General features: G+C 36.3%; 1 protein-coding gene across 1 annotated transcript; it reads left to right on the forward strand.

Annotated features, from left to right (window-relative positions):
• The first annotated feature begins 2,603 nt into the window (after positions 1-2,603).
• Positions 2,604-95,880, forward strand: LOC127957328 (reticulon-4 receptor-like). The gene is made up of 2 exons (XM_052555821.1): positions 2,604-3,092; positions 93,746-95,880. Exons 1-2 carry the CDS (start codon positions 3,071-3,073, stop codon positions 95,161-95,163), a joined length of 1,440 nt encoding a protein of 479 aa, XP_052411781.1. The 5' UTR covers positions 2,604-3,070; the 3' UTR covers positions 95,164-95,880.
• The last annotated feature ends 48,299 nt before the right edge of the window (positions 95,881-144,179 follow it).

Here is a 144,179-nt window from a genome sequence, read left to right on the forward strand (position 1 = left end):
AGAGGACAACACAAGAGTTATACATTCTGAAAATAGACTTATTTTCATCTTTGTGCCCATATTTATTTTTCCATTTCTATATCACAATGACATTGTAAACATTGTATTTTTTTGGGTCAGACCACTGGTACTTTAAAAGTGTAACTGGGAATTCTATCCAGTCTCTTTCAATCAATATCCCACACACAGTAATGTGTACATTTGTACTCTTGTAATGGATATATGGCATACATAAGGATATGGCATACTGTCCAATACAGTAACTGTCATCCAAAATATTGCCATGGTTTACATCAGAACATCCCTCCAGAGTACACTGTTATATTGACAACATGACTAAGGAATTTGACTCTCTTATCCATAAACTATGACACAAGGACTTGTCATTCTGATGGCACTGAAATTTTCATTGACAAAGATATTTATTTTTGAGAGATGAATTAAGGATTTTGAGTAAGTAACAGGCTTTTGCAGGTAATCCATGGTGTTTTGCTCTTTGTACGAGTTGTTTTGAGAAATGCACTTACTGTTTTGCAAATCTCAAGGACGATTTGAGAAATGTACCAACGCGACTGAGAAAAACTGTATTAGTATTAGTATATATAATTTTCAGTGTAGCTTAAATCAGTTAAGTCACCCATAATGTTATATACAGATACAGTATGTTGACAGGTTATATTCTAAGGCAGTATGTAATATTTCAAAGGCATCTCTTTCACATCTGTGTCATTTAACAGCAGGTTCACACTGTTTTATATAATGTGACAACATGCCCCACTATATGACATATCACCACACAGAGTCAGCATCCAAAACTGACTTTTCCATGTGTTGTGGTCAGTGGGGGGTGTCTTCTGCCTAAAAAAAAAATATTCCTGATAACTTTTTGTGTGTGAATTAACATGCTAATTTCATCTACTGTTCAAGTTTACATAATGTATTGCATCCACGATCTTTGACTCTATATTACACACTAGCATTAATTGTGGTTGGTAGCCACAGGCTCAATTATTGCTCAGTATTGAAGCACTATCTAAAATGCAGTACTAACACCTTGGAAGAATCCTCAAGGTAATGAATATAGAAAAAAGTAGTTGGATGTTTTTGGGAGTCTGAGCACCTCTTTTAATTATTAAGATCCCAGTGCTTATTATCATTCTTTTTTTATGTTGTATTGTTGTTATAAATAATTAAACAATTTTATTTATTTTTTTTATAATGCGCATGTTTACAGTGCTTTGCAGTACAATTCATTCTTTTGCACTTCTAACATACTGAATTGTGTTATTTCATGTTTAATCGGTGGATAATTCACATCATTAGTCTGTGAGGTGAGAAAACAGATGGATATGGATGAATCTTTTTGTAATTGCAATATGAGAAACCTTCAAAGTCATCAAACCCGAATGTCATCTTTCTCGTTTGAACATCTCATGTATCACAGAAACGATTATCCTAGCTCTACATTTTCCAAACAGGGACAGTTGATTCATGCAGCAGTGTGTTAAGTGAAGGCAAGGGAAATTTGTTGATATTTGTTTTTTGCTTCCATATGTGTTATATTATGGATATTATATGGTGTCGGTCAAAGATGTGTAGGTCAAATGAATGCAGCGCCAATTTCTGGAAGTTTATATGTCCTCAGGCTTCTGTGTTTATAATTCTGTGTGTATTCATGTGCAGGAATGCCTTAGTTTTATACAAATGGATTCTCTGCACGTCAAAGCGTCTGAAATCTATAAAAGATTCATTAGTGCTCCATTCCTGCTCCTGTGCTATAAAACATTCATCTCTCTCTGTCTCTCTCTATCTTTCTCTAAGCAACCCCACAATACCCCTTCCCATTCTCTCATTTGTTTGTTTGTTTATATTCAGTTTAATTAAGCTTTATTTTATATATATAAAAACATACATACTTCTAATGCTTTGTTTTTCAATCAAATGTATTCTATAACTTTTTGACTAAAATGATCAAACTTTATAATATAAAATGTATCTCAATTTAGCATCAGGTAGCTAGTTAGCACTGGCTAACAAAGTTTTCAAATAGGCTACTGTAATTGTATAATTCATAATTATTGATTAACTTATTTTTAATTTTAAGCTAAAACAGCATGTACTCTGATTTTGCTCTAAGTGATTACAGCAAAGAGCTTTGTCAGACTGGGTTTTGCCCCATAGGTGGGGTAAAATGCCCCCTTGGTACAAATTAAATTTTGGTTAAAAATCTAATAACATGAAAACTCATTTTTAATATTTGGTTTATATCATTGTCACTAAAGCTATTATAACTATTATAAAGTTATTATAAACACATTTATCTTTTGTTCCACAGAAGAAAAGAAAAATGCAGTCAAGGATCACCCTATCCTTGAAGTTCTCTTGATTTTATTTATTTATTTAACGGTTGACACAAACTGGAGACTTTTCCATGTAATTGTTTTCATTGAAATCTTACATCATTTGTGTTGATGTGTAAAAAAAAAAAAAAAAAAAGAAAAAAAAAAGGACCCGTATATTATCTCTAAGCCGCCCCACCAACAACCCCCCCCCCCCTCCCCGCTCTCTCTCTCTGCACACACACACACACACACACACACACACACACGCACACACACACACACACCTCACTCTCTCTCTCACAAGCGCGGCGCCACAGCCTCTTTCCGTTCCTCTCGCGCGGCTGCACGGACACTGACTCGGATCGTTGGAATACTTCTGCTTTAACCGGGAATGTGGCGTAAAGCCGATTTGGATTCATCCCGCCGGTAGTTTATCCCCCTCCCAGTGTGACTTTCGCCCGCTCAAGGCAGTCTTTGAGTTTGGATGTTACTGTGATTGTGTCTCTGCCCAAATGACTGAGAGAGGAACCACCGGGAGACGCTGCTCTCCGTCCCGCGCCTGTACGGCGACCGTCGGGTAAAGTTTGAGTGGCAGGGATGATGGTGGTTCATCTTCCGTGAGGTTTGCAGATTCTTACAATTTACCACAGCGAGGAAAACACCATCTTCTCCAGACCAAAGGCGACCTCTTTCTGGGATTACTCATTTACTGGATTTATTCGTAAAACATGACGACTTTAATTGTTGAGGGTAAGTCAGGGGAATTATTTTAAAGAGTTATATTTGTTGAATTGGTTGTTGTTTATTTATTATACATAGTCTAACTGCCGCATCTATCCACAACGCGCATCCACAAATGTCTGTCACGGACGTGAAAGGTGTTATGATGCTTGATTCCCGCTACATATGGCTAATGTTGAATCAGTTTGGTCATATATACAGAATTCTCCATTAAAACGATTATTTCATACTGCCGTACACTACGAGACGCGAAGCTTCGTTTCTAATGCGCTCTAGTTTGAGGCTGTCTGTCCCGCTGAAAACAGTCTGCCAGGAAGAATCACAATTGCCTTGGCTTTTTCGCGAGCTTAAACGCGTTTCTCTACTCGTTGATGCGCGTCCCTAAAGGGTTGCGCGAGCTCTATTATCTGTGTAGGTTTACGGAGAGTACTTTGCTAACGGTTTCGTACCGGAGACGAGACTCTTCCCGTTGTTGTTGCAGTGAGAAAATTGAAAAAATGTAATTGTTTTTAAATTTCGTCCTTTCTCGTCAATTTTAAACATGTGTCTAATTTAAGACACTAATCTTAGGGAGGTTTCAAATATACCCTGTGTTTTGTCAAGTAGTTGAAGTCGATATGATTTTAATCATCTGCGGTCCTGTCTACTTATTTGCATATGGTGTTTGGGGGAGTGGCCATTGGCTTTTACGCCTAAATATTTAATTACGAAGGCCTGGACAATGAATGGCAGCTCATAGATGGTGTTTGTTATTAATAGTTGCGCATACATTTCTGTTTATGCTGTTTTGCGTTCAGTGTTGGCGTTTTTTATTTGATTTATTCTTATAAGTACATTGATCAAATGTGAAATATATTTGAGCATTTTTTCTTACAGTACCAGTAATTGAAGAAATGGATGATGATCTTACATCAACAGTGTTTTCCTCAAGTTTGAATGATGAAATAAAGTTGTTTGAATTTTTATTAATATATTAATTGATAGCCTGTGTGAGCATTCTTCTTATATAGGATAATTAACACAATATTGACGAATATGCTGACTTGTAATCATTAGAATTCATCATATGCAACTAAAAAGTCCTTTTCTGTGTTATAGTCTGTATACAGAAACCTATAGGTTTCCCTGGTATTTATTGATAAATAAGTCAAGGAAGACTTTATTATATCAAATTTTATCATAATAATCCAGTCTCACAGTTGCTTAGCTTTCTGCATCATGTTAATTGAGAAAGACGCTGTCCATGGTGCTGAAATCAACAACATGAAGACCGAGAGCCGAGTTCAGCTTCCTGTTTTGCTGTTTTCAACCCAAAGAGGACAGCAGAGCTTTATTAGGGCACTGTAGAAAATGGTTGAAACACATTTGTTCTGCATTATCCCTGGTCTAATTAGGATTTAACAAAGCATTGACAATGTTTGTTTTGCTTGCACCCGTGAGCTTGTGAGCAGCTCTAACTAAAGATCACATCGCAAGATCACAAGAAGCTTTGGGAGGTGCTGAAAAGCAGCAGAGCTCCACCCTGTACAGCAGCGACTAAATCCGTAATACTCTAAGGATGGAAGCAGCTTATTGCACAACTCTCATTCAGCAAGCGCAAGGCACTCTAGATGCTTTCTTTGCCACAATGCAAAAGGTATTGCAGGAATTCAAGTGGAAAGAAAGGTTATGCAGTGTTTCACGGATGGCTATCTTGTGCCTCTCCTCACGGTGTGCTTTCTCAAAGGAGTTGTGATGTTGTTTAAGAGGCCAGATGGACTTGTCCTTCTCACTGTTTGGACCAATTGGGTATCCGTGGTCCCTCCCGCCTCGCTCTGCTAACCTGATTGAAGTGAAAACACATTAAATATTCCATCATAGTGAGACGGAGAGCAATAAGGATGAGAAAGAGGGGTAGTCTCGTCGTGCAGATGGATTTGCTGTGGGTTGAGAGAGGGAAGGAGAGGAAAAGAAAATGAATAAGGCATCTTCTTTTCCGTACTATGTTGTGTGGAGGCATTGATATTTAGATGATAAATGACATGTGTTTTTGTTTTTGCTGTGGATCCTGTAATTAAAGCTAGAGCAAGACTGTGTTGAGAGGCGACAGACAGCCCATTTAGAAAGCTTTTCCTCTGTCATTTTCTTCTCACTTTTGCCCCTTTTAAACATTAGTCAACCGTACAGTGATCTAATTCATTTCAGAATGAGTGAACAATAGCATGGAGTTTACATTGCACATATCTTTCTTAAATCGGAATAAACCCTGTCATTAATATTTACTCACACTGTAAAAAAAATAAAAAAAATAATAATTACTATTTCAGTTTTTGTACTTCAAAATGTCAAGTTTAATTCAATGTTACTTCCTGTTTCTTTGTAATTAACTCTGGAAAGTGCTATGGCTTTCTATTAGAGAAATGTTTGTACACTATTTTTTTCAGTAGCACAAAAATAAATGTTTGTGCATTTTCGAATGTTACTATATTTGAAAAAAGCTTATAATTTAGTGATTTAAATAGTGGTTCTGCCTTAAAGCTGGACAAAAATATATATTTATTGCTTGTTTTTATATTGTTGCTAGATATTATATTGTAAATTAGGCTGATGACTTTATATATTTCATTAAAATAAATAAAAATACTACAATTTCAATTAAAATACTAAAAAAAACCAGATTATTCAAATAAATATTAATCAATTAATCAGTTATCAAAGTAATCATTAGCTGCAGCAAGTTTATAGTGACATGTCTGTCAAGCTCTGAAATAAAGACAAAAGCTGCACAAACCATCTGACTCATGCACTGAGAAGTCTGGAGTCATAAACAGAATGATATATTTATCCACTGGAAAATCTTCCCATCTGCTAAAACTCTTTTCATTTGCACTTGCTTTCACATTAAATTATGTTGCCTTTTAGGTGTAACCAACCAGGTTTGACACTCTTATTGGTGCAAATTTGAGGAATGTGCATCTATTGTGTTGTAATCTTACTATACACTGTCAGTAGCAGCTAATATAATTCAACACCTAACACAAAAACAGAAACTTGGTGAACCTGGTTGTCTATACAATGTGAGTCCCAAAGCATTTCTGTTGGAAGGCATTGTTAATAGAGAGATGTATGTGTTTTAAGCTTGTAGCTATTGGTTTGTGTCTTGAGTCAATATCTGAAGAGACTTTTTCTTCAATAGGTTTTAGAAAGGCAGCTGCGAAGATTCCATTTCCTTCCAGTCAGTCGAAAAATGCATTAAAAGTGCTGAAGATATTCCAGCCTGCAGCTCTCCAACACGGAGAGCTAATTCATTGTGGTGAGGTTTTAGTATAGAGCTTTGTCTTATTACTTTCCCTCAGACTGTCACTCTCAACAAGACCCTCTTCAAAAGCATCCATATTTACACAGACAGCAAACAAGCCATTTCCACTCCAGTGTCCTATTATCAACCAAATGATGTGGATGATCAGAATACATGGCAGAGAGCAGCAGGGAGCTCATTCTGCTGAGAGGACTCTCTGATACAGAGCTTCATCTGCTACTCGCAGGTGTGGAAGAAAGGGTATCAGCTGTTATGAAGTCACATGGGTTGACTTAGGATGAATCAGACTAGCTGTGGTCTGGATGGTGCTGGGATTTCAAAGATCATGGTAGGACTTGGTGATATTTTCCCAGTTGTGTGCAATGACGTGTGCAGTCTGTTTGATGAGTGGTTTAATGTTGAGAGCGTCACTGTCAACAAATCAAGTCAGCCTGATATTGCACTGGATATTCAAGTGTTATTTTTTCCTGCATTGTAGATTTTTTTTTATTATGTCTTGTTTTTCATTCACTTGAAATAATTTATAAATTAATTCCAAATATATTGTTTAATTGTATTTTTTTTTATTTAATTTAACAGTATTTAAATTAAATTTGCATTTTAAAATAGATTAAAATCTATTAACTAAATATTAAATAGGAAAATAATGAGTCGCTAATATATGTATGTGTGTATAAATATGTAGATCAGTTAATATATTATTTGTATTAAATATATTTCATGTAATTATTTTTTGCATATTTAATGTTTTTATGTTATCTCCAAGTAATATAATAAAATAATCATTATTAAAAAGAAGGGGAGAAAAGAGCTTTCAAGGCAACACATTGGTTCTTATACAGAAAGCAGCTGAATTTTCCTGCTGTATTTTTTGTGAAGTTATCAAGGTCAGTGGTCTTTCCATGTTTTATTTCCAAATAGCATTCTGAGTGACGGCTGACCTCAAACTGACTGCTAAATATTGCATTTAATGTGTAGAAACAACTGAAGCAAGATGTGTCCAGGTAAAGTCAAGAATAATTCACAATGGCATTATTCAGTTTACTTTGAATTGCTGTATGAAAACAAAATCAAATCAGCCTCTTGGCTTTTGACAGCAATATAAAGGAGGCCATTATTAGAGAGATCATGTCTAATTATTATCGCTCCTGTAAGTATGAACCACGTTTGCTCAGAGTCAGTTGTTGAGATGGCAGCATTATCAGCAATCAACAAGAGGAGAAGCAGGAAAAGCTGCACCTTATTGAATAGATGGGAAGCGTGAACGAGTCATTGAGGATTTAAAGGATGGAGAGTAAACTGATTGCATTCATGTAGAACAATAATAGTTATTAGAAGGAATGATAATATACTAATATCAACAAACATGAAACCCAGATGTATAGCCTATATTCATTTCACTTTTCAGTCCTGAGGGAAAGAAAATACCTTCTCTCACAAGTCAAAATGAAATTAGTAAGATGATTTTTGATATGTCTGAGATTTTAAAGAAAAAGATCCCAGTGATCTCAAATGTGCAAGTTTCTCAAAATGAGATCCGATTAATACGAGGTTTCAACAGGAAGGGACATTTCTGAAAATTTAATTTTCTAAATATGCTACTTAAGTCTCATGAGCTATGAAAGAGAAACACTAGAGCAATTTTAGTGTGGGTTGGTCCTTGACACATAATGTAATTGTATCGATTCCAGAATGATGGAAACACATTGAGAGAAAAAAAAAAAAAAAAAGAAGAACCAGAAGGATACTGAAAATACCAGCTTCCTGTATCTTGTGGGCTTCAAACTGTCAAAGCTGTATGTGGCTAATGTGGTGTTATGCAACATTTGCGGGTTCAGTTTGGCCTTAAAAAATGGATAAATAATTCGTATAGTTTGCGTATAGTTTGAAAAGTATTGCAGGCGAGAGACTCAATAGATGCTCATCAAATCCCACTAAATGAACTGAGTCCACTGCAATAGCTTCATTTATTCAGGTAATCTCACATACTATTGCATCAGACGAGCTCTGTGCTCAGCAGAATGACCAAACCGCATCAATCGAGTGACCTTTACAGATGCAGTTTAATGATGCTTCGCAATCCTTTGGTGACATGTGATGTGTTGTGTTTGACAGAATGAAGATATTGTTAAATTTGAAGTTACTCTTGACAAAATAAGCTTAAAAAGTCATGCTTAAATGTATGAAATGGTGTTAACGGCTGATATAACTTCTTACTTCTGGCAGCGTTTGACTATTAAAAAGCTTTGAGCTATGGCATGGAATGAAACTAGAGCAACTTTCAATTAAAAATTGGGGACAAATGTAATCTTTGAGAACTGGAATGATAATGCTGGGCTGTTATGTTACTGTACATTTTATGTAAATGCATTCTGCAATTTTTAATATCAGAGTTCCAAATGTTATTATTCTTTGTAAAAAAAAAAAAAAATTAATTAATTTAAAAAAAAAATAATATATATATATATATATATATATATATATATATATATATATATATATATATATATATATATATATTTTTTTTTTTTTTAATTTATTTATTTATTTATTTATTTATTTATTTATTTTACTTTTTTTTTTTTTTTTTACAAAGAATAATAACATTTGGAACTCTGATATTAAAAATTGCAGAATGCATTTACATAAAATGTACAGTAACATAACAGCCCAGCATTATCATGCCAGTTCTCAAAGATTACATTTGTCCCCAATTTTTAATAATCCCCTAAATTACTTTAGGAAAGTGTAGTATGACAAAAATCATAGTATATATGCAGAACACACACACACAAACACATACACAGACATATATACGTATGTGTGTGTGTATTTATATAAGTAATTATATATATAAAAAATAAGGTCTATATATATATATATATATATATATATATATATATATATATATATATATATTAGGGCTGTCAAAAATAGCGCGTTAACGGCGTTAATTAGTTGTTTGTTGTTAATTACGTCAAATTTTTTAACGCATTTCACGCATGCGCAGTGTGACAAATTATTCAGGTTAGGAAAGTCTCGTCGATCTCTGAATTCTCAAGATAATAAAAAACAGCGGCGAGTGCCGTGACGAAAACACCGAAGAAGCTTAAGGTTTTACCTCAGTTACTCTCAAATACATTCATGCCAAGCTCGATAAACAGAGAAGACTTTGGTAGTTGATACGCTGGAGCGTCCTGTGTCTCACACTGCGCATGCGCAGAACGCATACATGCAATGCAGCGAAAATTACAGCTGTTTGGGAAAGCATATGCATTTTACTTGGTTTTACTCTCACTTGAAGCCTTCAGAACGTGAAAATATCGATCCTAAAGTATTGTGGCAGAGCAAATGAACACCTCCCAAAAACAAGAGTGCCCAGACAGAGTGCTGCTTATGTGATGGTGGCGCATGTTTGTGTTTCTGAGTTCATTCTTTCGAGTTTCTCTATGCATAATTTCATAGATATGTGGCTATATTTAACCACTGGTTCACCTAAAACTCTTATACTATCTGTAGTTAAATGGCATGGTTTGATGTAGTGCTCAGGTAAATTTTATCTAAGTAAATGTTAAACTTTTGAAATTCAGAAAAAAAGAACCACATATTGATGAATCAATACATGAATATAATGTAGGCTATCTGTGTCCTGTTATTTATCTTTTGGTATGCATTTCAGAAAAAAAATTGGTTAGGATTCAGGTGTAATTGCAAATAGTGATTAATCATGATTAATCCACTGAAAATTCTGATTAATTTGATTAAAAATTTTAATCATTTGACAGCCCATATATATATATATATATATATATATATATATATATATATATATATATATATAAACACAAAAATATATCATCCACAGGATAAAAGGCAAAACTGGCACGTTTCTTACGTTGCACACTGTATACAACATACTTCAAGGTCTGTTCTACACAACATTATACTTCTGTGCTAATTAGCCCTACTTCCGGGCAGGCCAATTTGATCAAAAACTTTGTCTGCATTAAATTCTGCATAAACGATCATATTTAAATGTATTGCAGTGCCTGGGAGGAGGATCTAATTGCACCGAACACAGTGCCTTGGAAATGGCAGCGTAATTGACAAGAGGTGGACATGCAGTAAAGCGTCCCTCTGAGGATTAGCTCTGACTCTATCTCCAGACAAACACCACTTTCTCCCTTTCAAAGCAAACACAAAAGCTTTAAGCTAACAAGTGAGCCTGCGCTCTCCCTTTCAAGCTGTGCTGGCCATTCTCTTTTCTGAGGCGAAGATTAATTAATGGTGATTCAGCTCTCTTTTTTTCTCATTACAATACTCGAATATGAATGCTACATCTAGAAACCATTTTTAGCCGAAGACACGCCCATGGTAATGAAACATTTATCCTTTAATCTGGAGAGGAGAGGGCTCTGTGAGTAGCTGAATAGAGCTTGTGATGGATGAGCTGGTAAATAGTTAATTAGACGGAGCACAGGACGACCTTAAATTAGGTGCATGACTAGAGCCTTTGTCTGGACCATAAGTCAGTGTCGTCCCTCCTTTTCTCACCCGTCTCCCCATTTTTCTCTTTGCGTGTCTTTGTTTGGTCCTCTCAAGCCACCTTTTCATTCTGTTTTTCTCTGCTCGCTGTCACTTCTTTGCTTCCGTTATCAATCGGGCAACCGTGATTCTTCAGACCTTTAACACCACAGATGCATTAGTGACAATATTTTAGCATCTCTTTTAGAAACCATAACAAATGGAGTGTGAATGCCACAGGGCTTTGGATTTAGACTCTGACAGAGGGTATTTATGATAAAGATTTATTCTTCCAGTTTTAAGCAATGCTGTTAAAGCAAATTAAATTAGAGAAAAGTAGTGCTTGCACATTTATATTTTTCTGGTCAAAGCAAAACTGAGTTTTGGAACCAATGGAGTTTTTACAACAGTGTTTAAATATGTTTTACAAACCTCAAAAGAAACATGACTGGGTCGTATACAGCATCAACCTGTTCGCCTGTTATCTGAATGTATTACAATTGTCATAGTTTGTGGGGAAAGTCATGCTTAATTATATATATATATATATATATATATATATATATATATATATTTTTTTTTTATTATTATTATTAATTAATTAATTAATTGTTCGGGGGGTGAAATGTGACCTGGACATGTTTTCATAAGATACAGTGCGATGAATTAATCTGGAACTCAAGGGTGCGAGGGAGATAAGGTACTGTCAAACACAGTATCATTTTACATTAGGCTATCCTTGCTAAAGAACTGACTCTTGTTTGGTTCTGAGACTGGAATATGTTTCAAATTTATAGATAAACAAGCACACTTGAGATATCACACAAAACCGTAGTGCATCACACTGATATTGATTGTTTCGCTGTTAACTGATACTGTTGAATAAGCCTGAGGATTTAATCAAATTTGGACAAAGGGTGCATGTAAGAACTGTGTTTATCTTTTTGCGTCTATCTTTCTGGCTTTAATGAGTATATCTATAGGTGGAGGTACAAAACATTCTCCAGAAGCTTCTTTGGAGAAATAGGCCTTATAAACAACAAAATACTTATTCCCTTTAACACAGCTTCTTAATAAAATTCAGACATTAATCTTAGAAATTTTTTACCCCTTTGATAAAAGAAAAATCAATGAGTAAGAATCAGACAGATCAACAGAGAGAGAGAGAGAGAGACAGACGGATGGCTAGACAGAGAAACAAAGGCACAAAGTGAATGGGGGAAAAAATCATCTGAGAAAAAAAAATAGCACTGTAGGAAAATGAAACAACAAAGTGTGAAACAGAATGGAAGACAAAAGATTGTGTTTTTCATCATAAGTATAGTTTGAAACAAGCAATGTATCTACATTAGGAGTCAGGCCTTGGCGGAAAAAAGATATTTAGACCATAATTCGTCTGGTTGGAAAGGCCCAAAGTGTGGCAGAAGAAAAAGCAAAGTCTAAAAGTTAGAAACTACATAGATGTTTCACTGCATCTGAGCAAAGGACTAGCACACAATAACAGGGATCTCCAACTTGATAGAATAATTGACATTATGGCTATGGGTGATTTTTCCCACAATGTGATGGGTGATTATGAGAGAGAATGAGGTGAACTCGATGCAGATGTTCTGGTGCATGATAATGAGTTTTGTGGGTCATTCCAGATGTATCAGTCTAGACATAAGCAGAATGAAAAATCAATCATATGTCATAACAAACTATGAGATAAAGTTTAACAACAGTTCTAAAATGTATAAAGAAAACCACAGTACTTGCAAAACTCATTGCCGCAATTCCATGTTGTTTTGATTGTTTGTGCAGCCGGATGGTTGCTAGGGTATTATAGGTGGTTGCTATGTGCTTGTCATTGTGTTTTGGAAGGTCAACATAGCTGAGATGTTGTGGATTGATATATTTTGGATTGCTGTGTAGTTGTTAGAGTATTGTACGTGGTTATAAGTGCTGCTATGCTGTTGTTAGGGTATTCAAGGTGATTATTTGTGTAGGGTGTTCTGGGTGGTTGCCAAGTAGATGTTAGGGTGTTTTGGGTGGTTGCTAAGGTGTTGTTATGGAGGTTTGTGTAGATAATAGAGATGTTGTTTTGTTGTTAGCAGTGCTATATGTTATTGCAGTATTATTCTGTGTAGTTGTTAGGGTATAGTGAGTGGTTATTAGTGTTACTATGCTGTTGCTAGTAGAGATGCACCGATTAAAGTTACAACTAATTGACTTACTGTACATTTCGGACACAATGTTGATTGTTTTTGCTAAATTTCACTGGCGAATATAATCCCAATCAAAGCCACAGCAGAACTGTTTTGTGTCTCTGAGCAATACAGTAGTGTTTAGTTACTGAACGAACCCATGTTTTTAAGTCAATGAGTCAATGATTCAGTAGACCATTCATAAAATCAGCAGTCACTTACCTCATTTCTGAACGAATCCGCCGTATGAATGTATCTGTTTAAAGAAAGGACTAAATGACTCACGTACTTATTCAAAGAGTCATTTGCCACCACCTAATGGTTTGGTTTCATATTTAAATATATCATTGTGTTTTTCCCAGCATTTCTTATCTGTATGTTTAAAAAATATTTAAAACATTAACCTTATAAAATTCTTTATGCATTTGAAATGTTGCAGTGTAAATGAATTTACTGCACCTTAGCTTCATCAGTCTGTGTAAATACATCTAATGCCACTTCAGATGCAGCTTCTGTTTTCTGTAGTGGAAGATGGAATTTATTGATACTGAATTCATTTGAATGGTAACAGCTTTACAGTTTCTCATTATTACACATAAGGTTAGTGAAAAAAAATAGAACCAAAGAATATAGTTCTGATGTGCAGAACAAGATTATTGAGCTTCACAAAATACAAAGTGGCTGTAAAACTAACCATTGAAAATCCCCATTTCCACCATCAGGGCAAGAATTTCCAATAAACTAAAGATGTTGCAAATTTGTCTGGATATATCATCCTAATGCACGGTGAGGAGAAAAGTTTGAATGGCCAAAGACTGTCCAAGGATCACAGCTGCAGAATTGCATAGATTATTTGAGCCTTGGGATCAGAAACCCTAAAAAACAAAAACAAATGTCAAACAGCCCCTACATCACCACATGTTGTTCAGCAGCCAAACATATTTTTTGTTTACTGAACACAAGGCCTATTATCTACACAATTTTAAAGTGAAAAAAAAAAGTTACGTGACATTCAGCCAAGTTTGGTGACCCATACTCAGAATTCATGCTCTACATTTAACCCGTCCAAAGTTACCCGTTATCAACCCATTATCAAAAGATAAACAATGCAGAATTTTTTTAGAGCCGCCTTTGCTCATATTTACCAAGGGTACCAACAATAGTGGAGGGCAATGTAATTCATCTCTTTTCTAGTCACAGAGCACTTCATTTGGAGAGTTTTTTAAAGGCACAATATATAATTTTCGCAGCTGGAGTGCACATATCGGAGTGCACTGAGTGTGGAATCATGGGAGTTGTTGTCTTCATCCCCACAGCCGATGCAATCCAATGGAAGCAGAGTGAGGCTGTAAGCTGTCGAAGCAAAACGAGGCCGCTGAATGGCTCGAAAGCAGCGGAGCTTTTATTATGACACAGTCGAACGCTCTCACTCCTTCCGGTCATGTTATTGTCCAAAAAAATATAATAAAATAAAAAAATAAAAAACACAATGACACTAGTTAACATTTATAATTTATCTTGATTTAAACATTCTTCGAAACATTTGGGATAATGTAAGTACACAACTCAGCAAATATATATAACATAGGGCTGTGAATCTTTGGCACGGCAGCGATTCGATTAGATTATGATTCATAGGTTTCGATAATCGTGGTTATTAGTGCTGCTATGCTGTTGTTAGGGTATTCAAGGTGATTATTTGTGTAGGGTGTTCTGGGTGGTTGCCAAGTAGATGTTAGGGTGTTTTGGGTGGTTGCTAAGGTGTTGTTATGGAGGTTTGTGTAGATAATAGAGATGTTGTTTTGTTGTTAGCAGTGCTATATGTTATTGCAGTATTATTCTGTGTAGTTGTTAGGGTATAGTGAGTGGTTATTAGTGTCACTATGCTGTTGCTAGTAGAGATGCACCGATTAAAGTTACAACTAATTGACTTACTGTACATTTCGGACACAATGTTGATTGTTTTTGCTAAATTTCACTGGCGAATATAATCCCAATCAAAGCCACAGCAGAACTGTTTTTTCCAATGGAAGCAGGGTGAGGCTGTAAGCTGTCGAAGCAAAATGAGGCCGCTGAATGGCTCGAAAGCAGCGGAGCTTTTATTATGACACAGTCGAACGCTCTCACTCCTTCCGGTCATGTTATTGTCCAAAAAAATAAAATATAATAAAAAAATAAAAAACACAATGACACTAGTTAACATTTATAATTTATCTTGATTTAAACATTCTTCGAAACATTTGGGATAATGTAAGTACACAACTCAGCAAATATATATAACATAGGGCTGTGAATCTTTGGCAAGGCAGCGATTCGATTAGATTATGATTCATAGGTTTTCGATTCGATTCAAGAACGATTTTTGCAAATTTAGAACGATTCAATTCGATTCGATTCACAATAAAATTCGATTCGATTCTATTATAACGATTCGATTCTGCATTCTTTAAGTGCATTCACGGGATTATTTAAATGCTTCTACTAAATTCTTTAAATGCTTAGACAGGGGGCAAATTACAGTAGCATTTATGGTTAGAGAACCATAGGTTAAAAAAAAATAAATAAAAAAAAAATAATTACTTTTGTCCATTGTTAAATGCTAGTTTAATGATGCGACGTGGCATACGTAAAAATGTATGTAAGCCAAGTTTTTAAAAAAGAGCTTAAAGAGTATTATGTATAAGCTAACATTTTGTCACACCAGGGGCGTAGCCATAATTTCAGAAGTGACAGAAATGTCAAATACAATCATTTTATGTATGTAGCCTATATAATAATAATAATAATAATTATAATTATAATAATAATTATTTTTACAAGGAATTATCTTATTTTTTTAATTACTTTTAATTAGCTGTAATAAATCAAATACACTGCTGGACAATAATCAATCATTTGTAATCGATATTTTTTTCCTAATGGCAATTTTATGATTGTTTTATATACTAGGCTACATTTAATTAGCAATTATTTAAATGTTCTGCACATAATAAGGTAGAAAATATACTTTATAGTTTCTGTTCTGTAATAAATGTCAATTAGCACTGCATCATTCATAAATTGTTTGTGGGGTTTTTTGGGCTTTTATTCAGTTTAGCTGCAGATATAGCCTGGCACGTCTGTGAGAGCGAGATCGCGTCTCTTTCAGTGTGAAAACATCTTCATCTCTATTTAACTTTTCCTCTCCATCAGCTTTCTCCATCAGATGTCTGTTTGCTAATGAAACAAACGTAACTGCGTCGGTAAGATGCAGAGAGCCATTGACAAACTACAGAAAAATAAAACTACTTCGCTTTAGCATGACTGGCCACAAGTCCTATAGATCACACGTCAGCTGCGCCAGAGACGAACGGAGCGCGAGCTCAATCCTATGACAGTCAGGGAGTAAACAGTGGAGCGCGTGAAGGACATATAAGAGGCACGATTCACGAACACTCTTCAAGGTCTCCATTAATTCGTGCGTGTAATAATTTAATCTGTATACATTTTAAAAGCATTGAATCACTATAGAAATCGCGATTCATTCGATTCTTTTCAGAAAATTTTGCTTATTTTGCCCTTAAATGAGGGAATATCTGTAAATTTGTCCAGATTGGGGAAATTGCAGTATTAACATTTTTTTTTATGTAAATATTTTTGTTTGTTTATGCTGTCAATGATAGTTTTTAGAAAGAAAATCGGAATCAACAAAAATCTGTATCAGCAGGTCACACTTACAAAAAAATAAAATGTAAATAAGATTCAACCAAAAAAATTGCACTCGGTACAACTCTAGTTGTTAGGGTATTAATTGTGATTGTTTGTGTTGTTGTTAGGGTGTTCTGTGTGGTTACTAAGTGGTGTTTAGGGGATTTTGGGTGATTGTTAGTTTTGCTATGTTGTTGCAAAGGTGTAATGTGTGGTTGCTATGTAGTTGTTAGTGTATCCTTGCTTGTTGTTAGTCTTGCTATACTTTTGTTAGGGTGTTCTGGGTGTTAGGTTGTTAGGTTCTTGTTAGGGTGCTTTGTGAGGTTGCTAAGGGGTTGTTGTCGAGTTTTGTGTGCTTGATAGCCCGATTGTGTGGTTGCTAGGATTCGCTAAGTGGTTGTTAGGGTGTTCAGGATTATTGTTAGTGTTGTTTGGATGGTTGCGCTGCTATGCTGTTGTAAAGAATCTCTGGGTGGATTCTGGGTATATGTTGCTATATTCATGGTGATTGTTAGTGGTGGTATGCAGTTTCTAGGATGTTGTTTACAGCTGCTAATTGGTTGTTAAGGTGTTTGGGTGATTGCTAGGTGATTGTTATGGAGTTTTTTGTAGATGATAGACAATGTTGTGTTGTTTTTAGCTTATTCTTGCTGGTTGTTGGTCTTGCTATACTGTTGCTAGGGTGTTCTGGGGTTGGGGGGTTGCAAGGTAATTGTTAGGGTGTTTTTGGTGGTTGCTTAGGGGTTGTTGTTATGGACCTTTGTGTAGATGACAGAGATGTTGTGCTATTGCTAAGGTTTTGCGGTGGTTAGGGTATTCTGGGTGATTGTTAGTGTTGGTATGCTGATGCTGGGGTGCTCTGGGTGGTCCCTAGGTAGATGCTGCTATTTTCTGGGTGGTTGTTAATGTTGGTATGTTTTTGCTAGGTTGTTGTTAGTGGTGGTTACTAAGTTGAACGTGATTTCACCAAGTACGGCATGTTCCTGGATCAACATCCTTGTTGATCCTGGAACATCATTCGGTCCCAATTTATATTAAGCATAATATAAACCTGTATACTTACATAGCAACAAGATGTGTACATAGTATGTAGCCACAGTGTAAGTACACATTGGTATATAGTATCTACAGCTCCAATGTTTGTGTAACCACACATATGTAACAACCCACTGAATGGTATGTATAAGTACAAATGTATAACAGGACATTGGTAACAACACTTTTTGGTAATGAAAGTACAAATGTGTAATAGGACTAACAGCACTTATTGGTAAATAAAGTGTTACACTTTATATTAGATTTATCATGTAAATACTCTGATGTTACATTACACAACAGTGGCCAGTAAGTTAGGCTTTACATATAAATTGTGGTTGGTGACTAGAATGTTACACTTTATATTAAGTGGACAGTTCCAGAGGAGTAACCATGTAAGTACACTGTTTTTACAGTGGTGCACAAACTCCAACTTGAGATCCAACTCCTCGAACTTTACATATCCCTAATCCTATCCATTTCCACCCACTGGATCCCATTTCCATGCTTAAACCTACCCATCTCCACCCCCTGGATCAAATTGTTCCAATTACTCTTATACATATTGCTGTTACAAAATGTAGTTATATAATTCCTTTTACACGAGTAGCCTACTTAGTGAAGTGAAAAAAAGTATTGTTACCAATGTCCTGTTACACATTTGTACTTACACAAACCATTCTGAGGGTTGTTACAGGTGTGTAGTTACAGAAATATTAAACCTGTAGATATGATGTATCAATGTCTACTTACACTGAGGTTACATACTACATACACATTTAGTTACTATGTAAGTACACAGGTATTTGGGACACAATATAAAGTGTGACCCAACATTCAATTCAACCGATCAGAATTGAGATACAACTTCTCAGGAAATATCTGTGGTAGGCTTACAATCATGGTTAGGTTCTTCTTCACACAAAATCAGCTATCATTTCCCACTGATTTTAGGAAAATAATGCTGATCCAGGATCATCAAAAGATGTTGATCCAGGAACATGTCTTACTTGGCAAAACCATGGTAACTGATCTGGTTACTAAATGTGTGTTTTGGGAGGTTGATGTGGTTTTGAGGTGGTGGTTAGGCAATTCTAAGTGGCTGCGGTGCTTTTACTTGGATGTTTCGAGTGGTTGCTTTCTAGACCCCCCCCCCCACTCCCAAAAAAAAAAAAAGAAAGAAAAGAAAAAAAAAGAAACCTTAACGACCTTATGCCCTAACTTCACACAAATTAAAGAAACAATGTTTCGCCGTTTGTAAAGAACCCCAGAAACTCAAATGTCTGTAAGGTTGTAATGTGAAATCTGGCTTATAGAGAAAAGAACAACCAGCGGAACACAAATGTCATGGTGAAAGTGACCTGCATATTTGATAAATTACACTTTGATTCATAGTTCTGACCTGGTTTGAAAATTAAATGATTAAACTCACAATAATAAATGGTCATGAAGTTGCTCTTTCATTTGTGAGACTTAATGAAATTCAAGTATCAACTTTGTCTCCTAAAATACCTTAAAATAAATGCAAATTAGTCAATTTGAATACTGTAAAAGTGTGGAGCTATAAAATGAATTTGGACGGTGTAACTCAGTAAATTTGACCTCTAAAGTATTGAATGAGAAACATTTGAGTTCATACTGAGATGTCAAGCTTTGCTTACAGACCTAAGCAGTTAAATACAGTATAAGTCCCTGTTTTCTATTCCAAAAAAAAAAAAAAAACATTCCTCAAATCTTAAAAGAGTGAAACAGAAAATGGGCAAGACAGACACATTTGACTGAAGAGACTAAACAGAGCTCATTTACAAAAGTACCATTAAGCCCAATATAAACATGACAAACATCTGATTAATGAAGCACTGCCATGTTTTATTCCATTAACAAACTCTCTGAACACACCATTAGATGCGACTTCATAAATCCTTTTTAATGAAACGCACACATGTACATACATATGCACGGACTCACAGACTCAAAAAAGCCAGATAATTGCGGTGTTGAAAAACATCAGGTAGACTTCCAGTAATTAGGAGATTATATCCACATAGCCAGTGAGGGGAGGTGAAATCGCTCGGCTCTTCTCAGACCTCTAATGGGGTCAAAAACAGCTCGATAAATCTAGCGCTTGGCTTTCAAATCCACTGCGAGTGGGGTGAAAGGGGCAGGTGAGGTGCTCGATAAGGGTACGGATGTTAAAGTCAACATGAAATCAAAATTGACCACATTGACTTTCTTATTACATGTTCCTGCTGATATTTCAATGTTTGATCAGGGCATGTTTTGTTCAATGAATTTGTGCATACATAATTAGGCATAATTAATGATGGAAGAAAAAAGTAGCACACTAAAAAAACAGTTTAATGTATGTGTGATCATTTCAATTTAGGCAATGCATATATTATATGTTGTCTTAAATTCTATCTACCTATCTATCTATCTATCTGTCTGTCTGTCTGTCTGTCTGTCTATTATTTAAAGGGGGGGTGAAATTCTCGTTTTCACTCGAGATCCTGTTAATCTTGAGTACATATAGAGTAGTACTGCATCCTTCATAAATCCAAAAAGTCTTTAGTTTTATTATATTCATAAGAGAAAGATAGTCTGTACCGATTTTTCCCAGAAAAACACACGACCGACTGGAGGCGTGACGTGTGGGCGGAGCTAAAGAATCACGAGCGCGAATAGGCTTTTGGGTTGAGAGCATGTGGAAACTGTGACATTACCGTGAGGGAAAACCCATCATCCAAAACAAACCATGGCTTACAGTCAGATTCAGCCGTTTATTTATGATCCAGAATCAGATCCAGAGGCTGAAACTGAACGAAAGCAGCAGTAGCAACGACTCGCTCCGAGCGGGGCTCGACCCGGGTCTCTGGCATGGGAGGGGACGCACTAACAAGGAGGCAGAGATATTTGAAGCAGTTTTACTCACCGCCAACACACGATCGTGACCATTTTTCGTTGGGATTGCATCATCCTTAAGAAATAAACGATGTGCAAATCTGTCGTCAAACTGGGCCTTGTGAACAAGCATCTTCGAAATGCAGGGAACAAACAAAAACACTTGCACAACTCCGTTGATGCTCTGTAAAAATAAACTCCATCCACTGGTCCCTTAATGCTCTTTTTTTTTTGGTAATCTGTGCAGGGTTGTCTTGCCCTGGCAACCAAAAACACACTTCTTTTGTGACTTTTCGCGACGCTCTCGCTCTGATCAGTGAATTGCTCTGATCAGTGAAATGTCTGTGCTGCTCAGCCTCGCTATACGGGAACACGCGCTCTTCCGGCAGAAGTGCCTTAGGACCCATATAAGGAAATTCCACTCCATCTAACGTCACACAGAGCCATACTCGAAAAAAACTTTCCGAAACTTGTGACAAACCGGAAGGAGTATTTTTGGAACAGAAATACTCCTTCAAACGTACAACTTAATTTTTGAAACTTTGTCCATGTTTAGCATGGGAATCCAACTCTTTAACAGTGTAAAAAACTCAGTATGCATGAAATAGCATTTCACCCCCCCTTTAATCAATAAATGAGAGGAGAGATTTATAAAGCACTTTATTGTGTATTACTGTACACCAAAAGCTATATATATATATATATATATATATATATATATATATATATATATATATATATATACAGTAAATAAAATATTAATATTAATAATATTATTATTAATTTTAATATTAATATTTTAATGTGTAATGTTCTTAAATTACATATTTGTTAGCATTAGTACATTTTAGTATATGTGGTTTAATATTGCATATTGCTATTTTATAATATATATTTAATAATAATAACAATAATTTGCTTAATTTATTAGCATGTTTATAATATTAAATCATTTATATATTAAATGTTCTGCTGTGTGCCATTCTTTTCTAAAAAAAAAAAAAATCCTGCCCTGCATATTTTATTGAATATCTTGTTTCACTCATCACACTATTAAAAGTATGGGTTGCAGATTTTTTTTGAAGGTCTCTGGTGTTTGTTTGTGTGCCCATATCCAAGACAGTAATTGGCAGGTTTGGGTGTGGCCGGTGCAGATTATTGTTGTATATATTCCAGTACATGGCAAATGAAATGTGAGGTGGAATGTCAATGATAATGTTTTCTCCAATCGCTCACATCTCAGAAAGGCAGGCGAGGGGTGGCAGCAGGACAGGATATGGATCTGTCTCTGAAAACTTGGCATAGGTACAGTATTATGGATTTTCCAACAGTAAATGACATTGTTTGTCCACACATCACAAAAAGAAGTTGGTCCAATGATTTGAGCTTTACAATGTGCTTATGTTTGTTTATTCAGTGTGTGTTTGTTGAGCTTGAAGGTCATCTGTTCTTCTAAATGTACTAACAAAAGGAAGGGTATGCTGCTGTCATTATATTTTCTCTTTAATTGTCAGTTCAGGTCTCAAGGAAAAATAATTATTTCAATAATCAACAATAGAGAACGAGAGACATGTCCACTGCAAGCACCTCATTTTCTGTGTGCAAACAATCTGCCATCGTTAATCAAAGTAGAATTATGTAACAAGGAATCCTTTTAATTCTTGTCATGTCTAAACAGCTTTGTGGATGGATTTATATATATATATATACAGTATATACTAAAGGGGTGTAACGGTACGTGTGTTCATTACAGGGCTTTCAGTACGGTGCACATGTGTACTGAATGAACGAATGCAATATTTTGTGTGTGGAACATAGGTACATTTTCGTGTTTCCACACGAACATGATTCTTACGTTTTCAAAAGGCATCACACGAGTGTGAACATCACTACAACTAGGAAAAAAACAAACCGTAATTCAAACGCAGCTCCTGTCGGAATTTAAACAGACTTTTGCTCTTAATTCCAATCGGGCCAACGCTATAACGAAATCTGAGCAGGTCTATAAACTCAAACTTTTGTTGCTGCACTTTACACTTTGGAAAAGTTATATATATTTTTTAAAGATGAGCAGGCCTACAAGCTGGGATTGGTAATACTGCACTATAATCATAGTTATGTATTTATATTTTTTCATTAGATTTTATTATATGATATTGGTTTGAGACTGAGAGTATTTTATTTAGTGGAGAACTGTTCTTATTCTTTTTTTATTATATATATATATATATATATATATATATATATATATATATATATATATATATATATATATATATATATATAATATTTTATTAAAAAGTGTTTAAAAAAAGTGTAAACTAATTGTTTAAAAAAAAGTTTATAGTAATAAACAACCTGCAGTTTAATGTTTGCATTTCTTTCCCTTACTGTACCGAAAATGAACCGAACCATGACTTTAAAACCGAGGTAGGTACCGAACCATGATTTTTGTGTACCTTTACACCCCTAATAGTTGTAATACCAGCTACATTTTGGAAGTCTAAACCTTTATCATAAATATCACAACTTTATGTAAAAGTTTTTTGTTTATTAAAGAATTTACATTGCATTATAAGTGGCCAAGATAGTTTCCTTTTGAACTGTGGTGATGAGGAAAAACATTTCAGTCACTTCTGAGATGTTTACACTTTAGTCATTTCATGCATCTTGATCAATCACATTTCTATCTGATTAGATTTGCATATTTCATTTAGACTTGGCCACATTAGCCAGATTGCTGTGTGTCTTGACTGGATCTTGGATGGCATTACATTTGACATTTTAATAAGTAGGTAATATATCTATCTATCTATCTATCTATCTATCTATCTATCTATCTATATATATATATATATATATATATATATATATATATATATATATATATATATATATATATATATATATATATATATATTCTCCAGTCTTTTTTTTTTTTACTTTTTGTGTGGCCTTCATTTGAACATTTTGTTCCTTGCTTTAAGCATTAGTGTTATTAGTGTAATTGATATGCTATTGTATTATTTGTAAATATAATAAGATTTTTATGTTTGTTTGTTTTTTTCAGATTAATTATACATTTTCTGTAGTTTTGTTGTGTTTTTGTCATTTTTATTAGTTCCTGTTTAAATTAGTGCTGTCAAACGATTAATCATGATTAATCGCATCCAAAATAAAATAAGTTTGTTTACATAATAGATGAGTGTGTACTGTGTATATTTATTATGCATCTGTAAATACAAACACATACATGTTTATATTTAAGAACAACATGATGTTTATATATTAAATATCTTTTTAAATATTATAAAATATAATATAAAAATATACATTTATATACATGTAAATATTTTTGTAATATATACTGTATGCATTTGTATTTATATATACATAATAAGTAAACACAGTACACATAAATTATGTAAACAAAAACTTAAGTTGGATTCGATTAATCGCAATAAGTCATTTGACAGTTTTTCATAATTTTCTTTTTAGCTTTAGTTAAACCTAATTACATGATAAATGTTGCCTTAGCAAATAACTAAAATTTAATATTTGAATGAATTAATAATTTTTATAAGTGATAGTTATTAGATCAACTAAATAACATTCCATAAAGACCAGAGATGTATAGTAACGAAGCAGAACTACTTCACTACTTTACTTAAGTACTAAAAGGCGGTATCTGTACTTTACAAGAGTATTATTTTTTCCCCCTACTTCCACTTTTACTTCAGTACATATTTTTGATGAGTTTAATACTTTTACTCCGTTATTTTTGTTATGTGCTGCATCGTTACTCGTTACCCACATTACCACTGCCAGAACTGTAGATGGCAGGTTTGATGAAGCTGGCACATCATTGAGCGAATCAAGCGAGAAGACTGCGCGTGCTGACTGAACTGCTGTGAAGAGAGAGATGAACACCGAGCCGAGCCAGATAATGACTCGTTCACGAGCCAAGAACCGGTTGCATCGGATTCCGGATCACCAGTAGTTCTTTCTGACAGTTCGATTCAATAAACTGGTTTAAGAAAACAGTTCACCGGTTCTTTTGCGCTCGACGTAATGACGTCATTGGCGATGATTGCAAGCCTTCGGTTTACCTGGGCTCATAACATTAGCACAGAATCAGTTCAGAATCAATCACCATAAGAATCACTTCGGTCCAGCGCTCTGTGTGTCGGTTTGCTTCACGCTGAATCACACATGCGCAGTATCACGAGCTCCTCGGTTCTCGACTCGGACACAAATTCGTAAACGGTTCTTGACTCAGAACGAGTCAGTCTTTTGTTCGTTATCTGGCTTGGCTCGGTGTTCATCTTCAGTTCTCTCTTCACATCAGTTAAGTCAGTCTACTGTTTGAGTAAATGAATTACTCCGCGATATTGGCTTGTTTTAACTCAGAGGGAGTGTCAGCCACATTAAAAAAGTAAACAGCTTAAGTCATTTGTGAATTAATGATTATTGGAGACGCGAACCGTTTAAAACGATTCAGCTCGATTTGGTGAACTGTTTCTAAAAGATCCGGTTACATCTAATGATTCTTTCGCGAACCGGATATCACAAACTGCTTTGTTTTTAACTGTCTCACAACAGACACGGAAGAGAAGACAATGCTGAATAAAGTCGTAGTTTTTGCTATTTTTTATATTTAACTGACCCTCTGATGTCACATGGACTACTTTGAAGATGTTTTTCTTACCTTTCTGGACATGGACAGTATAACTGTTACCATACACACAGCTTCAATGGAGGGACTGAGAGCTCTCGGACTAAATCTAAAATATCTTAAACTGTGTTCCAAAGATAAACGGAGGTCTTACATGTTTGAAACAACATGAGGGTAAGTTATTAATGACATAATTTTGCAAATTGTGCGAAATAACCCTTCAAATCTTTTTTTTTTTTTTTTTTTTTTTTTTACAAAAAGTTAAAGGAATTGTGATTGTCCTTTAGGTTAATCATTTGAAATAGTACTTTTGACTACTTTCTTTAATAACTACATAACACAATACTTCTACTTTTACTTTCAGTACTTGAGTAGTAAATTTTAAAATAGACTACTTGCAATACTTAAGTACAAAAAATGTTGAATACTTTAGTACTTCTACTTGAGTGTGGTGCTTAAAGAGCACTTCAACTTCTACTCAAGTCACTTTTTTGATAGAGCACTTGTACTTTCACTCAAGTATGGGCCTCTAGTACTTTATACATCTCTGATAAACACTAGAAAACAACAATAAATACAACACAGAAACAAACAGAAGTTGCAAGTTTTTGTTGGTTAAAACAAGCAAGATACAGACGTCTGTAACATTGTATAAATACTGTCTTTCAGTTGTTTACTCATAAGCATTATCTAAATGGGTTCTGCCAATAAAAGTTAATATTTAATTATAGCAGTGTGATGTTTAATTGACAGGTTTGTGTTTTTGGCAAGGTTTACACAGCTCGGTGCAGCAGAGCAGTGCCGCATCCCACTGCATTTTTAAAAGACTGAGGGCTACAGACACGAGGCCTTGAACACCTGGCCACCTTAAACACACCCGCACTTAACACACACAAACACCACACACACAAACACCTCCCTCTCCCTGGAGACCTTGCTGCGGAGAAAAAGGGAGAGATGCAAGTGGAAAATGAGATGAGAGATATTGTATATGCAAACAAGAACACCTACGACTGGGAAGCTCAGATGTTCTTAGTCATCAAACATTTCCTATTTTCCAGGCTCCCTCTGTTCTCTGCAGTTTTTTTTGACCATTCTCTCAAGCACTGTATAATCAAATCACAATGATAGATAGATAGATAGATAGATAGATAGATAGATAGATAGATAGATAGATAGATAGATAGATAGATAGATATTTCCTAGTAATTTGCGGTTTTTCACCCAGTTTGTCAGGAAATCTCATTCCTTTTCAGCCATTTGCTGTTCTATTTAAATCATTATCAATTAGCAGCAGATCAGGCCTTCCTTCATGACTAATTAAAGCAATTAGAGAAAGCTAATGCATTTTATACAGATAGCAGCACCAAAGCGACTCATTTCGCTCACAGGTCAAGAGCAGAGTAATTAACTGGCTATTACACCCTCAGCCTAGTGTGCTTCAGAGGAAACCAGAAGGGAGAGTGTGTGTGGTGTGTGTGTGTGTGTGTTGAGACCAACATGCATGCTGGTGGTGTGTTGGATTTGTGTTTCCTGTGTATTCGGGCATATAGGGGGAGTGATTCAATCTTGACCCCTCAAGTGAGAAATTGTACTTTTTTTCAGTCTTCCTTGATATTAATGTTACGGAGACATTTTATGGCAAAGTCTTGCTGTCATAGAATTGTGTAGGGATTATTCCCTAAAAATTAAAAACATAAAAATAAAAAAATAAATGTTGACATCATTTACTCAACTTAAACTTTACTCTCTCAAGTAGTATGTTTTTTTTTTTTTTTTCTCTTTCTCTCTCTCTCTCTCGATCTATAAAACAAATGTTACGCATACTGTGATCATGGTAATTACCACTCGCTCAGGCTGATCAACAAGTCTAAATAAAGACACTGTGATGAGAAATAAAATTGAATGTGTGAACCCCAGGGAGTGCTGGATTTATATCATGTCTTAGAAATAGATATGTTAGATATCGATGCTGCACATTCTTGAATGTTGAGATGCTGTGCCCCTACATGTTGAGGTTTTCTTCTGGGGTTTCTCATCTCATGCTGATCTCTTCGTGTCAAACTCTTCATCAGGAGGGAGAGATACAGAGGCACAGCATTAAACAGTGGATCTGATAAGAAAGGATTAGTAAATGCACATAGAAGCTCTTTTCCAAGTACTTGTCTGCTTATCTAGATGGCATTTTTAGGCATTCTGCTGACATGGAGACTGCTCCAAATGACAGATTCCTGTGCAATATTCAGATTTGAAGAATTTGCTCCTGTAGGTAAATTTCAGTTTCTTCTTTTCAAATTCTAATTATTGGATCAAAATGCAAATATTCACACTTTAGTTTGGGGCAAATTCTCACTAATAACTAACGGTTAACTACGACTTATGCCTCTGTAAACTCCTAATTTGCTGCTTATTAATAGTCATCGATTTTATGTATGTGGTAGGATGCAGGAATCTAAATACGGTCACGCAAAATAAGGCATTAATATTGTGACGAGTGGGGCGGGGCCGAGGGACGTGGGAACGAGGATTGAGGCTGGTGGAGTGGTTGGAGATGAGCTACACCTGCGACCCACCACTGGTCTCGAGTCCCACGTAGGAGATGGAAGGATATAAAACTGGAGCGACGACAGTGAAGGACGAGAGAGGACCAGGCCTGGGCTTTAGTTTATGCTTTGCTTTTTATTTGCGCGCCTCAGTCGTCTGTGAGGGCCTGATGCGCTGTTTTGTGTTTATTTTGTGATTATTAAAGTTTCATTTTGATTGTGCACCATTTCCCGCCTCCTTCTTCCGGATGAATATGGATATTTTATTATTACAAATATGTACATTTTCGTGTTTCCAAACGAACATATTAAGTGGCGGAAGTCTCCGCGGTCAGCGCAAATCCCGCCCTGCAGCTGATTCTAAGGCCGGCGACACACTGGCTGCGTGGCGCAAGGAACTCTGCTGCATGGCGTGTCCGTTTTTAATTCGGCTCCCATGTTAACAGGTTAGAGCTTGCAGACTGCCTGCGTGAGACACGCATCAGAAAACGCGTGGATGCTGGAAATAGAACCAACGGCTATTTTTCACGCGACACGCAAGCGTGTTGGAAGTGTTTCCAGGCAAAATAGAATAGGAAAATGTTTATATGTAATTTTGTACACAAATACATATTAATTCATGACACTTTGATGTTTGAAAGTCTAAAGGGTGACATAAATTCAGATATAAATGTAATTTAATAATTGATAATTTAATAATTAATAATTATCGATTTTCAAATATTGCACCAGTCAAACATAGTCTATTTTGCCGTCAATACTGTTGATGGTGTCCTTTATCAGTAGGCTTTATATCTATGCTCAAAATGAAGTATAGATATTGTTGTCGTGAAGACAAGAGCCTGTCTGTCGTACCGAACCGTGATTTTTGCGTACCGTTACACGCCTATTAAATATATTTATATATAATATAAATTCTATAAATATAAACATGCAAATACATGTAAATATTTTCAAAATATATACTGTATGTCTGTTTATTTATATGTACATAATAAATATATACAGTACACACACACACACACACATGTATTACATAGACAAAAACTTTTATTTTGGATGCAATAAATCGTGATTAATCATTTGACAACACTAATATAATGCTTAGTAGACAATTGCATTGGATATTTAGTAGCATGTGAACTTCAAACTCTATTGAAATCAAATGTGAGTGGAGTCTCTTGTGGGCATTGCATGAGGGGAGTATATATGTGGCTCAATTCAATGCCTAGAGCTATCCAAAGCACTTGCTTATGAAGTTTCTTTTCAGTTAGGATACAGACAGCGAGGCAGCTCACAGATTTTGGAATGGATCAAGAGTCAGAAAGAGAAGAAATGAGCAATTGTGCGTTTGAAACGCAACGGGTAGAAAGAAAGGTTGGAGGAGAACGGGATGTCAGGAAGCTGATCAAAGACCATAGCAGTCTGAATATTCATGCATGTCTTGTTAAAGTCCAGTAAGTGTTGCCCTATTTGCCAGGGAAGTGCAGAGATCTAGCTTCGGGGTATATCTCATGGTCATTAAGAAGTAATGGGGCTTAAGACGGTAAACCATCACGTCGCACACCGACTCGAGTGACACGCAAGGACAGGGAAGATGGACGAATCAAAGCAGACAGGCAGGCAGAAGGAGAAAAAGTCAAGTGCAATGGTAAATAAATAAAGGAGGAGAATACCCTACCATGATGGATAGAGCGAGAGAGTGACTGTGTTCATGATCACGTCTTGACGGAGCTGACGAGGCAGGATCGCCTCATTCGATATTCTGCTCAGGAAGAGAAAAGCCAGGGATTCTACGGCCAACTCAACTCATCTTCAAAGAGATATCAACACAGCGCTGGATCCCTTTTATCTCTCCTCTTATTTCAAGGATGCCAGCTGAAATTAAAACACAGCGAAAGTGAAACAAGACAAAAATTATATGAAGAGAGAGAGAGAGAGAAGGAAAACAGGTCGAGGGTTGGCAGTCCTTGGTGCACAGGAAGCAAACGTGCTCTTAATGAGGTCTGCTTTATTACACCGCCACTGTCAGAGTGGAAGCGGCAGGTGGGATTTGGTATTAGCGGGATCGCAGTCCGTGCCGGATGGAGATCAGGGTGGATTATGTTCATTAAGAGTTCAAAGCGCATGAGTTACTTAGTGTTAAAGTTTACCTGGTCTCATGGCAAAAACGTACCTGGGGGCACTTTTTCGCGAGATGGGGAATACGTACAAATAAGTACATATCACTGCAGTTTCCAAAAGAAATGAACATTAGAGGGAACACTAGAGTAAAACTCAGACACCTTTCATTCCTTTTCATATGCATTTACAGAGTTTCGACAAATAAAACATAATTTTCAAACAATTACTTCAAAACAATTTTAATATGCCGGGAGATTTGAAAATGTATGTTTTTAAATGTTAGCATTCCTTATATCCAACTTCATATCTATGGGTTTTCATAGATGGTAGGTTTGTTTGGTAGCTTACAGAGTACGAAGGCATACTTTACAGGTGAGGAGCTGTGGTTCAAATCCTGTGTAGCTACGGTTCAACAAAACAGTTCAAATATGCATATAAGGAAGTTCAGATGACACAGTTGCATAAACTAATTTTTTATATCAGTTTTGTATTTGTTAACACTTAAGGTTAGGTTTGGGTTTGGTGTAGGGCATATTTCCAACACGATAGAGCTTTAATTAACTTTTAAAGACAATCTCAGAATATTAGAATTATGAACCGCCACAATACATACCTGAAGCAATTTACACTCAGGGCGTGTCCAAATCCACTTTGCTATTTTAACGATGGAAAAATGCTATTTGTTGGAGGAAAATCTGAACGCTCAAGTGAAGAAACCGATCTGCTTGTGCGCAAAGTTAAAGCACGCGAGCAGATCATCTACGGGACAAGCAGGAATCCACCAAAGCTTCCTGAGGTGAACAAGGCAGGGGATGAATAAGAGTTACATTCATCATAGTAATAGGCTGAATTGCAAATAGGTAGCCTAATTCTAATACACAAGATGACTATCCAACATTACATTTTTATATTTATGTATCCTACACAATAATATTCTTTTACACTGTAATCCTTTTGTTTTTAATATTTGGCATGTTTGTATGATGCCCATCCCTGTGTGTAATAAGCAAAGTCAATGCACACTGTGAACCCGCCCAGAGGAGCATTTTCTACCAACGCGCTCTTTAAATAACAAAAAATAAATAGTTTAGACTTTAGACCAGGTTTGAGTTGGTCTATGGTGCAGTCTATTTTCAGCTCCTTAAAATAGCAATGCGCCAGCAATACGCCTGAACACACCTGTTTTTTTTAGACCATGGGCACACAAATGGGCGCAGATGCATTTGCTAATTAAACGACGTGGCTCTGGACGGGAAAATGCGAACACCGCTGGACTGAAACTAGCAAACACATTAAGATAGGGCCCTTGGTGTTTAACAATTCTGTAGAAACCACTAACAATTCTGTATAATGAACTTAACATATGTTAGTTGATGGTATATCACTAAAAAAACCCAAGTCAGTGTAATTTCAACTTAATTTGTAAATCTTTTTTAAAAATAGCCAAATTGCAGGTGATAAATTATACTACCCATGATTCCTGAAGAGAAAGATCACAAACCAGAAACTGTGGCCAACAGATGAAACAGCTCAAGTGTATATATGTGACCCTGGAGCACAAAACCAGTCATAAGTAGCATGGGTATATTTGTAGCAATAGCTAAATATACATTGTATGGGTCAAAATTATCAATTTTCCTTTTATGCCAAAAATCTTCAAGAGGGTCATGCTCCAGGCTTGCACTTGCACTCTCGGACATGCATTCTCAGACTTGCACTCTCAGCGCTTGCACTTCCGCTAGTGACATCACTTGCAGTCTTTATTTTTATTTTGTTTAATTTTTTTATTACTTTTTGTTTGAATTTCCCAACATTTTATAACAGAAGCCAGGTGGCGAAGACATAATTATTGAAGAAGTAATTATTTAATTACTAAATTAAATTCTGCTGTTCTGTGGCCACAAATTTGCCAGTCTTGTCTTTTTCTTGCAGGACCCTGTACGTTATAGTACTAAATTAGTTTGAATTGTTTAATCACCACCACAGCGTCTTGTCTCCATTGGCAACATGCACGATTTGTGTTGATTGCAAGTGACGTCACAGGTAGCGGAGAGTGCAAGTAGCAATTGCAAGTGCCATTGTAATTTAGTTTCTTTTTTCTTGTCTTCACCACCTGGCTACTGTTGTAAAATGTTGAGAGATTCAAACAAAAAGTTATCAAAAAATAGAACAAAATAAAAAAATAAAGACTGCAAGTGATGTCACTAGCGGGAGCACAAGTGACTGAGAGTGCAAGTCTGAGAGTGCAAGTGCAAGCCTGCTCAAAATCTTTATGAAATTAGGTAAAGAAAATGTTCCATTCAGATATTTTGTTAATTTTCTTGCTTTGCTAAGTACTTCCTTTGGTCAACTTTAAAAGTGATTGTCTCATTATTATTATTATTATTATTTTTTTTTTTTTTTTTGCACCCTTAGATTCTAGATTTTCAAATAGTTGTATCTCAGCCAAATATTGTCCTATCCTAACAAACCATGCATCAAGGGAATGTATGTGTAAACACACGCACGCAAGATATAGAATGACTCTTGCCTGACAGAATTGTATTGCTTTTTTATTTTTAAAATGCTTAATTAACTCTTTTGCTTCAAATAAGAATTTATAACTGTTAGGGTTCATCTCAGAACTGTTTGATTTGACTCATTGCAATAATTTAGAATTAATTTATTCTTCTAATTAATGTATTTATAATAATAATAATAATAATAATAATAATAATACTTATAAAACCATGAAGAAAAGAAAAGAAAAGAAAAGAAAAGAAAAGAAAAGAAAAGAAAAGAAAAAAAAGACTGCTACAAAAGTGGGCCATCAATGTTGCTCTCTATTGCCCAAAAACTGGAAAGCACAATCTAAAATTGCCAGCTTCACTCGAGATTTTGAGCATGAGAGACCTGGCTAGTTACTGAATTTGGTGCTGTCTCTGAAGTCAAATCTTTTCAAAGACACTTTTACAAAGAGGCTTGTTTGCAGTAGATGGAGCTCATTAAGTAGATGCTGTTTGTAGAAATTATTTTAGTATGATTAGTTTGCATATGTATGCAGCATACACCATTGTACTACTGCATTTCTACTTGAAACTAAGAGATACAAAGTAGACATGTTTATTGATTATAACGAGAGTGTTCTAGTTTCGTCATGTTGTTCACTTTCAGTGTAGACTGTGTTTTAGAGAAGAGTAATATTCTATTTTAGTGAAGTCTGTGTATGCCGCACATGGTTGTGTAACAGCCACATGATAACCCAAATACCATCTGCACTCAGAGACAGCCTGCATTTTCAAACAGACATTCATATTTTATAACAGCTTTTCTTTTAAGTTGGGCTGTTGTGGTAGACTATTTTTGACCTTTGACTCATTCTTTCTTTGACTTAGCGTGCGTGTACATGTGTTCTGTGTTCGTCAGTCTTGTACACTTGTAGCATACTTCTATTGTATAGCTTTGACCCTGCATACTAAATTTTGTGGCATTTAGATTTTAATTGAGATAATTGGCCTATTTATTTTTATATCAAAGACAATTCCAAATCTTAAAAATGCAGTTGTTTAAATTATAATAATTAAATCATTCAATAAATAATAGAGCACAAACACAATACACAATAACACAATATAAGAGAATAGAGAACTAATTATCATTCAAAATACCTTACAAAAATACAGTGGTGGAATTATGGTAAAATGATGTTTCAGATTTTATATATAGTAGAGTTACTCCAAATGACATCATACTGTTATTGTGTTTAATGTTTAAAAAACATAGTTCTTCAAAGTTACTTCAAATAATAATGTGGTATTACTATATTAAATGTTCAAAATGTCAAAATGTCATGACTTTAAATAGGTAACTTACAGACTAGCTGTAATGAAGGGTCAGAGGCATGCTTGTCAATTTGCAGCTTTAAAAAAAGTTATAACAGAATCAAACAGGCATTAATCAGAAGCCTGATTTGTGACAGAGCCCCCTCTCCTGAAGCGAGGAGGTATTCGAGGCCAAGGTCTTCCACGGGAGCAGGGAGCTGGTTTGTGAGGGTGAGCTCTATGGAATTCTGCTGTGAGTAAAGGATCCAAGATATCCTGAGCATTGACCCAAGATCTTTCCTCGCGGTCATACCCCTCACAGTCAATGAGGTATTTTAGTAACCTGCCCCGGCGTCGGGAATCCAGGATTTCCTGCACCTTGTACGCCTCCTCGCCATCCACTGTGATGGGAGATGGACTCTCGTTCACGGTCTCTCCTGGTCCCTCTCTCCTCTGGGACCAGCAGTGGGCTTAAGCAGAGAAACATGAAAAGTGGGTGAGATACGATAATTGGGGGGTGGGGGGGTCAAGTGGTAAGATACTGGTGTAATCTTTCTAATGATTTTTTATGGACCCACGTGCCTGGAACTTAGTTTCCGGGATGAGAGTCGAAGGTGAAGATCCTTGGTGGAGAGCCAGACCCATTGGCCAGGGGTGTAAGCAGGACTTAGCCTTCTGTGATGATCAGCTTGTTCCTTTACTCTGCAGATGGCACATTAATGATGCACATGAGCAGTATTCCAAGTTTCCTCACTTATCTGAAACCAGTCGTTCATGGCAGGGAGTTTCGAAGGTTCCCTGGACCAGGGAAACATGGGTGGTTGGAATCCAAATACACATTTAAATGGTGTAAAACCGGTGGACAGAATAAGAATAAGTTACCGATCTCCCACATCATAATTTTGCTCTGCAGAGTTGAGTTTACGAGAATGGATGGCAGTATTTAGAAGAGTATTACCTTGTCGTTGAGAGAGTATGGCACCAATCCCGGTTTTGATGCATCCACCTCCACAGTGAACTCTAATTCTGGATCAGGATGATGAAGAATGCAGTGGTGCAGTTGTGAAAGTTTCCTTCAACAGTTGGAATGCCATAGTAGCAGAAGAAGACCAGAGCAGACAATGTCTGTTTCCTTTTATCATGGAGTTGAGAGGTGATGCGATGGTGATAAAGTCACAAATGAATTGTCTGCAGAAATTTGCGAAGCCCAAGAAGCATAGTTCCTTTATGGTAGTGGGTTGAGGCCAGTTGAGCACAGACTGTACATTTATTTATCATCCATTGTTACCCCCTCTATACTGATGATCAAGGAAGGATGTTACTGTCTAGTGGAACTCGCATTTCTCAATCTTGGCTATAGCTTATTATCAGTGAGTCTCTGAAATACTGCCCGTACATGTTGCATATGGGAGTCCAGGGTATCCGAATAAATTAAGATATCAGCTATGTAGACAATGCCCCATTGGTTAAGCATGTCATGGAACACATCATTAATGAAGGCCCTGGCAGGAACTAGAGGCAGGGGATAATGGATTTTTACTGTCACCTCATTTAGACTGCGGTAATTGGATGACTGCGGTAATTGCGGACTGCGGTAATTGAGGATGGAGATCCCAAACCTTTTTCTTTATGAAGAAGAAGCTTGCTGAGGCCGGTGAGGTGGATTGTCTAATGCAGGGTGCCCAACCCTGCTCCTGGCGAACGACTGTCCTGTGTTTGATTAGGGTTGGAGCCAAACTTTGCAGGACAGTCGATCGCCAGGAGCAGGGTTGGGCACCCCGGTCTAATGGAACCCTTAGACAGTTCCTCCTCTATGTATGTCTTCATTGCTTCAGATTCTGGTTGTGACAGAGAGAAAATTCTACCTCTAGACGGGGTTGCTCCTGGAATCATGTCGATGGCACAGTCACTGAGGAGGCAGTTGTGAGGCTTTGGTCTTACTGAAAGATTTGGTGAGATTATAATATTCAGGCGGTAATCCAGGCACATGTGAGTTCACTGTAGACTGTACAGTGAAAGAAGGGTTTCAGTATGAAGTATGCCAGAGTACACAGATCCTTGGTGACGATCTGACTTGTCATGAGCCCAAAGGACATCCATCTAAGGTTGCCACCCGTGATTCAAATGGAAGAGGAAGATTATGAGTATTGGCAAACTTTATGTCGATTACATTTCCCACAGCCCCTGAATCTATCAGTGCTACAGTATTAGTACATCTTTCATTACATTTTAGGGTTACTGGAACTTATAGGCAGTTTGTAGATTTGAGATTGGAACTCGGGAGGTAGAATGAGTAGGGCAGGAAGCTCTCAGATGGCCGGACAAGCCACAGTAGAGGCAAAGATGATTGCAAATCATCCTCTCTTTTTCTTCATCAGTGAGGTGAGTGAAACCAATCTGCATGGGTTCTGATGCAGCGGAAATTGTGGTTGTTCCAGGGTGCACTGGAAGGTTGTGAGGGGCACGTCGTGCTCGCATCAGATTGTCAATGTGAGTGGAGAGATCTATAGACTGTTCAAGGGTTCTCCCCTCGTCACGACAGGTGAGCTCAGACTGCAATTCGACTGTGAGTCTCTTGCAGTAAAGTAATTTGTGTGATTCATCCCATCGAGGGTGAGGAATGAAAATGTATAATCCGCAACTGTGCTATGTCACTGTTGTAGAGCGAGTAATTGCTCTCCAGGTTCCTCTCCACCTGCTCTTCCAGTCAATAGTGAGCACACAAATTAAATACGACTATGTTTTGTAAGGAATAATTGGGGTTGTTGATTAACAAACATGGAACATTGTAACATAAAGCCCTTACATTTCTCTGGTAAGCCGTCGAATTTCCTGTAAAATGCCAGATGAGGACTGGCAGATGAGACTTTGGGACTTGAAATTGTTTGAGACGGACCAGCAAGTGGAATGTTAGGCTCAGGTATTGTGACGCAAAGGGCTTGTCCTCACCATTTCCTCTGTGAGTGAGGTGAGTCATTGCAGCTGTTGTTGGTGAGACGCCAACATGGAGGCTTGGGCAGAAACCTCAGTAGTGAGATGGTAAAGAGCTGCTGGATCAGTGTATGGCGAAGTCTTCTGTAATGAAGGTTTAGAGGCGTGCAGATCTATTTGCAGCTTTAATAAAGTTATAACAGAATCAAACAGGCAGTAATCAATCACCAGCATCAGTAACAACAGAGACAATCCAGAAGAGCAAACTGTAACAGAGCGAGGGTTGAAGCAGGCGGCTGACAGGGAATAGTGAATAGAATCCAATAGTATGGTCACAAGGGCAGGCTGTAGAGAATCACACGATTTCAAACTGTCCAAGAGATCAAACTAATAGGAAGAAATGCTCAGAAATGTAGCCGGTGCAAAACAAGACTTAGCCATGGTTAAGAGTCTGGAAGCAGTTTAAATAGGGGAGGTACGAGGAAACACCTGTGCTAGCAATCAGTCCCAGGAACGGGATTATAGGAAATTAAGTCCATGAACGTTAGTACTCAGGAGAGGGTTCCCTCCGGTATATATATATATATATATATATATATATATATATATATATATATATATATATATATATATATATATATATATATATACACTGAACAAAATTATAAATGCTGATAATAAACACTTTTGTTTTTGTCCCCATTTTACATAATCTGAACTCAAACATCAGAGACTTTTTCTTTGTACACAAAAGGCCTATTTCTCTCAAATATTGTTCATAAATCTGTTTTAATCTGTGTTAGTCTTCTCCTTTGCCGAGATAATCCATCCACCTCACAGGTGTGGCATGTCAGTATGCCGATTAGACAGAATTATTATTCCACAGGTGTGCCTTAGGCTGGCCACAATAAAAGGCCACTCTAAAATGTGCAGTTTTACTTGGGTCCGGGGTAAACAGTCAGCATCTTGTGTTACCACCACTTGCCTCACGCAGTGCAACACATCTCCTTTGCATAGAGTTGATCAGGTTGTTGATTTTGGCCTGTGGAATGTTGGTCCACTCCTTTTCATTGTCTGTTCAGAGTTGCTGGATATTAGCAGTAACTGAAACAAGCTGTCATATACGTCGATCCAGAGCATCCCAAACATGTTCAATGGGTGACATGTCTGGTGAGTATGCTGGCCATGCAAGAACTTGGATGTTTTCAGCTTCCAGGAATTGTGTACAGATCTTTGCAACATGGGGCTATGCATTATCATGCTGCAACATGAGATGATGGTCGGGGGTGAATGGCACAACAATGAGCCTCAGGATCTCATCACGGTATCTCTGTGCATTCAAAGTGCCATCAATAAAATCCACCTATGTTCATTGTCCATAACATATGCCTGCCCTTACCATAACCCCATTGCCACCATGGGCAACTCGATCCACAGCGTTGACATCAACAAACAAGTCAGATGCCATCAAATGTGAGCATTTGCCCACTCAAGTCAGTTATGGTGATGAACTGCAGTCAGGTCGAGACTCCGATGAGGACGACGAGCATGCAGATGAGCTTCCCTCATATATATATATATATATATATATATATATATATATATATATATATATATATATATATATATATATATATATATATATATATATATATATATATATAATATTCTAAATTATATCATGATTTTATGTTAACTGGCAAAATAGGTGTGTTAGTGCAAGGTACTTTAAATACTATTACTATAGTAAATGTTCAAAATAGCATAGATATTTTAAGTAACTTTAAATAATATAATGATTTTAGCATGTTAACTATGAAATTAGCCTTCTTATTCTTAGATACTTCAAATAATGCCATGAATTACCATGGTAGATGTCCAAGAAACATTGTTCTTCAAGGCCCTTCAAATAATGGTATTGCTATTAAATGTTCAAAATAACCTTGTTTTTAGATTTTTTTTTTTATAATATCTTGATCTTATCAAGATAACCAACCCTTCTCATTACAAGATACCTCAGATAATACCATCATATCACTGTGGTCTAAAAACATGGTTGTTCAAGGTACTACAAATAATACTGTGGTATTACTATAGTAAATGATTTAGATGAAATTATTTTAATTTTTCATTTAATATAGTGATTTTACCATGCCAACTGACAAAATAGCTTTGTTATTTCAAGATACATCAGAGAAAATATTGGTATTATCCTTGTAAATGGACAGAAAACATTATATATACTTTTTGCAGTGCTTGTGAGATGTAAATATTGTGTGAGGTACGCTGAAATGGTTAAGAAACCGGAACAGAGAAAGAGAGAGGACGAGCAGGTGTGTGTGTGTGTGTGTGTGTGTGTGTGTGTATGTATGTTTTTGTTACATGTGTGTTCTCAGGTCCAGAGGAGAAACTCTCAAAAGAGAATTCTCCAGAGCCCATTGAATATTGATGTTCCACTTCTTCATGCAACACTCAGCTTTTATCTCTCCCTCTCTCTCTGTACAGCACCTTTAAAAGTCTTATCCATCTATTGATACCATGCAGTCTAAACCACCATTACAGCTCACATTCATCATGCAGCACTGCGGCAAACATATAGAGAAAGCTGCTCTCCGGATAATTACTGATCTATTTAGCCTGTAACACTAAAGGGGACCATTAATGTAGAGAAAGTGCAACTGAAAACACAGCATTAACTTTTATCAGAGGCATGCACACATTCACACGTAGTCAAGTATTTTATCAGGGCTTAAAGAGTTTATTTGTTGTTCCTTGATGCAACAATCCCAGTTAAAACTGTAATCAGCTCCGGATTAATACAAAATTCCTTGAGAGTGTCCTTGCATAATGAATGTTTTGAATGCATGAGCACAGAACCCATTGTTTATCCATCAAGCAGCAAAATTATTAAAGGGGAAAACATACTTGTAGAAGACGAAATAATTCAGAGGCAGCAGTTTTTGCTTAATAAAGAGTGCAAAGTTGAGGTTTTAGCTTACTACAATAAAATGCTTCAGTACATTACATAAAAGTCAGGAGTCAGAGACACTGGAAGGTTCAGGATATTTACTATTAGCAGAGATTGCGCATCTCCTCACTGTTTGGGCTGATGCACTTCACTGACGCCATCATAATGGGTTCCATTGTTACATAAAATTCACCGGATTGAATTCTGAGTGTTTTTAATTGAGTTGTGAGGATTTGATGTTGTGGACTGGTCTTTCTTTGGTGTGCTGGTTTAATGTGAAGGTAATGATCTGGTGGTGAATGGAGCTTGATGATTAGGAACAGATTCCCTAGCCTGGGATCACAGTGTGTCAGTGTTGTTTATTTCACATTAGATGTGAAGTGGCTCAGTAACCGATGCTAGCAATGCCAAAGTTGTGGTTTTGAGTCCAAAAGAACACATATACTGTTAAAATGTCCTGTTTAAACACATCCCTTTTTTTTGGGGGGGGGGGGGGGGGTGGGGGGGGGGGGGGTGGGTCTTTATATTAGGGGACTTTTTTAAGTATAAAAATGGGATTCTCAAAATATCTGCTAGTTTATATCCATGAAATCTCATACATTCTTTGTTTACTCATGTGGTCACACTTATTTTTATGGTCCAGTTCTCACTCTTGCCTCACTAAACTCCTACTTTGCTGTTTTAGTGATAATTAGTTAGGTAGTAAGGTAGGTAAGTTTAGGTATTGGGCAGGATTAAGGATGTGGAGTATGGTCATGCACAATATCTACTTTATAACAAGCTACTAATACACAGACAATATATTAATAATAGGCATGCTAATAAGCAAATAGTCAATAGTGAAAATCAGTCCCTATTCCAGGGCTATTCAGTTGGAGGTCCACAGGGTCAGTCACAATTATGTGAAAATGTGTGGTAATGGCGAGTTACCTCATAACTTAAATGAGTCCTAAATGACTGTAAAATGCTGTGAGAAAAGCGAATGTATGTGTCAGATCCGCACCATGTTTTAAAGTTATAGCCCTGCTTTTCAAGTTTAAGATGATGAAGTTTGTCATTGATGTAAATCAAAGAATTAAAGAAAAAGGAGAAATCCCTCCACTGCTCTAGTAGCTAATTAACTTTTGTAGCATGATTAAAGATTAATTAATATTAATTTTATAGTTTATAAATATACAATTCATAGTTAAATAATATACTCTAAATATAGGTAAATACTGTTTTAAGTTCACTTAAATTTAAAGTTGTTATTTTTCAGAGAATATTAAGTGTTAAAAATAATGGCTTTCAATTATTTTGTAATGTTGAAAGGCTATAATTATTGGCTACAATTGAGGGGAAATTAATTTGATAGAGATATCAGTAACATTACTGGTATAAATGATACTGGCCTTCAGTAGGCTACTTATTAAAAAGAGAGAAAAAAAAGCTATTAAACCGTATTTAAAATACACCATCTTTGTTATTTCTTCATTCATTTCGAGGTTCAATGTGAATTATGATAACATATATTAATATGCAGTTGATCATAATTAATTTCATAAAAAAATGTGTGATTGATTAGTTATTTTTTTAATCGATTGATAGCAGTAATTTTAACCTTTCAAATATGTTATTGTTTGTATATGTTTATTTTACAGCTGAAAATGCTTTTCAGTTTAATTTCTTACTTTATATTCCCTCATTATATGTAAACCATAGCCACAATTTACTAAAAAAAGTAAACAGATTCATGGCCACAAATAATCATGCCATGAGAGCAAATTCTTAATACATGGCCATGATAAATGTTTTAATATATGTCAGTGGCTCCAAATTGAGCCATTTCATAATTTTCTATGTTCCTTAGAAATCAAACCAATGGCTTTAGTGTTGCTAACATCATGCTTTAACAGTTCAGCTACAAGAAATAATGATAACTGTAAAGTATTATAGACAGCTTTAACATATGAAATGTATTTAAACTATCCCTCCAGTACCAAAATTTATTTATATATATATATATATATATATATATATATATATATATATATATATATATATATTATATTTATTTTATATATATATATTCTTATGCCTATGGAGAACCGCTGCTCTGTGGTTTCTATAATTCTTCATTTAGAGATCCTTAATTGCTAACTAACTTTCCCTGCGCTGCTCTCTATCCGTCGCTATCAAAGCTTTTGGGCACATACTGCACTCACCCTGACTTTGTCACATCTTAGGATGGTCTTATCTTGCCACACTGCATCCTCCCTTGCCAAGTGGTCTTCTTTTTCTGTGAAAGTGTGAAAAGTCAGCAAGAAATAGATGTGCATTATTGATCCCTGATGGGAAATTCAGAGCAAAATAGCAGAAACATCAAATTCAAAACACACAGCTCAGTCTTCCTTCTTGCGCAAGACATCACATAGCGTGATAAAAGAGACACGTGCGCTGTTACCCCAGACCTGGTTGACAGCTCAAAGTAATGTGAGGGCGGGCACAACTGGGAGATAAGTAAGTGCTGTATCGTTTGATGGCAACCGGCAGAAAACTTCCCCAGTAGTGCTTCTCTATAACACCGTTGTCGAACAAGCCAGTGGCTAAAGGTCCTCCAGGATGAGCGTTGTGGGTTAGACGGTGAGAGTATTTTCAGGATGGACTCCGACTTCACCAGCATCATCTTCTGTGCCGCTGCTTCAGGAGAGCCCAGGTGACGTCTGATAACACAACTGGTCTCCTTTATCACTTTGTTCGGATTCTCAGAATCGAATGAACTAGTGTTGCTCCCTCTGCACTATCCAAGTGTAAAGTACACCGGCTATTGCAAACCAATATACCATCTCTAACAGGCGGCTGCACACATTAAATGACCCGAGTCTTCCCGGGAAGCAGAGTCTGTTCTGCTGTTTCCTCTATAGACGACTAAACAACAGCAAGCTATGTGGATATTTCATTGCTTTTAAGAAGCAGAGATGATTTTGTCTCATACGATTCTGCTTTAAGATAGTAGCACAACTATTTATTGTATAAAATGAAACAAAAATGTATACTTAACTTTATGTATACAAAACATCCTAAAATAAACAAACAAACACACACACACACACACACACATATATTTATATACATAAGGCACAAATGTACTGTGCAAAACACAATATGGTCAAAAAACATTCTTTGGCTTTTAAGTTTTTTTTTGTTTGTTTTTTTTTGGGGGGGGTACTAATTCATTCATTTATTATTTATTTTTTTACATATAAAAGTGTTTCATCAAGGCTGCATTTGTTCAAATATACAGTAACATAACTGCACTGAATACTTAAAATGTAAGTTATTCCTGTAATATTCCTGTTTTTAGCTTTGCGGTCTTCAGTAATCTTTCATAAATATGAGTGATTTGCTGTTTAAACTTTTTAAACTTTTGATGTATAGAAATTCCGAATTAACATCTTTTGAAATAACTGAAATATTAGATTTTTTGTACCTTATTTTATTGTTAACAGTGTAAAAACATTCACTCTCAAAATTTAAATAAATTTAATGCATCCTTGCTGAATAAAATGATTGATTTATGTAAAATAAAATAAAATAAAAAAATGAATAAATAAACTTTAGTGTACAATTTGACATTGTTTTATTTTCCCTTTGCTGTCCCTATTAGGCTGTGTGGTGAAATTAGTAATTTTCACACTTACAGTGATTCAATTATCATTTGCTGGTACTGTAAGTATTACTTTAACACATGGTTAGTTAATTGGTAGTGGATCGGGTGAGTTCATTTGCATAAAGTTAGATTCCGCTCAATTTAGACACATCACCAGCAGTTATTGTTGCTCATGTCACACTGAATCTCCTTCAACACTCATTGAAAATGAATGACAGCCAGTTGCTCTGTTGCTGCAAGTCATTGTCAGTGTTGACTCTCTATTATGTAGTTTTTCTGGCAGGTATGCAGAGAGGAGACTGGACACACACCTCCTTCCCTGTGATCTTCAGAGGCTGATTTGTACACTTAAGGTAGCAACGATAAGGAGGGTTTAGCTTCTGATAGCATCTCAGCCATTTAAAGAGCGGTTGTGCTGGCCCAAAGCTCTGATGTTACCCAACAGACAGCTAAAACACTCATAAAATAAATAATCTAAACACAGAAATAGGGAGAGGAAAATAAAACGAATCTAAGAGTGTAAGTAGGGCTGGGCATTGAAGGTAAAACTATTATATCTCAGTATGTTTAGCCTTTTGTCAATTTTAAGTGAATAGCTTAATATTTAAATGCTTAATATTTATTTTTATTTTTTTCCCCAATTGGATAATCTGCTATTTTAACCATTGCTAACAGGTAGGTAAATAGTCAAAGCATTTAATTTATGTTTTTATTGGATATATATATATATATATATATATATATATATATATATATAATAGTTCTGTTTAATTTTTCATGATCATCATCACATTATTTATGATGCTGATTCATTTTTATCTTTGCTAGCCAAATCATTATGAACATATTGTGAGCAATTTGAGATATTTTGCAACCCTAAGCATCACTCTCTGAATTTTCCATCTATCTCTGGTCCACCGGTGTGCTTGCAAGCAATATCTACCAGAATGATGCAAATCCCTTGTCGTACACAGGCGTGCACCTGCAGCAGAGCAAACAAATAGGTCTGTTTATCTCCCGGCTGCAATTTCACAAATCATGCAATTGTTTTGTGGATTATCAGGTTGGCTCCTCTCATTTCTGACCTGCGCTGTGGCAGATTAGCTGCGCTCAGACGTGAATCGTTACTTGACCTAATAGCCTAAATGGCCTTCTGAAATCTGTGAAAGAGCAGGTAATCACGTTAATTCTGTGAACTGGATTTAGTTCCCATACAAACAGATGGCAAGTCTAGTGTGAGAGCAGCTTGAGCCTTCATGTATGAAATTAATTAAAGAGCTTCTTTCATGATAGACTTTTTCAGATCAATGGCAGTGTTCCGAAGTAGCACGGCATTCGTTTAGCTTCAAAAAAAAAAAAAAAAAAAAAGACTATAGTGTGACTTTCAATAGTCTATGATTTTGCCATTCAAGTTCATCAAATCAGATTGATGGTGATTTGCATGATCTCACCAGATTTAAGAACCTTTGTATTAAAAAATTATTGTAAACCAAAGTTTGCTAAAGCTTTTTTGACCAAATGAGCTTTGTTTGAAGCTCATTCCTACACTTTAGCCATTCTGGAAAATTTCCCCTTCCTTTTTTAGCTGAACCAATTTGTCACGGCAGAAATGCTGAGATAATAGGTTTAGGTATCATGAAGAGAATCTCAGCCTTTGTTTGCCATGCTTTATCGAATCATAATGAGAAGAAGACGATGAGGGCTACAGAAGGAGAACAATGGCTGAGCGCCCATTAATAACTGCTGATCAAAAATCACTGCAGGAGATTGAAAAACAGCAAAGTTTGGCAAGCATTTCCCAAGATGCCTAATTACAAACCTAACCCTAATGCTATCCGGGAGAGCATCTCAAACCTGAAAAAGGCCTCAATTTTTGCTTTGTACAATATGATCAGAGAGAATGTGAATTGGAATCTCCTACAGTACATAAATAGACCATCTTGGACAATTTGATTGTCAGTTGAACGTTTGAAGGGTGCCAGGTGTATTTTTTTTTTTGGAGCAGTAGTTCACAAGTAAACAAGATACACTTGTATATTAACTATAGTTCAGTTTTCTAAGAGATGTCTATGTATATTTTCTTTGTATATTCTTTTACATTTATTTATTTACATGTATTTGACATATTATTATTATTATTATTATTATTATTATTATTATGGAGAGACATAAATTCTACTATAAAACCTTTCCCCCCATTGTGTAATCAATTATTATTATTATTATTATTTATTATTATTATTATTATTGGAAAGACAAACATTTTAATAAACTTTGTCTATATTTTATTTAATGTAAAAAAGTTTAGTATTGTTTTTGCTTGTGTAATCAGTTTCATTCTTTGCATGTATATGTTCATTTACATATATTTTCATAAATAAAAAATAAAAAACATAAAAAATTTAAATAAAATACAAATAATTTCAGTCCATCATAGTGAAATATATTTCAGATTTGGAAAACCAAATGACACATACAAGCAAATCTAATTGTTGTCTTACATCTTGGTCAGATGGTCTTTTTTCTGTGTAAGTACAATAAAAATGTTATTATATGTGATATATGTTTGTAATTCTTCAGAAAGGACTTTGGAGACGATTACGTGTTATGAGTTTTTCCCACCCTGTTTGTGGGATTCTGAGAGTATTTCTGTAGGGACAGCAGATCTGTTTCTGCACTTATGAAAAAACAACAGTGGAACAGATGAAGCTGTCAGTGATAAAGCAACAGCATCCCTCTGTTCAAAGCACAATTACAGGGCAGAATTTTCCAGGGACATTCATATTCATAGTACGGATTGAGCTTTTCAGGACTGATTCACAAAAAAATTATGAATTATTGACTGGTGATATACGACTCCACTGAAGTGCTCAGAACCACATTATTAAAAACAAGTGCTCATACTTCAAATATATCTCTTCAGAAATGTATAACAGTTTATAATAAAACTCATTTTCTTTGCATTTGAGGCATATCTTTTGGATTCCTTTATTAAATTAAGATACAAGCATTCACAAAGTAAATTAAGAGCTAGCTAGCCACATTCATCTCCCTATCACCAAGACGTCTGAAATTGCCTGGTAAAACTCATTGCAGCCATTTTTTGATTCGTTTTAGTGCAAGGCACTTCATATTAGGTGTAAAATTAATCGTAAATCCATGTAAGTTTGCAGAAAAGAAGCCATTGTGTTGCTCATGGCCGCATTCATTCAGGAAATGTGATTATTAATCACATCGTATTTTGTTTACTGGCATATTGATTTTGTTGTTTCTCCACTTTGTCAGGTCAAGAAAGGCACTTTTGATGTAGACGAGTCTGGTTTACATGTTTGTTTATTGGCAGGTGAGATTAAGGTTGTTACAGGTCTTTAAGCACAGACAAAACAACTGACATGCAACTCCAGACCCTTTCTCCAACGCACGCACCTCTTTCTGACCGACCGAACCACTGACCCATAAGTTGTCCTGGAACATGAGGCCTCACTCCAATGAATAAACCATAAAGCAAGGTGTTTATTAGCTCTAGATCAAAGCCAGAGGCAGGGTATAATGATGAATGTGCCAGGGAAGTCAGCCCTGGTCGGAGTGGATGTGCTTGCTGTGGCCCTCCTTGCTAAAAAACGACACCAGTCATTAGTTAGATGCCTCCAGCACAGAGACTGGTCCTTAAGCATACGAGATGGGCATCAGTGGGCTTTGAAGCTTTTTTTTAAACATAACACAGGGCATGACTCAGTTAAGCCTCCGTGATAGATACGGATTCATCAGTATAATTAGCATAACTGGAATGAGACTGCATCTTCCACATTACGCACAAGGATTGCTGTATTACTCTTTTGACGAGGAACCGCTAGTTGAGTCTCACATAAACATATTTTTGACTATTCAAGATGCTCATAGCCTATTGGTTGACACCGAAACATAGGTTTGGGCATGAAAAGACTACCTGACTTACATTGCAACCAGTTATAGATTGGGTTTACAAGGCATTTAGGAGTGTGTTCATCTGAAATAATGTCACACTAATAGGCTGTAATCTCATTCAAAACTAGACAGCAAGGTTAGTCTGCAATCGAATGTACATGAAAACCTTAAAGAAATTGGTGGAAATGTATGTTAATAATCACAAATTTTGTCTGTAAGTAATATTAATGATTAATGCATTTTAAATATATTCGGGGCCCTTTATTAAAAGGTTCAATTGTCATTATTAACTAACCATTAACCACTTTTGCATAAAAAAACTCCTAATTGCTGCTTATTAATAGTTAGTAAGGTATTGGTAGTTTAGGTATGGGATAGGATTAAGATATCATGTAGTATATGGCATTAATATGTGCATCATAAGTACTAATAAACAGCCAAAGTGATAGTAATATGCATGCTAGTATGCATCGAGTAGAATTGCTCCTTAAAGTAATGTGTTACCATATATTTAAATAGAAAATATCTGTTTTAAATTGCAATAATATTTCACAATAGTATTGTTACGGTTTTTATTGTATTTTTGATCACATAAATGCAGCCTTGGTGAGCATAAGATACTTAAAAAAAAAAATCTTACAGACTCCAAACTTTTGATTGGTATATTTCACAGACATAACTCATATAAAGCTTTGCACATGGATATCTAGTTACTTGCTACTAAGTGCCTCAACAAAACTCTTTTTTCTAATACTTGATGCCACTAACCTGGTAAACTTTGAGAAAATCCAGTGATTAGATCTTCTTCCAGCACAGTACTGTTAGAATTACTTCATTTCTCTAAGTGGATTGGTTCACCCAGACTCCCAGACATTGTATCGCACCAGCCAGTTAGATAGGAACTATCGATTTTTGTCCAGTTCTTGACATTTCTATGTGTTAAATGCATCAGACAGTCAAACGGACGGAGGGCTTAGAATACCCCTGGTTAGACTCTGAGCCTAAAACTCAAAGCATTGAGAATATGTATGTAAAAATTTTCCTGGTTTGCAACAGGCTGAAAAAGTCATTATTAAGCTGGACGGATGAGTCAAAAATGGGTCCATCATCCACTGCAGGCCATTTTGCTTCCCTTGACACCATCTTGACGATAGAAAAGCAGAGGAAGTGTAGATAAAATCCATAAGCTTCAGCTCATACTGCATAATGTGTCAGAAGTGTGATGGGTGTGATTTTCACACTGCATCTAATTGCTTCAAGAAATGTACAGAGCACATCTTAAATATATGACCGTAAGGTCTGCAGAGGGATGTGCTGTCGGTTATCTTCTGTTGTTGAATATAAATGGGGAGTCACGGTTCATGGAAAAATACTAGATAGACAGGCAGATTATTTCTGATTTTTACACACATTTGGGGCTTGGTGACTGTTCATTTTAGGCCCTATCCCTCATATGTTATGGCCATTTGGTTGGCTTTGAAAAGTTACAGCTTTCACTGATGTTTGCAATGTAATATTTGACCCATTGTTTTCATCAGTTATAGTACTAAAATTGATGAAAAGCATTTTTAAAAGCCATAATTAGCATTTTAGAAGGTATCTGCATTTGTTCAGCATCTCGATTAATAATAAAGCTGCAAGTGTAATAACTTCAAAAACAGCGATTTTACCCCCTCGTTGGAGAGAAATATTATGTACGTATTATGAAAGAAAATGTTTCTGTGCTTCTGAAGAGACTCTCTCTCTCTCTCTCTCTCTTTCTCTCTCTGTTTGTGGTTTGTGTGTGAATTTGAGTTTATTCTTCATTGAAGGAAGTCCATCAGTATAAAACAGTTATTACACTGACTGGAACTACCTGTGCATTATACGGTTTTAATGCACACATTCCAGCTAATCGGAATCAAGTATTTAGACATGATATATATATATATATATATATATATATATATATATATATATATATATATATATATATATATATATATATATATATATATATATATATATATATATATATATATAAAAATAACTGATCAAAATTTGAAGTTCTTTGGTGGTAGATTCCATCTGGGCCTGCTAATGAGCTCTAGTCCATCTTGTTACAGATCCACTGGAGTTCCTAACCACTTCCAACTCCTGCTGCTCAACACAGCCGTACTGCTACAACTCAAGAGAAAAATTACCCACACTGCACTTTTAACGTTGAAGAGTGCAACAACGACTTTTGATTCTGTTTGTTTAAGCGATATGGATTTTTGTTAATATTTAACAAAAAGATTTGGAATGTGAGCAATAGTTTATGCAATATCTTAATACGAACTAAAAATTAGCAATACTTTGACACATTTATTAATCTTTCTTAATGTTAATTTTTACATATACGTATAAATTATTAAGCTTAAAGGGATAGTTCACTGAGAAATGTTAATTATGTCATTTAATTACTCACCCTCACGTCTTTCCTATCCTGTAAGACCTTCTTCGGAACACAAATAAAGATATTTTTATGCATTACAAGAGCTCTTGACCCTCCCATAGACATCAAGGATCTCTACATGAACAAGGCTCAAAAACGTAGCAAGAAGATTATTAGAAATAATTCATGTGACATCGGGGTGGCTGATATGACAAAAATATCACAATTATCGTGATTCATAATTTTATCCCTATTCTTTGTCATGCTGGTTTTAGTATTTTGCAAGTTGTCAGAGCAGTACAGCCAAACGCATTTTCTTAAAAAATAAATAAAAATTTTTTTTTTAAGTATTTCAAGGTAACAAAGTATAAAATAAAATAAAAAGAATGGCAGATATTTAGGCCAAAGTGGGTGAAGACAAAAGTCTTTGTCATTATTTTATCTTTATTATAAAAAATAAGAATTTAGATACACATTGCAAATAAACATAATACAAATAAAACAAAATAAAAAATGCTTAGTCTTTTATTTTTGTAACATAATTTACTCACTCTCACTCTCATTTCTCATTTATAATGTATATTTTTAAATTCAGTTGGTTACCCACATTATTCAAAACATCTTATTTTGTGTTTAGCACAAGAGAGAAATTAATACAGGTTTAGGACAACATGTGAGTAAATAATGACAGAATTATATATATATATATATATATATATATATATATATATATATATATATATATATATATATATATATATATATATATTTGGTGAACAATACCTTTAATGACAAGCAGCAGGTTTTTTTTGTATTGGTTCAGGCACCATTTAGGCACCAGTACCATTTTAAAAATATCAGTATGGCACCGATATTGTAAAAACAATCGATACCCAACCTTATTAATGACAGAATTTTCATTTTTGGGTGAACTTACCCTATAAGTGTAAATTTATTTATTATTAATAGGAATGAATTAACAATGAACCAAATCGGTCACACTTTATTTTAGGGTCCAATTCTAACTATTAACTAACCATTTACTATGACTTTTGCCTCAGTTAACTCCTTATTTGCTGCTTATTAATGGTTTATAAGGTAGTTGTTAAGTTTTGGGTATTGGGTAGGATTATGGATGTCATGCATTATATGTACTTTATAAGCACTAATAAACAGCCAATATGTTAATAATAGCCATGCTAATAAGCACCTACTTATTTGTATGAATTGGACCCTATACTAAAGTGTTACCGTAGTAAGAGATATTAAGTCAAACATTGTAAGAATCATACATAAGCTGAACCGGTTTGAATTTGTCATTCTTTGCATATTAACTCTCGGCCATGTGTCATGAGACACATAAAAGCCAGTTTTCCTCAAGCAACGTTTTGCATTAAGTGCCTTAGATTCAGCAAAGGGCTCGTGTTAAGGGATAGAGTGACTGCATATTAAACCACTAACTCACCAACTCAAAGGTGTTACATAATTCATAAGCACAAAATCATATGATCAGGTGTGTTGAGTGGAGGGAAAGTTATCTGCAGGATATTGCATTGCGGGGGAAGGGGGTCAGTTGTATTTGAACTGCAGTCCTTTGGGGAATATCATGAACACTAGGGGGCAAACTTGAGCTTAATGCTTACCATTAGAGCGGCAGCAGAAAGAAATGGAGAAGACACTTACAGAACATCTCTCACACGCCGCCTGTCCTGCCCTCTGCCTCGCGCAATGTTTAATTTGTGGCTCTACCTGTGATAGATTCACATTCATAACTTTTTTCTGCATTCTGCTTCCTCTGTTCCTTATGGTCTCAGTAGGGTCTTTCTCTGTAGTTTGTGTGTAACTCTAGTGCTCCGAGAGAAGTCACTTGGTTTTCCCTCCGTCTGCATTATAGATGCATGACAGTTGAAGCCTGATTGAGAGGTCTGTGTTTGCACTGCCTGATTTCATTTGCATTCATCTTGGATGTGTCACGTCAGCTCAGGGCTCTGATCAAAACTTCAGCAGACCTTGTCTACTCTACTTTCTGTTTAAAGGTGAAGGGTGTCATTTCTATGCCATTTGTCAAAATAATTGTTTTCAAACAGGTTACCCAAGCACTTTTGCTGTAGGCGGGATAAATAGTTCCCATCCAAAACTCTTTGGTTTAGTCAGTGTTGCAGTTTTGCTAGTTGAGACACCTATGAATTACTTACTTATAGCGGACTCATTAAACTTGCAAAAGATGCCCACAAAAATACACACATCACTTGTGAACTCCTCTTGCACCTGTGCATCTCACCTATGACCCATGATTCTTTGCGCTTGAGGCATTCAAGTGTATTTGTTACACAGGGGTGCTCAGGTGTGAGGATAGAGAACATAGTTGGTCAAAAGGTCACAGTCAATTTCTTTTCTCATTTGTTACTGCTCTGCTTGTTGGCAAATTGTGACTTCGGGCTTTGGGAATGTAAATAAACAATGGTATGAAAGGTTGTGCTGTATATAAATTTAAAAGATGCTATTGTGCACATGCAGTCAAGTGTATGTAACCTTTCAAAAATATTTTCACAATATGACATGGCCAACAGTACCTTATTGATTTCATACAACTGTTATCTCGTAAAATATTAAAGATATTATATTGCCATTTTGTAAAGGTGTGTGTGTGTGTGTGTGTGTGTGTGCATGAAAGAACACATTGTTGACCAAAGTGACAATAATGATCAAATAAATACTATTATTTTCAACTGTCTATTCAACAAATAATAAAAAAAGAAAAAAAAAAAAAAAAAAGTTTCTGCAAAGATTATTAAAGGGGTTGTAGGATGCTACTAAAAAGAACATTATTTTGTGCATTTGGTTTAATGCAATGTGTTTATGCGGTTTAAGGTTAAAATGCATTTTCCATTTAATGTAGCTACATTATTGTTTCTCCACTCTGCCCCGCCTTTCTGAAATGTGTTGATTTTACAAAGCTCATCGTTCTGAAAAAGCAAGGTGTGCTCTGATTGGCCAGCTATCCAGTGCATTGTAATTGCTGATTGCCTCAAGCGTGTGACAGAAATGTTATGCCCCATAACATACTATGCCGTCTCTCAGGCCAGCAGCACGAGACTCAGTCCAGCTGCTCTGCTCATGCACATCCCATCATCATCTTTTAGCAGTTCACCAAGAAGATACAGTTAAATAGAAAGATTTGTTCACGATCCAGACATCAGACGAGACAAAACCAATAAAACCCATTACAAACAAAGCATTTGTTGCATCTAGTGGGGACATAATTACTGATTATAATGACTTATACTGTCTTTTTAAGCGTTGTGTTGCATATCGCGCTGCTTAAAAATAAAACCATGTCAAGTGCATGCATTCATGATCTGAGAAACAACAAGCCTACTCTACTGCTCAAAACTGGCGTTTGAATGATGATTGGCAAATAATTTAAATATAAAACATGTACTTACAGGCTATGAGTCAGAAGCGCCGGACTGTCCTTGCAAAGTTTGAACTGACCAACATTATAGAAACAGCCTTTGTGCCACAGACGCACTGCCTTCACACATCTGGATATTTCGGTTGGACTGTTCTGGAACAGTGTTGAAATTCAACTCAACTGATTTCTTGTCTCGTCTTCTTTTGGAAGACCAAACAAAGTAGTTTTTTCTTTCGCAAGGAAACACACATTGACTCCACGACATGGCGCCTGCGGCAACAGCGAGAATAAAAGGTATGCCTTCTTTCTTTGCGAGAACATTTGGGTGGCGTTATGCAAATCTTCCCACATAGTGATGTTGATATGTGGGGGCGTGTTAGAATGAGCCATTTTGGATCGCATCATATGAAACCTTTAAGGAGCACAACTGTTTTTAACTTTACTGAGAAGCCTTTTTTTTTTTTTTTTTTTTTTTTTTTTTTTAGCAGTAAATCAGCATATTAGATATTTAATTTTTCACCTTACAAAAGTAGGCTGCTTAGTTTTGGAAACTGCTGCATAATTAAATGTTTTGTGATTGGGATGTTCTGGCGAAGATGGTTAGTCTGGCCTGGCAGGATGTGATTGCACAATTTAAGTGCAAAGAAATGTAAGCTTTGAAGCAAATATACCTAATTAAATCACCCAGAGTGTTCTGCAGCATTGAACGCAGGTTCATTAAACGGAGTCACAGGAGTTGCCCATATTAGAGGCAGGGGGAAGCTTGACTACATTTTAATGGCTCAGAAGACTTGGGGGGACTGCTACTAATACAAAATTAAAACAAAAAACAAAAAAAAACAAATACCTAACCTTTCCACTAATCACTGAATCCAATTGCCTATGAATAGCAGTATGCAATATTTAAACTGGAGTCCTCCTCTTTGTCTGTGGCTTGGTTTCTTTCACTGTAGCTGGTCTGAATGACATGAAGACTAACTAAATACATTTTAAAGTGGTAAGTGTTTTATTATTATTATTATTATTATTATTATTATTATTATTATTATTATTATTATTTTTATCAAATTGTTGGAGCTTGACAGCCTTGTTCAATTTCATTTTATTGATGGGAGCAGACAGCATATTCTTCAAAAAGTCACATATCGTGTGTAATGAATTAAAGAAATGGTTTGGAACAACATAAGGATAAGTTTATTTTTTAGATGAACCATCACTTTAACAGTACTATACACTGACATTAAAAATAAACATGTTTTATGTTTATAAATTATTTATGTCTGTGTTATGTTCAACCACAGGCTCTTATTCTAGTAAACTAAAGCTAATAAAATCTTAGTCTTACCAAAAGACCAATGAACTTTAGCATGGGACATTTTTTTTTTTTTCTCCCTACTAATAAATATACTGTAGCTTAACACTGAAAAGCCATACACACATACACACACGCACACAGACACACACACACACACAAACTTGCTAATATTATTTTAAAGTAGTTAAGCTAGTTTTCACATGCAACATTTTGCAGCATAGTAGCTGGTTGACCATCAGACTAGATTTTCCAGCAGTTTTTGAGTTGTTTTCATGTTTCTTTGGAGATCAAATGTAATATTATGAGTTCTTCATATCAGAATATTGCTCTGTGGATTCCCCTAAAGCCCCAGTACACAGATTTATCTTTGTCATTGAACTGTAATATGGAACATATATGTTGTGTAAGTCAGGAGTGTGCAGCAAATTGGCTTTCCACTATCAAATTCAGGGATGACCAACCATCCATATTAGTTAGCATAAATCAAACCAAGCCTGCACTTTCCACTGATGCTCATTGCTATTAGTAGCTATACTACACCTAACAGCGCTCCACGGAGCAGCACATGCTAATGTGAACTGCAAAAGTGGACCACGTCTGTCTTTTTAGTGCTAATTTGCATTTCGGTTTAATTCCATGATGCAGCAGGCTCATTAGAATTAGCTAGTGAAAAGAAGTTTTAATGTACAGCACTGTACCTACCTTACCTTAGAGCTCACACCTTTCCCAAGAGAGGAAACAACTTGGAGATGCTGGATAAAACATGGCAGATTGTTGTTCTCATGGGCTGAGCTACTCATTAGCAAGACATTAGGGCAGAAAGCATCAGTCATGTGGGTCATTACCAAAACAGGTACTGTATAAACACATGGAAGGATGACAAGGTGAGAAAAGGAACAAACCTTTCCTGACAGAGTGAGAGTACGTCCTGTCTACATGCCCTCAGTCTTATTAGCAATTTGCAGGTAAACAGTTGCTTGTTGTATTTGGATGATGACCATGATAACCATACTTCCGACAGAAAAAGCCATTGTTACTAGACTTTTTTTTGTAATACAAAAGAAATGAAAAGGTAGACAACTAAATTAATTTAATGGAACTTTAATTGAAAGAAAGAAAGAAATTCTAAAAAATGCTGATTTGTTTTTTCTTTCTTTCACTGGTGACATTATGGCAATTAAGCAAATGCCTTGCCATAACTGTAAAATATAAAGATACATTGTATATAATAATAATAATAATAATTATTATTATTATTATTATTATTATTATTGTTGTTGTTGCTGCATAGATTATTATTGTTGTTTATTTATTCATTTTGGTGTAAAGATAAAAATTCAATAAGATCTTTCCACTAAATAAAGATTTCATTATTCTAAAAAACATATTTCTTAAATTCTTTTGGTGTTTCATGTAATTTATGTTTTTGCGAGACTGGACATCTGATATTATTTTGTTAAAGTTTTATTAAAGTAATAATAACTGCTTTAATTTATTTCATTTTGGCAGAAACAAGTTACCGTGGTACATTTTTATAGAGCAATTTAACCTTGCGAAATATTGTTTTGCTGGCAATTACTTTGCCAAGTGAATAATACAAAATTCAGAGGTGAGAAAGCTGTGGAAGCGCTAGCAGTCTAGTTTTCTTGCTTTGTTCCGTAAATACTCAATTAGCAATGCATATTAATAAGACATTGACATGTTCAGCCTGGTTTTCACTGCTCTCAGATGAAATGAAATTGCTGCTGCTGCCTGACAACAAGCTGTTTTGTTGTTGTTTTTTTAAACCACATTTATATATACATTTTTTTTTCTTGAGAATTCTTTGATGAATAGAAAATTCATTGTCAATAGCCATGTTTCCATCAAAATATGTGAATTTAACGCAAAACTGGAACAATGCATAAAACAATTGCAATATTTTGGATTTTTCCATCATAGTTTATGCACATTGTTTTTCTTATTGGATAAAAAGTTTATCCTTCTCAATTGTGTGCGTTATTTTTATTTTATTTTATTTGTTATATTTATGCACAACTTGGCATTTCCATCTATCCAATATTCCAAAATGCACATAAAAGTGAATGGAAACATCTAATTTTAAACAATTTAATGCATCCTTGCTGAATAAAAGTATTTTAAAAAAGAAGATCTGCCCGCTAATTTGAACATCAGTGAATGCAGAAGCAGCAATGGAATCAGGTTCAAATTTGCATAAACACCACAGTTCATGCGCCAGCCATTGCACCACATTTCCGGCTGACTTTCTTTTTTACCACAGCTTGCTTTGGAAATGCTACAGACACTGTGCAGATAGTCAAGCATGTCGGTATGGTTCCCAAATGCTTATATCCCTAACCGATCTGTCTTGCCAGCATATCGTGGCACTTTTATCTGATGGCCACCCCCGTAACACAGTCCCCGGCCGATCGTACTCATCCCTCACCGCATGGTCCTATCAGAGAGCACATCTGCGTCCACCTCTGTTTCACTGTCACAGCTCAGATAAACACACAGCTTATCAGCTTTCCGTGCCACAGATATGACCTTTAAGAGAAAAGGGTGAGTGATACATTGAGAGGACTGATAGAGGACGACCACTTCATCAGGGGAAAAAGAGACAAAGAGAGAAGGGGAGGAGGAAATATGCTTGGGAGAAGGGCACTAGATTGAAAAACAAGTGAAGCTGAGATTGTTTAGAGAGGGAGCTGGAGATTCAATAGACATGTGGAGGAGAGTGGAGAGAGATCAGCAACACTTCAAGGAGGAGATGGACCACTCGTAGAGAAATTAATGGGGGGAATTGCAATGCAACTGCAGTGATGAGATGCATCAGCAACAGAAATATGTCGAGGTTATTTAGCAAGGAATATGTTCTCTTAACACTAAAAATAATAGGACTAGTCCAGATCCAGTTCAGCTCAGTCTACAGCACTTGTAGAATAATGTTGATTATCACATAAAATCCCTTCATCTCGTTCTTTGTTATCAGAAAAAGCAAAAATCTGAGATATAAAGTATTTAAAATGAAAGTGAAGGGAGCCAATTCTTAAACATTGAAAAGACTAACTACAAGATGAAAACACTATACTAAATATACAGGTGCATCTCAATTAATTAGAATGTCGTGGAACACCTCAAATTGTGAAACTCATGTATTAAATAAATTCAGTGCACACAGACTGAAGTAGTTTAAGTTTTTTTTTTTTTTTGGGGGGGGGGGGGGGTTATGTGATGATTTTGGCTCACATTTAACAAAAACCCACCAATTCACTCAACAATCTCAACAAATTAGAATATGGTGACATGCCACTCAGCTGATCAACTCAAAACACCTGCAAAGGTGGTAAGCCACAAACATTCATTGCAAAAGAAGATGGCTTTTTGAAGATGATTTCATTTTTCAGCAGGATTTGGCACCTGCCCACACTGCCAAAAGCACCAAAAGTTGATTAGATAGCTATGGTGTTGGTGTCCTTGACTGGCCAGCAAACTCACCAGACCTGAACCCCATAGAGAATCTTGGTGGGTTTTTGTTGAATGTGAGCCAAAATCATCACAGTTAAAAGAACCAAAGACTTAAACTACTTCAGTCTGTGTGCATAAAATGTATTTAGTAAACGAGTTTCACAACTTTAGTTGAATTACTGAAATAAATGAACTTTTCCACAACATTCTAATGTATTGAGATGCACTTGTATGTGTTAGTTAGTATGCTAGTTCAGATTATTAATATTTTGATTTTTTTTTTTTTAGATTACTTTTAAAGTGTTTATTTATCTAACTTGTTTTAAACTTCCCATTTTAAAAAACTTCCCGAGGGTTACCATACGTAACCAAGATGTTCCCTTTCAGTCGGTTACTCTCAATGCCACGTCAGTGACCGACGAATTGGGATCCCTAACCAAGCACCATGGGTGCTGCCCCTTCCAGTGCCCTGTGCGAGCCACCTGTGCCCCTATTTGGTGAAGGCCGGGGATCTGAACAAGTAGTTCCACTCACCATTGTCAAAGCAGTACAACACTGAGTGAGAATGGATAACACTGGAAAAACGGGGAAACACTGCAGAAGCCCCATCCTTCCCGAAGGAGTTTTTGGAAGCAAATACACACATAGCATCCACATTCAGGAGTATATGGATACACTGTAGGTTATTATAACCCTCTTGGAAGGCAGATGTCTGCCGGGGAAACACTTTCTCTAAGGCCATACTGTGGACTATACACACACGAATACAGCCTAGGTCTCATTATGGGACCCAGCCTTCCATGGTTCTCATTGATTCATTGGGAAGGACTGGGGCTGGATGTTCCACCCCGTCTGGCTGCCGTAGGTAATAGAAGATCTCAACAGGGTCTACAGTACGGACACCCTGGGCAAGTTTTAGCAAGCTGACACTAACTTCGGCCTCTCTTTGCCACTACCCGTTTGAGGTGAGAACATAAGAGGATACCGGCTCTACATGAAAACTATAGAATCTAGCTAATGTATTAGGGGTCACCCAGCCCGCAGCTCTACAGATATCTGTAAACAAGACACCACGAGCTGGCGCCCAGGAGGATGCGACACCCCTAGTTAAGTGAGCTTGCAAACGAGCAGAGCACACCCCGTGCCTGATAAGCCAGGGTGATGGCATCTGCTTAGATACTTAGAGACGGCATTCCCCCTGCCAGCCTCCGTAAGAGACAAACAGTTAATCTGAGGTCCTGAAGCTTTGTGTCCGGTCTAGCTAGCATGGCTCTTGACCGCGTCACCGAAGAGGCCGGTCTGGGACACAGGGGCATTAAGAAACCAAACATTGTCTGCATCCCTCATATCGACCAGACACAGCCACTTTCGGTCCTCTTGGACAACCATAGGGGACATTGCACAGCCCAGAGACCTTCATCGCTCATAGTGTGAGGTCAGTAGCGGTAATTTGTGGATTAGTGTATACTAGTGATATGTCGGTATCAAATGTCCCAGTTGTGATTAACAGCTAATGCTTTTATTACAGTATATGGTATTATCACGGTATTGAAATTCATGAATGATCATAATTCAGTATAACAGGTTAAATAACATTTTCTTTTAACAAAAATAACTAAACATTAAAATACAGTTAAGCAATACAGAAAAAAATTGTAAAGTTAAAGGTTTTACACAGATTAAAGTGATTAAATCATTATTGATTATAATGATTATACTGTCTTTTTATGAGTTGCATGGTGTATCGTGCTGTGTAAACATAAAACCATGTCTGCATTTGAGATCTGAGAAACAACAAACAAGCCTACTCTACAATGCTCAAAACTTGCGTTTGAATCATCAGTGGCAAATTATTTAAATATAAAAATGTACTTACAGGCTGTCAGTCAGATGCGCCAGTCCTTGCGATGTTTAAACTCCCCAAATTTATAGAAACAGCCGTTGTGCCACAAATGCATTGCAGGCTACTGGTTCGGGAAAAATTCCTCATCCTCCATAAAATGCACAGCATACATCTTAACATATTCGGGTCCGACTGTTCTTGAACAGTGTTGAAATATATTTACAGTCATGTTTTCTTTTGGAAGACCAAACAAGTAATTTCACTTTCACAACGAAACACACAGTGACTCCAGGACATGGCCGCAGCGGCAACAGAGATAATAAAAGTTATGCCTTCTTTCTTTGCGTGAACATTTGGGCGGTTTTATGCAAATCTTCCCACATAGTAATGTAGAGATGATGGGGTGTGTTTGAACGAGCCGTTTTAGGAGGGTGTGGACGAGACTTAACTTTTATAAAGAATATCTCTGTTGATTTGAAACTTTAGTCTTTGCAACTTTACATATCTTCTTTATGCACCAAGAGCTTGTTACACATTTTTTTGTGAAAAATGTAAATTGCATTATATGACCCTTTTTATCTAGTTGCTTATTAGCATGCATATTACTAAATAATTAGCCATTTATTAGTACTAATTAAGCACATATTAATGCCTTGTTCTACATGACCTTATTCTACATCCCTAATCTTAACCAAAACCTAAACTCAACAACTAAATTACTAACTATTAATAAGCAGAAAATTAGGAATTTATTGAGGGAATTGTGACAGAAGTTAATAGCAAATAATTGTTCCCTATTCTAAAGTGTTACCTAAAAATCTAAATATATATAATTTTGAATGCCACAAATGCATTATGCTACACATGCTGTTTATTTAAGATGAACTAGAATTGAAATCTCTTTAACATTCCACAAGGGAAAGTGCTTGTAATTAAATTGCAGCATTGTGTATTGTAAAGCTAGGTAATGTATCATACCATGAATAAGATTGATTGTAAATGCAGTAAGTCCAGAATGATGATGATGGGGCAGAGACAAATCAAATAAAACAGTAAAGTTGATAACAGTAACATTAACATCTTCCCTGCACTTTGACTCACAGGAGATGAATCATGTGGGACAAGCTGCTCCCATCTGCAAAAAAGTTAAACTTTAAACAGTGCATGCTTGTAAAAGACACTTTTGAAGAGTGTTCTTATATGAACTACAGCAGTGCTAGTGCATTAAATCATTAACCAGATAAGCAATCTATCAAAATTCAATTTAAACTAACTCTTGCATGCTGCCGAAAAAAAAAAAAAAATCAAAATGCCATTTGAATTTGACAAATGATCAGTTTTCTTGTCTGTGATAATAAGCATTATGCAGAGGAAATTGTTTTTATATGAACTGCGTCATTCATTGCATCGTCAACAAGACCTGTCCATGAACAGTATGAATCAAACTCACTCAGATGAGTTTCTTTTCCATGCATCATTTTATTATATCCATGTGCACTACTGTAAAAACGCACAGGAACTTTACTTGCATGACTCAAAATAGCTGCAATGGCACTAGCAAGATGGTGGCAGAGTGGACTTCCATTCAAAAATGATGTTAGGAAGAAACAGGTGCTCAGAAGAGGCCTGGCTCAAGCCTCATCTCTATCTCATCAAACTCAATTCTCTAACGTAGGCATTTGAGCTTTGTCTGAGCAGTAAAGAGCAGAAGAACACAGGCAGATAGTAAATAATGCATATGCCTTTTTTTTTTCTTTTTTTTTTTGGTGCAGTGGCGTTCACATGCTCAGCCTCGACACAGCCTCTCTGAAGTGCCCGTTAAAAAAGTGAAAATTTATGTCCTTGTTTTCTTGAGGTTTAGTCAGAAACACGTCCAATCTCAAAGACGAAAATGATCCCATGAGATGAGGCTGTGCTGTAAACGAGGAGAAAGAAAAGCAACACAGCTACTCAACTTGCTGTTTTTTGCACTTGTTTTAGTCTAAAACAGAGCTCCGTTCCTCTCTTTGGCCCCACAGGACTCTATTCACATTGTACTTTTGCATGCAAACCATGGTTCTTTGCATCATCAATGTGACTAGTGACAGGTATTTACTAAAGTAGCTAGGTCACAACTCGGGAGGAGAAGACACCAGTTTCACTCCGTTATTCAAGTATTTGTCCCTGTGGATTTGCAACCAGAAGTTTGCACAGAACAACATTTGCAGACACATTGCATGAGATTTGAAGAATATGAGCTGCTCCCAGAAGGTAATTTATTTAGAGACGAAGAGCTATGAGAAATACATTATTTTATAATAAGTTTAGCTGGGAGCTAGCAAAGATGCAAATTGTATATAAGATGCAAAATATGTAGCAGCAGTTCACTTCCATGAGGTCAGCCAGATTGCTTTCATACTTCAATCTGCAGCAGTTTGACATTTTCTTAATGAGTACTTTGTCTTGTTTTCCAGTCTGACGATGCTTAAACATTACACATTTACCGTATTTTTCAGGCTATAAGTCGCACCTGAGTATAAGTCGCATCAGTCCAAAAATACGTCATGACGAGGAAAAAAACATATATAAGTAGCACTGGACTATAAGTCGCATTTATTTAGAACCAAGAACCAAGAGAAAACATTACCGTCTACAGCCGCGAGAGGGCGCTCTATGTTTTCAGTGTACACTACAGGAGCACTGAGCAGCATAGAGCGCCCTCTCGAGGCTGTAGACGGTAATGTTTACTCTTGGTTCATTTCTCTTGGTTCGTGTCAAATTAATTTTGATAAGTCGCACCTGACTGTAAGTCGCAGGACCAGCCTAACTATGAAAAAAAGTGTTACTTATAGTCCGGAAAATACTGTAAATAAGATAATTTTGTAAGGACTTGCTTTCAAAGAATGAATCTTGAATTAAGTTAGCCGCTGTGACGAGTGGGGCGGGGCCAAGAGCCGTGGGAACGGAGCGAGGCCGGTGGAGTGATTGGAAATGAGCGACACCTGCTCAACCCACCAGTCTCGAGTCCCACGGAGGAGATCGGAAGGATATAAAAGAGGAGCGACGACAGTGAAGGACGAGAGAGGACCAGGCCTGGGCTTTATTTTGTGTTTTACTTTTGTTTGGGTGCGGCAGTCGTCCGCGAGGGGCTGTCACGCTGTTTTGTGTTTATTTTATTATTTAAGTGTCATTTGATTGTCCGCCAGTTCCCGTTTCCTTCTTCCCTAATTATGAAGTTTGTACTGTGTTACAGTAACCTATTAGTTTTCATACCTATTTAACAAATTGCTTTCTTGTTTCAAGCGTAAACCTCACTAACTTTTTATTTGATTTATCCCTTAAACAACCAGTAATGATTAATGGTTGCTTTTGAAAAATTCATGAAAACAACCCCAAATATTGATTACATCCTGAAATGATGCAGGTGAAAATCGTATATTCTTGTACATTACCATTCAAACGTTTGGCATTGGTAAGATTCTTTTTTATTATTTATTGTAATAAATTCATATTTTAATAAGCAAGGATCATTAAATTCACCAAAAGTTAAGTTACATTACAGAAGAAAAGTAAAAGATTTATTTGAACGATTTCTATTCGACAGCAAAATTTTGAACAGCAGTGTATAACTATAGTTTGCATTTTTTTAAGCTTGGCATACACAATTGGAATAATAGAGATGCAAGACTGAGTCAGAGAGAAAATTTCCTTCCCATGATTTCTTAATTCCGTGCTTTATGGAATGGTTGAGAGACCTGTTAAAGGGATAAGAGAAGGAGGGTGGGGGCGGCTCATCCATGTTCCTATGTCGGCCCAGGCCAGCTTGCCGCTTTGCCTTGTAATTGCTGGCTTACAGCGTGGACGGCAGAAACATCAGAGCAGAGACAGATGGTCGTGCCTCTCACATCCCTCTCTGGAAGGGATTCGGCCCAGGCTGATTGAATTCAAGTGTTGGAACTCTAAGCCTGCCTGCTGCCTCCATGCCATATTCCAGCAGAGGAAGCAGGGTATTTTCACACGGCTATTTGTTTCTCCCTTCCTCTCACTGTTCCCCTCGTTCTCCCTCACCGTCTCCCTGTCCATCATATGGCTTTTGTGCTCTTTATCTCTTTATCCTCATTTCTATCCTTTCTGCCCTCTCTACACTCATTCTGTCCTATCATTTTTTACAATCATTGATCATAATGAGAGTCATTCGACAAATTATTCCCGCCGTGCTTCCATTAGGTGTCAGTGATATGTTATATATTTAAAAGGTTAGTTCACCCAAGAATGAAAATTGGTCCATCTTCTACTCGACGCATCCTAGGTGTATGTGACTTTCCTCTTTCAGAATAATCCAAGTTACTGTATATAAAAAAAATTGCCCTTGCTCTTTCAACCCTTTCAATGGGGGTAAGTGGGTGTTTTTAGTCAGCTATTCAGAAGATGTGAATAAAATATGCCATCATTAAAATGAGTTCACTGTCCATAACATTCGCCCGCCCATACCATAACCCCACCCCCACCATGGGCTACTCGATCCACAAAGTTGACATCAGCAAACCGCTCACCCACCATACACGCTGCCCTATACAGTGAAAACTGGGATTTATCCATAAAGAGGACAGCTCTCCAAAGTGCCAGACATCATCGAATGTGAGCATTTGCCCACTCAATTCGGTTATGATGACGAACTGCAGTCAGATCTAGACCCCGATGAGGGCGACAAGCATGCAGATGAGCTTCCCTGAGACGGTTTTAACAGTTTATGCAGAAATTATTTGGTTATGCAAACCAATTGTTGCAGCAGCTGTCCAGGTGGCTGGTCTTGGACGATCTTGGAGGTGAAGATGCTGGATGTGGAGGTCCTGGGCTGGTGTGATTACATGTGATCTGCGGTTGTGAGGCCGGTTGGATGTACTGCCAAATTATCTTAAACGCCACTGGAGACGGTTTATGGTAGAGAAATTGCACGCTTCCTTAAAACTGTGCCATCTGTGGCATTGTGCTTTGTGATAAAACTGCAATTTTCAGAGTGGCCTTTTATTGTGGCCAGCCTAAGACACACCTGTGGAATAATCATGCTGTCCAATCAGCATCTTGATATGCCACACCTGTGAGGTGGATGGATTATCTTGGCAAAGGAAAAGTGCTCACTAACACAGATTTAGACAGATTTGTGAACAATATTTGACAGAAATAGGCCTTTTGTGTACATAGAAAAGTCTTAGACCTTTGAGTTCAGCTAAGGAAAAATGGTGGCAAAAACAAAAGTGTTGCGTTTATACTTTTGTTCAGTATATATATATATATATATATATATATATATATATATATATATATATATATATATATATATATATATATACTGTATATAGAATATTTATGATAAACACAGTTATTAGATTCATTTTCTCCACAACAAATACTAAAGTTAAGGCTATGCATTTAAGCTATAAAAATGTCAATCTAAAGCAAATTAATTTAAGTTGAAAGTGATGCCTACCTCGAATTAATTTCCATATTTGTGACATATCTGGACGCAAAGATATTATTTATTATGTAATAGGCTTTGTACTTCTGCAATATCAGGAAAGTGAGGCGGTGGTCAAGTTGAACGCAATAGTACAACAAAGCAGTGCAACTTTTTATGTTTCTTTAACTGTATTTTATTTTGTTAATGAACAGGCTGCAATGTCGCAAAATATGTTGTATCTGTGCGAGTGAGACGCCAGGGTGATATGGCCATAGCAACATTGGTTATACAGATAGAAGCAAAACATCATGTTTTCCTGTCAAAAAAAATTCCTTGAACCAGTTCAGAACCCTGCAGTGGTGTCATTCATGTCTGTTGCACAAATAGTTTGGCAAAGTTTAAAGGTTGAGGGCTCAAAGTCTTGCCTTAGCAAACACCATAATGATCCCAGCAAGGACACAAATTCATTTGAAATATCACCCAATAAGGCTCCAATTGTAACAATTCAAACTTGGGGTGCTGCAACTGCAGCAAAATAGAGCAGAAAAGCACAGCCTAGACTTAATGCACCCTGCAGCCTGTGCAGAAAACTGAGAAGAGATGAAAGGAGTTTGCTTTTTTTTTTCAGGTCAATTTGCCTCCAGGGTGTTTATGCCTGGTAAAGTGAAATAGATCAGCGAGGGCTGAGCTAGAAGCTAGGGATGATAACAGTGTTTGGCTTATCTGTCCATCGGTGTCAGCATTGCAACATCCTCACAACAATGGGATCACTATCTCGACTACTAACACAGATCTCTATGACTAGCTGTGCTTCACAACTGTCGCTTTGTTTGCTAGTTGTGCACTTTTGTTTCAGAAACGTTTTTTTTTTTTTGAGCAGTCTTACATCTTGTTCTAACCTGGTGTGATGCTGTAAAGTGACAAGAGATAAATCTCTCGCATGCTGATGTAGTTTTTGCTCAGACATTTTATAGGCCACTTTGTTTCTATTTTTGTTGCGCTGTGTGGAAGAGCCCCGCCCACTTTGAAATGTCATTGGTTCAAAATCAACCAGTTTTATTTTAAACATTACATTTGTTCTGATTAGCTTTGATTTTGTTGGTTCACTGCAGCTTTTCACTTTCAGGAAGAACAGAGAAAACTACTTGCAAGGTGGGAAAACATTGTTAGAATGGCAGAATATAATTTAGATATTGTTGTTTTTTTATTTTTATTCTTACTTTGGATTTGCCTTTGATTATTTGATTAGACTTGAACAAACCTGAATTAGTTAAAACACAACGTAAAAGGGGGAAAATAGCTATTTTGTTGAATTTAGATTGATTTTATATTAGTTTTCTCTGAATCAGAGCATTTTTTTGCCAAATCCATCTCTCATAAGGTGTGATATAGTCTGAGAAATAAGATATCAATCAAAACTCTATCTCTGTATTCTGTAAAAATGCTGTGAGCCTTTATTTTCAAATGTGGATTACTTGGTTACATGGATATCATGGTTCCAAAAAGGAGTTTTCACAGCGATGGCAAGGAAGAACCCTTTTGGTATCTCCAAAGAACCTTTAAGTAAACATTTTAAAAATAACTTTTTTATCTTAGTTTGAAGAACATTATAATAATCTAAAGATTAAACTATATAAATAACATTTTATCTAATGGAAATGTTCTATGGATGGTAAAGGTTCTTCATGGAACCACAGATGCCAATCAAAAATCTTTATTATTAAGAAATTTGAGATAATAGTTAGCCTTCCACTGAACAGTTTTAACAAGTTGGAGATGTTGATCTTTTAAAGCCACTGGGTAAAGAACAGAAGAACAGGAAAATCTTGGTTTTTGATACATTTGAAGGGCCTTCTGGTTAGAAAAATCTCAAATGATTTCTCTTTTACAGTAGTTGTTTCTCCCGTGACAGTCAGCTTAAATGGAGAACAAGTGGAGACTTTTGCTTAAATCTTTTTTGATTTTTCCCCTCTGAAGAAGTCTAATGTGTCTCCTTTTAGAGAAGATCTCAGAATGCCTCAGACATGACAAATTCCAAGATGTTTTAATATGAAATCAAGCTTTTCTCACCAGTTTCTTCCCAAATCAATTAATCTTGGCTATATCGACATACATTTCTTAGCACTTGACTGTTTTGTGTCTATTTTTAGTCCTCCAAAGGCCTTTTAGGAGAAACATCTGAGACGTTGTTGAAACTTAAAACATAACTGTGAAATGAAACCCTATCCAGAATCTACAGTAATTCCCTGTATGATAATTAGGAGTCTCTGGCTTGATTTATAGGAAAGCTGACACCATGTCTAGGTGTTACTGCAGGCCATGTGTCACGCTGTTCTGGCATTACTCATGTTTCCTCTCATCATAATTATGTTTACAAATTGGAAGGAGGAAACTTAATCTAGATTTTAGGCAAAAATGTGTATTTCATACCAGATGTGTTGACGGAGAACACGGCTCTTAACACATGCTCCGCTCAAGGGCATCTGAATCAGTCATGTGCCGTGTGTGCAGTTCTGCTCTGGACCATATTTCAGTATGAGCAATGCCAGTTCATGTTTTTCATTTGAATTCAAGAACAGAGCTGTTTGTTTGGGTGATCCAACATTGTAAACCCCTTTTAGAAACAGACTTTCTCATATGTACACTGTAAAACCCGACAAGTTAACTCAACTCAAATCGTTTGAGTAAACTGATTGCCTTGACTGTAATACCCGACAAGTAAACTTTACTCAAACGGTTTGAGTAAACAGATATCCTTAAGTTATGTTAACTCAAACCGTTTGAGGAAACCGATTGCCTTAAACCATTTAAGTTGAAAAAACTAACAGTTATGAGTACTCTGAACTTAATTCAGTTGAGTTCCCTGAAAGAAGATATACATTGCAATTAAGTGATTAAGTGGTTAACTGAGTGATAATTGAGCTTTAGTGATGAACACCTGCTGTTAACAAACAGAATCACTGAAGAATAGAGAGAAAGGAACAACAGCTGACTTCAGACACAGACTCACTCAAACCTGACAAGTTATGTTAACTCAAACCGTTTGAGGAAACTGATTGCCTTAAACCATTTAAGTTGAACAAACTAACAGTTATGAGTACTCTGAACTTAATTCAGTTGAGTTCACTGAAAGATGTACATTGCAATTAAGTGATTAAGTGATTAACTGAGTGCTGATTGAGAATTAGTGATGAACAGCTGCTGTTAACAAACAGAATCACTGAAGAAAAGAGAAACACAAGAACTACTACAACTGACTTCAGATACAGACTTAGATGAAATCAACTGAAATAAAATACATGAAATCTCTCAAGATCTGATTAAACAACCCCACAAACAGCATCACCAGCTCCACTTATTAATAACCAGACTGACTTTATTTCTGTCAGACGTCTACAGAAGATCTTATTGAAAATGAACTAAGGTTTAGATGTTGATTTATTGTTTCATTTGAAGTAACCATGTTAGAGATCAGTGTTTGCTTGAGTTGGGCTCTTGACCCTTGATTTCTGTCTTAGTCTTTTCTCTGGCTGTTATAACCGTGTGTTTCTGAAACACATTTGTTGTAACTCAAAAGCCCAGAAGAAAAGCCATCAGGTGTTAACCTGTACCTAGGTGTAGGTTGTTATACTTTATAAAGGTGATGGTAACTATTCACAGTTATTGATCCATTCGGAGTCTAATCTCTGATGTGTAATTAGTAGAAGTGGACCTAGTAAAAATGACACTAAGAGGCAGTGATTCTGTAATATTCAATTAATATTAAAATGACTTCATAAACATTTTGTACACAGACTTTTGTCTTCTATGGCAGTAACTGGTCAAACACAGACATCAATAATCAGAATATGAACCTCAACAATGGTGACAAAAAAAACATGCTGCAATGCATGCTGGGTACTATTGTAGAACAAAACTCATCCATGGCGCCCAGCATGCTCTGCAGGATTTTTTTTTTTTTTAAGGTCACCATTGTTGAGGTTCATATGCTGATTATTGATGTCTGTGTGTGACTAATCGACACCATAGAAGTCCACACTGTTTGGAAAGTCTTTGTATTAACGGATTATCACAGAACCCCTGGGTCTTAGGATCACTTTTACTGTAATCAATCAAATTACATAACACTTATTTCATCAGAGATTAGACTTCTTATGAATCAATAATTGATGATTATCACCAATATAAAGTATAACAACCTACACCTAGGTACAGGTTAACACCTGATGGCTTTTCTTCTGGGTTTTTGAGTTACAACAAATGTGTTTCAGAAACACACGGTTATAACAGCCAGAGAAAAGACTAAGACAGAAGTCAAGGGTCAAGAGCCCAACTAAAGCAAACGCTGATCTCTAACATGGTTACTTCAAATGAAACAATAAATCAACATCTAAACCTTAGTTCATTCTCAATAAGATCTTCTGTAGACGTCTGACAGAAATAAAGTCAGTCTGGTTATTAATAAGTGGAGCTGGTGATGCTGTTTGTGGGGTTGTTTAATCAGATCTTGAGAGATTTCATGTATTTTATTTCAGTTGATTTCATCTACGTCTGTGTCTGAAGTCAGTTGTAGTAGTTCTTGTGTTTCTCTTTTCTTCAGTGATTCTGTTTGTTAGCAGCAGCTGTTCATCACTAATTCTCAATCAGCACTCAGTTAATCACTTAATTACTTGAATGCAAAGTTTTAAAACTTACATGGTTTAAATCAAGGCAATCTGTTTACTCAAACGGTTTGAGTTAAGTTAACTTGTCGGGGTTTACAGTGTACAGTACATAGTCAACCATCAGAAAGTCTAAGGATTGAACTTTTTTTTTACTTGTTTCCAGTGAGGCTTATCAATGTAGGTCAATCTCTTGGTGTGTCTGTCTAATATAACTGAGATATGAGACCTTTTCTTCTGGTCCAAACAAACATATCGATGTGTAAAACCTCAAAGTAAGACTGGTTCAAAATTAAAGTGAAAAGAACTATTTCTGGAGGGCGAGATTGCAAGGGAAGCATATGGACTGAATGTTGTTTTTGAGTGTGGGCTTGTTTATATTTGAACCAGAGTTATTAATGGCTGCTTTTTAGGATGAATCAACCACCTACAGCTTGGATTCTAACACCGAGAACATTTAAAAGACACCAGAAAACAGCATTGGTAACAACCTGGGATGATTCTGTAAATGTTTAGACCAGGATTATGCTGGTTTTAGAAGGGTTTTAGCTATTTTTTATTTATTTTTTATTTTGTGGTCAACCACCTACAGTTTGGATTCTCATGTGGAGGACATTTAAAAGGCAACAGGAAACAGCAGTAGTAACACATTTAACCAAGCTTAGATGGTTTATGCTGGTTTGATCAGGCCATTGGCTGTTTTTAGATCGGAACCATTAATACATTAAACCTTTGTAATGTGCAATATTTTTTTTCTTAATTTGCATGAAATTATATAAGAATAAGTTAGTATTTAACAAAGTTGGGGTACTACTGCAATTGTAAATGAGCTCGGACTTGGATGGAATCGGACTTGGATATTTTGGACACAGAATTTTTTCAGAGTACAGACGAATCCATGTCTAATATACAGTATTTATATATATATATATATATATATATATATATATATATATATAAACCAACATAAAATTAATATTAAAACTCCCAAGACCAATTAAAAATAATGCAAACAGTATTCAATTAAAAAAAGAAAAAGAAAAAGAAAAACAAGACATGTAGCCTTACAATGTAGTATGATGCCTCTGAATTAAAAACAGTTTTTGAATTGGAAATGGATTTAAGCAATCTAAGATTAAACCGTTTTTTCTGGCCAATCCTAGGCAAACTGGTGTTTACTTGGTTTAGCCCAATCACACAAAAAAAGGTGCCAAAACGCCCTTTCAAAACTCTGGTTTCAGCAATCGTTTTTTTTTTTTGTTTGTTTGTTTGTTCAATATATTTATACAGCAAGGACGCTGTAAATAGTGAAATAGTGCTTGAAGGTTTTTTTTTTTTTTTTTTTACATATTAAGTAAAAAAAGTAGGTACAGGTTACAAAAATTACCTGTGATTATTATGGTTGCATGCTGCTAATAAACGACAGTAAATGCAAAAAAAAAAAAAAAATACTATATATATATATTCCAGTTTGCTGCTGGAAACTCAAAAAGTTAAGTGCCATTTTTATGCGCTTCATGAAGAGCTCTAATTTTCCTAATAGGCACACTCCAGTATTTTCATCACAGATGACTTGACCACCATGACTGCTACAAATGAATCATTATTACCAAACCTTTAGAAAGATGAACATCATCACAGTTCTATCTTTGTTTGCACTAAAATAGTACTAAATGACTTTTGGCATCACTATTGATTAATATTTTTATTCCACACCCATGCAGTCTTCACTGTAATTTGGTTTAGTCAGATAGTGCCAACATGAACTTGGCTATGCATGCTGACCTTAATGTTCCCTGGACAAACACACACACATACACTCCATCCCTCCGTACACGTACCTTTGTCTTATTACTGAGATCTCACTTCATTACACCAACAGACTCTCACTCAGCGCGTCTCATTAGAGTGTTTTAGGGCAGGGGCCACCATTACTCAGCTGTTTGTAGATGACACACATTTGCTGCAGGTCTGCTTCCTCAGCACACTGCATTGTAGAGGACTCCTGCAGAGATAACGACAGCTTTCTCCAACATTAACAAAATACAGTGTATGTGAATAGAAACTATCTTAGATCTTTGAATAGTGCATGACTTGTTCAAAAGTATATATATGTATTATTTTTATTTTATTTATTTTATTTTATTGAAGTGGTGGTGACATTCAACAAAGACTCCTTGAAAAATGTAACATGATTTACACAAAAATATGTTTTCGACATTAATGATAATAATGTTTGAATGATTTTGTAGGATCATGTGACATTGAAGGCTTGAGTAATGATACTGAAAATGTAGCTTTGTGTCACAGGAATAAGTATACTTTAAAATATATTACAATTGAAATCAGTTATTTAAAATTCTAATAATATTTCACAATAGTACTGTAATTTAACTGTATTTTGTGTTAAATAAACGTCCCTGAGCATACGAGACTTCATTCAAAAACAATAAAAATCTGACAAACCCCAAACTTTTGAATAGTAAGCTATTCAAGTAGTTTACTTGGCTAAATATTGGTCTGTGTGAGAGCATGGAGGGTAATAATAGCAGCCTTCCTATTAAGGGGCTATAGAGAGAGATGTTTGTATACTAACAAGTTTAATCAGTGTAGTCGTCTAAATCTACTCAAACTACTGTTACTAGTGTAGGCTATAAATGGCCAGCAGTATCTTTAACAAGACTTATAAAAAGCCTTTGTCTGGAAATCACTGGTTAAGTGTGGGAGACCTGTATTAACAGCTCAGAAATGTGGGGACACGTTTGTGCTGAATCCACAATGTCTGTAATGTGGTTTATGTTTGCTAACTAAATCAAGACAATGGATTTTCGATACCCTTGTCACATAGGCCTTCAAGTAAGCATTTGGAGTAATTGTGTCAGCTCCTTTACACTTTTGTGTCCTAACTTTATTCATGCTAAAACCATTAACATCTGCTCGCTGCATCAATACAGAGCATTGCCAGAAGTGTACAAACCTCTTAAAGAAGGATAAAGACTTGAAAATTCACTTTTATATTCTCTTGTAAAGTATTTTAAAAACCAAGAAATGTAGCGGGTAATACTGTCTATAATAAAAAAGCATATGAAAGAGAAACATGCAGTAATAATAATAATAATAATAATAATAATAATAGAAAAAATTAAATAAAAATAACTGATTTATTATAATAATAATAATAATAATAATCAAAATTATTATTATTATTATTATTATTATTATTATTATTATTATTATTATTATTATTCTATATTATTATTATTAAATTATAAAAGGCTAACTAAACAAATTGTATGAAACATTACTTTTGTAATATTTCACTGTAAAAAAAATCTAAGAAAATAATAATAATAATAATAATAATAAAAATAATAATAATAATAATAATAATAATAATAATAATAATAATAAAATACATATTTTAAATGTAACTTTTTAATTTATAGTACTAATATTTATGGCTGTCTTAACTGCTTCATTTTCAAATCCTTTGCCAACATTTTTTCAGCCTGAACAAGCATGTTTAGCTTGTCTTAGAGGTGTTTTGGCAACGTTTCAACTGCTCAGATTGGAAGAACTATCTTAAACTTGCTTTTCGTAATAAATGTTACAAGAGAAAAAAAAAAAAAAAAACGCTTTTGAGTTTTGAGTCTCTTGTGTTGTATATACTTTATTTGGTAACCAATTAATCTTATTGAAAACAGCACAGACACACATACTCGAACTCGATCTGCTCAGTCGTCTGTGCTCTCATTTCACAGATATCCGTGCATTCACGCACTTCCACAGACAGGATGATAATGTAGCATCAGGCCAATAACTCAGCAACGATGATGGAAAGCCTCTTGGATTGTATGCAGCTGAATCATTAGCTCCCACTTTCCCTCAGTCTGGAGTAATGCATTTTTACCCCCTTAGGCTGGCAACCTGGAAATGCAAAATTGAATTTTATTGCTAATAAAAGCTCTGGGAAAAAGGGGGAAGACAGTTAGTCAATGCTAGAGAAAAAAGAACATCATTTTAATGGCGTTGTGATGGCTCGTTTGCCATACAATTAAGGGGAGATCTTTTAGAGAGCCTTCCATCAGATTGAATACACAAAGGAAAGGCTTTGGGTGAACGCGGGTGGCATTTTTGTGAATTTGAAGGGCACTGTGGAAAAGGGACACTACTTGTAGGCTGGTTCCAGACATAGAGTGGGCACTTCCAGGATCTAATTTGACTGTTTACAATATAACCCTGAGGTAACTTTTTTTATTTAAAAAATCTGTTGCTTTTATGCACCCTGAATCTGTTAAATATTTAATACTATATATATTAGGGCTGTGCGATGTGGAAAAAAACAAATATCACTATTTTTTGACCAATTTTGCAATTTCGGTTTTAATTATGATTTTGATACAGACATGCTTTACAGTCATGAATGCATTCAGTATAAATTAGAAAAATATTTCCAAAAGACAACCAATGAGAGCTTTATCAAAAAGTTGTAACGTTTCCCTAGAACAGACATTAAGTCAAAATAATCACTAAGTTAAGATGTCAAACAAAAATATCTAGACATATGGCAACAAATAAATAAATAAATAATAATAATTATAAATAATAAATGAAACAAAACCTGTGTCCAGGAATTTTTTTTCCTTTTTGCCATGCATTGGTCATAGAGCTCATGTAGCGGTGCCTCAGGTGTTGAAATATATTTATTGTCTGCAGTGTGTATACAGTATGTGTACGTGGTTCAGAAGCAGCAGCTAGAGCACATTATTGTAACACAAAAGCACATTAAAATAATGTCGCGAGTGCGAATCTCTCTGCTCGCACGCAGATTTCCTTTGCTCTGTTACAAAACCAGATGCGCCTGCTCAGATACACGCTGCTCTCGCCCGGGAGAGAGTGCGTGCACTTAAAACGTGTCTCTTTTCGCTCAAACTGTGTCCACAACTCTCTCTATGCTCATGCGCTAGATATTAAATCTTTTCGCACCTTTCTATTTCTAACCTCACATCTTTTACCGTGTGCAGTTTGAACGTTCTGATCCATTAACATGGGCTCGGAAAAAATACTCCTTACAGACAGTGTGTGTGAACCTGGAGTTAGGCATATGCCCAGTCTGTTCTGTTCGCGCTGCATCCTGATTGGTTCGGATAGCAGACTGCCCTCATCTGCATTGTTAATCCTTTTGATTTTTTATTTAAAAAATTCACAAGAATGTATGCTTTCATTGGATAATAAGAATTTAAATGGAGGGGAAATATCATTATGAAATGAATGTTTTTCTCAAATGTTGGACACAATTATTGGCACCCCTAGAAATTCTTATGAGTAAAATATCTCTGAAGTATATTCCCATTCATATTCACAATTTTGAGCACTCCAGCATGATTATAAACATGAAATTATCCAGCCATTGCTTCTTGTTTCACAGAAATATAAAGTGGAGGGAAAACAAAGCCCAAATGCCCTTAATCATTCATCACAATCAGAAAAACCTAAGAATATATTTCTGATGTGCAGCAAAAGATGATTGAGCTTCACAAATTGGTGAAGTGGCTTTAAGAAAAGAGCTAGAGCAGTGACAATTCCCATTTCCACCATCAGGACAATAATTAAGAATTTCCAACCAACAGAAAATGTTAGAAAACTGCCTGGAAGAGGTCGTGTGTCTATATCGTCCTAATGCATGGTGAGGAGGTCAGTTTGAGTGGCTAAAGACTCTCCAAGGATCACAGCTGGAGAATTGCAGAAAATAGTTGAGTTTCTGGTTCAGAAAACCTTTCAAAAAATTGTCAAACAGAACCTACATCAACACATGTTGTTTGGGAGGGTTTCAAGAAAAATTCTCCTAGCTCATCAAAAAACAAACTAAAGCATATTCAGTTATCAGACACGACTGGAACTTCAAATGGGACTGGCTTCTATGATCAGATGAAACTAAAAATGAGCTTTTTAGCAGTAAACACTCAAGATGGGTTTGGTGAAAACAGGGATAAAAATTATCCTATGTGTACAATGAAATATACAGCTGTATTTTTGATGTTGTGGGCCTATATTTCTGCTGGAGGTCCTGGATATCTTGTTTAAACCCATGGCATCATGGATCCTATTAAATACCAACAGATAAAAAATCAAAAAGTGACTGACTCTGTTAGAAATCGTATAATGGGCCATGTTTGGATCATTCAACCGTACAATAATCCAAACGCAAACCTCAAAAACAACACCGAAATGGGTCACTGAGCTCAAAACCAAGCTTCTGCTATAGCCATTCCAGTCCTCTGACCTGAACCCTACAGAAAATGAGAGGAGTGAACTGAAGAGGAGAAGCTGGGAATCTGAAGGGTCTGGAGTGATTCTGGATGAAGGAATGGTCTCTGATATCTTGTCAGGTGTTCTCTAACCTCATCAGGCATTATAGGAGACAGTTTTGAGCTGTTAAACTGGCAAATGGAGGTTTAAAAAATATTTCAATAAGAGGGTGTCCTTAATTGTGGCCAATGTGTATTAGAGAAAAACGTTTATTTCATAATGATATTTCCCCCCATTTTAAATTCTTATTATCCAATGAAAGGATACATTTTTGTGAATTTTCCAAATAAAACATCAAAAGGATTAACAATGCATTAATTAATTCTCACAGCCTTTTTTGATCATATTTGCCAAGGGTGCCAATATTTGTGAGCATGTCTGTATATTTACATAATTTTGTGCAGCTTTATTTATTCTAAGCACTGTGCGAAGAGGGGTGTGAGGGACCGAGAAGCCAAGAACAAGGAACACAAGCGTTGCGCAACAAATGGGTCTTTATTTGAACCCCAAAACAAAATAACTTTACACACTTACAACAAAAATAAACAAACAGAAACCGAGATCAAAACAATTGGACAAAAACCAAACAAACAAACTAAAACTGACCTGCTCAAATGAACAAAGCAACAGCTTATAAAGGAAGGGATGGGCCCATTACAAATTAAGAGGGGAAACAATTTAACTTTACATACAACATATAACCTTACATGAATCAAAATCAAATCAAACAGAGATACATTGTAAATAAAGATAAGGAAAGCAAAATGTAATCAAATATCATAAATGTACAACTAAATAAATCAATTAATAAACACGTCAACGTTCCTTCCTCCCCCCCGGAAACTCCCAGTGAATGGTACGTCCAGACGGAACCAATAAGCTTAAATATGGTGTTCCTGCCGGACTCTTGTTTTTCGTCACACCAGGATGCGGCTGCAACGGACCATGGCTGAAGTTGATCACCGGTAAACTTAAACTCAAAATAGAAACAAATATAAATAACAGATACAACATAACTAATTTGTGTGCACTTCAAATCAGTCACAATGTATTGTAAATGTAAATGTAAACTTATGCAAACCTAACAATAAATAGAGAATGAATGAATGAATTGTGTTTCCTGTGGTTACTTATGCGATCATACTGAAACAAATGAAAATGAATAAGTTTAAATAAAGCTCATTCTGAAATGAATGTCCTTTGTATAAATATATGTATGCATGTGTGTGTGCGCTGGATACATCCACTTTACCGCTCTTGTGCGGCCACCACTCGGGCCGTCACAAGGGGTTATTCATTTGAGGCATTATTATATGTTCAAATGTTTGGGGTCATGATCTTTTTATGTCTCTTACGTTCATCAAAGCTGTATTTATTAAATTAAAAAAGCAATAGAAACAGTAATTTTGAAAAAAAAAAAAAAATACATCTATATGAATATATGTTTTTAAATGTAATTTTAAAAGCTGAAATTTCAGCATCATTACTCCAGTCTTAAATCTCAGGAACCTTAGATGAATGGAAAGTTCAAAATAACAGCAATTACTTAAAGCTGCAGTAGGGAACTTTTGTAAAAATATATTTTTTACATATTTGTTAAACCTGTCATTATGTCCTGACAGTAGAATATGAGACAGATAATCTGTGAAAAAAATCAAGCTGCTCTGGCTCCTCCCAGTGGTCCTATTGACATTTGCAGAAAGCCATCCGCTCCCGGTAAGAAACAACCAATCAGAGGTCCGGTCCGTAACTTTGTTTGTGTTCAAAATGTATAATATAATATAATATTATAAGTGAGTACACCATGAATCCGTTTTCCAAACCGTGTTTTTAGCTTGTCCTGAATCACTAGGGTACATCTATAATAAGTGTTTAAATTCGGACTATTTTAGATTGCTTCGGGGGTACCGCGGCGGAGTAACCCACTACCTTTGTGATTCTTCATAGACATAAACAGAGAGAAGTAGTTCCGGCTACAATGTTCTTCCACAAGAGGCAAGCAGTTCTTTCAGATTTTCTATGGGGTTAAGGTCAGGCGAGTTTTCTGGCCAATTAAGAACAGGGATACCATGGTCCTTAAACCTGGTACTGGAAGCTTTGGTACAGTGTGCAGGTGCCAAGTCCTGTTGGAAAAGGAAACTCTGCATCTCCACAAAGTTGGTCAGCAGCAGGAAGCATGAAGTGCTCTAAATCATCTGGGTATACGGCTGCATTGACCTTGGACCTCAGAAAACACAGTGGACCAACACCAGCAGATGACATGGCACCGCAAACCATCACTGACTGCGGAAACTTTACACTGGACCTCAAGCAACGTGGATTGTGTGCCTCTCCTCTCTTCTTCCAGATTATGTGACCCTGATTTCCAAAGGAAATGCAAAATATACTTTCATCAGAGAACATAACTTTGGACCACTCAGCAGCAGTCCAGTCCTTTTTGTCTTTAGCCCAGGCAAGATGCTTCTGACTCTGTCTGTTGTTCAAGAGTGGCATGACACAAGGAATGTGACAGCTGAAACCCATGTCTTGCATTCCACTCTTTGTGAATCTCCTCCACATTTTTGGATGGGTTTTGTTTCACAATCCTCTCCAGGGTGTGGTTATCCCTATTGCTTGTACACTTCTTTTCCTTTCCTTCGCCTCTATTAATGTTCTTGGACACAGAGCTATACGAAAAGCCAGCTTATTTTGCAATGACCTTTTGTGTCTTGTCCTCCTTGTGCAAGCTGTCAGTGGTCATCTCTCGGACAACTGTCAAGTCAGCAGTCTTCCCCATGATTGTGTATCCTACAGAACTAGAATGAGAGACCATTTAAAGGCCTTTGCAGGTGTTTTGAGTTAGCTGATTAGAGTGTGACACCAGGTGTCTTCAATATTGAACCTTTTCACAATATTCTAATTTTCTGAGATACTGAATATAGGATTTTCCTTAGTTGTCAGTTATTATCATCAAAATTAAAAGAAATAAACATTTGAAATGTATCAGTATGTGTGTAATGTGTGCATTTTTATTTATTAATTAAGAAAAAAAAAAAAAACTTTTAAATAAAGAAACAGATTTTTAGCCCATGTAATGTTTTAGTTACAGCATCTAACAGCAGGGGCCCATTGTTGACACTAACGAGGCTTTAGCCCTACTGCAGTTAAAAATAATAAATGGTATTTCTTCCAGATCATTTGTTACACTGAAAGTGGAAGGTCAGGTTGTGTGCATTGCATTGTATGCTGTGTTTTACAATGCACACTTTAGTAAATGTAGAAGGTCATGTTGGCAATGTATGCATACTGGGCACAGTATATATGTGCAATATACTGCAGAACAAGCAAAGAATTTATGGAGGCAGGCTATAAATAGAGCATGAAAACAATGCAATTTTGTCATCATATTTGCAGCCCTCCAAACAAAGAATTTAAATTAACAAAGTACTTTTAATCTTGAATTAAAAACTCTTAATGTTGGCAAATGTGGAGTTCAAGGCACCTACAATCCTCAGAGCATGTCAACACGAGGGAGCGAAATGTTAAACTGATGAGACAGTTCCTGACAAGTCAATGTCTGACTATGAAATATTTAGCAGGTGTGTGCAACCGCAGGTCTTAAGCCATCTGAACTCTCATTTTGAGAGACACACGATGAACACACTCTTCTGCTGTTTAATAATGATGAACATACGCAATGAATGTGCTTTTATACACGCTTAATTCTTAATTCCGCTGGATATGTGATGAGTGTTCTCTACTAACTGTACACTCTTCTGACTTATCTGGATATTTTATGTCAATAGCTAATGCCTGTAGAGTAGTTAAAGTTATATTCCTTCAGTACACATTAATACTATGAAAGGTGTTATGATCATTGAAAGCATTGGCACATATACTGTACAAATAGTTTCCGAAAGGATGTCAATGCAAACCATTGAGACCATTTAAGACCAAATTTTCTCCCTTTATCATTTTCTATCAGCTAGTAGGTGTCATTCTGGATTCCCAGTGTTTATCTTTTATTTCCAGGTGAAATACAGGCTGAGCTGTGACACTTGACGTGTCATTCTGAGCAAAGTCATGCAAAAGTCATGCACCCCACCTCCTCCTACAGAGAGCAGAGAAACTGGGTCTCCGCTGGCAGAATATGGATTACCCACTCACATGAGTTACATAATATATGCACCATTTTAAAAACTGACAGAATGATAAAATGCCAGCATGCTTTTAAGAAAAGCCTTTGTTGTCTGTGTATTTTAGTGCGACTTTAGTGCAAGCTATTTTTATAATGCCTGAGAAATATAGAACTGCTTTGGTCACACGTTTACACGGCGTGGATGATTTTGAGTATGTAGAACAAGGGACAAATCCATTGTTTTATCCCAAGGACACAAAATAAACTGTCAGGTTTTAAAGCAGACACAAAAGAACAATATTTCAGAAGTGTTTTCCAGTTTATCTCAAGAACTGACACTTTTCACTAAACTGTAGAAAAGCTAGCTTGTATTGCATATCTATTCCATGTTGTGTCTGTAAAGAATCTGAGCCGTATCGTCTGACCTACAGCTGACCACAGAGCGAGACAGCGAGACGCTCCCATTCAAACACTTAATCACAGGAGCTCAATATTGACAGTTGACAGCTCCACGGTGCCATTCAGCTATTTTTATCCAGAGTTCATCGAAATTTGAGAGGTCCTTGAGTCTTGTGTTTGTCTGACTGCTACAGGTGGATGCAGTGAGTGAAATCGTATCACTGCCATCAATGGTGTAGAGCATCATGAAAAGAAGGTTAAAAAGCTAATGATGTAAAATATGTTTTATATAGCCTATGTGTGACCAAGCACCGTTCGTTTGCTGCATCCAGTGAAAGAGGATGTAATGGCTTGGACAGTTTAATGGGGTTTGATGTACTGTGTAGACATAATCTAACATTTTTATTGAAATCTCCTATTAAAGCTATAAATGAAGCAATAGTTCAGAAGTTGTCATGATAGTGATATCACATTAAATTAAATGTCTGTACAATTTTATATGCATAATGTGACATATTTACTAGTGAAATGCAAGTTGTTGTTTTTTACAACTGCTACTTTTTTATATCTTGCAATATTTTTATCTCACAAAAACGTTGTTATTTCATGTGAGTTAACAGTATATCTCACATTTCTGATTTTTTTTTTTATTTTTATATATATAATTGTGAATTAAAAGCTTACGATTTAGACTTTTATCTCAGAATTCGGACATGTCCCTTAGAATTTTAAGTTGACCTCTCGTCTTCTCCTAAATTTTTGATCATGCACATGCAGAAGTATGAGGGGGAAAAAGTCAGAATGGCAAGAAATTCTCAAAATTCAGAGAAAACTTCAGAATAACTTACAATCTAAATATATATGATATTCAAAGAGGAGTAAAAATGTAATTGGGGATTGATTGAAGTGAGAACAATATATCTGTATGGCAGGTGGTTAGAAGGGAGGGAACGCAAAAAGTTAGCCAATAAGAGATATTGTAATTTACATAATGAGGCTTAGATGTTACCATAGGCATGTTTAATTCCAGGAGTTAAAATGCTTGCAAAAAATAAAATACAAAAATAAAACACAAAAGTGCCTGTTTTTGCTGTAAGAAACCTTGCCTCATTAAAAATTGAATTTAGGAGATAAAATAGGAGTGTAGAAAAGGACCTGTTTAATAGGTTTTAGTGGTCTCTAGGTAGAAGCTACACCACAGTGCCTGTAACTATATGAACTGTGGGTTATGATCTTACATAATAAATGCACTAACAAGCAATACTCTACAATTACATCAACGTGAGAGATGAGGAGAGGAATTACATATAAATACATATATATTTATTAAAATAAGTCTAGCAAGCAAACACTTTATTTTAATTTCTCTGTCCTGTCCTCCAGTTGCAGCTCGAGCCAATCTTCAGCCGTTTATTTGGATGAAAGTATTGTTTGTGTACTCAAGATAATGGCCAGTTGATGACTCTCTTTAGATGACAGCCTGTCCTCAGTTATCTGTAATCATGATTAAATGCTCAGAGATTCAAGCTGCCTTCAAGGAGTTTTTGCATTAAGATATTTCTATTGTAATTCTTTTCTATTTCTATGGCATGCAAATACAGTTCCAGAATGAACATATGTGTGTTTATATATTGGGTGAGAAAAGCCTGAATGACAGCGCTTTGTGGGCCGAGCCATTTTTCTATTTGCTTCTAACATGCAACTATTTAAACTTGCAGATGTTTTTACTCTCGACTGCATTTCGAATCACTTTGCCACCCCAAACTGAATTAGCATGTTTATCCACCAGTCCAGGATCTCATTAAGTTAGGCACCTAAAAGATGCCACTGTCAGTCTCGCTGAAGTTGGGGGATTTATAGCGCACGTCTTGACTCACAGAAAATAAATTGTTTACATTGTGATGAAAGCTGCTCGTCTGGCACGCCGCTGAATGTATTTTTCATGGAAACGCAGGCATAGAGGACCGTTTTTATTCTGACAGATCTGTCCAAGGGTTAGCAAACTGAAACTAAATGTGTATTTGTAGTGAAGTAAATATGCTGGATCTGAGGTATCTGAAAGGTATGACTCACCCACCTGCTGTACTAATTTAGCGTGATGTTTTAAATGAATAAATTTGATTTGAATCCTAAAATCAAAACTCCTCATATGCCACACAACCCACTTTTTGCTTTAAAATAAACACTTGAGTGGGTCCAGACAGAATCTGCTACTGATTTCAGCAGGAATATGTTCTGCATAATGTATTTAGATATGATAAAATTAGTTTTAAAAGAGTTAAGAGTGCTAGCCAATATATGAAAGCTTAAACAAATTTATTAATTTGTTAATAATAATAAAAAAAAAAAATCCCTGTATAAAATCCATATATGTTAGATTTGATATGCTAATGCCGAGTTGTTATTGTTAACTAAAACAAGACAAGAATATTCACAATTGTTTCCATTACTTGGAATAAGGCTAAAATTATATATTAATAAAATATAAATATCGGGTGAACTTAAAATAAAGAAATAAATAATAAACTAAAAGCAGAAAAATGTAAATGTTATAAAAAAAAAATAAAAAAAAGTTAAATAGAGTACTAAAACAATAAATTAATCAATAAGGAAAAGAGAAAACAAAAACTAAGAAAAGACTTCCCTCTCCCTAGAAACTTCATCCAGCTCTTCCGGGGGGATACCGAGGCGCAGAGTCGGCGTCAGAGCAGATCTACTGGAGGGGCATTGGATCATCAGCGAGGGGGCACTGTCGTTTGATAAATATTTTTTGATGTATTGGCAACATCATAGTAGCATGGAAATTCAGACCTAAATCTGAAAGATCTATATAGAATGACAATGAATTTTTTTTTTTTTTTTTTTTTCTTTTTACCTGTCTTGATTCCTAATACACAACAGATGACGATTGTTAGGTTAAACGTTCAGAATACGATTCCATATAAGGTTAGCATAGCCTAGTTCAGCACTTTGCGAATGGACAGCAACTCAAGTAGCACGTAGTAGCCTATTGTCACGTTCTACAAGTTCAGTAGCCTTAATTTTTGGGAAACGCATGAGGAATTGCGGCTAACGTTCATAACCTTGCACATAGAGAGTGATTTTAAGAGATAAGATCTAGGCTACATCATTATCGGTGAAACCCGGTCCAGAACAGATAGCCTAAGCAACAGAACAGGACAGAAAATAATAAAATAAATATAATATAGGCAACAACAAAAAAAAAAAAAACATAAAATAGGCCTACAATAAATAGCTATATCTTTTTTATTTACAAATTAATTAAATTAATCCTAATTAACAAATTAGGACGACAAAAATAGAAGAAAAAAAATAGAAATAGAAAAATTTGAAGCTTTGAAAAACCTGCAAAAAAATGTCCCCATCAGAAAAAGATTTTTCGTATAAATGTTTTTTGAAAACTTAAGGCTTTTTTCTTCATAAAACGAGATGGACATTGGTGGTTGTCCGGAGCTAGCCTTCACAGAAGAAGGGCCAGCTTGGCTCTCATGGACTGTGGTACTGGTGGTCGTGGCCGGAGTATCTAAGTCTGCTGATTGACGAGCATGCGGAGGTCTAAACCAATTTCGTAAATTCATTTATTTATTTTTTTAATTTTTAAAATTAGCGGCTAACAACTGTCGGACAAACTAGATTGACAAACAGTTCTTCAACTTGAAATGGATTTTTCGCACATTCTGCAAATCAAATGTAGCAAGTTTACTCGGCGTAGTAACGTGCCATGAACAACCACAATTATGCATTTTCCCCATTCTTTTATTTAATTTAAGCTGCAGTTTGAACATTTAATATTAAAATAATAACTAAAATGGATATTTTTGGGGGGGCCACGCCATAGCCTGTAGGAGGGGCATTATTGACTGCTGGGGGGTATGGCCCTCTAATGCCCCACCACAGCACCGGCGCTGCAGAGGCGTTCCCAGTCCAGCCGAGAGAAATAGACCCAGCAGCATGACCAGGTCTTCACTGGGGCCTCCCGGAAGGCTTCAAGGAGGCATCCGGAACAGATGCCCCAGCCACCTCAGCTGGCTTCTCTCTACGTGGAGGTGCAGTGGCTCTACTCTGAGCTCTTCCCGGGTAGCCAGCTCCTCACCCTATCTCTAAGGGAGCGCCCAGCCACCCTACAGAGAAAGCTAATTTTGGCCGCCTGTATCTGGGATGTTGTCCTTCGGTCATGACCCACAGCTCATAGAGAGGAGGTACGTAGATCGACCAGTAAATTGAGAGCTTTGCCTTGCAGCTCAGCTCCTTCTTTACCACGACAGACTGGTACATTGACCACATCACTACAGAAGCTGCACATATCTGCCTATCAATCTCCCGCTCCATCCTTCCCTCACTCGTGAACAAGACCCCAAGATACTTGAACTCCTCCACTTGAGGCAGGAGCTCTCCACCAACTTGAAGGGGACAAACCACCCTTTACCGGCTGAGAACCTTGGAGGTGCTGATTCTCATCCCAGCTGCTTCACACTCGGCTGCAAACCGTCCCAGCGCACGCTGAAGGTCCTGGCCTCCTGAATTCAACATGACAACATCATCTGCACAAAGCAGAGATGAAATCATGTGGTCCCCAAACCAGACACCCTTCAGCCCCTGCTGCGCCTAGACATCCTGTCCATAAAAATAATGAACAGCACCATTGATAAAGGGCAGCCCTGCCAGAATCCAACATGCACTGGGAACAAGTCTGACTTACTGCCGGCTATGCGAACCAAGCTCCTGCTTCGGTCGTACAGGGACAGCACAGCTCTTAACAGAGGGCCCCGGATCCCATACTCCCGGAGCACCCCCCCATTGGATGCCACGAGGGCCATAGTCCTCCTAAAATGAGTATGAAAGCTGAAAATTTTGAATTCAAAATATTAATAAATAGTATAATAGTATAGAAATAATACTAAAATAGCACTGTGTTATTGTACATAAAAGGTAACAAAACATTAAAAAATGTTTAGCCTTTTCTTAGTCAGGGTTATTATCGTTAACTAAAACTAAAACAATGAAAAGGTTTTTGTTAATTGTAATAAAGCTGAAATAAAATAAAGTATAAATAAGAGATTAAAAACATGTTTCTGTTAGTTGCCAAAGTGACATTTTGAGGTACTTTTTTATAGAATAAAAAAACACTCAAACTAAAAGTTAAATAAATAAAGTAATAATATGTTTGTTTGTTTTTTTGAGTATTAAAACTTAACTAAAATTAAAATGAAACAAAGTATAAACAAAAGCTAATTCAAAATATTACTAAAAACTATAATCATGCATTAAAAAATACCATAATAACACTGCTAGCAGTAACAGGATTCTATTAATGGTTTATGGCTCTGATTCTGTAGAGGTGCAGATTGCATAGGCCTATAATATTGACTCTCTTAGGTGCAATACTAGACCCTGAGCACTAAAACTATTAGGTATGACTATGCTGACTGTAGATGAAGCTTTGGGAACAGTTATGAATATAATATAATTATACTTCTGTTCTGTTTTTGTTTATGTTCGCTCATAATCCAGGTGGAGCATGTGGGCTTGTGAGAAATGGGCAGGGAAATAATAATAGCTTGCAAGAGAAGTGCATTGCAGGGGTGGGAGGAGGAGGAAGGGAGAGAGAGAGTTGGAAGGTGTTATCATATATATTCAGACTATTAATATAATTGATATAATAATCAGATTGGGTCAAGGGTTTTGGACCTGAAACCTCACTCACTCACTTTGAGCAGTGTTTACAGTGCCTTCATTGAAAATCCATCATTTAAATCCAGCATTCTCAGCTATAAAACACAAAGTACAAGTACAGTCTTACAAAGGCACGAGAGCAGATGTTTCTAGCTACTAAGCTCAATTCTATGACTGCTGGCTTTTAAATGTGCCAGAATTCTATAGAATTAATACGTTTATTCAGCAAGGACCCATGAAATTGATCTAAAGTGACGGCAGATATTTATAATGTTACAGAAGATTTTAATTTCAAATAAACGCTGTTCTCTTGAACTTTCTTTTCATCAAAGAATTATAGAAAAATCAAGGTTCCACAAAATAGAAGCTGTTTTTAACATTGATAGTAATAATACGTGTGTTGAGCAGCAAATCAGCTTATCAGAATGACTTCTGAAGGATCATGTGACACTGAAGACTGGAGTAATGATGCTCAAAATTACATTTTAAAATATATTCAAATAGAATAATGTTTTTTTTTTTATATATATATATATATTGTTTGTTTTTACTGCAGCTTTTAATCAAATAATGCAGCCTTGGTGAATGTAAGAGATGCATTACAAAAACATTAAACTTAATAGCAAAAATAATTATAGGCTTCCACTGGTCAGAAACGTTTGTATATTCAGTAAGGAAATGAAATAAATCTTCCTAAAATGGCTTATATGTAGTTGTCTAAGCTGCTTTAAGAAAACAGATTTTTACTTTTGTATAATGGGAATGTGTTGGCCAAGCATTTATGTTTGCATTTGTGAACTTGCATAAAGTATGTTTCTGGCTTCAGTAGTAAACCAAAGTGTCTGTGTGCGTTTATTTATTTTTCCGCAACCTGCTCAATTCTCTGTTATTCATGAACCATCTGGCAAACTTAGAGCATGTGGTACAGACGGCAGACACAAATAAGTCCTGATCTGCTTCGCTTTGCTCCAGCGTCAATAAAATCATCTGCATTCCACAGCTCATGCTCAATGTTACTGCAGAAAGCTCTGGCATCTGTTCTCCTTGAGCATCCATCTTCACGTTTCTGTCCCAACACCTTTCATCTATGTCACCTTTCCTGTTGCCTCTTTACTCTCAGCCAATATCTCTTCCAAATGTTTCGTTCCTCTGCCCTTTATCTTCTTCTGGTGCCCTTATCTTTTATGTCCAGAGGATGTGTGGTAAATAATGTATGTTTTCAGGACAGTATGTCTAGACGTTTAGGGACACTAAATATTTATCTAGAAATATATATATATATATACTTTTTTATTATTGTAAATGCTGTTTGGATTTTCTATTAATCAACAAATACTAATGGAATTTGAATATATATGAGTTATAAGATATTTTACTAATATTTCACAATATTACTGTTTTTACTGTATTTCTGATCAAAGAATTGCAGCCTTGGTTAACATATAAGAGACTTTAAAATATTTCAGAAACATTACTCACCCCAAACTTTTGAATTCACTTTTTTTTTAGTGTGAAAGGGGATCTATGCTCAAATCCCAACCTAATGTGTAGTTTTTGCTTTTAACTAAGTACATTTTCACTTGAGAACCAGTTATCATGCATTTTACATCAAAGTAGTCATATAAGGTTAAAGCATCTGCTTTTTAGGCTTTTCTTTATATTACTTAAAAACAACAACAACAAAAAACAATAAAACTGGCTGCAAAAATGCTCAATCTTAACCCCTGTGACTTTATTACACCAGACTTATGAGTGCTATGACCCATGCAATAGTCACTCAGGGAGGTCACATCAGGAACAGAAAAGAGTGCAAGTGGAAAGACAAAATAAAGTCAAATAAGAAGAGAGGAAAGCAGACAAAAGAGGTGAAATTATATTACAGATTTTGCCGCAGGGAAGAAAAAGTTGGAAGCAATTATCAAAGGCATTTAGAGGAGCTAAAAAAAGAGAAAGAGCCTGCCATCAGCTACAACACCTACATCCACACCAACACTGCTACTGCTGTTGCTCTCCATCAGATGTAGAGGATCCATTCGTATTTACAGTTCAATAATGCCTACCGGGTGTTCAGAAACCGGTCCATCCAGTCACAGTGAGGAGAAAGCTGGACATGTGCTATTATTCCTGAACACTTCATCAGACCAGTGCTGTTTCTGGCTGTGTGTGTTGCTTAAAGCTCTGTAAATGATCTGAACAGTTTGTTTTGCCATCGTGTCACATGTAATAGAGTGCTGCTGTGATGATGTATTTTTTAGGCCAACCGTGAAGTTAGCATCTCCGTGGTTCCCCGGACAAAAACCCATTGGCTTTTGGATTATTGTAGAAAATAAGCTCTATCACCAACAGAAGTTGGATATGTGGTGTTTTTTAAAGCCTAAATACATTTGGTATAAAGAAAAAGCCAAAGTTATGAACAAAATACACCATAATCATGACTTCAATGTCAAAATGACTAAGTTTCTGACAACTTTTATAGTCTTTATTTAATAATATAATATAATATAATATAATATAATATAATATAATATAATATAATATAATTTAATATAATATAATATAATATAATATAATATAATATAATATAATATAATATAATATAATATAATATAATTTAATTTAATTTAATATAATATAATATAATATATAATATAATCTATTTTTTTTATTATCCTATTTTTGTGTATGTTTTAACATGTAAACCTCACTTTACACAATACTGTATATATATATATATATATATATATATATATATATATATATATATATATATATATATATATATATATATATATAAACACAAATTTAGCCTGGATTATTTTATTTTATTTATTTATGTATTTTTTTTCCAACGTTAGAAATTAAGGTAGCAGCAATTTAGCAAATTAATAGTTTGAACTACTTCACTGAGAAGTAATTATTATTATTATATATATATATTTTTTTTTTTGTAATTTATAAAAGTCGTGTAATCTAAATTTCACTTAAATGTAGTGTCTAGCACTGCATGTCAACGGTTTACAAAAATAGATGAAATTTAATCACTTTTTCTCTCTCTTTACATCTAAACTTGGCACTCAATATTAATTGGTGCTTTAATTCTGTGGTTAATTGGCCTTCAGAAAGCTCACAATGAAGCAGAACCAGTGGGTGCAAAAGAGGCTTGAAATGTGCTGAATTTATTTTTATATTTAGATGTTGGCGCTGTCGCTCATTTGTTTATTCAGAGGTAATGAGTCTAATTAATGTCAACTATACAGAAATGAGTAATGCTGTATTTTCATTTAATACAGAAAATGATGCTGACGGGGAATGAATTGGCGGCAACTCAAATGCCCGAAGAATCCTAGGGCCGCTGTTTTCCAAAGCATTTTTATGCAGTTGCTAAGGTGTTCAGGGTGTTTTTCATGGCATTACTACGGTGTTTTGTGTGAATACTTACCCACCCATAAATCACATGTTCATGTTTGTGCCGCAGTATTTTATTCCTTGTTTTACATTTAAATGTATAAAGCATCCGTAAAGATGCATAAGAAGCAAAAATGTAAAGGATATAAAACTTATTTTCAGAGAATATGTCTTGAAAGCAGGTTTTTTATTTAGTTGTGTTATTTTTTATCATTGGTGTTTTTATGCATAAATCTAACAAAAATTTAGTTTAAGCTTAAATCATAACAAAACTAGCTTAAAATATTAAAATTTGTTGAAGAAAAATCTCACAATTATTGAAATAATCTAAATTACAGCTAGTATTTATAATTAGTATTTACATAACTAGTGTTTACTAGTATTTATAATTAGTATTTACAGTTCCGAAGTCTTGTTTTAAGGATTGTTTTAATGAAAACTGATTAAGAAAAAAATTGGTTTCCTATATATGTGTCCATGACAGCTTCCACCCAATTTCATTTTTTATCCGTACTATGGAAGATAATGGCTTCCATCTATTATTTAGTTACCAGCATTCTTCAAAATATTTTTTTTTTTTGTGTTCAGCAGAAGAAAGAAATTCTGTTAATTTACATTTGGTTAAAGTGTATGTTTTGCAGTTAGGAGTATGTTTAAATCCATCCACTCAATGTCCAAAACACCCCTGTTGGTCTCAAAACAGTGGCTGCTATCACTTGTCAAATGCACTTGTACGGTTGAGATAAAAATGGTGTAAATGTTGTTACATGCTCTCCATATGCCCGAGACATATGCAAATGTGCTAACTCAGGGATTGCCACTTGTCCCCTCTGTCTCTCTCTCTCTCTCTCTCTCTGTCTCTGTGCACACAATTATCTCAAGTCCTTGTTCAGTATTCTGTCTCCTTTTGTTTTCCATGCAAATAATTAAATTAGACAGCAGAGAAGTATCCTTGATTTCGCCTCCCTGTTTATCAATGGTTTATTTGCTCTCCCTTGGTGTCTTTTATAACAGGATGAGAGCTTTTCACACAAGTGGAGAGACAAGCAGCAATCAGTGCATTTTATGCAAAGCTGAAAACACTGTTTGGCTTGTCAGGTTTGCAAGAGGGTGGTCCTCAGCATGTCGACTGCGTGCTGCTAATAAGCTCGTCATCTGAGAATGCAGCTTGGCTTCTTTGCAAAACGAGTAAGCGGTCGGCTGGAGCATGGCCGCAATTATGAAGGATTCTCTTGAGTTTAGAAAAATACCAGAGCTAATGCAAAACTAATAGGTAGGTTAACAGTTTGAGAATGCCGCTGTATAAATTGTGGGCAGCAATGCAATAACCTTTTATGAAACGGGCTGTTGTTTCGATGGCACGACGGGATACGGGCATCCCCTTGACAGAAACGGAGAAAAAGAGAAATATAAAAAGGCAAAGCTAGGCTCCTTACTGGGATTAGAGAAAGGAGAGGCATGACCGGCATACTGATGGAGACGAGGTAGAAAACATTGAGTGCTCGTATGTAGTCGGTGTCTGCCAAATGGCCTTTACAGTGAAGGGAGCCCAGAAATAAAGGACACGGCTATGTGACTGTCCAGGGGACGAGACAGTGCGCCAAAATAATTGGAGGATGGCATATGACATTTTGAGTAGCTTTACTCAGCACTAAACAGATGAAAGACACCGAGGAGCCACAAGGTTAGCACGGGCGGCTACGGATGGAAAAAAAAGGGAGCTTTGAAAGCGGGGCTCCGCGTGCATTGTGTGGGTGGGGATAGTCCGCTAATGACTAGAAGATAAAACAGGAGGTCTGGTAGATTCATGACGCCTAACGTTTCAAAGCGCGGCAATGGAATATTTTTGTCGGCAGAGAGGGTCGAAAGAGAAGCGCTGTGAAGCAGAAAGATGGAGAGGAAGGCTGACAGCTCACTGGTGGAAGATGACAGGAGCGGCAGAGGGAGAGGGAGGATATTTGAGGGAAAGTGTAACACAGGGATGCTGTCAAGCCTCAAGCAAGCTCCATTTAACAAGCTGCAAGATTGAGGGACAGAGAAGAATTCCAGGGAGCTGCGCAGGGGTGTCCACAGGCTCCTCTGCCTCCTGTGCATGCATGCAGAAATCTCTCACATTAGTCTGATTATGTAAATGTGATGCTTGATGAAACAGCTGGTGAATGGTCACAAGATATTGAGCTACTGTCAGTCCAATCGTCCATCTGTCTATCTAATCTCAATAGTTGGTCCATCATCTAGATAGATAGATAGATTTCAAGAGATGATTAGATGAATAACCATTGATATTCTAGGACTGCTTCCTGACCAGAAGTATGAGATGTTGAGGATAGTTGACGTGAAGCCCAGATTGTCCAGAGATGAATATCTCTCTGCATCAGTCTTTTAGTGATATATAGGGTCGTGCTTTATCGTCTGATCTCCTAAATAATGGCTGGCGTCAAGAATGACTGAATGAAAACAGCATTCCTTATCAGAACGCCTCCTGCAGATAAACCCACCCTCAGACACATCTGTGCCACATCCACACACACAGACCACTAGTCTTCAGATCAGAGATGAGAGGAGGCCATCTTATCTCTGACACTGCAGAACCACTTCAAGCATGTTCACACTCGCTACACTCCCATGAGGCTCAGATCCAACATTCTGAGTCCTTCCCCTGGCCCCATCTCACCCAACCACACATTGAACACCCACAGCACACTTATCTTCCTCTGGACAGACTAAATGTCAACCCTTACACCATGCTGGAATGCGATTAGCTCTATCATTGCTATTAGCACTAGCTAATTTCGTTCAAGGCTCCCTCCAGTGTTTCATTTATCAGTTCTCGCAATTGGCTGGATTTTCTCGCTTGCATTGGCTGATGGATGGGAATGGATCCCTTGACACAAATTTTTGCCGGTAGCATTCACACATGCAGGCACAAGTACAGACAGGTCATGCACTCACAGGCAGGCAGCCATTTTAGAGCTGTTTAATATATAGAAGAACACATTTGGTTGTTTAGTTAACTCATTTGAAGTGGCTTATATAAGATGTATATCTTTTTTTAAAGATGAAGTAATTTCCTGGAGAAATTTACTACACATTTTCATCCCCCCACCCCCCATAGATATTGTAAGTATTGTAATAGAAGTGTGATTATTAAAAAGATAACACGTCAATTATTAAACGTATATTAAATGTAATGTAGTTAACATAATTATTATTTAGTAATAAAATGCATTTTATAATTCAAAGAAAAAATGCATTTTATATTGTCAGAAAAGGCAAAGCAAATTAGGAAAATATATGGAAATATTTCATTTCTATTATTCAATTTCTATTCTGTTCCATTTTAACCAATATTAATGCTAGACTCACATTATTATAATTGTAATTTTTTCATAATGAGTATAATTTCAAAGCAACTTTTACAAACACTAACGATGTTTCACTACTATTCAAAAGTCTGGAGTTATTTTTTATGTTTTTGAAAGAAGTCTCTTGTGCTTATCAAGGCTGCATTTATTTATTTAAAAATTTCAACTGTAATTTATTCCTGTGATGACAAAGTTGAGCATTTATCAGACATTAATTCAGTCTTCAGTGTCATATCGTCATATGATCCTTCAAAAATGTTTGTGTTATTTTTCTGAAACTGATGCATTTTTGTAGTATTCTTTGTCTTCAATAAATAGAAAGTTAGACTGTTAAACTCTTCCTTTAAAATATAATCTTTCGATACATTACTGTTGCTTTTAATCAATTTAATGAATCCTGGCTGATTAGAAGTGTCAAGGGGGAAAAAAATGTGTTACATTATCACAGTTACACATTCCCATTTTCCTGCTTATTTAAAATTGCAAACATGAAATCATGTCTTTCCTGCCAAATTAAGTAGCTGCTGTCTTGACCTTGAGCTGACCCTTTGGCTTTTTGTCTCTTCTCAACAGGTGGTCGCCTCCTCTGCCTGGTGTTGTGGCTTAACCTGGTGCCATTGATGAACGGCTGCCCGGTGAAGTGCGTGTGCTACAGCGAGCCGAAGCCAACCGTGGCCTGTCAACAGCAGGGTCTGTTCTCCATTCCCACCGAGATCCCAATCCATAGCCAGCGAATATTCCTTCAGAGCAACAAACTGACAGTGGTCCGATCGACCAGCTTCAGTTCAGTACATAACCTCACTGTCCTGTGGATGTACTCGAATAACATCAGCCATATCGAGGCGGGGGCCTTTTATGGGCTGGAGAGACTGGAAGAATTAGACATCGGTGACAACAGCAACCTTCGCATAATCAGTCCCACCGCATTTCGGGGTCTGACCAAGCTACACACCCTTCACCTGCACAGGTGCGGGCTGTCCGAGCTCCCGGTGGGAGTTTTCCGAGGACTCTTCTCGCTTCAGTATCTCTACCTACAGGATAATAACCTTCTGGCACTGCACGATGACACTTTCCTGGACCTGGCCAACCTCACCCAACTATTCTTACATAACAACAAGATCAAGGTGGTGACCGACCACATGCTGCGTGGTCTCATCAACCTTGACCGTTTGCTCCTGCACCAGAACCGAATCATACACGTGCAACAGCGGGCTTTCAATGACCTGGGCAAACTGACCACCTTGTTTCTCTTTTTCAACAACCTCACGGTGTTGACAGGAGAGGCCATGAACCCACTGGTGTCCCTTCAGTACCTGAGGCTCAACGGAAACCAATGGATTTGTGATTGTCGAGCTAGGCCGCTGTGGGACTGGTTCAAACGCTTCAAAGGGTCTAGCTCCGAATTGGAGTGCCACCTTCCAACCTCTCTAACCGGGAAGGACCTTAAGCGACTGAAGAGCGACGATTTGGAGGGTTGCGTGGACTCTCCATCGCAGGTTCAAACCAGTATCTTCAACTCCAAGGCACGTGCTGGAAAGTTCCACTCACTTGATGATCCTCTCGTCGAAAGCATTCCCAGGTGCTGTCTTTCGGATAATGACAAATCCTCCATTATCTCCAGTAAGTCCATCCCAGATCCTTCATCCTACAACAGCCGGCAGATCACCAACAATCCCCTGAAAGAGAAGGAGAACATCTCCAAAACCAAGTTTCGGGAGGTGGAGCGAACGAAAAACGACACTCGTAATAAGCAGAGTCTCAACGACGGACCTTTGGGAACCGTGTCCAACAACCTTGACCAGACCATGGACAAAATCAACCCGGATCTTCTGGACAATCTGGAACCTTCTACAGCGCCAACCAGAAAGAAAAAAAAGTGCTCCAAAAAGCCCAAATCAGACCAGTATTGTCTAAAGGCTCACGCATCCACCATTCAAGTATTGGCTGTTCTCTTTCCCCCCTTGTTCTTGTTGTCTCTGGCTTTGTCCTAGTTCATACTCTCATCCATCAGTTTGCTCTTGACAATGACACAAAATACCTGCAGTAGCCTATGTGGACATGCAAAAGATGATGAAAAAACATGGTTGAGAATAAGATGTAATGCTAAAAACGCATTAAAAGAAATGGATGCCTTTACAGAATACATGAAATCTAATGTATATAAAACTCGGTGCCCAAATGTTTGTTCTATGTACTTTTAATGTGCTGTGTTTAAGCAACACTGCGGAGAGTTCCCTATTCCCACATCATCTCCAAAAAAAAAAAAAGTTGATCTGAAAGTGACTATTGTAGATGAACCACAAAAAAAAAGAGTGAAAAAAAACCTTAAACCATGACTAATCTATACCAGAGCGCCGAAAGCACCCAGGAATGTTGCCGATGAGAAAACGAAGGGGAGTGACATTATTTTTTCCCCCCCAATATATATATTTTTTATTTGAAAAGTAGTACATTTGTTCTATGCTGTTTTTTTTTGTTTTTTTTTATTATTATTATTATTTTTTTTTTATGTTTCTAAGTATTTCTGTAAAAACTCTCCCCAAATATGTGCTATGTTCTGTTTGCGTCATGACACACACTGCAGGGGGCATCTTGGGAAGGAATGCTGTCTATTTGTTCACTGAAATTGCGATGGAATCATAGATTTGCATTTTATTTTGCTGGTGTACAAGCATAAATATATGACAAATAAAATATCTCATTTTTTACAGCTGGCTTCTCATTTGACTGGAGAATATAGCATGCACTGTACTATATAGCATATATTTCATAGAATATTGTAGTTATATTGCAAACAAAAGGTAATTATCCATAAAAAAAAAGAAAAAAAAATATTCAAAGACCAAATGAAACCCAAAGGAAGTGAATGTCTATTTTGTGTAAATTCCATTAGGACTTAAACTTCAAAGACTCACATTTCAGCTCATTAATGAACTTTAACATAATCACTAATGATTCATCCATGTGTGAAGCTCAGAAATTCACAACTTGAAGCTTGCCAAAACAACCAGACATCTTTCATAACCACAGTAATGAATGTGACACTGACTGAAGTTGAGAGTACTCCTCGTAGTACAGTTTTCTTCTACTTGGCTTTCACCATTATGGACTTGAAGTAATATTATGATATTTCTGAAGTATTTGTGTGTGGTGTGAGGAAATGCTGATGAACAATTATTATAAAATGCACGTCAGCAGCAGTAAAATCTACATTCTTTGGCTACGTTTGCCATTACCAATGCCAAATGCAGCTTAAAATACAATAATGCAGTTAATTCATATTCTAATATAGCACAACATTTATAACAGGTCATAACTATTGATTTATTCGTATTAATGTTCTATTTTAATAACATTCTCCATGCTTTTATATATTTATGCAATCTTACATTCATATTTTACATTTATGCATTTAGCACAGGCTTTTATTCAAAGTGACTTGGAGGAACAAAGAGGAACAAATTCAGAATAAAAGGAAAAACTAATTTGTATTAAAATAACATATTAAAATATGTTGGACCAAGAACAATGAATTATTATACTATATTAAGTACACTCAAAAATGTAATGTTAATGTGATCCATAGGCAGCATGATACATACACACACACACACACACACACACACACAAACACACACACACACAAATGTGACCCTGTACCACAAAACAAGTCATATAGGTCTTATTATTATTGTTAGATATTATTATTATTGGTAGATTTATGCATCATCTGAATAAGCTAAATAAATAAACTTCCCACTGATGTGGTTTCTTTGTATAACAATAACAATACTAGCCAAGATGCAACTATTTTAAAATCTGGAATCTGAAAAAAAAAAAAAAAAAAAAAAACAAGTCTGTATGCTATATGATTTATAGAGCTATAATATAGATCACCCTTTCTGTTTGCTCAGTTTTTTAAACACTGAACATTTTTCATTATTGAAGTAAACGTGTGTCCGTTTGGTTAAAAACTGCTGCTGGAGTTGAACGCGATGCATCCGGAGTGTGTGTGATATACAGGTGAGTTCTCTTAGACTCAGTGCTGCTCTTTTATTTTGATTAGATCATCACTTGAGCGTTCAATAATAGAAGCAGTTAAAGTGTGAGAGTATACATTGTGCAGGTATAATTGTAGGACCCTATGTTTTCCACGATGCAGAAAATGCGGACAGAATCCATTCATAAAAACGGAATTCACAGTTTAGCTGTCTGCCGTCGGACTAAATGAGGACGAAAACACATGAAGAACATATCCAGAACTGCTCTGAGCATTTGACCATTTGATTTGTGCAAAAGCATCATATCACATGCACAGAACTGTAAAGATTTTCACAACAATCCGTTAAAATAAAATGGTTTTGAAGTAGAATGTACATAGCCTACTACTACTACTAAAAATGAAAAACATTATTTTTTAAGGAATAATCACACAACATTTTTACCATGTTTTAATTTTAATAGTAAATCCCCTTAGTTTGCTTAATTTTCAGTAATTAAAAAACAAATAATATTATTGGTTTGGTAATTTGGTAATTTACTATTATTATTATTATTATTATTATTATTATTACTTTTATTATTACTACTACTATAAGTATGGTTCAGTACTGTTTTTTTATTTTATTTTTATTTTATTTCACTTTATTTTATTTTATTTTATTTTATTCATAAATTAAACACTATTTTAGTTTTTGTTCAGTATCCATTTTAAAAACTATCGGTTAATTAATCGGTGCAGCCAGTGTGGTCCAACCTAGGTGTGTTACTATAAATATATATGTGTTACACTGGTTTTGTGTCCAGGGTCACATATATAGCTCAGGCTGGTTGGTACTTTACCATGTATTGTAAAACCTATGAAACATTTGTTTACATTTTTTAGTAGCTACTGAACAGGGATCACAACATATTTATTCATCTAAAATAGAATCTTTGCACTAGTTATTCCCAGTTTAGTCTGGAAATATCATATCAATGAACAACCTCTAATCTGTAGTGCACACTGAGTAGTGCTCTAATATGGGCCATAGACTATCACACTGTAGGAATCTGTGTTTGTCCTCTCCCATAAACAGATGGTGACCCGTGCTGGGATTGTTTGCGGATGATGACCCATTGCTTTGTAAAATCTGGCCCGGCGCTCAAGTCCTAGTCCACTGCCTTCAACTACTCGAGCGCTGCAGGAGTCTGGCAAGAGAAAGCGGAGCACACTTCAGTAGGGAGAGGTTTAGCCAGCAGTCGTATGTTAAACTAAACACAGTGCTGTCAGCTCACTTACACCCTGTCTACACCACTAGCAACACAGTAAAACTAGAAAGCTCACACTCTAATCGAAAAAGCCATCTTTAACATGCACAATAAGCATGCATTATAATGAATAAGCTTTGCTGGTTATAATGAGAGCATTCTTGGACTGCTACATTTCACCGTTACAATATAGATGTTGTGTAATTATGAAAACAAACATTTGAAGTTTAGAAGGTCAACAATATTCATAACCCATTTTATTTAGCAAGAAAACAATATAGTACCAGATTTTATTAGCTGGGAATCGGTTGGTTCAGGAAAGGTGGATAACAGGATGGCCTACCTTAACAATAGGCCAAGCTGGATGGCCAACCTGGAACACCACAGCTGACTTATTTGTGTGTGTGTGACCCTGGACCACAAAACCAGTCATAAGGGACAATATTTATTATATTATTAATATGTGATCATCTGAAAGCTGAATAAATAAGCTTTCCATTGATGTATGGTTTGTTAGGATAGAATAATATTTGGCCAGGATACAACTGTGTTTGAAGATCTGTAATCTGAGACTGCAAAAAATCTAAATATTGAGAAAATTACCTTTAAAATTGTCCAAATGAAGTTCGTAGCAATGCATATTACTAATTAAAGTGTTGATATATTTACAGTAGGAAATTGACAAAAATATCTTCACGGAACATGAAAAAATCTATAATTTTGACCCACACAATGCATTTTTGACTATTGCTACAAATATACCCCAATGACTTAAGACTAGTTTTGTGGTTCCAGGGTTGTGTGTGTGTGTGTGTATATATATATATATATATATATATATATATATATATATATATATATATATGTGTGTGTGTATATATTATTATTATTATTATTATTATTATTATTATTATTACTATTATTATTAACTGGTAATCTGGAAGTACAGCAATTCACTAATTTAATTTTTAAAAAGTCAGTATTTAAAGACAAACCTCTGTTGTTTTATCTGAAATCCATCACTATTTCAGTTACATCATTTACAGCATACATTCATTTACAACATCATTATGCACATGCAAAATTCTCCAGGGTCATATTCAGAGTAAATTGAAGAACTTATTCTGACATTTATGCAAAGAAAATCCTGACCAGGCATGTACAAGACAGTGAATTATTGTGGTATTACCTTTAGGATTACTGAATAAAGGCTGAATGCTAGATAATAATGTTAAAACAGTCAATGTATTAATGTTGAAGTGAACCATGTCACATGATACACTGTACATTGTGCTTTCCACTCAGACAGCATTATCTGAAACTCGATCCTAAAACGTTGATATTTAAGAGACACTACAGTGTTTTCTCTCAACTTAAACAACATAAGAACCCCATGAGACAAACTCCACAGGTTAAAGCAAAAATACTCAGTCTTAAGATGTCTTAAAAACGCATCGACTTACGTTGAGTGAGTGCTGTCTGGGGAATGGTCTGAGGCCTTGTTTGATGTGCTTCCTCAATTCTTTTTAAGAGTAAAGGTCACTGGTTTTGCAGTCACTTGTTCGTGCCGACTGACATTCAAAGTTTTTCATAGCTTGTGGCTTTAAATGAAATTCCAGAGTCAAAACCATCCATCCCTTATCAAAAAAAAAAAAAAAAAAAATTCTCTGCAGAGAATTCACATCTTCCTGCAAGGGGTCTTAAGAAATGACATCAAAGTCCACATTTAACCTTTATCGGATTCGGCACAGGACAAACAATGGGCTGGAATATTGTGTGTGAGGATTATGACGGCCGTCTACAATCTGCGATGAGAAGGAAAGCGGTAAGTGATGATACAGAGGAAGGGGAAGTGTCGCTGTCATAATGTGCAGTGGTAATTATAAGTCTTACTCTCTGGGCGCTGAGCCTGCTGTATTTACATCAGCTGCCCCAGGCATCTGCCGCAGCCTTGCGAGAGTATGAAATTGAGTTTATTTACGCCACCCACTCTTAGTACCACACAATATCACTCATCACGACTCTCTGCAGGAAAATCACACACATGGCGGGCCGATGAGAGTCCAACAATCAGATGTGCTTTATGTGTTTCGATTGGATTGTGATGTAAATGATTGTCGTTTGATGTCTTTTAATCAACTTGTGCTGTTAACCTGCCGCCTGCTTCTGAACACAGGAATGGAAACGGCTGTACCATGTGAAGCTTTTGGACTACAGACATCATTGTTGTATCTTCCAGAAGAAGAGTATTGAGACTTTGTTATGCATCAAAGTCATAAAGAAAAAAAAAAAAGTATTTTATTGGCAATTTATTTGCCTTATATAGAGCTCCTAAGCCAGGGACATGAAGGAAAAATATGCTTTCCCTCAAGAAAGTGTTTGAAATACTTTCACATTTGCCCACAAACACTTGTTTGCAAAAGCACTGAAATATAGCAATGCAGTATGATAAAAAATTTCTGAGAAATTATCTTTTTTTTTTTTTTTTGCATGCAAACATAAAAGCATTGGCATGTAGCTTTTTTAAAGCTATGCAATACGAAACAAAAAAATCAAATGGGAATGCACAAACTTTTGAGAAAGAAAGCAACGTTTCTCAGAAAAATGTATAATATTTGTGGGCAAATGTAAACAGTGTATTGTTTTTCATCCCACTTCACATCCCACTTTGAACACAAAGTTTCTCAATGGAATGCAAAACTTTTTGCAACTTAATTTACAGATTCTTAGAGGAATTGTAAGAATTTTTAAGGAATTTTACCTGTAGCATTAAAGATATTCGGGGGGCCATCAAAGTCCGATCATGTTAATAAGAAATATTATTGGAGATTTCTAGAAATTAAAGATTATCAGATGTGTGTTGTGACAAAAAAAAAAAAAAAGACAGTCTTTCTGTCTGGTGCAGTCTTAACAACCTGGTGCTGAACACGCTCAAAACAGTGGAGATGATCGTGGACTTCTGAAGAAAACCCCCTGCACTCCCCCCATTCACCATCATTGAAAGCACTGTGACAGCAGTGGAGTCATTCAGATTCCTGGGAACCACCATCTCTCAGAACCTGAAGTGGGACAATCACATTGACTCCATTGTGAAAAAGGCCCAACAAAGGTTGTATTTCCTTCGCCAGCTGAGGAAGTTTAACCTGCCACAGGAGCTGCTGAAACAGTTCTACTCAGCCGTCATTGAGTCTGTACTGTGTACTTCAACAACTGTCTGGTTTGGTTCAGATACAAAATCAGACATCAGAAGACTACAGAGAATGGTTCGAACTGCTGAAAGGATTATTGGTACTCCCGTTTGAACTTTTGCCATCTGGTCGGCACTTCAGAGCCGCAAATACCAGGACAGTCAGACACAAGAACAGTTTCTTCCCCCAGGCAATCTACCTCATGAACACTTAAATGTTCCCCACTTATGCAATAAAAACATACAATATCCTTATATTTATTTGTTACCCCTCCATCTTAGTATATCACTGCAACTTACTCGATCATATTCCATTATCATTTATAGCACAATTGTTTATACACTTACTTATTTACAAGTCACCAAATAGCGAAACTACAGTCTTTTATTGCTTTCCAATGATATAGTTTGTCAAGATTACTTTAGGTTCAGACAAAGATATTACTGTTTAAAACATGTAATGGCAAGTGGGCCCAGTTTAAAGATTATAAAATGTATGGTGTGACAAAAAATATGTGTGTGTGTGTGTATAAATATACTGGATTTTCATTTCAACCTTTTCAACTTGGCCTCAGACTTCTGGATCCTGCGTTACTGTTCACATACATATATGTCTACTACCTGCTTAGGCCACCGAAAACAAGCTGTGTCTGTATATTTGCCTAGCGGGAATCATCCACTGTAGATAATCTGCACAAATTAATAAAAGATCTTGTGGAAAATCCAGAGTTTATCTCACAGCGAACAGGGGGATTAAATGCGGCAGCTTTGCAAATCCCAGCAGCTAGCCATTGTTTTTGATTAACCTTCACCAACAGAATAGCTTCAAGGAACGCTTAAAAGACACTGATCTGCAGCCGAGGTCAAGAGAAAGGAAATAAGTGAACAGTTCCCTCTGGAATACATCAGAGAACATCCCTCCTCCTCTAAATGTGGAGACTTGGATGAAGACATTAGTTTGCAGGGGTTTGCAGCGTTTCAGTATAAAACAACCTATTATATTTTTCTCTTTCTCCACAGCCATTTTGAGGTCTCTATTTGTACTTGCCTGAAACAACAATTCTGTATCTATGAAAATCTGTAGGCGTCCTGCACCATTCTGAAGTCACTCTGTTACCCTGTGGTTTACCAAAAGAACAGAAAACAGAAAATTAGCCCTAATTATATCACCCACCCGTCTGCAGCACAGACTCATCCCACCACAAACTGGCAATTTGGCAGCGACACAACATCTCAATATAGACATAGAATGTGACTCCAGGGATTTATATAAATGTTGTTGACATGTCAATTACACAAAATGGATGATTTGGCTATAAAATGCTTTTTAAATCGATTTTTAGCACATTTTGTCTTACATTTTAATAATTTTAAAAACGTGGTTTTAGAGTAAGCATTGTTCTTTTCTGAAGACTTCAACTACACAGGAGGCTTCACAATTATTACTTATTGGAAAAATAAATTGATATGTAAGAAACATTATTACTCTGAAAATGTAATTGTAACCATTAGACAAGTGGCTACTTAGGAACTGTTTGTTAATTTGGCTCATGGTGAACAAACCATTCGGACCATTTTTGTGAACCGACTCGATTTCAAAGATCTGATTTAAAATAGCTTTGTTCATAAATCAGACTTGAACCATCAGTAAATTAGTTTATTTCACATACAAAGCTGTTGTATGACTTCAGAAGATTTGAAAATGATGCACAAGTCATACTCCACATTCCATACCAGATGGGGGCAATATGCCTCAATAAAGTGAATTGGTCTACTCTAGAGTAACAAACGAGAAACGGCATAGTTTCTATGCTCCGCCCCTACTTTCACAACAACACTACAGCCATAGCCGAAGCCTAACTGTGCATTCACACCACCGACATCTAGAGCGTAAAAAAATCGCTCTTACCGCTCTGCTCACGACGCTGCAGAAAGATTTGTGAGCGCTCAGACGATCTAACGTAGATCGAATGCTTATTTTGTATTTAAGGCGGCCGCAAAGCAAACAAGCTTGTTGATCTCGTGCAGACTAACCACAAGGAGTTATAAGTTAACCTCATGAAATATTGCTGTGGACGAAATATTATGATCCTTTACTTAAAATGAACAATCTCAGACACCTTGGTCCACGTATCACTTTTAATTTATTTTTTATGTCCTTGTACGCAAACAGGGACACATCATAGATTATTGCAAACGCTAAACAGCAATAATCAACCTGTCCTTTATTCTGCTTGAGAACTCATGTGCCAACTCTCAAGCATTCACCGTGAGACACACACAATTGACTCTTTTCACACGCTTTCACGCCACACATCAATTTTTTCAAACACAGAAAAACCACGAACCAAACAGGACACGGAGACCAACAGACTAGACAGAGCAGGTTAGTTATACCCAGATATAATAAAATGGGTAACGTTAAGTTATAGCTAGCTAATTATCAAACGCAGCTACGGTTAGCCATCGCTGCTACGGGAACAGCCTTCGATACATTTCTATGTTATAACTTCCTGAAAACAAATACACAAACATATAAAACAAACTTCTAGCGAAATACTAACAGCATCTAACTTACCAATCAAAAATACATTTTGCAAGTTCAGAGTCGAACCTCATTTCTTTCAGGTCCATCAGTTGTCTCCAGCGATTAAAAGCAGTGCTGATGTTTACTCTGGTTCGGCTCCTTTCCTTATCGGATTTGATTTGTGATTCCGAGCGCGGTTGTTTCCCTGTAGCGGGTGGTGGTCTCTTGCCAAGGGCTTGAGCCATAATTTCTCTCTCTTCCCTGAACTGAAATGAAGTACTGTGCTGTACTTTCCACATGATTGACATCAGGTTCAGGCATGCCCACAAGACGTGCGAGTTACTCCTGTATCGCATACCACCTCCCATGGCCGAAACTGGTATTACCACACCTGTCGGGCCGGGGCTAGTAATGCTAATGCTAATTAAGGTTGATATCTCTGCAGCACTATAACTTGAAATTTTTTTTAATGACATCATCGCCCTTATTTCTTCTCATTCTTTCGATGCGTGTAGGTCATGTTATGGATATTTTTACCTAAATTTTTGCATATTGCACCTTTAATGGTGCTTTTGCTTCCTTTCTGAACAACTATTCTATTATTGCAGTCCAAGCCAATTCTTTTAACACATTTCACTGAAGGTACTTATTAGTATTTTTATATGTGTAGGCTGCAGATCATGGGAGGCATATGGCCATCTGGCTAAAGGCGGCAAATGCATTTCACATGCTTATAGCCTGCGGCCATAAGAGCACATGACCATCGAGGGCCATCAAATGGCACAGCCAAGCCGAGCGAGCCAAGAAGAGGAACATGTGGGTATTGAATGAAAAATGAATATATATATTGAGTGAGAGAGAGCACATTAGTAACCAGTATCTAATGATTAAGTTTACATGAAAATTATTCATATTATAATTATCTTTATCTGTTAGAATATCTTGAAATCCCCAATGTATATATATGATAATATAATAATGTGTATATAGACTGTATTTTCCACAGAGCACATTATGTCTCCTCCATTTTCAGTATGACTTAATTGACTTTTAAAAATGCTGTCACTGTGATCGTGTCCTTCATTTCTACTTTTTGTGTTTTACAAAAAAAAATATATATATATATTACACCATATAACTTTCGAACAACAAGAGGGCGAGTGAATAATGAAGGAATATTTACTGAGTGATTTGTTTCTTCAGCTTGTGTTTAATGAAGATTAAAGTTCATGCAGTGCAACGTGTTCAACGTTAAGTTTCTTGAGAGAACATCTTTAAATTTGGAACCTCCTAAAACGAGGTTGATTCGATTTTCTGTGATCTTGCATGCAGCAAGGTGCAAACACAAGATGCGGAAGTGATGCATCTACAAAGCAAATAGGAATGACTCAATTCTTAAGGTTCATGGCCCTCTGAAACCATACGCCCGTGTGTGGAGGATCAATCTGTTCCTCCTCTCATTGCTTTTGATCCAAAAATAAAATAAAAACAGCACAACTCCTACAGAACTACATAACAGCCAAACGATTCATATAGCCGTGCATCCAGCATGAGTGTGTAGCCCAGCTGAGAGAGATGTGCATTTGAACTCCAGTGTTTCAAAAAAGCCAGAACGCCCACTCGCAAACTGGAGAGATTCATTTCTTTTTTAAGATCTAAAACATTTTATTAAAATATATTATATAATCACATAAATTATTATTATTGTTATCATCATCATCAGCATCAATGACAATTATACATTTCATTAATATTTACATTTCAATAATATTTAAATAATATTATAGTTGCATTATTATTATTAAATGCAGCCTTGGTGAACAAAAGAATCTTCTTTCAAAAAACAATAATAATAATAATAATAATAATAATAATAATAATTATTATTATTATTATTATTATTATTATTATTATTATTATTATTATTATTATTACAAAATATATTCAATTACAATTCATTATTATATTTTAAAATAACAATAAATTAAAATTTAATATTATTATAATTAAATTAACATTTTAAATCCAATAAATATTTAAATGAAATTAATTTATGATTTGTTTAATCTGATTATTTCTTATTTAATAAATAAGTCACTTTTTTATTTATATAAATCTGATATAATAATAATAAATGCTATAAATAATTATTTATACTTCATTTTAATAAAAAAAAAAAAAAAAATTAACCCTCTTTTAGCTCCATTAAAATAATGGAATAATAATGCAATGCAAATAAATCTTAATGGTCCTAAAAGTAGGACTTCTTAAGTACCACATGAACTTCTTTCTGATTTCGCAGTAAAAGAATTACTCTGGCGACATGCTTGATAGGTTTTGTGAGATTCACCCTTTGCTCCTATCAGTCAGACTCATCCGTATCCCGTCTTCCGCTTCCACTCAAAGCCTCCTGTGTGTCTCAAAGGACAGACTGATGAGATGCTGCTGGTTGGGAATGATTATTTTGTGGCTTAAAGTAGCTGAGCAGGCAGTACAGTTGCTCACGAGTGTCAAAAAGTGTCTCGTCCTGACGCCCATCACAGCCGCTGCTGGGGTGACATGAACCTAACAGATGGTTCATCAATGTCACCTCTTAACTCCGGAGCGGAGCGTAAGGTAGCAGGCGATGGCAGACACCTAGAGAGCTGGAGGGATGAACGCCCAGGGATCACGATGCCACCAAATACCATTAACCTTCAGTGAGTGTACAGACAAAAAAATACAAAAAAAAAAAAAAAAAAAGCAGAGGAATCCATCTGTCAACTCAGCAGCAGCTTTTTTTGTCTGTAAACTTAAGAAAAGGCAACATTCATCCACTGGACAAATCAAAAACACTCAATTAAATCTGAAACATTCACTCAAAATAATGAGTGGTTTTTGCCCGTGCAAAACTCACATTCACAATACTAAAGTGGGTGGTTGCCAGTGTGTTGCTGTATGGTTGCTAAAGTGTTCTGAGGGATTTATAGCTTGTTGCTATGTGGTTTGCTAAAATTAAGCTACTTGCTATGCAGTTACTAAGGTTTTCTGAGTTTTATTATTATTATTATTATTATTATTATTATTATTATTATTATTATTATTATTATAGCTTGTTGCTATTCAGTTACTTTGATTCTCTGAGTGGTTGTAAGTGTTTTTAGCTTGTTGCTATGCAACAATTAAGGGGTTCTTAAGGTGCCTTGAGTGTTTTTACCTTGTTGCTATTGTTACTAAGGTTTTCTGAGTGTTTTAGTATGTTGTAACATTTAGTTTTTGCTAAGGTGCACTAGCTTGTTGCTATCCAGAAACTGAGGTGTTCTGAGGGTTTTAGCTTGTTGCTATGCAGTTACTAAGGTGCACTGAGTATTTCTAGCTTGTTGCTATGATGCAAATAAGGTGTTCTGAGTGCTTTTAACTTGTTGCTATGTAGTTACTAAGGTCTTCTGAGCGTTTAAGCTTGTTACTATGCAGTTACTAAGGTGTTGAGATTGTTTTTACTTTGCAGTTTCTACGAGGTATTTAGTAACGTACTGTGATAGTTTTCAACATGTTGCTATTGTGCACCAGTGTTTGTCATGCTGTTTCTAAGGTGTTCTGAGTGTTTTAGCTTGTTGCTATGTGTCATGCTATGTTTTTTACAGTCCACGTAGAAAAACAAAACAAAAAAAAAGAAAGTTTTATTTACAAAATGTGAGGTAACAGCCTCTTATTGGCACATGGAAGCTAAATTACCTATGATTGGTTGCTTTAAATGTCATTCAGATGGTCTTTTTAAATTCTTGGCCAGGATGCAAGTGTTTTTTGTTTTTTTTTACCTGTTTTATTGTCAAACAGTATGACTGTGTATGATAACAAGGTTACATCATTATGATGCCATATTTAGGTCATTTGAAACACACTATGCTAGCAGCTAAACCACCAATATGCAGACACACTATTTGAAATAAAAGCATGTTTTCTCCTCAGAGACAGAGGTGAGGACAGCGATCCAGGTCTGAACATTGGCTGGAATTGATCACCTGGCTCCCCTAGCACTGTCATATATTCCTATTAATCCCAATTTGCTGTCTTCTGTCAAGGCAGACAAATGTTCCATTTATCTCGGTTCTGTTTCTGCTCTTCAGACGCACATGGTGAGTGAGCTATATAGACCCATTAAGATCAAATCGTTGCATGCAGTAAGAGAGAAGCGACATAAGAATTGAATGTACATTAATTACTCGTTATTTCAGTGCTGCCAGACATTGATGAAGTATGGCTATATTGTTTTTCTACATTACCTAAACCTACCCCTTTCCAGGCATACATTCAATTCATACAGTTTGTGTTGCTATAATGACTATATTTGACTGCACATTATTCCACTTATTGCTTGGCTACTTAATAAATTAATTAATTAATTCATTAACATGAAATATTGATCTGAATCCAAATTATTTTATCATGTGTGAAGAAAGAGAGCATTTAACATTATGTCATTTATACATAAATATTTAACCAGATAATTTCCAGACTGTCCAATCAGAATCAAGTATTCATATGAGCCATGTAATAATCCTGATTACACAAATATGAATGCAACATCCGGATCCCTTTAGCCTCTGTCTGTGTTTAACACAATAATTTTATGAAGCTATCAGCATTTAAACTATGAATAATGTAATAAACAATTTAAAAGGGCAAGTAGGGATATAATACAAAGCATATCTGCTTATGTCTACTGCTTGAAAATGAAGGTTGTCAGGATTTTAGGTTTATAGGTTTTGCCAGGCTGGTATCCAACAGGATTGAGGGATTTCTCTTAACTAGATTGTGCTTTACTAAAGAGTACAAGTAATGAGCTGGCTTAGCATGATTAAATAAGATAAATCTCTCATTTTGGGACATAGCCTGGCGGGTTGTGTCCTTACCATGCCCCTACAAAAATACAGCTGAATACAACACGCACAGCCTCAAACATAAACAGAGAAAATAATGTCTCTGTAGCAGGTGCATTTCATTTTCACGTGTTATGACCTATGCTCAGACTGACAAGTCACAACAAAAGAACAGAAAGAAAAAGAAAAGAAACTAGCCTCATAATAACTTTGGTGTTAGTACAGAGCTACATAAGACTCCACTCAAAGTAAACCTATCAAGTGCCACAGGAGATTGGGTTAAAAGATGAGAAAAACTTAGGGAGAATATGGGAAATACTGTCCCAGACCACTTCACCGAACAGTTCTGGGTTTCACTGCGCAACACTCCTTAGCAACATAAACTTACAATAATATTTTTTTGTACATGAGGGAAAATAATTTTGAAATGCTTGTTAGGAGTCAAAATTTTTATTTCTATGGAAATATGATGCAAACATAATTAAATATTACATTTAAATATGTAAATACATGCTGACGCCTTAATGAGGTTCCATTTATTAGCATTAAAAGTTAGTAGTAGTAGTTAAAGAAGTTAAAACTGTAACAACTGTAACTAATTAAAACTGTAAGAAATGCATAGCTCACTGATAGTTAATTCATTAACTAATGTTAATTAATGGAATCTTATTGCAAAGTGTTATCGATATATATATATATATATATATATATATATATATATATATATATATATGTGTATATATATATATATATATATATGTATATGTATATATATATATATATATATATGTATATGTATATATATATATATATATATATATATATATATATATATATATATATATATATATATATATATATATATATATATTGGCAAAGCCTGAGTCGGAGATATCAGCTATGCTTTCCCAGGCTGCCGAAATGGTAGGGCTCCAGTGGAATCCTGGTTCTCAGCTCCCCACCCCAGTGCCTTTCTTCCCGGAAGTGCATGATGAACTCATGGAAGGAGGAAGGCACCTTTTACTGCCAGAAACCGGCCGATGAGCTCCTCCTCACTCACCACACTTGGTGCAGTGAAGGGGTATTTGGCAAACCCACCGGTGGAGCACGAAGTAGTGATGCAGTTGTGTCCTAAGTCCGCCTCCTCCTGGCATGGAGACCCAGTACTGTCTTCCCAGGCCTGTAGGCATTCGTCGGGTCTAACCAGCAGTGCCTTTGTGGCTTGCGGGGAAGCTGCTTCTGCCTTACACGCCATAGTGTTATTGCAGGTGCTCCAGGCTCAGGCACCGAAGGACCTGCAGATTACCGAGAGTTCGCTGGGTCATGCGATGTCCACGTTAGTGGTCCAGGAGTGCCATCTCTGGTTGTGTCTGGTAGACATTTGGTACACCGACAAGGTCTGGTTTCTCAATGCCCCTGTGTCCCAGATCAGCCTTTTTTCGGCGACGCAGTCGAGAGCCATACACGCTGTCTGCCATCTGTCCTATACAGTGAAATACGGGATTTATCTAAAAAAAAAAAAAAAAAAAAAAAAAGAAATTATAAGAAAACATTATTTAACCAGAAAAGTCACAGTTTAGTGCTGATTATAGTGTCACTATAACTAAAAATCTACCATATTCACAGGTGGGTAGAGTACCTAAATATTGTACTCAAGTAAATGTAAAAGTACTTACAGAAATATTTACTCAAGTAAAACTAAAAGTAATAGTCTGAATAGTTACTTTAGTAAGATATGGATAAAAAAAATAAAATAAAAAAAAATAAAATCCAGGCCTGGTTCTCTCCCGTCCTTCACTGTCGTCACTCCTCTATTGTATCCTTCCGATCTCCTTTTTTGGACTCGAGACTGGTGAGTGGCGCAAGTGGCGCTCATTTCCAAATCACTCCACCGGCCTCTCTGCTTTGCCATGGCTCTCGACCCCGCCCCACTCCTCACGCTGATGTAGATCCTAAGCCACATCTTCAACGCTCTTGATGTTCTTACATGTTCTGTTACAACTTTGAGTGAACCGCTTCAGACGACTCAGGGAACTGAACGAATCATTCAGACTTATTTGCGAACCAATTCCCTGCTTTGCCAGCTGATTTGATGAAGCCTTTGAGCAGAATTTACTCAAAAGAATGAATCATTAATGAATGGGCATCACTCATTGCCAAGAAAAAAGTAGGCACATTTGGAATAAACTTAAGAATTTATAAATTTTGTTGCATTAATATAAAGTAATGAGAGGAGCATGGCCCACAGTAACAAAGTAAAAGTTTTTTTTTTTTTTTTTTGTTCACTAAAAATTAAGTAAGAGTAAAATAAGTATCAGTTACCCAAAAAATGTACTCAAGTAAATGTAACTTGTTACTACCCACCTCTGACCATTTTGCCTCTAAGGCTTTAACTAATGAAGTTTGCTAATGGTAAATTATCATCCCTACATATTTTGCTTTTTAAGCTGAACTATTTTTCTCTGTATTCATGAACTTTTATGAATCCATAGTTCAAACTTAGGGAGAACAAGTGAGCTCTCATGAAAAAGATCAGTTTGGATTAATGGTCTCCAATTATATTTAACTTTTTACATCTCATCACTGAGTAACACATTATTCATGGTGCAGTTGTACACATCAAATAGAAACACTGCCTCAGTGGCTCTTGTACAGAGAGAAAATTCCATTAAAATGCTAATTTCAATGCTGTCTGATGTAATATTTAGGTTCATATTCGTCATGCGGTGTGTGAACCACAAGGTTAGCTAGCACATTCCAGCTCATGCCAATGAATGTGGCTCGGCATCAATTATTTAGAAGTACACAAAACTCCTGAAATGCCAGTTGGAATCCCTTTAAAGCATCTCATGTTCAGCATACATGCGGTCAATATGCCGCCCTGCTTGCTGTTCCTATTACTGATATGCATTTATAAAACGCATGGCTCCCACTCAGTCTTATTAGGTAAATCACTTTCAAAGCCACTGTAAACTATGCACACCTGTGGCCACACATCTGAATACTGAATACTATATAGAAATGACAACTACAAACAGCTACTGAACTGATTGTTTAAATAATTGTTAATTTGATTTTATGTGCTTTTTACAGTGCTTATAGCCATCTCAATCAAAGAATTACTGTACAGAGATGTAAAAGGTACTGAGGCTTTATATCTACCTAACAACAGCTCTTTACCACAGTAAAATCATATGCTTTAATGTCTTTTTGCTTTATTTATACATGTAAATCAGACATCCACTGCTACTTAAATTGAGTTTTCATCGGTGTCAGATAATTCAATCATCCACTGCATTCAAAAATGTTACAATCAGAAATGTTACAAAGAAACTGATTAGACATCAGTGAGGTTGTTGATGAGCACAATTGCATTCACTCGCTTATGTCAATGCTATAAGGAGGACCGGGAATGAAATAGCAATTATTGTTATCAAACATTATTGATGGCAAGCTAAAAAAAAAAAAAAAAAAAAAAAAAAAAACTTAAAGACAACAGATAAACAATATTATTGGTTATTAATTTTCTCTTCCAATAATAACGTCTTAAGATATGCATCAGGACCCATAATCGTCTTGATCTCCAGGTAAACATTAACATGAAGGCGTGACAGAGAGAGGAAGGTTCAAATTATGTTAAGTACTATATTCATCTGATACATATTTATTTAAAAGGAAGATATAGTGAGAAACTATAATATTTCTGCTCAGCGGGGGTCTGAACATATGTACCAGAAACACTCCTCAGATCGTTGCTGAATGGATTGATGTTTTCCTGTGTGAAAGGAACACTGCAGTCGCAGATATTTCTGTAAATATGATGAAACATTCATAGTAATGGCTTAAATATTTGAAATGCAAACAGCTGCACTTGAGCCATTATGTTTGGTGTTTGGCTGGCTGGAAAACAATGCAGATATATATTATCGTGCAACAATTTCAGATTGTTCATATAAGACATGTTATTTGCACATTTAATAACAGTGTTAAAGGTTTATTGAAATCCCTCACCTTTAGTATAAGCCATTGCAATATTGATGGTTGCCCTAGCACACCATATGTATATAGATCAGATTCAGTTTTAAGCTTCTAGTTACCACTCAAAGAATATCTAGGGATAGACTTCAGACAAAGTTAATTAATCTTTTATGGTATCATGAGAATATCTGAGCCATTTTTTTTTATATATTAGGCCTACCTGTTCGTTCAGCTCTCAGATGAGTTAAATTGAGCCATCTATTGAGGAAAGTCAGTTCTGAATCAGCACAACAGGGCAACTCACTGAGTTTAACCCAGACTGTGTTCAGGGGAGGGATGCAATCCGCTACATCAGTAATGACCTGGTCAAAAAACAAAACAAAAAAAAAAAACCTGCATTATGTGGAAATATGTTCTATAATGTGCAGGATCTTCAAATCACACCAATTCCATTTCACATTGCGTACAATAGCCGTCATGAATAAAAGATGCACAAAGATTGAAGTAATCAGATTCCATGCACCAGCATGTCTTTTGTGTGACAACTTGTCTGTGTCTTTTTATGTGAGGTGAATCCTCAGCGTGTAGTTTAACACTCATTTTGTCAAGATAATGAGGGCATTTTACATCCAACATGCACATTAACTGCAGTCATTAAGCTAATATAGGCTACCATAGACTGCGTCTTGGTCAGTCTATGATAAGTATTATGATTGATATTCTGGAAATGTGACGATTATATAATATGTCCAGGGCAATGTCTCATACCCCCGGAACTGCTTCGTTTACAACTGTGAGTGCAAGCTAGATTAAAGTGATTGTTACGTAAACGTAAACTTAAACTTTATATTAAACTTATCATGGACCGATGGAGTGCAACACCTGCTGAGTGGAATCAAATAACTTGAAAGATCAAAGACAATTTTTAAAATAACTTCAACTGAATTCGTCTGAAAGAAGAAAGTCATATACACCTAGGATGACTTCAGGGTGAGTTATTTACGGCAAAATTTTCATTTTTGGCTGAACTAACCCTTTAAGGTCATAAGTAATTCAACCTGCTACTTTTGTGATGTTTTTATAATTTAGTTTTAGTTTTTATAATTTAGTTTTTAGTTTTTAATCAGTCATGCAATCACGCATTTCTATTCTTTTGAATATCCTGCTGAATATGTTAAAGTTCATAAGTAAAATACATAAATGTATTTTAATGTCACAGAAAAGTGAAAAATATGTAGCTTTATGAATATTTTATTAACAAAAAAACACTTTACTAGTTGTTTTAAAACATAAGTGGAAGCACAAATTTCCCTTCTTTGTATTGGGCAAGGCTATTTGTCTAAAAGTAATCTAGCCCAAAATAAATTTAAAAATAACTAGAAATACTACTGTTGTTGCTTTATTGTTGTGGATGTTATTCATTTGATTTTGATTGCAGTAGACTAATAGGCTGTGTAGTGTAGAAAACAAAAAAAGTAATTAAAAATAATTTGTTGTAAAAATTGGTATTAATGTTAATAGCCATTATCGCTCAGTACAAAATTTCTGGGTATGTTTTATTTAATTTTTTTTTTTTTTTTTTTTTTTTTTTTACTTCACCTGATGTGCAAATAAATAATCCTTAGTTATTTTGTGAATGCTTCCCATGTTTAAAGAGTTGTCAGTAATATAGTACAGATAATTTCAACATCATTCAAAAGGTATAAATCAGTTTCAATCAAAACATAAATCTTTATTCATTTGTGAATGTGTGGATTTACCTGGTGAGTCTGACAGCAGGGAAAAGAGAAGATAAAACCAAGAGTCAAGGACGTTTCATTCCCATATACTCCAGGTAGTCACACGCTTCACTCACAGAGAACTGGATTGTCTGAAAGGAAAACAATGTTTCTGTAACTTGAGGGACGGCTGAGATCTTGAACTTTAACATATTCAGCAGGATATTCAAAAGAATAGAAATGCGTGATTGCATGACTGATTATTTAATTTTAAAAGCATCACAAAAGTAGCAGGTTGAATTACTAAATCTTCACTATATTCATCAGTATTAATAACAACATCAGTCAATTTTAACACAGATTTGTCTCTGCGCTAATCTAGCCCAGCAAAGGGCAACCAGATCATAAACTCAAATTGACAAGATGCTAATAGAATAATGATGGCTTTATGTATGGCCATTAATAAGTAACCTTAACAACTATGTATTCAGCAGAACCTGATTTTACCAAGTGAGACATGTTCCTGGGACAACATCGTTGTTGACCCTGGAACAACATTGTGATTAACCAATCAGATTTGAAGAACCAGTTTATAGATTTTGTGAAGTTTACGCTTAAAATCAGTGTTTGGTGCTTGTACATCAGTGTCATTCATCTATAATTTCCTCTGATTTTAGGGATTACTCATGGTTAAGGTTAGGTTTAGGTGTAGGGATATGGTTAAGAATATATTTTTGGAGTAAAATGTTGTTCCAGGGTCAACAAAATATGTTGACCTAGGAACACATCGAACTTGGCAAAATCAGGACGTGCATGTATTCATCTGTCATTTCAATGACTTTTAAGTGGCAATAGATAAAAAAAAAAAAAAAAAAAAAAAACATGAAACCCATGTGATGTGTGGTGTTGCACAGAGGCACTCTTGAAAATGCCTCTGAAGAGATGTGAACAGTTTGTGAGAATAGGAAAGTAATCACTGAGAGGGAAGACTGCATGCCAAAAGAGCATCTAGACCTCTTCTGCCATCCAATAATCTCCCCAGTTGCCATAACAACAGCTGGAGTCACATCATGTGGGGAATCTGAAACAATTTCTTGGACATGGGATTTCAAAGCAGGGCTGTTCATTTAGTAGAAATCAAAATAAAACATCTCAGATGTTTGCATAGATTCACAAATCTGATTATAAAATAGATTTAAGTTGACTACAGGATAGTGATTTACATAAATTCAATATAAAATGAAATAAAACAAACTTCTAAAGGCACTTATCTGTTCATTTTTTACTTGTCTTTCAAAATAATGCAATGCTCTCTATTTTCTTTGCAGATACTGATAAAAGTGTCTCCTGTTTGAAAGAATTAGATTTCAAAGGCAAGTTGTGACTGAGAAACCTAAATGAAGAATAATGGAAACGAGCAGATATAAAAGTGTCTAATGTGTCGAGTGAACTCGGTTATCGATTTATTGTGACTGCGGCCTGTGTTATAGATTCAAAGATGCATTGTCCCTTTGCACAGTAGAGGAGAATATTTATTTAACAAATAACCTTGACATTCTCTGACAGGCCCTGAAACAGATCTTTATGAACCACTGGTTTTATAATATCATCACACCGTACATGTTCAATTCTTGTTGAGCTATTTCTGACCTTCAATCTTAAGTAATTTTGATCCTTTTGTCAGGAGAAGGAATAATGTGATTTGGTGTTTTGTGATTTGATAAGCATTGCAGTAATTATGTTATCATTGAGGTTAGATGCAGCAAGCTTTTTTCTCTCTATGTCATCAGGTGCATTTATACTCTCTTTAAAGTTTATTTACAATAATAACCCAGTTTTCTTTTATTCTTTTTTTTTCTTCTTTGAGAAATGCAATGATTTCTCTGTGGCTAGCCATTATGCATGTCAACAGTTAGTGTTACAAAGGGGTTTGTGGGATGCACAGAATTCCCAGAAGTCATTTATGATATTGATTGGTCAATCAGATAATTCTGAAAACAGGTGTAATATTGGGAACAAAAAACAAAACAAAAAGATGGCCTTTCACGAAACGGCGTGAAATGGAGTAGTAATTGTCAAATTATGCACCTCAACACCACCGAAGATCAAAAAGCCAATGCTGGAGAAACGCAGTTTTATAGCTCACATGTTATGTAATTACATGATGGACATGAATGGATTCCTGGGGAGCATTGCAAACCAGCTACAGTATATGTTCAATTCACCTTATGGTGCAGGGCAATCTGGAGTCAAATAGTTTGCAATTTTGTATTAAAATTACTATGAAAACACTATGATAAATGACTATAGAGAAAAGTGTGGAAGTGTGTTTCCTCTGTGGGATATGAAAAAAGTCAATTTAATTAATTTATTTATTTTTATATCTTACAACTCAAACTTTGTTTCTCTCAATTCCTAGTTTACATTGCACAATTCAGATTTTCTTCTTTGAATATTGAGTTTACATTTTGAAATTCATTCAGGAATTCAGATTTCTTTCTTTCTCTGAGTTTTGAATTTATATTCTTATTTTTTTTTCTCAGAAATCTTTTCTACATTATGCAGTTCTCAATTTGTTCTCTGAATTCTGCGTTTACAATGTGCATTTTTGACTTTTTTTCAAAGCATTCTTGTTTACATTGTGTAATTATGACTTTTTCTCCGAATTTTGAGTTAATATTTTAGAAATTTTGAGTTTGAGTTTGAGTTTGAATTCTGAATTTACATTGCACAATATGGACTTATTTTTCAGAATTGCAAGAAACAAAGTGCAAAAGCAAAATATAAATTTAGAATGAATAATAAATAAATGAATAATAATAATAATCTATACAATAAATAAATAAATTAATAATAATAATAATAATAATAATAATAATAATAATAATAATAATAATAAACTTTCCTTTTTTTTCTGAGATGGAAAAAAATTGCCTTGGTTGCTCATACAACTAGTTATAACAATGTGGTCCATCCTATATAAGGTAATTTATTAGGCCAGTTTCTTCTCTGTTACATTATATATAAATAAAAGACGCAAATAAACCCAAAACTAGTGATTAAATAGATCGCTTGCAGTATAGCGAAATAACTTTTGTATGAAATAGTGAAAAAACTGTTTTATGAAAAAAGTAAAGATTAAGGCCTGAGCTTTAAACTACCCCAAAATGACCACAAATCATTTAAAACCATATGGCTTGTGCTTTGAGCTCTGCAGAAAGCATCAAAAGCAGCTTTAAAGCTGAGGCTTATCCCCAATAATATGGCTGATCCTCTATGTATGGTCCAAGCATATTCATAATTCCCATTTCATCTCCCTGAATGATAGACAAAACATAATCGCAAGCCTCTCTACTCATGTCAGTATCATAGATCAGATCATACTGTATGACATCTAAGACTGATCTGGTAACTAAAATGTTTAGTAGCGGAAAAATACAAAATGCAATAGTCAGAATAGTTTGTTGTCTTGTGATTGTCCATTTTTGAGAATGTACTGTAGTAAAGCATCGGTAGAAGAAGGATTTAGTGTTGATGTTGAAGTCATGTAGATGTTTTTTGACATGCACATTGCATTACAAAAATAAAGATAAAATCTAATTTGGTTCCTGAAGCAGAAACGGAAATATGTTTTTAATAAACGCTTCATCAACAGTTTGGTTTTGTCATTTATCTGATGAAATGTCTACTCAGACTACAAAAAGAGTTTGGAGAAACCTCAGACAAGTTTGTGAGCTGCTGTCAACTTCCATATGAGGTAAAAATCTTTCAGTTAGTCGCGCTATCATTTTGTTTGACATTTAGATCACTTCCTTAACGTTTAATTTAAGACTGACATGTTTTTTTTTCTGCCATGCCTCTATGTGCATTACAAATAACAAGATGAAATAATTCATCTTCTTCTTTTTAATCTTCTTCTTATGTTTCATCTTGGTTAGTTACTTCTTCAGATGAATGTAGGTCAAGCAAATGAAATTGGTTTATCCTGAGTTTATGGAAAGAGTGGAAAGATTAATAATAATCAATATAATAATAATCAATATAATTAATATTCATAATGCAGGTCATAGAAAAAAATCCAACTGATTTAGCAGCAAGTCATACATACATACAGGACACACACTATACTTTAAAGAGGTCATAAGACATTATTTTCCACATACTGTACATTATTTTTGCTCCTCTATGCCCCGCCTTTCGGAAACGCATAGATTTTTACAAAGATCATCATTCTGAAAAGCGAGGTGTGCTCTGATTGGCAGAAAAAGTGACATAAAAGTTACACCCCTTGGGTTTCCCTGACAAAAAATCTAGGCAATATATTTTATATATATTAGGGTATAACGGTACATGAATTCGTACCGGACCGTTTCGGTACAGGGCTTTCGGTACGGTGCATGGTACGTGTGTACCGAATCACGAAATGCAATATTTTGTGTGCGGAACATAAGTACATTTTCGTGTTTCCAAAAGAACATATAAAGTGGCAGAAGTCTCCGCATTCAGCGCAAATCCCGCCCTGCAGCTGATTTTAAGGCCAGTGATACACTGGCTGCATGGCGTGAGCGTGGTGTTTCTACTGCGGGTCAGTTGCGTGGCGGCTACCTCGCCTTTTCTGTGTCTTTACACACCAGAATCGTGCCTCACGCGGTGCTGGCGCGCTGCTGCTGTAGGTGACATAGAGGGAGGCTGCCAACAGACCAGGATCTTTTCTTCACGCCAACAATGTCTATACTTCATGTTGAGCATAAATATAAAGCCTACTGATAAAGGACACCGTCAACAGTATTGACGGCAAAATAGACTATGTTTGACAGGTGCAATATGCCAGTGTGTCACCTGCCTAAGGTTTTCAAAAGGCATCACGCAAGTCTGAACAACACTACAACTAGGGGAAAAAATTCAAACGCAACTCCTGCCAGCATTTAAACAGACCTTTGCTCTTAATTCCGATCGGGCCAACGCAATAACGAAATCTGAGCAGGTCTAAAAACTGAAACTTATAGACTTACTCTTTATGATGACTATTTTCAGAAAGAGTAAAAAATTAAATAAAATAAAAAAATCTGAATAGACAGATTATTATTATTATTATTATTTTCAATAATACATTTAAAAACAGTTAAGAGTCTCACAAAAAAAAAAAAAAAAAAAATAATAATAATAATAATAATAATAATAATAATAAAGAAAAAGTCCTCTATGACCTGTTCTTATTGTAAAAATCTAGATCTAGAAACAATCCTTAAAACCCTCCAGCTCTGAAAACCAGGAGGTCAAAACTGGATCTGAACAAGAGCTGAGGTAATCAGGGGTGTTGTAGGGGCTCTGGGATAATTTCTGTAAATGTCAGAACCTCATTGTGAAGTTGAGCTCACTCCATGACCTCAGACGAGGAGGTGATGAGCAGTTTTCTTGCCAATCTGTATAAAGTACTGTTAGTGAAGCAGAAAGTAGGAATGTTTTTTTTTTTTTTTTTTTTTTTGGCAGCTCAAATCCACTTCTCATCCAACATTTGGACTTCAGATTAGGGTTTGCTCTCAAATTGCTTGTGCAGAAAATGTCATGGACATCTTTGTGGTGCCAAGACAAGAATCTGAATTATGAACTGACTGATGGAGCAGTATAAATGGAAAAGTGCATATTGTTAAATTTTGTTAAAATCAGTGGACTGTAATTCCATTAAGTGCACATACTGAAAACTGAGGTTAATTTTGTACACAAACGTTAGTTGTGTATGTATGAAATTATTTTATTTTGTTTTTAATAGGAAAAATGTCTAAAACTTGAAGACTTTTTGTTGTTTAATACACAGTACTATCTTTCTTAAGAAATTATAATAAATAATACGTTTGACTGGTAATGTAAATGTGATGATAAATGTGACTGTATTGACTTTCGGCATTTAATATATACACACACATACACACACACACACACACATATATACATAAAGAAAGAAATCTATTTAGACAATATTAAGATACGATTTCTTTTTTTTTCTTTTTTTACCACAACCATTAAAATATTTTATTTATTCAAATTATAGTGTCTGTCTGTTTATTTTTTTAATCTATTTAATTGGCAATTATAAAAAAAAAAAAATTGATGCCATTTGCTGGTGGCTAAGTTCTAAACTTACTATACTAAAGATATCTAAAGATACTATATATATATATATATATATATATATATATATATATATATATATATATATATATGCAATGAAATGTGGAAGCTATGATGGAAACAAATATCTACACACAGAGATATACAGTGAGCTTCCTAAAGCAGTGACCTTTTTAATTCATGCAGCATAAATTGCAGGATCAACTCTTTAGCCATAGTCATTAAGGTCGCCGGTGTGAGCGGTAAACACACTTGACCCCCAAAACTAGAGCAGTAATCGAAGTGCAAACATTACACCTGTCATCTCATTAGAAGAAGTGCAGCTGACCGCTGGATGGACGCTTTTTGTCAAAAGCAGCCATAGTAAATAGGCTGCACATCAGCCGGATTCCCCCAATTCATTGCGAGACTCCAAACCAAGACAATGAGCTGTCAAAGATTAACCACCAACATTACATAGCTAAATCCTCTAACAGGGATTTAACTCATTAAATACGAGCGGTATTGATTCGGGACAGCAGGGGTTTATAGAAAACCAGGATCATGGAAGTTTGAACTTGGAAATCCTTTGAAAAGAGGAGGTGTAATGAGAAGTATGTCAGAACGTTTGTTAGACAAACACTCATGCTAAGAAAGATCATTATATTTCAAACACAACAAACAAAAAAAACGGGGCATAATGACAAATTAAGAGGATTATACCTACAGTACAGTTAACAAATGTATTGTTCCATGTTTGTTTGCATACTACGTGCAAGGTTTATGAGCATAGTCCAAGTCTTCTTCTCCATTTTTAGTGTTTATGTGGCAGAATTACAGCACCACATATTGGTCTGGCATGTATACCACATTGTTTTTTTGTGGTTTCTTGTGGACGCAGATATTTCTTGAGACAAAAAAAAAAAAAAAAAAAGGGATAGGGAAAGGTCCGGCTTCGTGTGGACGTCGCCTGTATTTTCAGTTGCTCCAACCCTATTATCTCAGACATGTCAGGCTCCTCCACCAGCACCCTTACCTGAGTTCTAGCACCTGCACAGGATTAATCATTAATCAACTCACTACATAGAGTATAAGCACACACCTCACAGCCAGTCTTTGTCTGGTCTCACTTTGAGCAACAGACTGCTTACCTGATTTCAGCGTTCAGTCAGTGTATTCCAATTTCCTATCTCCAGTGTTTCTCCAAGCTGATCCATGTCTATGATCTCTTGTCAACCTGCAAGACAATAACCACTCTGATTCCTCCGTCATCCTGTGCTTTAGAAACCCTACTCTCCTCCTCCAATTAGTTACATTTTGCTGCAGTACATTATTTAAACTGAGTTAAACTTAAAACGGTCCATAACAGATTATCCTTTGAAGTTTCGCAACATCGAGGTGGCTGGAACCAGTGCTTGCACCTCACCACCCATTGGCAGCGATTAGAGCTTCAGCTGCTGCTGCATCTTGCTGCATATGATGACCTCATTGGCCTAGAGAAGTTTATCCAGCTCCTCGTTCGAGTCACCCACCATGTGCAGCATTGTGTGGAAGACCAACAGGACCAAAAACTATTTTCCCATCACTGCCAGACAGTGTGTGCCAGTGCTCCAGATCCAGGCTTGGAACCAATGCAACTTGGAATTACTCGACTTAATTTTGCTGAGTGGCAGAGGAGGCTGGCCCAGGGTCTCTGTTTTTACTGTAGTAAAGGAGGACATATGATCACAGCATGTCCCATCCGTTCTCCTCGACCCGTGGTGAGTTTTTCCTTCATGACCCTTCCATTGAATTTAAGCCACTAACTACTGTGGTGAACCTTTCTGTGTCTGATGTGTCTGTCTAGGTTGCAGCTCTCATTGACTCTGGAACTTCATCTAAGGGGATCTCTGCTGCCATCTTAAGCTCCAGAAAAGGAGTATTGAAGCCTGTTACCAAGTCCAGTCAGTAATTGGAAGACCTCTCAGCTGGCAAAGTATCTGATTCCGTGTCAGGCCTATCAATTTACAAGTCGGAGACTGTCATATAGAATCCATCTCCTTCCTAGTTTTGGAGCAATCAACCACTGGCATCATCCTTGGTTACCCCTGGCTATCTCAACACCAGCCTGAAATTCCCTGGGACATCTGGTGAAATCCTGAAGTGGAGCAATGTTTCCATAGCTGTTTTCCACAACTTTCTCTCCAAGTTCTGTGTAAACCTCCAGTGCTAACCATATACTCCACCCCCATATAAAGCCCTTTTGAGAAACAGTCAGTCAACATCCCAACCTGCCATGGAGGAGTATATCATGGGAGGCATTATGGCAAGGTAACATCTGCTCTTCGAAGTCCCCAGCTGCTTCAAGCTTCTTCTTTGTGACCAAGCAGGATGAAGGCTTGCGGCTGTAGGATATCAAGAGTGACTCAGAAAATGTAAGATTTGATCAGGAACATGGTTGAAACGAGGAGACAAATTCAACAGAAAGGCCCAAAGTAAATCAGATTCTTGTGCCAGCCAGTCTGAAGTATTCTGAGAATGCAACCAGACCCATGCCCTGTGCCTGTTTTTCGAAGAAATTGTCTCCAGCTGAAAGTAATTATGATATAGGCAACAGAGAACTCCTAGCTGTGAAACTGGCATTGGAAGAGTGGAGACACAGACTGAAGGGGGCTAGACAACCTTTTCTCATACTTACTGATCATAAGAATCTCCATTACCCGAAGGAAGCCAATAAACTCAACCAGCAACAAGCCAGGTGGGCTTTATATTTTACCAGTTTTAATTTCAAGATAGCCTATCGACCAGGATCTAAAAACAACAGAGGGGATACTCTGTCCCATTTTCATAATCTTGAAGAGACTCCTGAAGAACCAGATCCCATCTTACCCACTAAAATATTTGTTAACTCCATCCAGTGGGATCTAGACGAAATCCTCCGTGAACGGCCTCAACAACAACTCCCTCCATCTGCATGCCCTCAAGGAAAGATCTTTGTCTCGGAAGAGCATCGCATCGCTCTTATCTCACAAGCACACTCTTCAGTGGGAACTGGACACTCCGGGGTAAATAAAACTCTTGCTTCCTTACAACATAAGTATTTGTGGCCAGGCATGCACGAGGACTTCCAAGGAGGAATTCTTCATAGGGGTGTCCAGACAGTGGCCAGTAGTTACTTTGGGGTGGCACAAAAACATAATTTTGCAAACAAACAAGTGTAACAAAAACCTGAGCGTCATAATCTTACTAACCCTCAAGTTAATCCTAACCCCCAATGATAATAAAGTTTAAAAAGGACAATAAATTATTCACTGAAGTGAATTTTATTTCAAGTGCAAACGATGAAAATTCAGCAAACTTACAAGCTGTAAAATATGATGAGAGCTCAACGGTTATTCACATCCATCTAACGTTGGCATGTTAGCAGAAAAGTAACGTACTGTATATAAAATAAACTTAGAAAATAGTAATTATATTGGTTTGTTGAATCACATTAAATGTTTCATAATTAAAACATACATTTATATATTCAGAGATAAATAAACATAGTTTTGAGCATCCAAATCAGCTAATATGAAGCTAGCTAAGTTAACTGCTTCCTATGTTACCTGTTTGTTACACAGGACAATGATAAAACTTCAGACACAAATAGTTGAACGGAACTAAGATAATAATTTATCTAACCCCCTGGAGTCTATTAACGTGTATACGCGTTATGAGTGATTTCTCCTGATAACCCTGAAAAGAACTTAAATTACACTTTCAGTTTTAATCGTACAGATAAGAGCAATACTTCAATCGAATCTGTAAAGGGTCTACTTTTTTGTATACATACATAATGACAACAAAACTTTATGCACTTATAAAATAAAGATAACAAACAAGGTGTGCTGTCTGCAGTCTTTGTCTGCACTGATCTTCATTTACAAACACGTCATTAAAATGAACTGTATCTCAGTGAATGCTCAACAAAGATATGTGAGAGATATATCTATAGAAAGCATGACATGTCTACTTTTAAACTATAGAAGTACAAATATATATATACAAATATTCTGTAATAAAGCAATCCATATGTTCGTTTTTCACGTCTCCCTTCATTATATCTAATACGACCTATTCAGATTCTAATGTTTCACTGAAGCGCGTGGCTTGAAAACGCCCACACAGAAGAAAAAGCAGTGTAACTCACCTGAAAAGATGTGTTTGTGTGCTCAAACACGAGTTGAACCAGGTACAAAAGTGAAGCTTCACTCCTCGTCTCTCTCAGTCCTCGACTTTTTACAAATGCTGGAAAGAAACGCGCTCTACAGAAATTCTCGCGATAGTGCATTTGCCTGTCAGTGACAAGTGATTCAACTGTCGCGATAGTTTCGCAGTCCGAACGTAATCATTTTGCCATGATCGATCGAGGTCGTTTTGATCAAAATCTAAGAAACTATTATTATTATTTATAATAGATCACAATTACGATCGGGGTGGCCAGTGGTTGGCCGTGATTATTTCCATGGTGGCCATGGCCACCCCTGGCCACCCCCTAGCTCCGCCCCTATCACCAACACTTCAGATAATTACCCCTATTTACAATAAGTAGTATAAATAGCAGGAATTTCTGCTAATTTAACATTGAGTAAATATAATCTATTGTTATCTGCACATAGTGTAAATACAGCAGTATATTGTTAAAATACTGTTATTTTCACGTAGTGTAAATACAATCCATTGTTATTTGCACTTAGTGTAAATAGCTTCTATCGCCAGAAAAATAAAATAAATATGACTCTATCTGAGTGGTTTGAATAATGGATGCAAAATAAAATGAAACAATAAAATAAAAATAATTAGAGAAATCTATCTGAAGTACCTAAGCATCTATTTCATGAATAAAAGTAAAAAAAAAAAATAAATAAAATAAAATCCAAATGTAAATAATAATCACAAGTCTCGACAGGAGACATGTTTCACAAAGTTGGTATATTCACTATTATTAATACCCCCACAGGGCTTTGCTTGCTTTAATTGTATAATTGTTCACATTGTAAATTTTTAACTGTACTGATTCATATTCAATCACAGACTTGATTCCAGTGCTGTTTGTAATCGTTTGTAATCATTCTTATAGAGTACGGAAACAAGAATTTTAACTTTCTTAGCAAAGGACATCATTTCATCAAGATAAGATGACCTTGACAGCTTCCATCTTCCCATCACCTTCTTTTTGGGAGACTGATTGAAAACTATTTCTGATTTTGAAGGCAAAGCCTGAGGGTCTAGGCAGCGGAGAAAGATTGAAGCGGTTGTGTTCCAGAACACCTATTGGAATTTTATTTATTTATTTTTTTCTGAGAAGAGCATTTGTGTTTGCTCACAGCCATAACAGCAGAACCCTTTACCTGGATTCGGACAGGCGGGTGGTCATCTGTAGCATACGCTCACACTCCACATGACAAACCCACTATCTTTTCATCAAAGTATTGCATTATTACAAATTAAACGAGAGTGGAAAAGCATACAGCACAGCATCTGTCTTGCATATTAAATACTGACTTTTTTTTTTTTTTCACGTTAAAGACAAATTATGCACTGCTTCCATTTTTCCACTAAGCCTTCTGCATCTATGTAATGCATAGACAGCCAAGATGAGGAATGCATATTCCCGATCATGAAAATATGCATATGCAATTCTTTTGGGAGCAAAACTGAAATCTGACATATTTGACAAGACTGTCTCTCAGTTCCAGGACAAATTTGCTTTCATACATCACACAAATTTTGGATTTCTCTTATATGGCATGCAAAGTTATTTGCAGTAGATTGTGTGTCTGTATATGTGTTTGACAGACAATTAAACAGAAATAAAAGAAATGTGTATGTGTGTGTCTGTGTGTTTTATGGGATGTTTGCCACATAAGGAGAATGAGTCTCAGTGGGGAATCTGTTATGCTCTTTTGATTTATGACTGCACGTTGTCTCATTTTGCAGCATACTGACAATTTTTCTGCAATAATTGAAGTAAATGATGAAGTTGTTCTTTTCTTCTACAATAAAATTATAGTGTTGGGCCTAAGGACACAGCCATAATAGAATTAATGTCTTCTGTAAAGTCCACACAACAGCTGCACACACATTTTACTTTATAATTTTCACAAATTGGGTCAAAGAAGGAGTTTTTTTTTTTTTTTTTTTTTTTTTTTTTTGCATGCATGCATACATGCATTTTATACTTTATTTAATGTGAACTATTTAACCAGTCCTAAATATAAAATATCAAAGCTATTTAGACGAGTACAGAAAGACATGTTCTAATTAGGGCCACCAAAGTGAAGAGTTAATTGTGAGATATATATATATATATATATATATATATATATATATATATATATATATATATTTTTTTTTTCACTTTAAAGCATTAAATATATTTAACGTAATTAATTCTGCATACTTTTTTCCTGCATTAAAGTAGACTATATGAACACATTAAAAGAGAAGTTTTACAAAGTTTTGTTTTAAATTCACTTAAATGTTGTTATATTTTTCAAAGCCTATTAAATGTAAAATAATATTAATAATAATAATTATTACTATTATTATTATTAATAATAATAATAAATGCTTATAATTAATGGCTAAAATTAAGGAGGAAAATAAGCATTTAATAAAGACATTAGTACTACTTAAAGATATATATGTCTAATATGTCTACCTCAGCAGCTTCAGTGCTGTGATAATAGCAGTGTCTTCTCTCTGCCTGTCACTATAACTATATATATATATATATATATATATATATATATATAGTTTAATACAATATATAATATAGTAAGATAGGATCTGTTTTTTACATCACTGTATACTTTTCAGTCAGAACTTTGCATAATTAAACAAATAAATAAATGTTTTGATTAAATATATATGCTATGTGCTAAAATGTACATTTATTAAAATGTGTTTGAATAATTAATGATGACAGTTCAAAGATTAGCATTGCATACTGAACAGAACTACTGAACCCCATAATATAAAATAAATTATAATTATTTTAATATTTATGTAATTAAAAATGAATAAATAATAAACATTATGCATATGTGTTATCAAGAACATCAATATCAGTTCTACTACGTCACGCACATCACAGTATGCGTCTACTGTATTTGGATTTTTGCAAATGGATGATACATGCTAAAATTTAACTTTATTACATTTTTGAATAATTAGAGTAATCCCATTTCAAAGACTGTTTATGGAAACAGAGCAAAACTGTCCCCTGTCCAAGTCCTTAAAGAGACAGTTCACCCCAAAATATGAATTAAAAGGGAGTGCATGCGGTAGCACAAACCGTTTTACGCTGAAGAGCCAAGATGGTGTGCCCCGGCCGTTACAGCTGTGGTACAGCAACTATGGCGACGGAGCATAACGTCTCTGTTTCCTCCTTCAGGGAACGGTGGTTACATACGTAACCGAGACGTTCCCTTTCAGTCAGTTGCGTTCAACGTTACGTCAGTGACTGACCAAATCGGGGATCCGTTTGGAAAACGCCACTATTGCTGACCCCCTCCAATGCCCTGCGAAAGCTGACCCCCACACCAGTTCGGGCGGAAGACAGGACAGGGCTTAGACAGAGGAACCCACACTGCTGTTCCATACAGTGAGAATTGGATAACACTGGGAAAGCGTACCCAAGTAGGGGGACACTGCGGAAACCACATCCTGCAGAGGTAACATAAGAGGTAACATGTGGAATTACACATATGGACTGGCCGTAGGGCAGTGCTACATATGAAAGTCCATGCAGTAGACTCAGGCCACCTGGGGTGAGATCACTACACAGCAGTAGTGATTGTAAGCAGGTAAGATTGGAACCAGAGGTGATTGCCGACGATCGGTGTGTGGCACCCCCAAAACCAATAATCCAGCCTTGAACATTCGGGAAATGCAGGTGGCTTCCATGGCAACCTTGATCGCAACATCGCGATGGACATGTTCCCACAAGGAGAACATGACTCATCCACGAACACTTCTACAGAGTGCTCGAGGCCTAGGTACGAGATGCATCGATCGTGACCATCAGATGGAGCCAGGAAGCGACCACATTCAGAAATGCACGAGTGGACATCTTTAAAAAAGACACTCCGTCACTTGTGGAGCTCTTTTAGTAATTGCTCTTTTAGTAATTTAAATACTGAAGTTTTGAAGCGCCCAGGAGGAGTTGCAGTGTGACTGCAGAATGAGAGCTGCAGCACACTGAAAAAAAGGCAGCAGCACTGGCAACCCCCGCTGACACGCTGTAACACCAATACTCGTTGATCGGTTTGTCTTGACGACACTCTGCTCAGAAAGCTGAAGGCTCGGCTCCGAAGCGTAAAGCTGTTTATGTGACCACACTCGCTCTCCTTTTATACCCGCGCTGCGGGGCGGGGTGCTCGATGCAAATCTCGCACACCAATATTCATTGGCTTGTTAGGTTAACACTTGAAGGTGATTCGTCTCTCTAGCGGGATTCCCGATTTCATCAGCCACTGATGTAACGTTGAACATGACTGACTGAAAGAGAACTCAGAGAGAGAATTATGACAAAATTGTAAACACAGAGAAAAGAAAGACGGAGCTGTACATATTGGTTTATTTCGGGAACTTTTTGCCCCACATGCACAACTAGTCATTTAGACATTTCCAACAGTTTGTTTTTTCACACATACAGATTGGTTCTATGCAGTCAATCCATTTTGCACTTCTTTAAACAGTTGTTTTTCGCTTGCAAATCACTGTTCACAGGCTTGCAGTGCTTTTGACTGTATTTTAGCTAAAACTACGTGCCGAAAGTGTAAGCGCTGAAGAATGCAGATCATGTTTATTTTGCATTAGCATGAAGCTGCAGTTTCACAATACATGAATTGCACTCACGAGTAACAGGAAAATGCTGAAAATAATATTTTCTTATGCTCGAAAAGTGATTTACACATTTATAAAGCATCTATTGTTCATGACAATTTTATGTATGCTTAAAGTCTAATGTACAATTCCACAACTCTTACCCTGAATATGCAAATATTTTAGGTATTAAATTACCTCCATACCTTGACCTCTGTGATTATTGCATAAACAATCAAAAGAAAAACAGTCATACGGGTTCATAACAATATAATCAAGAGTAAATGATGACAGATGGTTCATTTTTAGGTGCACCATCGTTTTTATTCAAATAATTATGATAATTTCTGTCCTCAGAAAGTGTTTAAGGATGGTTGTGGGGGACAGAAGTCTCAGTGCATGCTTCTGTGATTAGCCAGTGATCAATGTGGCAAGACGAACTACCCATAAGGCATTGCTTCTTATTTGAAAACCCCCAAGCTTGTAAATGTGTGATGACAGTTACAGACATCAATCATTGAATTTTTTCCTCAGAGACCTGCAGGGCTGTTTCTGATAGGGAAAAGTGTGTGTGTGTGTGTGTGTTTGTGTACTATAAACCATGAAGATGATGTCCTGACTACTAGAGTTCAGCCTGAAGTATAATCACACGCTCATTGCTCACTTGAATGTACGAAAAAAAAAATTGCTTGGTGATTTTCAAATAGCAAGAGAGTGTCAGCGGCAAGACTCTCTATGTGCTCTGGTCTTAACTGAATGAAAATTATGCTTTTTTTGTATGGCACTGTTCAAGGATTCAAAATAGGGCCATTATATTCTGAAAACAAAAGTCAGATTAAATAAAATAATTTTTGGTGAGTGCTAAGGCAAACATTGCTAATATTAGACATTTGTACAAACACTCAACCCCATTGAACTTTGACATTTAACTCATCGTAGATATGAATGGCATCTTAAGTATACTAGATATGAATGATATCTTAAAAAAATATATACACTTTTTCCTACACGGAAGATAAAACACAAGAAGGAATGAGGAAGGAACCCATATAGAAACTAGGCTCTATTGACATGGCCCAATAAGCAGCCATACAGTATATATATATATATATATATATATATATATATATATATATATATATATATATATATATATATATATATATATATTAGTGGTGGGCATAGATTAATTTTTTTAATCTAGATTAATCTCACTGTGATCTTGAAATTAATCTAGATTAATCTAGATTAAAATGGCTCATTCGAATTGCCATAGCTGGGGTCAGCTATTTATTTGTGCTATTTACACAATGTTTAAGTTTTTTTTTTTTTCAAGCTTGTATGTGTCAAGGTACAGAAACCAAATAATTAAATGTAAAATAGCACTGGATAGTCTTCAATTTAAACATGAAATATACATTCAAACCTACATTTATTCAGACACCTTCGACATTTCTCACATTATTACAGTTTTGTTATATATATATATCAAAAATTATATCTGGTGTCTGGATAATTTTTGGTTTGACTGTTAAAACTGTAGCATTTTCTTGGATTAACATTACAGCAGCCAGTAGCTAAATTAGGCGCGGTCACTTTAAGAGACGATGAACGCATCCAATATTATACAATTCCCATTTTTTTCCTCAACTGTTTACTTTCACTTAAGAAATAACTGACAGTTTTTTTTTCAAGCATAATTTTCAAGGTGGATATTTTTACATATTTTGTATGTATTTGTCGGCACAAGATCAAAAATAAGCAAATTCGATGTTCATGTGTTTTGAGACGACTTGTGTTGTGTTGTTCATGTGTTGTGAGCCCTGAACACCAGAACACCGCAAGTACTTAATTGGGCTCTTTCACATCTTTTTGTTTGTTCAAACTGCGATTTGTATTTGTTCGTTCAGGTGCTGGAGGTACTTCAAGGAGAACTTCGCAGAAGAGATCTCTGTTCAGTGTTGCTGTCCGTGGTACGCGGCTCTCTCTCTCTCCGCACCGAACACAGCGCGCGCTCTGTTCAGCTTTTCCGTGTCTTTTGTTTGGATGCTTTAATGTTTAAATCGACAAGCGGTAAGGCTTAAAACACGTGAAAAAGATAAGGTTTCGTGACGATGCGCAGCAGTGGCCCGTGACCGTCAACTGTCCTGAGCATCTTTTTAGGCTGGCCTCAGCCAGTCGGTTATATAAAATATCAAGGTGAAAGTCATCATAGCTTGCTTAGTATAGACGATAACGCTCACTCTTAGCATGCTAAAAAGACCTCGAAAGATATATCTTACCAACGTTGTTTATGTTTCTAAGTGTGTTCCCCAAAGTGTCCCTTAGGAAGCTCCTTAGCACGCTGCCACTTACGTCTGACGTAACAAGAGCGCTGTCCAAAGTGAGGGTGCTGAATTAGTTGGCATCGATTGCTCATGAATCGATTTTCCACTTCACGCGAAGGTGAAATACAGCGTTAAGAAAGACAACACGTTATATGCAAATGAAACAATGAAACATTATTATAGTAACATTTATTTTAACATATTTTAGTTATCAGTAGAATATAGACTATAAATTTAATTATCAAATGGTCAGTAATATGTTCACACGATATGTTGTGACGGATAGACTAACCGGGTAATCATCCACCCTCCTTATCCCGTTGTGCCACTTGTGCCGCTTCTTGACATGGGTTTAACGACTTATAAAAATGATATAATACACTTTTATATTAATGGCAAGGTACTTTACAATCAGAATTGATTGACAAGCAGCTGCAGTTACTTCTGTTTAATGCGGTATTGATTGCAATTGGTTTATGTTTTAAATAAAAAGCAACCTATCTACAATGAACAGAGAGAGAGAGAGAGTTAGATACAGAATATGCTGGGGAAGCAACGTAAAAAAGAGCACCAAGCCTCTCGTCAGAGGAAGTTGAAGTTTTTCTGGACGTTGCCACCAGGTCGGAGATCACACCCCTGTGGTCCACTATAACCTGCACGTTTATGGCCGCGTCTCCCTTTCGCGATGAGTAGCCTACGCCTGATCAATCACTGATGGATTGGCGATAGTGTGCCATCCACCAGGATGTAATCCCCGGCATGGCGCAGAAGGGCGTTGGTGACAGTATGGACGCACCTCCACACCGAGGTCTTGATTAAGCCGTAGCCCTCTCCCATGACCTCGATGAATCTCTCTGTAGCAAAAAAAAAAAAAAAAAAAAAAAAAACGTAGCGCTGAGCTTCAGGGCATTAAGCTAAATTCCGCCACGTTTGCCTGGCAAGCACAGGTCTGAGAGGGTCCAGCAGCTCCATAATGAGTTGTCTTGGGAGGTGAATTTTTTTTAATATAGCCACATCAGGAATAAAAAATAAATAAAATTGACATGGACTAAATGGCTCCGCGTCCGGCTCCTTCTTTGATTCAATACAAGGACATGTTGGATCACTGATGGATTGGTGATAGTGTGCCATCCACCAGGATGTAATCCCCGGCATGGCGCAGAAGGGTGTTGGTGACAGTGTGGACGCACCTCCACACTGAGGTCTTGAGTATATAGCTTTATTATATATATATATATATATATATATATATATATATATATATATATATATATATATATATATAAAAAGAAAAAAAATCTAAGTTATAGTGACAGTAATATTTGAGGGTAGAGAAGACACTGCTATTATCACAGCTTTACTGAAGCTGCTCAGGTAGAGACTGTACCAACCTCCAAGGTTTCCCACAATTCTCTGCAAATTGTTGTAGATGTCAGATTATATAGGGGCTTTAACCTTCTTTATTCCTGCCTCCAGCTGTTATTCGTAGTACAAGATTATATTATCACATGACAGCAGACATTCCCTAGGACCAGCCCGTTCTCATCAATGCTTTTGTCTAAAAATGTATGCATAAAAATGTGCCTAAGTAGTTTCAAAGATAGAGCTAATGATGCAGAAATTAGCATAATTAGCCATGGATTATGACAAAGCAATATTAATGAATACAAATTTCAAACACAGCTACAAATTTCAAAAGGAAATTCCAATTCTTGAAAGCAAATAAACAAATAAATAAATTTAATGTTTATGGTTAAACTGATTAATTAATTGATTTAATAATTGATTTAATTAATTTTAATCTTTTTTTTATAAACAGACCAATCACATTTCTATTTTTAAACAGATGAAAAACAATAATAATTAAAGCTGCAAGCAGCATTTACGGGGTTCAAGCATTTAAGGCATCTTAGGTGGTCAGAGCCAACCTGGACGTATGGATGACCGTTAAACACATCCAAAATGGAGAATAGGCTAACAGACAGACACACACACTGAAATTAAATGATTAAACTCGTTTTTAAGATTTTAGATGTCATTTTCAGGTTTCACTGTAATCATAATGTGGCAAAATTTTAAAAACTGATATGTCTGAATGAACAAAATGGAAAACTTTAACTCAATGAGATTTGAAATGTTGTAAGAGTGTTTTTTTATTGTTTAGGCATTAATTCATACATCCTTTCAACTGTACTGTTTAAGTTAGCTGAATGAGCCCATTAGTGGTTTTCCGCTGCCATCTAGTGGTTATAAATGGCAATTTCTCATACATCAATGTGTTAATCCTTTATAACTCTTAGTGTTTTTTTGCCCAATCTCTCTTAAATTTTGCATGCTTGTTTAGAATGAATTTATGCATTATTTTACACAGTTTTGATAACTTGTGGACTTTCTGTTTGTATTAATAGGCCTTTGTGTACACTATGCAAATAACATATTATAAAATTACAGGTTTATAGTTGTCCAAATGCAATTGTTCAACATGTTTTTGATAATTATTGACCTTCAGAGTCTAGAGAATTGTACTTCAGTGGTTTTATTGATTTTCATCTTAAATCCTATCAGTAGTATGCCAAAGTAACTTTTTAAAATAATCTTGAATATTTAATTAACAGCTTTATTGACAATATTGGTCCCAGAGGCAAAGTTGTTCAGAATGAGGAGATTTATCAAATGATATGAAGATTTAGTGTTTTTGAGTGAATATATGAGCATTTTCAAACAATTTGTGGCCATTTAACATATAAATCTTGTGTTTTGAGACCTTTTCTATTGTTATAGCGCCACCTATGGTCTGATCTCCATAAAACTTTGCATGCTTGTTAAGAGTCACATGTTACATGATTTACCCGAGTTTCATAAAGCTTTGAGTTTTCGTTTAGGTTTTATAGGCTTTGGGGTATGTTTGGCCACACCCCTTTTTCTAAATTACCCCTTTACAGCTAACCAAAGGACAAAATTCAAAATTTTTTTGATAATTATTGATCTAGAGAGTCCACAGAATATTACTGCAGTGGTTTGATTCCGATCGGGCAAAAAACCTAGGACTAGTTCGCAAAAGTAGGTTTTTAACATATTTGTGAATAACAATTGAACGATTTGATTGACAGCAATGGTTCTTGAGGCAAAGTTGTGCATTATGAGGAGATCTATCAAATGATATGCATATTGTGTTGATATGTGAAACACCACGTGATAACAGAGCCATAAAACTCGTTAGCGCCAACTAGTGGCCGATTTCTTTCAAAATTCTTACAGACCTTAAGGTTCATGAGTCGAACGTACCCAGCGAGTTTCGTTCCGATCAACATCCATTAACCCTTTCAAATAGGAGCTTAAAATTGTTTGGCCAATGGCGGCCATGTTTTTTGAGATATGCAAATTTCCTCATAGGTACTTGTGCCCCTTCAGACCAAGACACTGCATACCAATTTTCAAGTCGATCGAGCCAACAGTTGCCTAGTTATAGCCATTTATGTGTTTTTTCTATCTTATTGCGCCCCCAAGTGGCAGAGATGCGCAATTTTTTTTATTTGACCAAAGATTGAGCTCATACATATGTGTACCAAGTTTGGTGAAGATATCTCATTCCGTTCAAGAGTTATAGTTAAAATAGCATTTGACTAACGTTAGCATAGACGCTTTTTGGCGTATAGTTTTGCGTAAAAATTGAAATTTTAACTTTTTTTTGATAATTATTGATATTGAGTGTCAAGGGAGTATTTCTGCAGTGGTTTGGTTCTGATTGGTTGAAAATCCTAGGACTAGTTCGCAAAAGTAGGTTTCGGATAAAGCTCGATTTTGCACGAAAACGGTGCGTCGTAGAGCAAAAAATGCAGTTGTGCACTTTTGTTCGGACTAACCCAAGGATTGCAATGATGCCATGTTTTTGAGTCTACGGCTAACGGTTTACGTCCTGCGGCCAAAAATGTCAAAAATTTTAGTTTTTTGCGCTGTAGCGCCCCCGTTAGGCCGATTGGGCCGGTTTTTTGTATCTGAGTAGCGAGCAGGACTACTACCATCTGACCAAGTTTCAGCTCTCTAGGCCTTACGGTTTGGGCTGCACGTTCAGTTTTAAGGCGGAAGAATAATAATAATAATAAAAATCTTAACAATTACAATAGGGTTTCAGCACTGCGTGCTTGAACCCCTAATAATATTATTATTTGGAATTCAGTATGCAAATATAGCAATGTCCTTTTTGTTATGTTCTGAATGCTGAGCATTATATCAGTGTCACAGTAAATGACACATTATTTTAACTTTTAAAAGAGTATTTGGGCAATAATAACATAGCACTGCCTTTAAAGCGCTGACATGTAAAACCTGCCATATTTATGTCAATTTTCCATTTGAGCAGCACTCTAGCACTAACATTAATTGCAGTTGGTGGCTAACATTTAAATTGCAGCACAGAGATGTTCACATCAACTTGAGTGCAAGATAAGCATGCATTTATCTCATAGTCAGTTATCATTGAAATTGACCCTCAGTGTCGTATTATCCAGCTTGATTAAGAACGACCAGCTATGCAACTTGACACTGAATAATTATATTGAAAAACACATAAAGAGAGAAAAACTCATTATGTGCATTCATATCTGAAACACAAGCTTTTAAACAGATGACCAAAAAGTTCAATATGCACAACTGAGCTTGGCTTACGGACCTAAAACACACAATTCCAGCCATTGTAAGGACAACAAACAAGCCTGCATTCTTGCAACCATAAAAAAAAAAACTGTTTGGTTAATGTGTATGTTCACTTTCCACTTTTTACTATTTTTATCACAAAGTGCAGAAGCGCTATAATCAATGCAGTTGCCTGTGTTGGAGCTCCTGTCATGTTTAAAGACACACACAAAAAAAGAAAGAAGAAAGAAATAGAAAGTGGACCAAAACCAAAAAAAAGTGGAAAGTGGAAAACCAATGGATCATCTGCAATGTTGAGTTTAAAAGAATATTTCACAGCCAGACTCCCCCCCACCATAATAAATTAATAAATCTGCTGAAACTTTACTCACCTTCAGGCCATCCGAGATATATACATAAGTTTGTTTCTTCAAATTTAAATTTAGCATTAGATCACTTGTTCACGAATGGATCCACTACAGTGAATAAGTGCCGTCAGAATGAGAGTCTAAACAGTAGATAAAAACATCACAATAATCCACACCACTCCAGTCCATCAATTAACATCTTGTGGTGCATGTTTGTAAAAAACAAATCCATAATTAGTCGGGAATAGGAATCCATTATTAGTGGGGAAGTCATGGTCTAAATGGTTATAGAGTTTGACTCCTAACCCTAAGGTTGTGGGTTTAAGTCTCAGGCAGGCAATACAACGACTGAGGTGCCCTTGAGCAAGGCACCAAACCCCCAACTGCGCCCGGGCGCCGCAGCATATTTGGCTGCCCACTGCTCCGGGTGTGTGTTCACTGCTGTGTGTGCACTTTGGATGGGTTAAATGCAGAGCACGAATTCTGAGTATGGGTTACCATACTTGGCTGTATGTCACGTCGATTTTCTTTTACTTTTTTAAAAGATTTTTTTTTAATTAATGCATTTATTAATTTTAACTTTCACGTTTGATCTAAATACTCCTTAATCCATAATTACACTTCTTCCAGTGAAAAAAGTCCCTTCTCTGTTGTCCTCTTATATCAAACATATTTGGCCTGTTTTCGTTAGAATAACTGCTTGATTTGTGCATATTTCCTTCCTTATTCAGATGAGAAATGCCTCTAGGTTAAATGCCTCCGCACCGCGGAGGAAAACGTTTAACTAGGGGGTGTCTACCCACTGACTGACCATTGAAAGGGACATGGTAAGCAGCTATGGCTGCCACGTACACATTTAAGGTGGAGTTAGTTGGCCAGTAAGCCTAGCTTGGATAAACTCAAGAACCTTACCAATTTGGCAGTTAACAGGGTCAAGCTGGTGGTTTCCTCCTAGAGGGAGCTCTGGATTGGAGGAGGGTCTCAACAACCTCGGCTGAGAGACCGGAGCTATGAACTGTGCCCCCTCAGGTCACACCCACAACTTCCACAACTCCGGGTGAGGGTGAATTATTTTGCCCTGTGCCTGAGAGAGTAGATCTGTCCTGATCGGAATCTCCCATGGAGAGCTGTCGAGGAGAGAGATCAGATCTACAAACCATACTAGGCCCGGCCAGAACAGGGCTACTAGCAAAAGATGGACCACATCCTGGCGTACTCTCGCCAGAACTCCCGGGAGCAGAGCGATGGGGGGAAAGGTGTACAGACGAAGCCTCGGCCAGGTCAGTGTCATGGCATCTAGTCCCAGAGGAGCTGGATGAACTAGAGAGAACCAGAGGGTACATTGCAATGTCTCCTGAGTCGCAAAGAGGTCCACCTGGGCTTTGCCAAATATTTGCCATATGTGCTCCACCACCTCGGGGTGAAGCATCCATTCCCCGGGCCTCGGCCCCTGTCTCGACAGCATGTCTGCTCCCACATTCAATCTCTCAGGAATATATACTGCTCTTAACGAGAGGAGCTTGCCCTGGGACCACAGGAGGATCTGGTATACCAGCTTGTATAAGAGGTGTGAACGCAGACCTCCCTGGTGATTGATATAAGAGACCACCGATCTGTTGTCAATGCGCACCAACACATGGCAGCCTTTCAGGTCTGGGAGGAAATATCTCAATGCTCGATATACAGCTAGCATTTCTAGACAATTGATGTTCCATGGCAGATGGCGACCACTCCACAGACCGCGGGCAGGGTGGCCACTCATGACCGTACCCCAACCAGTGAGGGACACATCTGTCGCTAGCGATACACAGCGACCAAAAAGGTCCCAGCACCGGGCCCTGATTCAAGAACCAAGGTTTCTTCCATATGTGACCAATCACGGAAAGTAGGGACACAAGTTGATTCTGGGGCATTTTAAATTCTTCACAGATTCTGAAAGTGTAGTCTCCAAGCTTTCCAACGATGTGTAACACATGGAAATCTGATAATATTTGGATAAGTTGTGGCCATTTGAAGGTAGTTACTCAAAAAAGCTCAAAAAGCAGAAAATAGCCTCTAAAGATTGTGCAGTTCTCACCTGTTCTCACTCCTAGGAGAGACAATAGGGATCATTTACATCTAATTACATCTCATTTACATAAGCCATACCCCCTGTAAAGCTGCATGTTTGCATAACAAAGACAGACGCAATGGGAAAAAATTTGACCGCATACTATTAATAATAAAGGATAATGTGAGGACACATTTCGAGTGAAAGCAAGGTTAATCGTGTTACCTTGTAAAATGCATTGTTACAGTTTTCATGTGTCAAAGACAACTATGCAAAAAGCTTTGCATTTATTTGCATTTATTTTTGGCCATATGACAGAGTCTGATATTCTATTCTTCATTTTTCTGTTTTGCATAAAACTGAAGAATATTCTGTACATCCGATACTGTATTCTAAAATGATCTGACATTAACTTTTGCATGGATTTTATTGAAAAGAGCTTAGGCTCATGTAACCAGTGCGTCTGTGAAATGCTGAGGTACCGTAGTAGTTTTGTGCATGCGTGAACACCATGGCAACGTACAACAAAAAATTACCTCATGTGGGAAACACTTAACGTAACATGTAAATGCAAGTAACTAACGTAAGGTCTAAACATGGACTAAACATGAGATAATGTTTATGTGTTCTTAGAATGAACACAAAACGACAAACGTTGATGTTTATGGAAACTCACCTCATAAGAAACAGCAAAATATTCTTGCAGATCTCGTTACCTTCAATGAAATAAGTAACCATCTCGAAAGTTTGCACTGTGCGTCTGTTTGCCTCTAAATGTCCAATAATTTGCATGTCCTGCCACTCTTTTTCCGCAGCTAAAGAATCCAGCCATATGTTGTACATAATGTCTGGAGAAAGCTTCTAGCTACCTTTCTCCTCGTGTAGCATTTACAGTCAAAGTCACGGATTTTCCCCATTTCTCTGTCTGTATCACCATCAAATGTTGCTATCGATATAGCCTCTGATATCTTACGGTCCAACTTGTCTGACACCAGTCCGATACATTCTTCCTCGTCTTCATCTTCGCTCAGTTGTAGATTAGGGATATTAAACAGGCTTATTATGCCGCTTTCATCGTCGCTCAGATAGTCTTCAGAATCAGTGAGCGCTTGTTCATAAGCATCCGGCTTGTTGAAGAAGTAATTAAAAAAAAATTAGGTGTAACGGCCACGGTTCAGCTCGTCTGCTATTATCTTTGTGGCGTCCATCTTCATTGAATTTTGAATTCAACTAGAGCCGGCCAGAGCGCTGCATACTAAGTAGCCACGCTTCCCTTGGAGGGCGGGGGCAATAACAAAAGAAACAAAAGCTGGCTTATCCAGTATGGAAATACAGACAGGCAATGATACGCCCCTACTGCGTGCTAGAATCTCTGAAAAACTAGCTGATTTCAACCTCAAAATGTACACTTTTAAATATACCAATACTGTTATCTCAAACACGGAGAGGCTTTTTCGTGATCTCAACTAACAGATTCTGCAAAATGTGCCAGAACGGCATCTCGATGTCGAACCACCATCTGCTCTGATTGAGCTAAAATCACCAATCGTCGATATAGTTCAGAATGCGGATGCCCTGCATATGGAGGGGAACCAGAGCCACATCTACACATTTCGTGAACGTGCGGGGTGAGAGTGCAAGGCCGAAGGGAAGTACTCGATATTGGTAGGCTTTGCCCCTGAAAGGGAACATCAGAAACTTCCTGTTTGGTGAAGGATGGATATATGGAATTATGCATCTTTGAGATCTATTGTGACAAACTAGTCCTCGGATCTGATTTGAGCTACAACCTGTTTGACAGTGAGCATTTTGAACTTCAGTGACTACTGAGAGGTTTAGATGATGTAAGTCTAATATCGGACGCAACCCTCCATCCTTCTTTGGAACTATGAAATACCGGCTGTAAAACCCGGACTCCCTGTCTAGAGGAGGGTCCACCTCGATGGCCTCCTTCCTTAATAGGGTATTCACTTCTTGTTCCATTACCAGAGCCTGCTGGGGGCTGACTACTTTCGGTGTAACCCCATTGAATGTCGGCGGTGGATGGCCGAACTGAATGCGATAGCCTCTTTCTATTGTGTGCAGGACCCATTGAGATATATTTGCCAGTAGTTTCCACGCTGCTGAAAAATGTACTAAGGGAATCAGTCTCTCGAGACTGACCTCTGGTGTAAGAGGCCAGTCTGAAATAAATTTCAGGGCGCAGCGGTCTCCAGCGAGCACTACTCCTAGTTATTTCCGCCCACAAGGGTAGCAGAGCTGGGACGCTCGCCAAGAGACAGGCACCGTGTAATGAGGTGGACACTGATCTACCCCTCTGCATCACAGCGCCACTGGCGTCAGGACCTCTTTGTCGAGGACTTCCTTGCTTCGATAATTGCCAGAAGATCTGATTTGGGCCTGGAAGTCCCCGAATCAGAGCATCGCTGAGACCCTCGGTCCCGACGTGGGGGAGCACGAGTGGCGACACACTGCTTTTGAGCCTCACGGTATGAGGAGTTGGTTTGCGGTGTGGGTATCTCCCGCCCAGATGACCCACGATAGCGATGAGGGAGGAAACTCTGGAACGCCGCCGAACAAGCTTTTCATTTATTTAATTTTTTTTTCAATATCATGCATGTTAATTAATTGCCATATATTTTTATAACCTTTAAATATAAAACAACTGACCGCTTGGACTCTGGAATCACAGTTCTAAGAAACACAAATTGACAAGCATATTTACTCCACTAAATGCACAAAGCAGAATGTATCCCTCAGCCCTTAAAGTGTCCATGCATCAAAAGTCTTAAATGTACAAATAACTGCATTCAGAAAGTTAACTAGATTAAATTCAAGGTTGTAAAAACAATTCACAATTCATCTGGCCCCTGTTAGAGAACAACACCTGCTAAGGGCCCCCATGAAATCTGCGATCAAGACCTTTGAGATTTGCAGGAACAGATGAAAAGTCCTGCTTTGCTACAGATGTTTATTACAAACATTATTTTTTTCAACTGTGCCTCAGCATTAATAAGCCCGTGGGGATGAGAGGCCGCCCCAGAATTCCACAGGTAATTGGCTTCCTAATCTATGTTACATTATTCTGCATGCGTTTATAAGATGTGACAGACTGTTAATTTAATTTGTTTCATTAAAATTCATTAACTTAATGAAAGCAAAGCACTGACCTGATTGGTTGCGTTATGTAGTCCTCAGTGGAGGTAAACCCACTGTACTTTTATTCAAAGTAGATGTTTTTATTGGACAGTATTGTTTTCAGAAATTTGCATTTCAATTAAGGGGCAATATTTGCTCCCTGGAAATTATATCCTCATGAAAGTCTATTTTAATTTATATTTTAAATTTTATATATATATAAATCGTAGCCTCACCTGGTAAGAATGGCAAGAAAAGGCACTTTTATGGCACTTGTATGTGAAAAAAAAATTAAGCGGGTGATTCAAAAACCTTTTTAGTCATAAAAAAAAAAAATAGATAAATTGTCAAACTGGTGTTTAGTGAAAAAATGACCGACCATAGGAAATTTATGGGAAATGGGGAATAAATCTAAAATATAGAATGTTTTTGTGTGAACAATCTACAAATCCCCAACACAGTGCAGAAAAAAAAATCACACAGTTTGGACACACCTTCTCATTCAAAGAGTTTTCTTTATTTTCATGACTATGAAAATTGTAGATTCACACTGAAGGCATCAAAACTATGAATTAACACATGTGGAATTATATATGGAAATATATACATAACAAAAAAGTGTGAAACAACTGAAAATATGTCATATTCTTGGTTCTTCAAAGTAGCCAGCTTTTGCTTCGATTACTGCTTTGCACACTCTTGGCATTCTCTTGATGAGCTTCAAGAGGTAGTCACCTGAAATGGTCTTCCAACAGTCTTGAAGGAGTTCCCCGAGAGATGCTTAGCACTTGTTGGCCTTTTGCCTTCTGTCTGTGGTCCAGCTCACCCCTAAACCATCTCGATTGGGTTCAGGTCCGGTGACTGTGGAGGCCAGGTCATCTGGCGCAGCACCCCATCACTCTCCTTCTTGGTCAAATAGCCCTTGATGCCTTCAGTGTGACTCTGTGTGAAGAAAACTCTTGGAATGAGAAGGTGTGTCCAAACTCTTGGTCTGTACTATATATATATATATATATATATATATATATATATATTTATATATATATATATATATATATATATATATATATATATATATATATATATATATATATATATAAAGCAATTTTATTTATGTAATTTGTGTGTGTGTGTGTGTGTGAGAGAGAGAGAGAGAGAGAGAGAGAGAGAGAGAGAGAGAGTTTTCTTTATTTGACTCTATTTGACCAATAAAATAAAGAAAACTCTTTGAATGAGAACGTGTGTCCAAACTATTGGTCTGTATATGTCTGTAACTTTGGTCAATATATATATATATATATATATATATATATATATATATATATATATATATATATATATATATATATATATACATATATTGGTGCATCATTAGCCAAGATACTTTTACAATGCTTTCAAAAAGTGAGTCATCCAACCTGAAACAGCAATACTAACGAAAACAAACAAGAAACTGGTTTGAAAACAATAATTTTCACATTTGTTTATGCTAGTGGCAAGGCAAATATTAACTTGATATATGAACAATCAACAATTACACCTGTTATCAATAAAATCAATATATATAAATTTTTGGCTAGTCTGATGTTTTCATGAAAGCAGATACAGCAATGCTTTATGGTGCTTAGTGCTTTGATTTCTTAATCTATTCATACTGAAACCTCTTTAAAAAAATAAAAAAATAAATAAATAAATAAATAAATAAATAAATAAATAATAAAAAATAAAAAAATTAAATCTACTTCCAAATACTTTTAGCCAATATACAGAAAATTTCACAGAGGGTTGAGATATCTGTATCACAAATGCTGCTTCAAAGTTAACTCACACTGTCATGTCAAAAATGTTTTTTTTTTGTTTTTTTTTGTTGTTGATATATTCTTAGTCAGCCTTCAGAGAGGAAAGTAATTCATTCTTTGCCGCTTTCTTCCCAATAGAGCCTCATTCTGACAGCTGCTCTCTCCAAAATAATACGCTGCTGACACATAAGATACGACAAACTCATTTGAAAG

This window comes from Carassius gibelio, chromosome B5, assembly GCF_023724105.1.
Source record: "Carassius gibelio isolate Cgi1373 ecotype wild population from Czech Republic chromosome B5, carGib1.2-hapl.c, whole genome shotgun sequence".
Taxonomy (NCBI): domain Eukaryota; kingdom Metazoa; phylum Chordata; class Actinopteri; order Cypriniformes; family Cyprinidae; genus Carassius; species Carassius gibelio.

Excerpts from the sequence above, each read along its gene's own strand:
- LOC127957328 (XM_052555821.1), top strand. The coding sequence starts at position 3,071 with ATGACGACTTTAATTGTTGAGG. Across the intron at positions 3,093-93,745 it reads GACGACTTTAATTGTTGAGG|GTGGTCGCCTCCTCTGCCTG; the intron begins GTAAGTCAGGGG and ends TCTTCTCAACAG.